Here is a 144,179-nt window from a genome sequence, read left to right on the forward strand (position 1 = left end):
CACCTGCTTTTCTTGGTCATCTGTTAGAGAAAATTCTGATTTTTCTTGCCTCTGACTTCGTGGCTCATCAGAAGGAAGGAAAAGGAGATAATGTGGTTTATTTACACACTTGTAGCATGTCCCAAGACATAATGAATCATATGTTTTTTTATGAATAAAATACATTTTTCATTATCGAATTACATTACATTATCGAATCCCAGAAACTGAGCAACTGAGATGATGTCAGACATTGAAGAGTATTTCCAAATTAATCAAGGGTCCACGTTTTGGTGGAAATCTAGCAGTTGGAGTCATTTGAGGATAGGTGTTGGCAAACTTTTTTCTCTCAAGGGCCAGGTAGTAAATATTCTCTGCTTTTGTTGGCCACACAGCATCTATTGCAACTAATCTGCTGTCATGAAAGCAGTCATAGATGATGCATAAACACATAGGGGGGACAGTGTTCCAATAGAACTTTATTTGCAAAACAGGTGGCTGGCAGGTTTTGGCCCGAGGCTGCCTGTTTTAGGACAGTAAGTTTAAACCAATAAAATAAAATCCATAGACGTATTTCTTAAAGAAAATAAAATAGAAAAGATGGAGAGTAGAGAAACTTGTAATGAACGCTAAAAATGCAGATACAGAGCCCCCATCTCGGACCTACAGTTTCTGAATCCCTGGAAGATAAGACCCAGAAATCTGGGTATCAGTCATCATCTCAAAAGATTGTTTCATGCAAGCTTGAGAACTGGTACCCTTCTAGAGCCAGAGACGTGTAGGTGAGCTCACCCATGATGTAGCAAACCTGGGAGGGAAGAGGTTGTCTTAGGTGGGCACTTTCATCCCTTCTGTGTTGTGTTTTCTTTTCATTTCGTAGGGTGGATTGGCTAGGAGACTGAGCTTCACATGCAGGAAATGCCACTTCCTAGATGGGAGACCTTTGACATGCTATTTAATTTCAGTTTCTTTGTTGGTCAAGTTGAGATCATACCTCTAATGGATGGCCATGGCAAGGAATAAATTAAGTAATGAGGGTAAAGTGCTTAGCATCCTTCCTTGATATTTGTCAGCAGTTACTTTGAAGTAGATGTTTTGATGTAGTCCTTACCCACTTTTGATCCTGTGGTCAGTGGAAGCCTGTTCTGTTCAAGATCCCAGAGAAAATCGGCATATGCGATGCGGAGGGAACACTCAGCCGTTCCAGCCGCTGGTCCAGAAAGTAGCTCGGTGCAATCGAAGATGGCATCTCTCCTCTTTATGCTTCACTAGCAAGCCGCTTGACTTCAGCTCAGGTGAAAGCAAGGCAGATTTCCCCATTGCTCCCCCAGTTAGGGAAAGAAAGCAAAGATAAATGAGCAGGCTCGTGGGTCAGGCCTTTGAAGAATGGTCTGTCCACTCATTGCAGAACTAAAACCCTTTCCTTTGAAGAGAATAGGGGCCAGAAGGTCCAGATCTTAGAGTAATAATAACATTGGCCCCGCATTACATGACAGAGGCATTTCACACCTTGCTTTAATCCTTGCAACGCCGCGAAGTGGTAAGGACCTCGGATGCTGCAGCATTGGTGGGGGAAATGAAGGTCAGGGAACCTCTGGATTTGCATTCTGTGCAGTGGGTGACATCAGAGGGGAGACTCGCACACAAACTTCTTGTCTCAGACCTGCTCATGTGCGGTTGTTTTCAGCACTTGCTCTCTATTGTAATCTCCCCTGGAAGTTTAAAAACAGTAACAACTTGCTCCCTGCACCACCAACCCCCCCTCAGCCCCCCAGAGATTCTGACTCAGTTGGTCTGGAATGGGAGTCAGGCATTTACATTTTTAAAAAGCACTGCTCCCCACTTGACAGCCTAAAAGCTTTCTATTGTGTGTCAGGGTCGAGGGCTCCTGCTTTCCAGACTAGCTTGTCATTTAAAACTGTGGGTTTTCTTCTTGCAAGTGACCCCCTTCCCTCGTATGTGTCAATATTATTAACTACAATATCTATAAACATCTCAAATGCTCAATTGAGAACCAGCCAAATACGAGGATATTTTAAAACCTTGTCTTGACGTCAAGCATCGAAGATCAAATACACTAGCTTTGTGGTTGCTAGTAAGCGTTCCCAGTGTTTGTCTAGCTCCCAAAAAAATCATTGTATTTGTTTTTTTGGCATCCAAACCCAGTCCGTTCCACAAACCACGTTTGCTTCTGATCAAAGGCAATTCTAGGTCACCGGCTGAGTGGGACAGGTCCAGCTAGCTGTGCTAATCTGATGGTGTCATCCATTCCGAAGAAAGACATAAAATTAAGCCACGTTAGGTAAGTTAAGATGACCAAACTGAATTCGGGACCTGGCCCTGGTAAACTTTTTTTTTTTTTTTTTTTTTTTGCTGTTCTTCTGTTTTGCTCTTAGCCTGCAGACTTTAGAGGGCGTGGGAGATATAAAGTGACCTGAGGAATTGAGGAAAGGTGGACAGACTGGGAGGTAGCTGTGAAGGACTGATGGTGGTGGGTGAGACTGCTGGCAGGAGAGGTTCTCTGAGGAAGGGGCTGTAGGGGAAATGGCACGGGACGTGGAGCAAGATCTCGCCCGCTTTGGTTTCCTTTGATATGACATAGGGCATATTAGTCAATCTGTTCAAGCTTTTCTTTTGAAATATCACTAATCTAGAGAAAGTCACACCTGCCTCTCAATGTTTTGAGTCTTCATTTTGAAGACCATGAAGCAGAAGCCAATGGGAATTCAATAAAGAACGGTTATTTATGTTTGTGCATGCCAGGCTTTTAATCGTGTGAGCTGTGTGTGTGTGTGTGTGTGTGTGTGTGTGTGTGTATGTGTATCAAGTACTTCCTGTCAGGGCGCCTGGGTGGGTCAATCTGTTAAGCGTCTGCCTTCGGCTCAGGTCGTGATCCCAGGGTCCTGGGATGGAGCCCCATGTCAGGCTCCCTGCTCAGCGGGGAGTCTGTTTCCCCCTCTCCCCCCCACCCCCCCGGCTCATGCTCTCTCTCTCTCACTCGCTCACTCTCTCTCTCAAATAAATAAATAAATAAAATCTTTAAAAAAAAGTACTTACTGTCTTAGCAGTTATGTTAAAAAGAACTGATTTAATTCCATACCATGACATCACCAATTCTGTTAATATTGGTGTCAAGAAGGGAATAAAGGTTTTGTGTGGTAAAAAAGCTGAGCTGATGATACATAGAGCAAATGCCTTTGTCTGTCACATCTTCTTGGGTTGATTTACTTCAGAATTTGGGGTGGATAATATTCTGTGTAAAAATGAGATGACTATATTTTTTCAGAGGGAATTCATAATTTTGTCACTTCTAGTTTCTTATGGAATTCTTTTCCAGGTTTGTGGGGAAAGAATTTTTGTTGTATTTTGATAGGCATTTTAACCTATAATTTATTTATCATTAAGTGTAACAGAAAATGCAGCTAATATGAATAGTAGCTTCATATATTATTGAAGATGACCAAGAACATTAGTGATAGTCCCTACCCCCCATATTAATGGTTGATGTTCTTAATATTTTAATTTTTATTATTTATTTATTTATTTTAGAGAGAGAGAGAGATGAGCACATGAGTGGTGGGAGGGGCAAAGGGAGAGGGAGAGAGAGAATCTTAAGCAGGCTGCATGCTCAGCATGGAGCTGACATGGGGCTTGATCTTACCACCCTGAGATCATGACCTGAGCTGAAATCAAGAGTCGGACTCTTAATGAACTGAGCCACCCAGGTGCCCCGGGGTTCTTTATTTTATATGAGCATATATGTGAGTGGACTAGCATACTATAGTTCCTCATTAGAGATGAAACTCGAACTATCAAGATGGTTTGGGATCCCCTAGAGTTTGAATTTTATTCTATTTAAAGCAATTATACCACCAATTTATTCTGAGTGGATCGGAAGGGACAGCGGTGCTTCATGGGTTATAGGTTACTTTTATATAGAGCCCTGGAGCTCTAGTGTAGAGTTTCTCAACTTGGACATGACTGACACTTTGGGCAGCATAGTTTTTGTGGTAATGGGGGCTGTCCTCTGCATTATAGGTTAGTGGGCAGCATCACTGGTCTCTCCCCACTAGATGCCAGTAGCATCCCTTCCCAGTTGCAACAACCCAAAATGTCTCCAGACATTGCTAAATGTCTCCTGGGAAGCCAAATTGCTCCCACTGGGAGCCACTATGTAAATGGAGCTGCATCTTCATCCCTGGGGGAAAAAAAATGTTCTTATCTGCTTTCCATGATTGTTTGGCTTGGGGTTAGGTAGTTCTTCTCCTGAATGAGTTCATACTCCAGTGTGAGAGTTCAAGGAATGTTGACTAGTTTTACATGCTTGTCAGAAACTACACTGAAAGGGAGATTTGATTCAAGCTTAGAATCAGGAGTGAGAGAGGAAGTGTTATGCTTCAGAGGGATAAGCATTCACGGAGTGGGGCCAATGTGTGTCAATAAGAGGCCATGGTTCTGGGAGTGGATCCTTGTCTGTGCTGTAAGTGGTCCTAAGCCTTCATCCACCTCATCATGCACCTCTGCGTTTCCATTGTGATTGAGTGCAGAAATGGACATTGTGGGTTGAGCTGAATTAACTAGGATGCACCTGCCAGGAAGGGTATGGATTACATCTGTCTTGCTCTTTATTTCATACTAGTGGCTGGAAGAGTCTCCATCATGAAGTAGAGCTTGAACAAATATTTGTTTAAAAAAATTAATGGACATACAAATGAATTTCAGGGGATATAAGGAGGTCAGGCGATCTGGGGAAAATTCTTGTTCTGCCACCAATTTGTCGAGCAAGTCACTTCACCTTCCTAAATACCCTGATCTGAGAAATGGGTGGTTGTGTTAGGTGATCTCAGAGGTTTCTTCCAGCTGTGAAATCTCGTGGCTTCTGGCAAGGGCACAGGCAGTGCTGTAGAATTGTTGCTATTAACATTTTATGGTAGCTAGAGCCCTGGGTGCTTATGTGTAGGGCACGCTGGTATCACTAGTCAGGGTCTGTTGCACCAAAGGCAGTCAGAGAACTTGGGGCCACAGTTTCCCAAAGGAACGCACGCTACAGGTGGGGATGGAATGCGGAGCAGACAAAGGCAAACTGCTAGAGCACAGGATCTTGTCATTATATATTTATATTAGATATTTCTTTCTCAAAAAATGGATGGAGTATTGAACATCTAGTACAAAGAGACTATCATCTTGTGGAATCAAGAGGGAATAATATACCAACATATATATAACATACCGACTAAAGAAAATGTCCTACTCACATGCAGTTTAAACACGAGGGTTCTTTGCAGTAGTTTGGAAATAAGTAAGAAATACATTTTCAGTGCATCTTTTTAAGATAGATCTTGTGGTAGAAATAAAGCAGTCCTAAAAGGTGTTATTTGGCTAACCCAGGAGCTATTTGGGAACATTATTAAAGACTCCTACCATAACAAGAATGTCGGGATAAATAATTAATATTGGAAATTCATCTCCCAGTCTGGAAACTGGAGAGACTGCTTCCATAGGAAGCCTAATTACCACCCACATAAACTAGTCAGTAAAAGTGACCACAGTTTTACACCACTGAAACTTGGAAAGGTAGAATGCAAGTAGATTGAAAAAAAAAAAAAAGCTGCCCATAATCCCACAGCAAATCCGGATGTGAAACCAACATGTTTCAAGTTGCCTACCCATACTGATTTCGCCAAGGTCACGTAGATAATGCTAACTGTAATTTATGGCTGAGGCGGATTTCTTTGGCAATGCTACGGGTTTTCTGTGGAAAGTTAGAAAAGGCAGAGGCTCTTGAAAATTATCACAAAGTTTAAGAAAAGTTTTGTTGATGACAGACACAGAAGATGTGTGGTTATTCAGAGTGGCTGCTAAGAGCGCCTGAATAGGCATTATGGCCAGGATTGGATCTCTGTGTTGTAGTGTGGTGCCAGCCATGTGGCCCTCTAGGAGGAGCAGAGAAACAAGTCATGTGCAATGGGGAGTTGGTGAGCAGGAAAGTTACTGGGGTAGCAGAAAAATGACTACCGAGTTTTGATGGTGTTGGGGATGGGAGAGCAACAGAAGCCAAGGCTTAACAAGATTGGGAAATCTAGTACAAGGGCGGATGTTGAGAATAAAGGGACATCTAACCACAATGCATGGCTCTAGGGTGACCTATTAACTGAGGACATGATGGAGTTTCTGTCAAAAACAAAGCACAGAGATTGAGAAACTTCCAGATTCTGGACACTGGAAAATGGAGAAGAAAGAAAATCCTAGAATGGGATACAGGCAAAGACCCCTTTACCAAGCTGTATCACTATCAGTCTGGCCGGGGGGTCTTAAGAGACCAGGTTGTGTGGAATTGGGTCTGGTAAACACAGCAGCTGTACCAGAAATAGTGTGGAGTTTGTTTCATTTAAAATTTATATGTTCACAAGAAAATCTGCTGTGTTTTTACTGTAAGTACCATGGTAGGCTATGAGAATATAAGATTAAATTGGAAACCCCCATTCTTGGTAAGTATGTTTAACCTAGAATGGGAGACAGAGGCATAAATGTCAGACAGGATTGCTATGTAACTCTGAGAAGGGGCTACTTAGCTTAACTTGAGATCATCCACAAGGGCTTCCTAGAGGAAATGGCACTGAGTCTGGGAAGAGGGTGAATAATAGTGAATAAGTAGGAAAAGTGCTGTAGTTAAAAACAACATGATAAAAAGAGGCAAAACTTTGTGGATCAATATGTGTGTGTGTGTGTGTGTGTGTGTGTGTTGAGGGAAGGGAAGGACTGAAATTTGTTTGGTGTTTGAAATTTAAATTTAAGACACAAAGTAGCAGAGACATGAGTGAACTATAGGTAGAGGAATACCTTGAAAGCCATTGGTCTATCATGTTAAGAAGTGTGGATTTATCTTTTAGTGGGTGATAAGGAAGGCTTATGATCAAGGTCATTCTTTAGATGTGGCCTCCAAAGAACATGGAAGACAATTATGAGATTGCGAAGATTGGAGGCAAAAAGATCATTTAGGTGGTGGTCATCCAACTCAAACTTGGGCTAAAAGAACAGAAGAGGAGATGAAAATTAGTCAAATATTTAGGAGGTGGAATAACCAGGACTATGATTCACTGAATGTGGGTGTTGAGGGACAAGTCTGACTTGACAGTATCTCTCTGATTTCCGGCTCAGGGAATGTTGGTCCAATTGACTAAAATAGAAATATAGGAGAAGGAGGGTAGAAAAGAGAATAGCTGAGATTCTCATAAGATAGCCCAAATATGCATCAGACAATTGGGTATAAGAGTATAAAACTCAACAGAAAGTTCAAATATGGAAAAAGAGATTTATGTGTTAGCAGGGAATAAGTGGTAGTTATTTGGGCATAAAAGTATTTGTGTGTTTTTTTTTTCAAACTTAATGACTTAAGGACTTTATTTATGTGGATCCCTAATTATCCCATGTTCCATGGAGATCTTCAAAGATTGTGTAGTGGTGATTTGGAAGGAAATACACTTCTCAATATTGAGGTTGGCTAAGAGTAAGCTCTACAATTACTGGGCACTGATATTATAAGAGGAATCTCTACTGAAGAACAGAGTAGGTGGCTGGATGGATTGGTGAGTAAGATTCTCATATTTTCTGGACAAAATTTTAGGAAATATTGTTTTCTGATTCATTGACTATAAATAAATACTCAGAGGTGCACAATTAAGCCACGTATTTAAAAAATCTATTAAATGCCTTACATACATGAAAGTAGGACTGTCTTTATAGGTAATTACTATAACTTTCAAGATTGTTTCCAACTTGGAGATTTGCTATTCTATGTTCTGTGATTAGTTTAGCCTTTGGCACTGGGTTGGGCACAATAAATGTTTAATAGGTGCATGGACAATATTGATATCATGGCATTTTACTTAGACTCAAATTATTGCCTTTTTTTCTGAAGAGGTGATAAGGAATATAAGTAAGGGATAGTAGAACAATGCTAATTATCTCACTAAAAGAAGTCATTTCGTGTACACTTGGAGAACACAGCTGCAAACATATTTTGGAAACAGTTTTGAAGTACGAGTTCTAAACTCTTGTTATAGCGCTAGAAGGTTTCTAGTCAAATAATAAGGAATGTTAAATTCGTGGCTAAATGTATGTATTTTTACAATGAGTTTTTTTTTTTTTTACAATGAGGTTTTAATGGAATTTTTAAAGTAAAAAATAAGTAGGGCAAATAAATTGAAAATAGTTTATTATACTTTTCATTTTAGGGTAAAGCTATGTCCTCACTTTACTATGACTGGAATATAAACTCACAAGAGACAAGGATCTTTGATTGGTTTCATATGCTTAGTAGCTCATGTATCTAGTATATTGCAGTGCCAGATACATTTTTGTTGAATTCGGTTGATAATTTTAGTCCTATTAAAATAGGTGATACCTACATACTCCACAAAGTTATAACACCCATATTAATCTAGGGTTTGCAAAACTGGTCAGAAGCAGGATTATCACAACAGTAGCAAAAACATCTTCTCTGACTTCTGGTTACTAGTCCGGAATAAAGTAGGATGAGCATAGCTCCCTACCCTAAAACAAAAACAAAAAGTGCTGGACAAACTGATTTCATGATTTTTCTCAAACTCATCAGACAACTGAGGTTACCCAGCAATGAGCTAGCCCCAGATCTAAGGAGGGATAGGCACTTGCAGAGAGAGAAGGGATTCACATATTTGTTCACCTGAAGCAAACATAGCCAGAGACACAGGGAAGAAGAATTCAGCTAGAATTGCGCATGCACTGCGGGAGGCCAGTAAGGGCTGGAAAGAGTGTGGAGGTCCTGGAGGCTGCCAATATAGGAACAGTTTATACCCACTGGCGGGCTCTTCTCCATGGATTTCAGTGAAGGCTTACAAAAAAGATTGGTGAGGACCCTACGAAAGTACCCCTACTTGTGCAGGTCTGGGGGAAGGAGAGCAGCAGCCACTGTGGGAAGGGCACAAAGGCCCCCATTTCACCTTTGCAACAAGAGCCTTACTGTGTGGGAGGCAAGGTGGGCCAGGAGTGCTCTAGACTTTAGGTCACTGGTTAAAATTCATTGCAGCCAGGGGAAGGGAACAAAAAAAGAAATCCTCTCGGGGCACCTGGGTGGCTCAGTTGGTTGGGCGTCTGCCTTTGGCTCAGGTCATGATCCCAGGGTCCTGGGATTGAGCCCCGAGTCGGGTTCCCTGCTTGGTGGGGAGCCTGCTTCTCCCTATCCCTCTGCCACTCCCCCTGCTTGTGCTTGCTCCCTCTCTCTCAAATCAATCAATCAATCAATCAATCAATCAAATCCTCAAATAAGACTAGAAAGAAATCCTCTAAGCCTGAGAGAAGGACAGAAATATACATTGGTAACAAAAGCTGGGGGTGGAGTAGGTGTACAGAACGCCAGATCCTTAAGACCTGGGACATAGCGCCTACCTAAGCCCAAGGCTTATTAAAATATTAAGAATTCCTACTCCGACCCCAAGCAGGCTAATAAGCATTAAATAACAAGTACATAACAATATTGCAGGATGAAAGATGAAAGGAAAGAGAAGGCCTTTTCTGAGTCACAGTACAAAGGGAGAGCTGGGCATGGAACAGAAATTGAAGAGAGAAAAAACCCTCTGGCAAACTGCCCTAAACACAAGGTACTACTAGAAGAAGCTGACTTGCGGTGCACTGAAGGTAAACACAGCAACAACAAACCCCAAACCCAGCTCAGCTCTTGCCTAGACTAATTCAGACCCCACCCTAAAGACTCAGCAGAAGGAAACATGAGGCCCTTTCCAAGCATAAAATTCTACTTACCTCAGTCTTTGCCATCCTACACAAAATGTGTGGCTTTCAAGAAAAAATTACAAGGCATACTAAGAAAACAAAACAAACAAACAAAATCCACATAGCCCACTGCCAAGACACAACACAGTGAACAGAACCAGACTCCGATATGACACAGATGTTGGAATGAATCAATGCAATTTAATATAACTATGAAAAGTAATGAAAAGGAGGACAAACGCAGGATTGGATAGATGATTTCAGTAGAGAGATGGAAACTGCAATCAAATGGAAATACTAGAAAGATAAAACATAGTAACAGAGATGAAAAAGGGCTCTGACAGTGTATTATTTTCCTAGAGCTATCATAACAAAATATCACAAACTGGGTGACTTAAAACATCAGAAATCTATTCTCTTCCAGCTTTGGAGGCTAGACATCAAAGTTAAGGTATCAGAAGAGTCTGTTCCTTCTTGGGGTTCACAGGGAGCCTGTGTTCCATGCCTATCTCCTAGTTTCTGGCAGTTGCTGGCAATCTTTGGTGTTTTTTGGCTTGTGGAAGCATAATTCCAATCTCTTCCTTTGTTGTCACATAGTATTCTTTCTGTGGGTCTTCTGTGTCTTCAGATGGCATTCTCTTTGGGTGCCTGTCCCTTTGCCTCTTCTTATAAGCAATCATATTGGATTAAGTGTCCAACTTACTCCAGTATGACCTCATCTTAACTAATTACATCTATGACAACAGTATTTCCAAATAAGGTCACATTCCAAGGTTCTAGAAAGGACATGAATTTGGGGGAAGAGGGCACTATTCAACCTAGTACAGACAGGCCTGCCACTAGACTCTACAAACTCAAGGAAAGAATTAGCGAATGTGAAGATTGGTCAATCAAAGTGTCCAAAGTTGAAACACAAAAAGAAAAGATAGATTAGATAAGATTAGATAAATAGATAAAAGAAAGCAGAATGGAGCATGGAAGAACCATGCAACAATATCAAATAATGAAATATACACATGATTGAAATCCCAGAAGGAGAAGGCAGAGACGTGGGGATAAGAAATAGGTGAGGAAGGGGTGCTGGGGTGGCACAGTCAGTTGAGCATCTGACTCTTGGTTTCAGCTCAGGTCATGATCTCAGGGTCGTGAGATTGAGCCCCTTGTCAGGCTCCACACTCAGCATTGAGTCTGCTTGAGATTCTCTCTCCCTCTGCCCCTCCCATTCATGGTCTCTTTTTCTCTCTAAAATAAATAAATAAATCTTTAAAAAAAAAAAAAGTTAAAAAAGAAAAAAAGGAACAGGTGAAGAAGTAATGGCTGAGAATTTTCCAGAATAAATGACAGGCAGCAAAACATGGTTCCATGAAAATCAGAGAGAAAGCAGATTAAATTTAAACACAGACACACACAGACACATACACACACACACACACACACCCACACCATACTCCTAGCCATGTCATATTTGAACTAAAGGAAAATCTTGAAGACATTCAGAAAAAATGAGACATTACAAAGAAACATAAGAAAGTAGATTTCTCATCAGAAACCACGAAAGGTAGAAGATAATAAAGTGACATCTTTATGATCCTGACAGGCAAAAACAAACAAACCTGTCAACCCAGAATTCTTTACCCAGATAAAATAGCTTTCCCAAATTACAGTCAACACTATGTTTAATGGTAACAACTGAACTATACACCACAAATAATGATTTTTTCCTCCCCCTCCCCCTTTTAAAAAAAAGTTTGGATTTCTTTCTTTCTTTCTTTTTTTTTTTTTTTAAGTAAGCTCTATGCCCAACCTGGGGCTTAAACTAACGACCCTGAGATCAAGAGTCATACTTTCTACCAACTGAGCCAGCCAGGTGCCCCTCATAGATAATGACTTTTAATGTATGAAATCAAGACATACATTTTTTAAAAGTTAAAGCTGCTAAGAAAATGCAAACCATTTTCTTTAAAAAAGTTCACAACATCAAGATCACTGGAATTTCAAATGCCCTCAATTTCACCCTTGTCTTCCAAGTAGGCACTGGAAGCGCAACATCTTCCAAGGTGTCTCAAAGCAACTCCTCTGTCATCCTGTTCAGGGTCAGTGTCATGGGTTACAGTTGCTGCCCTTAGACAAGCCCTGTGCTTGATTTAACACTCTGTTGTTGATGTCTTGAATGCTTAGTAATTTTTTTTTAATACGGGGGCTCTCATTTTAATGTGCACTAGCCTCTGAAAATTAGTTAGCCCATCCTGCTCTTGACCATCAACAAGCAGTCCCCAGTATTCATGTGCATGCAACTCCTGTTGGAATCCTCGTACATCAACTTTGATTCACCACAATGAAATTTGGGAAAAGGATTCCTTATTTGTGTACTACTCTGTTTCTAGGACCCATCATGACATCACCTCGTCTTTTCATTCTCTTAGAACATCTTCAGTGACCTGGCTCTTTCCTCAGCTCATTTAGTTCATTATAGCTGCCTTCTCTTTTGGAACTTGGTGCAGCTCCCTGGGGAAACAGAGAGATCATTTGAGGGATATCATTCTGGGTCTCATTCAAAATTACTCCTCCCTTCTGACTTTATTAAAAGCCCTATAGCAATTGGTCTTAGTCCTAGCTGCACATTAGAATCACCTTGGAGCTTTAAAAAATTAATGCAAGGAAGAGAGCAACCGAATTAAAATTTCTGGAAATGGACTCATTCTTTAACAAACCCAAATTATTCTTACAGCCAGGACTGAGAACCATTGTCCCACATCTAGCTTCTACATGCCAACACACTGTTCTTCTGGTAGACTGCTGCCTCATCCATTATTTGACTCTGTGTGTGTGTGTGTGTGTGTGTGTGTGCGCATGCAGTCACACACACATGAGAGAGAGAGAGGTGGAGAGAGAGAGATAGAGAGGGAGAAATTTTGTTAAGATTTTCATCCTTTGAGGTATATCCAGTCATTATGCAAATGCATAAAATTCAGACTGGGTAGCTCTTGTGCCCGCAGGCACACTCACCATGAGGGGATTTGCACAGTGTGTGAGGTTTCCTTTAGGATCATACTCTGTGACCCTCTCACAGTCATTAGGACATTCCAGCAAAATTAAATACTAGATGCAATGCCAGTCAACCAGCTGCCTTCAATTCTTCATTTCAAAAGTAATTTAGTCAACTTGGGGAACTTACTTTATATTTACTTTTTTCCTCTTCAGCAAAATGGCAATAAAAGTAAAATTATGAGGTCACCTGTGTGCCTCAGTCAGTTAAGCATCTGAGGCTTGATTTTGGCTCAGGTCATGATGTGAGGGTCATGAGATTGAGCCTCGTGTTGGACTCTGAACTGTGTGTGGAGCCTGCTTAAGATTCTCTCCCTCTCCCTCTGCCCTTCCTCTGCTTGTGAGTACTCTCTAAAAAAAATTAATTAATTTTCAAAAAAGGAAAATGATTGACTTGACTTCCAGAATCCTCATGAAAAATAATTAAAGTTGACTGAAGGGACTGGAGGCATTCTGGAGAGGACATGCAATCATATCTATCCATCTATCTATCTATCTATCTATCTACCATCTATCTATCTCTATATATATCTTATATATGGATATATATATATAGTATATGTGTATATATATGTATATAAATATAGAGATGGATAGATATCCTATATATCTACATCTATATATACTTGTATACTTAGATCTCTATAAAACCATTTTAGGATTCATTATAGTGTCAATATAAACTTATAAGCCAAAGTAGCAGAAATATTATAATAAAAAATTACAAAAGAAATATCCTGGTAAAATGTTAACCAGAGTTCAAATAATATACTTGCTAATATACTGGCTAATATACATTGGGAAAGAAAGACCAATGTAAAGCAACAGAATATATTTGGCAATCCACAAGTTAACAAATGAGTATTAGAAACATATTTCTCAAGCTTAGCAATTACAACAGAAATATACTTATTGAGAATCAGCTGCATTCCTGGCCATAAGACGACAAAGAAAGAAAGATTCTGCAGGTCCTCCCTCTGCTAGATCTCCTTTTGCCAAGTTAAGGTTATACTCTACAGGGATAGAAATGGCAGTAATCATGTGTCTTCATTCTAAGGATGGGGAATTCAGAAGTTAGCTTGGTTTGGTTTAGTTTAGGGACAGTCATTCAGCTCACCTGCCTTTACTTTTCTTGTGAAAAATATAGAAAAATGAAATGGACTTTGAAATTGCATCACCTGGGTTTGTAACCCAAATCCACTATTTACTATTTCAGAGCAGCTACTTAAACTTTCTGGTCTTTAGTTTCTCCTTGAGGATAATAGCTTGCAGGACTATAAAAAGTATTGAATTATATTAAATACAGTGCATATGAAAACTAGCATAATACTGGGTCACAGTCACTTCTTAATATACATTAATCCCATTACACATGCCTTAGTCCTTAAGCAGTGTCCTTAGTTTATTATTCAAAGGTGCTCATGTGTGGACAAAGAGAATGTGAATTTCAAGTTGCAAACATTTATCCTGGAATCTGTTTGAACAGCAAAAGTCAAGCCCAGCCCCTGGGAATGGAGAATTATGGTGGAATTGAGAAAGCTCTAATGAGAAGTGTTTGGCAGCATAATGGAGACGGGAATGAGTTTAAATTGGCACCTCTTAAAATAAATATTTATTATAAGGATAAGATGTTAAATTTAAATATATCTACATTTATAGATCTTTTTAGTTTTCAAATGCATTCATAACCATTATCTCATTGAGTCTTCCTAATACTCTTAAGATAAGAATTAGTATTCTCACTTTACAGATGGAAAAGCTGATCGTTAAGGATGTTAATTCAATTACCCAAATCACACATTCTATAGCTTTGTCAAGAGCAAACATAAAAGATGTTAAAATGGACATTTGATTATTGGGTGTCCTTTCAATGAAATGTTAGGTGTTTTTAGTATAGGAATCTGAGCCTTTTATTGACTGAGCCATTTTATAATTCTCTAAGTTGTGGAAGACTGAGAACACCAATGATTCTTATCTGCTGAGATGCAAATGAGTTTTGTCTGGTGGATTAACAATTGATTTCCACCCTGTGGAAATTCAAGTATTACTTTTTTTTTTTTTTTTAAGATTTCGTTTATTTATTTGTTTGTGTGAGAGAGAAAGAGAGAGAGAGGTGAGGGTGAGTAGGGGGAGGAACAGAGGGAGAGGGACAAGCAAACTTCACACTGAGCACTGATCCCCACACAGGGCTCCATCCCATGGCCCTGAGATCATGACCTTAGCTGAAATCAGGAGTCTGATGCTTAACTGACTGAGCCACCCAGGTGCCCCTCAAGTATTACATTTTATTTCTGGTGGATATTGACCCGTTTTGCTGCATCTTATTAGCAAATTTATTTCAGCATTCCTGATTGCCTTTGTATCTGTGTTCTTTCTTTTGAACTGGTTTTAACATCTTACAGGTTTCCTCATTAATTAATTGGTTAAATAAGACAAAAATTTACATATGTTTATTGTAGATTTGTATGACAGTCATAATTTTACCCTTTGAAATTATCTTTTAATGGATTTAAGTTCAGGTCTTCTGCTTACAATGTTTCAAGGACTATTAATTATGGGAATTCAAAGGAGTTAGATCTTTCTTCTTGTCAATCATCAAATCCACAAAAAGCCAAAACACATTGACAAGACATATTGCACTAAAGGAAAGTGCTGTTTTGCTAGCAAAATGTATTTAAACACATACACAATTTGGAAAGAGATAAAATGATCTTTATTTATAAATGACATGATTGCATCAGTAGACAATCCATAAGAATCTGCAGATAAAGAAATTGCATTAAGCCACTTTAGCAAGGTATGTGCATACAAAAAATAGAAAATAGAATGAAAAAGATATTTATAATTTAATCAAACATATAGAATACTAAGGAGTAAATCTAATGATAAAAGTACAGAATATATACACAGAAAACTATAAAGCATTAGTGAGAGAAATAAAGAAGACTTAAATAAATATACATGTATTTAGAAGATCCAATAGTTTACAGATTACAGTTCATCCCAAACTGATCAATAGATCAAGTAGAATCTCTGGAGGTGCTTTCTGGAAACCAGCAAGCTGATTCCAGAACTTAGTTGGAAATATAAAGGGCCAAAATTAGCCAATAAGGTCTCAAAGAACAACCAAGTTGGGAGATGCAGAATCCCAGATATTAAGACTCATTATAATGCTGTAGTATTTACGATGTGTGGTATTGGCATAAGGCAGGCAAATAGAACAGAATAGTAAGCATAAAAAAAGAACATGCACGTATGGCTATTTATAAGAAAGGTGAGATCAATGGAGAACAGAAAGGGTAGTCTTTTCAATAAACGGAGCTAAGTCAATTAGGTATCTCTAAGATGCTAAACACATCTTTCCTCTGTCTGCTGTCAACTTCTGAAAAGGTCACTCCAAAACCTGTTGATTAAGGAAACTAGGTTTATTAGATTTATGTTTGACAAAAGTCAGAGCAAGGCATTTGGGACTTTGGGGCTTGGGCCCAAGTGGTTAATATTAGATTTTTCAAGGTTGGGAACTGATTGAGATTAGAACAATCCATGCCATGATAGTTTAGGATTGGTGGACAGAGAAAGTCGTAAAATCAGCCTAGAAAAGTAAACTGATGTTTGATAAATGAACTGCTTGCTCAGGTAAGCAATCTATTATTCTGACAGGAGAGATACTTTCCTAGATAGGTAAAGTTTTTGCCTGGAGGAATTGGTTTGCAGGAATTTCTTGGAAAAAATAGTTAAGTCATGTCCCAGGTGGTCTCAGTTCTCTCCTGCTCACTAATTATGTGGATACAGTCATTGTTATACCCCCTACCTCACACCACACATGCAAAAATCAATTCTAGATGGCAATTTATATAAAGCTTCTAGAAGAAGACATAGGAGAATATTTTCATGACCTTTAAGTAGGCAAAGATTTCTTAAATCAGATACAAAAAGCTAATTAGCCATAAAAATGTAAAAAGGTAGATAATTGAGCTACTTTAAATTAAGAACTGCTACTCATTCAAAATAGACCATCGAGAGAGTGAAAAGGCAGAAAAGCAATAGAAAAAAAATAGGCAAAAGGTTTGAATAGGAACTTGGCAAAGAGGATATCCAAATGGTTATTGAAATTGAGATAATCATAGCTTATATCTCAGCAATTCCAATTCTCTAGGTAGATACCCAGAAGATGTATATACACATATTCACCAAAAACATGTACAATAATTTCTCTTAATAAAAGAGTCGATAAATAAAATGGTGGTATGTCCATACAGTGGAGAGTGAATGAGTATGAACAGCCCATCGTTTCACTGCAGCAATATGGATGACTGTTGCCATCACAATGTTAGCAAAAAGAAGCCAAACACAAAGGAGAGTGGGCTGTATCAATCTAATTATATAAAGTTAAAATATAGTCAAATTTAATCTACACTGTTATAAGTTATAGCAGTGTTTATCTTCGGGAGTAGCTTGAAGGGAGGACATTCAGAGCTTCTGCAATACTAGAAATTTTCTGTTTTGTAATATGAGTGCAGATTATGCTTACAGATTATGCTTACAGATTATGTAGGTTCATTTGGTGAAAATTCAATAGAATTTGTACTTTCAACTGAATTTACAAGAAGGCTGTAAGGAAGAGTGTGAAAAAGAGAGGAAAGGGGGAAGGAAAGACTGAAGGAAGAGTTGCTTTCTAGGGATCTACAATTGAAGAGTTATCATGACATGAAAAGCAACATGGAAAAAGAATAGTATAAACTAATTACCTTTCACATTAACCAAAAACAAATTATATAATAAGAATATGAATCTAAAGTGAGTAGAGCCTGTTCACTTCTCCTTCAATTCTTAGAACTCTCCACTGGAATATTTTTCTTGCTGTCAAGCTTAGTCCTTCATACCTCATTAAAGAAGCATTTACGCCTGGATGGGTGCTATTTCTCTTTGCTTGGAGCCAAATTTAGACCTTAATTGGCAGCCCGGTCCCTGTTCTCTTTATTTCCCATGTGCAATTAGAAGGAAAGAGCATCTGTTCTGAAGCTGAAGCTCAGGAATGGGATGTTTGGAGTTCCTGAAGTCATTCTTTGCTCTATGAAACCTAAATTCATTCCACGCCCTCCTGACTACACATGTGCAGTGGAACATTTGCTGCAAGGTGGCTCTAACATGGGTTTCAGCTGACATCCTTTCTGCTAGTTCCAGAAATACAAATTAGCCTGTGTTGGCAGAAGATTAGGGACTGCTCTTTTAAGCAGTCTTTCATTCTGTAGTTTTATTTTCCATTCATCTTGCCAAGAGAGTATCTTTTTCCAGAAGTTTCTCTTCTGCTCTCCCTGCCCTCCTCTTCTTTCATTTTAGCTTTTTTTTTTTTTTTCCCTTTTCCTTCTGAGATCCAACTGTATCTTCACTGGTGCTGCTTGCTGTTTCTTATCCTCATATACTCTTAGCCTGCCGATTTCTTTCGCCTCTACCTGTTTATCTCTGATTCAAAATTCTTGGCTAGCATAAAAGTGTTTATAAATTACATGCAACCCATGATATGGATAAATTACCTGTTTTGTTCAATAAAAATTCACGCACCACTTAGATTTTCTCGAATCTTGTAAGCTTGAGTTGTAGACTATCAGACCAACTGTTGTTCTTGACCAAATAATGATTGTTTATACACTGATCCTAATGAGAACTTTATTTTCCCTTAAGTCATAAAAGTATCACTAAAAGGATGCAATCTTCCAATTCCTCTACCTTTTAAATGTAGTCCCTCCAAGGTTACTCTATGTTGTATACCTCTATTTAGGAAGCCTAACTAAATGCAATAAGCCATTACCCAATGTCCACGTGTCTAAAAGATGCTCTCTTTCAGTAGCAGAATGGGGGGAGCAGTTAGACTACTGACTCCCCATTCCCATTTCCTTCTTGTGATTCTGCCGTAGTAGCTCTTGATTTATCTTGTTTACAACTTTCAAACTTTGGAAGTCTCTTTATTATCAAAGGCCTTGCCACTTACGCACAGGAAGTATGACTCCATAGCATTGGGGTCTGTGGTTAACCTGCACTATTTGGATATCTCCGGGGAGGGAGGAAAGGACAGCAGTTGGTTTGAGCTCCGTGGAAATCCTGCCTGGTGACCTGAAACCCAGGCATTGGTTGAGACCTTTTGTGGTGTTAGCTCACACTTCTCTAGCTTAAACTTTTAAAAAACACTTTTTTGGGTTGTTTTTTTGTTTTGTTTTTTTACGAGGTTGAAATATCCAAGCCTTTTGCTACTAAGGCATATTGCTGTTTGGTCCTTTCTTGATACAGTGTCTTAAATTTAATGCTATTCCTGAGCTCAAAATAAGCATCTTTATGAGGTCATAGGCAAGTTCAGTAACATCTCTCCCCCAATCTTGTTTTTATTTCCCCTCTGTTGGAAGACAGTAAGGCTTCTGTGGAGAAAGATACCTCAAATGAGTAACATTTGACAACTTTTCTCTCTTATATTTTACTTCTAGTACCACTTGAACCTAATTCAATTATAAAGTAAGAGAATGGCTAGATTTTGGTGCTCCTAGCTAGAATTAGAGGTTCCAGATTTATAGCCTTTTATATTTTAAACACCAGTTAGTTATCTATTTTTGTTTTTAATCTGGGCAAGTCAGTGGCCTAGAAATTCAGGGAACTGATGAGAATTGAAATTTCAACTCTATCAGTCTCTAATTGTCTGTTAAGTGTTTTCTATTCATTTTGGAGGGAGAAAGCTTCACTGAGATCATGACAGTAACTATAATAATGCCATTTGTGTTCCATGCCATGAAAATGATTTGCAGGAAAAATATGGTTGTAGTCCATTTTTCTGTAGATTCTGTTCTTAGAATATAAAAGAAGAAGTAGAAGTAGAAGAAGAAGGAGAAAGAGTAAGAAGAGGAGGAGGAAGAGGAGGGAGGAGAAGGGGAAGAAGAAGGGAAGGAGGGGGAGGAGAAGGAAGAGGATAAAGAGAAAACCCTAATCATACTTACTTTGCTCTAATGAAATATTACAATAATCATCTAGGATCTTACCCTCCCAGAGTGGGTTTTAGAAAACACTGATATAAATAATCATAAAGCCATTCTTTAAACAGAAATAAGGGATTCAAACCTTAAGTAAAAAGAAATAGGTTAAGAATAATAAATCCATTTAAGTGCATCTGCTCAGAATAAGCTCTGGTTAGAGAAGAGAGCAGAGGAAACTAACTACCTAGATTCAGAGGGGTCCATTTCATGTTCAGCTGTATGACCTGTCTCTTGCTAACTTCCATCTTCCAAAGGGATAAAAAAATGTCCACTTAATGGTAGCCTAGGAACATATACATTGTTACAGTTTTGATTAAGCTTTTACTTCTAATACACTAAAGCTTTCATGAGAGTTATAGTTTTAACATTAAGTTTTATAATAATATTTTATGTCTAGCATTTTGACACCACCTAAACGCAATCCTACACAGTACATCATTTGAGTCTTAAAAATGTCAAGAGAGGTAGATAAAGCAGGCACAATTATCCATATTTTACATATAGAAATGTGAAGCTTCAGATTTGCAGATGTTGTGACTTTTTCATCTCCAAGGACACATATCTACAAAATGAGGGGCTGTGTGTTAGAATTTTAGCATCTTTCCTGTGTACCTTGCTCCAGTATTATTAGCTTTAGAAGTTTTTAAGTAAAATTTTTAAAATGACTTTTTTCAGATATAACCTCCCCCCCCATTTAAAAAATGAAATTCTCTTTAACCAGTTGGTAATCAAGTTCATTTTGTGGAACTAACCAGGAAAAGTACCAAAAGAAAAAAAATAGCAAAATGTTACCCTCTTTAACTGAATTGATTTAAGACATAACAAGGGAAATGGAAAAAATTGGACTATCCTGACAGATAACTCTGTTTGCCAAACTACAGGCAGATCAGGATTTAAGCAGCTTAGTCTTAAACTCCTGGAAAATAAGAGAATAATTCCAACTGGAAATTTAAAAAAAAAAAAAAAAAAAAAGGACTTTCAAAAGTAGGACACTACAGAGCAGTGAAATGGTACAGACAAAAGTTAATAAAGAGACTGTAGTTAATCCGACTCTAGGTACACTTTCCGGCATATCTACAACCTATTTACATGTGTTGGTAAATACTGTTATTGTCAAGGGTACAAAAACATATATACCCTCAATGGTTTCAAATGGTCTCTTCCAGCTTATGGCTATTAAAACCCACTGAAATCCATGGGGCTGCAGTATAAACACAGATATATAAACATGTATGCATTAAATGTCTTCAACAGTGACCAAAATGTTAAATCGATTTTATGAGAAGTTGGTTTTCCAGCCACTGAGTGGCTGTAAATGTTAAGTGTTTTTACAGGTTGCTGCTTTCCCAGCTGCTAAGCTGCTTAAATGTTATCACATGCACACACACACACACGCACACACATACACACACGCACACACGGCTTTTCCAGCTGTTAAGCCTCTCTGTACATTTTTTATGAAGTTTTCCTCATTCTTTTACTTGCTAAATCTATTTATATTTTACTCACAAAAGCAAGTGCAAAATTGTCTTGGCATCATCCAACTTTTATTTTTATTGTATTTTTTAAACTACAAATAAAAATTCCATCCCCGTTTCAGTGCTTTCCAGAACGTAGGGGCTCTAGTTATAATGAATCCAAGATGAACATTACGAGTTCATCTCAGAATTTAGATACCACAAAAGCCCTCTCCTTGTGGTACGCTCAGTGGAAACACTGTTCTTGCGGTGTTTCCATTGGAAATATTGTACTTGTGGTATTTTTCAATGGAAAAACTATTACTGAGGCATTACTGAGTGCTGCAGGAAATGCTGGCTGGAGTCTTGTAACGAATGGCCAAGGGAAAGACAGAGATGCTGACCAAGGGAGTTAAATTAAGGTAGCGACAGATAGAAGCAAGGTGTTAAAAAGGGATGATGAGGATGGTATTTTATTTCAGAGCCCCAAATTAAGTCCCTGTGGTATTATATGTGAGGAAAAGGGGAAATATTTTAAAAATAAGGGTAGTTTTATTAAAAAAAAAAAAAGACTAAGATCAAATGGGGGTTGGATAAGAGTCACACATGATAGTGGAATGAAAATAACAAAGAGTGAACCATGAACCATTGCAGGGAGTGGGGGTGTGCTTTATAGTTCTATCCTCTTATCTGTGCACAAGATCTAGAAACAAGTGCTCAGGGGAAAAGAGAATGAGCAAGAGATAGACGTTCAAAGAAAAAATACAGAAGGGAGGATTTTCTGAAGGATTTTCCCAATCAGGTTTGGAGCTTGATGGCTGGAGTGAAGTAAAGCGGCTTAAAGTCATCACCTAGCTCCCAAGGCTTTTCTGGGTCTGCCGTGTGCTTAGAGCTTTGCTTTATTACCTAGCACTCCCCGGCAGGATTCTCTGCTTCTGTTGGGCAGAATTCTCACCATTTCTCACTTATGCCTGGTTTCTTTTCACGTTTGATTTCCTGCCTGATCATTCTCCTTCCTGGGATACTCTTCCCTGATCTAAATTCCTCCTGGGCCTCAAGCCAAGGTCAACCAACGTCCAACTCATCAACTGAGTCCTTTCTGCCTCCACCAGCCTTCAGGGATAAACCACTTTTTAAAACATTAACTTGGAGGTATTTCTCTACATTTCAGCCTTTAATGGTGCTTTGATGTTCTGTGCCTTGTCAGCAATATCAAGGGTAAGCACCATACCTTTTATTTCTTTGTGTCCCATGTTACCTACCAAGGTTTTCAGCACTGAGTCAGTGCTTATTAATTAGTAGCTGCAAACATGAATGTGATCTCAGTTTTTCTGAATTCTCATTAAACGATCATCTTAACCATGATAGCACTAACTGCTATAACAGAGATACTCCCAAATTGCAGAGCCTGACACAGTAACAGCTTATTTCTTATTATTTTCACACTTCTATGTGGGTGTCTCTGGTGGAGTGGTTCTTCTCTACATTGTGAATCAGGGACCCAAGCTCCTTCTACCTTGTGGACCATTGGTCTTTAATACATGGCTTTCAAAGTTGCCCAGGGAATGGTCTCTATTACAGGTTGCTGGAAGGGGAAAAAGGGTGAAGGACTATGTGTGCAAGGTGTCTATAGAATTGACCTGAAAGGGCCTCCAAGACTCCTACCCACATTTTATTTGTTGGAACTTCATCATGTGGTGTTATTGGCAGAATTATATCCCCCCCACTTCAAATTTATATGCTTAAGTCTTAACCCCCAGTATCTCAGTTAATTTGGAGATACTTTCATTAAAGAGGCAATTCAGTTAACATGAGGTCATTAGGGTGGACTCTAATCCAGTGTGACTGGTGCCCTTATAAGAAGAGGAAATTTGCACATGGACACATGTAGAGTGAAGACCATGTGAAGACATAGGGAAAAGATACCCATCTATAAGCCCAAAACAGGCCTCAGAAGAAACCAACCCTGCTGACCTCTTGATCTTGGACTTCTAGCCTCCAGAATTGTGAGAGAAGAAAATTCTGTTGTTTAAGCCACCTCATTTGCAGTACTTAGTTATGACAGCCCCAGTAAATCAGGACCTGTGACCACACCTGTTTGCAAGGGATGTTGGGAAATGTAGTCTTGTTGTGTGCTAAGGAAGAAAAAGAAGTAGGCTTTGCTGAACACAGAGCAGTTTTTGCCACAGTACTAGAACTCGATGGGATACTAGGGACCTTCTACTGCAATTCTCTTTCCTTTTTTATTGATTTTTTTATTATGTTATGTTAATCACCATACATTACATCATTAGTTTTTGATGTAGTGTTCCATGATTCATTGTGTATAACACCCAGTGCTAAAGCCCACCAAGTGAACTGACTCACTCAAGAATCCTCTGGATATTTAGGGACTCCCTTCACTAATTATTTCATTGTCATCTATTTAATTAGATTTCAAAAATTTGCTCATCACTATTTGCCGCCAATGTTCCATGACATCTACTAACAATAAATGCCACCCTAGACCAGCCATGTAATTTGCTGGGGCAGCACAAAATAAAAATGTTTAAAAAATTTTTTTGTAAAGATTTATTTATTTGAGGGGCATCTGGGTGGCTCAGATGGTTAAGCATCTGCCTTTGGCTCAGGTCATGATCCCAGGGTCTTGGGATCAAGCCCCACATGGGGCTCCTGGCTCAGCAGGGAGCCTGCTTCTCCCTCTCCCTCTGCCTCAACCCCTGCTCATGCTCTCTCTCTCTGGATCTCTGTGTCTCAAATGAATAAATAAAATCTTAAAAAAAAGAGATTTATTTATTTGACAGAGAGAGTGAGAGAGAGAGGGTGCACTTGAGTAGGGGCAGGGGCAGAGGGAGAAAGAGAATCTCAAGAAGACTCCCCACTGAGCATGGAGCCCGACCCAGGCTCGATCCCAGGACCCTAAGATCATGAGCTGAGCCAAAATCAAGAGTTGGGCACTTAACCTACTGAGCCACCCAGGCGTCCCTAAAAAAAAATTTAAAAAGGGGCACCTGGGTGGCTCAGTTGGTTAAGCATCCAACTCTTGACTTCGCTCAGGTCATGATCTCAGAATCGTGAGATCGAGCCCTGCATCAGGCTCCATGTTCAAGAGAGAGTCTACTTGGGATTCTCTCTCTCTCTCTCCCTCTGACCCTACTACTGCGCCCCTGACCCCTGCTCCTGCACTCTCTCAAAAAAAATTTTTTTTTTTTAAATTTTTAAAAATTACCAAGAATTTAAGGCAGGTGGCTGGACCAAAACAAGCAGGATCCTTCTGTGACCCGTGTGACTCCATAGGTCGAGCACCTGTGGAGCTGGTCTTGATGCCATCCACAGCATCAGGGATACACCTGTTATCCAAATACTAGGGGTATTTGTGGCTTGAAGTGGATGTTAAAAAACAGAGAGAAATCTTTTTTTTTTAAATTTTTTTATTGTTATGTTAATCCCCATACATTACATCATTAGTTTTAGATGTAGTGTTCCATGATTCATTGTTTGTGCATAACACCCAGTGCTCCATGCAGAACGTGCCCTCCTCAATACCCATCACCAGGCTAACCCATCCTCCCACCCCCCTCCCCTCTAGAACCCTCAGTTTGTTTTTCAGAGTCCATCATCTCTCATGGTTCGTCTCCCCCTCCGATTTCCCCCCCTTCGTTCTTCCCCTCCTGCTACATTCTTCTTCTTCTTTTTTTCTTTCTTAACATATATTGCATTATTTGTTTCAGAGGTACAGATCTGAGATTCAACAGTCTTACACAGTTCACAGCGCTTACCAGAGCACATACCCTCCCCAGTGTCCATCACCCAGTCACCCCATCCCTCCCACCCCACCCCCCACTCCAGCAACCCTCAGTTTGTTTCCTGAGATTAAGAATTCCTCATATCAGTGAGGTCATATGATACATGTCTTTCAAAACAGAGAGAAATCTTAAGAGCTAGGAAGCCCCCCCCCCACACACGCCATGTTGAGTATGGTGATGTGCATCTTAAAACATTGATTTGTAAAAGCAGATCTGCTTTCTGTTACTCAGCTGCTTCTGTTAGAATCTTAGTGGGGGGGGGGGCATGTTGTTTTTATTATTTTAGCCTATAGAGATTCAGATGAAATTTATGAGGGTTGAGGCACAGGTAAGATACATTTTCAAATGCCTCCCATGTGATTCTGTTCCCCACCTAGGTTTGGGCACCACAGGTTATAATTTGAAATCTTACGGATCTGTTAACTTGAATGTACTTAATATCCTTGATTTGTCACCCTCCACTTCTCTTGTTCAAGGGAGGATTTTATTTGTAGAAGATATTTCTTTAGATGAGATTTGAGAATGTGAGTAAAGTCCAGACCGGAAGAGAAAGGTCTGACCATTCTTCAAAATTAGTTATTTGGGATCTACCTCCACTGTCCTTAACTTCCTTCAGAGGTAATCTCCTGTGACTTAATCCAGGAATTACTGTCTTGTTGTTCTATCTGCACTTTGCTCCATCAAAACTTCCCAGGGAAGAATCTAATAAGTGTATTTATATTAAAACATAAAAGGCACATACAAATTAATATACTGACTCCTTACAAGATCTTTCATTTCAAGAGATCAGAAGATTTAGGCCACAAGTAATGAATCTCTAATTGCAGAATTTCAGGCATTGATGAGATTTTAATAGGCCAGGGGTATATATCATAGGGTTTTTCATTTGTTCATCCATTGATTCATTTATTTTCAAGGTATATTTAATAAAAGAAAAGCTATTTCATTGATAAGTAATCCTTACATTTAAGAAAATCCTATTTTAAGGGCAAATATACATGTTAAAAGATTATTAAAAGAAGATATGGAAAGTCTTATAAATATATGAGAGAGAGCACTAGGAAGACCCAGGGGAAGGAATAACTAATTCTGTCTAAATCCAACAAAAAAGGTATATCGGGTAGATGTGTTTGAACTGAATCCTAGGGCAGTATGATATAAGTTAAAGTTGGTAGACTTTGGTATAGGACAGGAATGTCTGCCATTTGCTTAGCAAATTTGGGGAAATGACTAGTTTAGTGGTTAGGGGTATGGGCTCTAGGGTCAGATTGCTGGGTTTTGAATCCCAGCTTCATCACCAACTGTATCACTTTGGACAACAGATGTAACATCTCTGTCCCTTATTTCTTCAATTATGAAATGAGGATTAAAAAGAAATAGACCCTGCTGCATGGATTTTCTGAGCAGATTAATGAGTCCATACAGGCAAAGCTCTGACAATGGTGCATGTAGCATTATTATTAAACCTCATTTTGCCTCCACTTATTCTTGGTGAGATGGGGAGAAGAGTACGAGCTCTGGGACTGTGCTGAGGACCAATCTGAAGATTATGTGTAAAAAATCCAGTCAGGGCATTTCAGCTAGTGATGTGGGCTCCAAAAACATTGTTCCTTCATTGCTTCACTCATTGATTGAAAAGATGTTAATGCGGACCAACTCTGTGTCGATTGCCTTTACCTTTATGTCGATTAATTCAACTTTATACAGATTAGGATTTGCGTGGTAGATTTATAAGTGAGCATAAGCACATATTTAGTGTTCTCAAATTTTATAATTATTATTTTGTTTTTGCTTTACGTGACTAGGATCACATCAAATGATTCAAATTAAGGTGTGTGGATCAGCAGGCTATGATTAAAATACATTTAAATATTTCCTCTCTAATTAACATCTTTTGCAGTTTTTAGCTAAATGATACGCTGACCCTTAAAAAATGTAATTACTCCAAGTGAACAGGTGCAAAAAATTCTACAGTTCTCTTTACTATGACTTTCGCAGAATTATTTTTGGCATTATTACTTATGTCTCACTTCACTTAAAATATATTTTTAGATGGCTTAGTGAGACGCAGAAAACAAAACAATTTAAAACAAAATAAAAAAGAAAGAGTCAATGAAAAGAAAATAAAAGTGGCAAAGTGAGAAAAAGTCAGAGGTCCCATAGATCATCAAATTTATACTATAAATGTGTAAGTAAGTAAGTAACTCAAAGTATAATATGGCTAGAGGTGGACCACAAAAACTGGTTCTGAGCATCCCGGTAAATAGGCCAAAAAGGGAAAAATAATCAGGTATGACATTCATAGGGCTTATCAGATAAAAACTAACATGTCAAAACAACACTCAAGTGTGTGCCTTTGTGAGTTGGGGGAGGGGCGGAGGGAGAGACTCTTCAAGCAGAATCCACGCCTCCGAGCTGGGAGCCCACCTGGGGCTGGATCCCATGACCCTGAGATCATGACCTGAGCTGAAACCAAGAGTTGGACACTCAACCAACTGAGTCACCCAGGTGCCCCTCAAAAAAACACTTTTAACCAGTCTTTTAACTGTCTTACTGTTCTCCGAACTCCCTTTCTGCATGCATCTTTTTAACTTAAGTTTAGCTATCTTCATCCATTACCAAACCATAAGATCTGTGAAGACAGAGGCCTTAGTGTATTAATTTTTGTATAACATTGTACCTTAAACATGGTAGAACTTTCATAAAATGTTTGTACAATGAGTTAATTAATGAAACTTTAAGATGTATGTCGAAAGAAAGAAACTTAATTGAATGAAATCCCCATTTTCTTTTTTTTATTTTAAAGATTTTATTTATTTGACAGAGAGAGAGAGACAGCGAGAGCAGGAACACAAGCAGGGGGAGTGGGAGAGGGAGAAGCAGGCTTCCCGGTGAGCAGGGAGCCTGATGCGGGGCTCGATCTCAGGACCCTGGGATCATGACCTGAGCTGAAGGCAGACGCTTAATGACTGAGCCAACCAGGCACCCCTGAAATCCCCATTTTCAAAGCAAACTGGCTGGGACAGCAGGAGGATTGTTACAGTGTGTTGGGAGAGATGCAAGTTATAAGTGGATCTCCCTATGTGTCTAGAAATAAATATTATGGTGATTTATTATCATAAATCCTTCACAGGAGGCGATAAGAATGGCAGTGTTGAAGATAATGGCTTGCCAAGAAAGGCAATCCAAATTCCTCATTCCAAAGATCAATCAATATCTAAATCTCAATAGAGTCAATAATCTGACTTCAATGAGCAAATGGTCTTCATTTGTTTTAAAACCAATGATTATATTTAACTTATAAGTTCCCTATTAACTTAAGGGTCTTTAGGTATATTTCCAACAATTTATAGACCTCCCTAGCATTTATTATTGTATCCAAAGTTTAGAACTACCTAGTAAAATTACTGCATTTCTAATATTGCAGGCAGTATAATTTTGGTCTTTAGTTCTAGATCTCTATGTAATGGTTATCAGAGTTGGATTTACTTTGAGCCCTTCACCCAATCTCCTTTTCTTTCATATATGCATTCAGCAAGCACTTACTGTGTGCTCACAGTGTGCCAAGCACTGTGGGTGACAGAGACTTGGTATCATCAATCAGGGAGCTTGCAGTCGAGGGGAAGAAATGACCATCACACAAGTGATGTGAATGCATAGTTATAAGGGCCATGGAGTGGTGTGGGGCACACCAGGAGCCAGAGGGTGTAAGAGGAGAAGATTTAACTTCCTGGATTGATCTAGGGAAATACAATGGATGAGGTGGCATTGGATCTGGTCTTAAAGACGACAAAAGGTTTGGATTCTTATTGAAGGGTACATGTGAACAAAAATGTGGAGGTAAGAAAATGCAAAATTATTGGGAGGATGAAATTTAGGCTGAAGGATCTTAAAGTCAAATGAAGGAATTTGGACTCCACTACGCAGCTGTCAGAGGGAAGGGGGAAAGGAAAAGAAGACATGAAAATCTTGATGGAGAACAATAGCAAAATCAATGTAACATGTGAGAATTAACTAGTGGCGGTATCCAGGAAGCTCCATACTCCATCGGTATCTTTAAATACATTCAGCAGAAAAATGCCAACCAGAGGTTGAAGCACATTGTCCATAATAGGCAAAACACAAAAAACAAAATAGGAGTAGGAGGAGGGGGGAACAGGGAGTGACTGCTAATGGGTATGGGGTTTCCTTTTGTGGTGATGAGAATGTTCTGGAATTAGTGCAGATGGTGGCACAACTTTGTGAATATACTAAACACCCCTGAATCATAGTTTGGAAATGATGAATTTTACGGTATGTGAATTACATCTCAATTAAAAAAATAATTTTTTAAAAAATGTTTATTTATTTATTTATTTGTCAGAGAGAGAGCACAAGCAGAGAGAGCTGCAGGCAGAGGCAGAGGGAGAAGCAGGCTCCCCGCTGAGCAGGGAGCCTGATGCGGGGCTCGATCCCAGGACCCCGGGATCATGACCTGAGCCAAAGGCAGACGCTCAACAGACTGAGCCACCCAGGCGCCCCCCCCAAAAATAATTTTAATGAAGCCATATATCTACCACTGTTTTGAAAGTTTTAACTTAACCTTTTTCATATGTATTTATTTATTTTTTTTTTTTTAAAGATTTTATTTATTTATTTATTTGAGAGAGAGAGACAGAGATAGGGATAGAGAGCATGAGCGGAGAGGAGAAGGAGAAGCAGGCTCCCCACCAAGCAGGCAGCCTGACGTGGGGCTCAGTCCCAGGACCCTGGGATCATGACCTGAGCAGAAGGCAGAGGCTTAACTGACTGAGCCACGCAGGCGCCCCACATGTATTTACGTATTATTTGTTCATTAGTCCTCCCTGTTTTTGCACTACGTTTTGCTTCCTCAGACCCTGTTCTACATTGTATGTCCTCTTCAGATTAACCATCCTCTGTTTTATCATGGCTTGGACAGTGGACTTGCTTCAGTACACCCCTGCAGATCTTGTTGACTCCACTGTGGATGGTAAGATCTCCATCCTGGCAGGAGACCCTGCCACCTGAAACTCTCCCTACCTGGCTCCAAGCATCTTGGGCTTAACCTAGGACTCAGTAGGGGTAGGAATGGAAGACAGGAGGAAAAGGAAAGAAGATCATGTACAAAAATGGACAGGGAGTGATTCCAGACTATATTTCTGGCATGAAGTCAGGGCAGCAAAAGTGCAGTCACATTTTGAGTATCAACTGGCACAACTTATCATCCAGTTCCTTGGAATTTCTCCTGAAAGGTTATGTATTATGATAACGTGCTTTGCGTGGTATCTGGCATATAGCAAACATCTGATAAATTGTAATGATTTTTTGCTAGGATTTTGTGTTTGTGTTTTTTTTTTTTACTTCTTCCCAGGAGACTCTTGATTCCAAGCCAGTTCATTAGTCATTATCATTATCATCCATGAGAGATAGGAATTGGTATCCTCATTTTACAAATAAAACTACTGAAAGATGAGCAGTGTTAAATGACTTGCCCTAGGTCACAGGTAAGAATAAGTTACTGTGTCTTGGACTGTGGTTTTGTACAAAGAGCAAATCTTGTTAGCTGTAGATAGAAGCTGGGAGATCACGGTCAGTGATAGAATCTAGGGAAGCAAAATGGAGATGAGAATTTCCAGGTAGACATGGAGGCAATGAGAATGCCAGGAAAAGCAAGGTCAAGTGAGGAAATCTCTGCAAAAACAAGATGGATAGGAACAAGAGCAAAACCTAGCTTTAGGGATTTGAATTGGCAAGACTGAGCTCACAAACCAGCCCAGCAAGAAGGGCAGGGTACTGCCTCCAAATGCCAGCGCCTTGGAGCTTGGATGGGGGAAGCTGAGAGACTCTGGGAACCTAAGCAACAAGGAACAATGGGGTCAAATAGGGCAAATCTCACAGCAAGAGTATTTATGAAAGTGTGTTTTTTTTACCTGTTGCCACTGGACGTTGTCTGGTAGCTTCATCATGAGGCATGAAGGAGCGGAAAGGCTATTTGGAATCAAGCTCATTGGCAGGGTGATGATGCTTTATATATGGAGCTGTTGACTTTCACAGAAGAATAGCCTGCAGGTAATGGAGGATCACCATTACCCGTTGCTCCCCAAACAACCAGCCACTATTCTTTCCTTAAAATTAATCTTCTCTTGTGATAAATCCCATTGTCACAGAATCCTTTGATAATTATCATTTATCATATAATATTACAGAGTATCTTTTAATATATCTATACTATCTGCCCCACTATAGACTTTAGACTATAAACTCTTGCCAAGATAGTATAAACTCTTGCCAGGATAGATGTTGACATTATTATTTTCTGAGTTTCTTATGGATACTGATTAAAATACTGCACCCATTTATCAAACATATGACTGATTGAATGTTTGCATCAAACACAGAAATGACTCCCTGACATGGGCCAGGTTGGAGCTTATGTGTCAAAGTTGGATTCTCTGGGAAGCAGATTTCAATGGAAATTAGGGGTTAGGATGTTATGGAGGGAGGAGAAGAAGGCAGACTGGGGAGAGGGAAATGTTGAGCTACAGTGGACTCCCAAAAACAGGCTTTTGGATCTCATAGGGAGTTCTGGAGCTAGAGTGACCCTTTATTTTTTTTAAATTTTATTTATTTATTTATTTGACACTGAGAGACATAGCGAGAGAGGGAACACAAGCAGGGGGAGTGGGAGAGGGAGAAGCAGACATCCCCCCGAGAAGGGAGCCCGATATGGGGCTCGATCCCAGGACTCTGGGACCATGACCTGAGCCGAAGGCAGACACCTAAACGACTGAGCCACCCAGGCACCCTAGAGTGACCCTTTAGAGTTCTCTCAAGTTGGGTTGATGTGGACAGGCCCATACACTTCCTCATCGATCAGTTACTGGATGTGGGCCACCTAGGAATGGATGTGATTTTGGATGAGGAAGCTGTTTGTACTGAGGCAATCCTTGAAGGGCTAATGTCTTATGGCCATCAGCTGACAGAACTCTCAGCAGCTGAATAACAACCAGTGTTTCAATGAAGGGGGATCTGGGTGGTGCAGCCCAATGCCCACTCACACTAAGTAACTCCAAAGTAGATGGGAGTTTGTGTTTTAAAGGTGGGAGTTATCCACCCCCCCACCCCGATCTGGTGGCCTGGCTCCCACTTCTTGGTGGCCCTACCCCCCAACCCCACATGATATGGTTTTTACTTATGTGGATTTAATAAAAACTTCACCAGTTAAAAAATAATAATAAAGGTGAGAGTTATCCATATCCCCTACTTTGGATTACCTTTCTGAGTCCAAAGACAAGGATATCGATACCCACAGCTATATTCATTATTTCTTGGTGGAGTTCAATTAAATTGAATTTGTTATGGCAGTTTGAGAATATGCTGTCAGCAACTACAAAAGAAACCGTTTTTAAAAAGTAGAGCACCTCTTTTGCCGTTGTGTTAGGACACTCCCGGAGTAAGTCCCCAAGATGTCACACAGTCTAAAGAAACACCAAATAAAATGGCATCATACTCAATTGTGATTTTTGCTTTGTTTTTCTCGGAGAGCTTCGACGACGTTCGGGACGGAAAACACAATCACCCAAAACAAGGGAGAGAGAGAAAGAAAGTCGGCCAGTCCTCTTTGCTAGGTTCTCCCGAGGCATCACCTTCTTGCACAGATGTAACTAGCTTAAGTGAAGCCAGAAGTGAGGAAACTAGGAGACTGACTTACACAGTAAAAGCTAATGAAAGGAAACACAGGTTTCCCAGGGCAGGTGCTTGGCACTTCTCCGGGAATAGGTAGAAGGGAAACGGCAGATGTCCCAGCGAAGGGAGCAAACAGCAGGGACAGCGTGTCCCTCCCTCCCTGTCTGTGGAAATCAGCAGACGGTACACCTGCTGCTAGAAGCTCCCTCTGCCAAGCAGAGGCACAGCTGTGAGACACTGCTCTGGCTGGCTGCTCTGAGCTTTGCCTGTCTTCGGGGAGGGAGCCCCTCCCAAGCAAGGCAAGTTCAACTGGGTTCCTTGGCAGCCGAAGTCTACACGGACCCTGCAGGGAGCGGTGGAGAAAAGTGAGTTTGACGTGCTTGGAAATATTTAGATCTGGGATGTAAACTGCAAGGAAAATATTTACTCTGTTTGTTTTAATACCACAGAGGTTTGGATCCAGGGAATCTTCAGAGACGTACAAAAGGCTCCTGCCAAGGCACCAATTTAACAATTTGGTCAGCGACAAAGGGCATCCTGTTTAACTAGTCTGAATTTAAATAGCATGTTTCTAATCAATGTATTAACGTGTCTGTCCCATCTGTTTACAAAGCTGTTTCCTTTAACCCGTGAATTTGGTGTTTGGTATTTGAATTTGGACAGAAGCAAGACGCTTTCCTTTGGTAGGAAGTAAGCAAGCAGGTCAAAAATAGCAGAGGGGGGCTGTCGCCTGAGCCTTGGCTGTCGCTACAAACTTGCCATAAAAATATGGCCATTCAGAGCGACCGGACCTACCTCTCTCCTCATACTCATGGCCCTTGGTGGAAAAACCTCTTACATCTAGTTGTCTTGGGTTCAGGGATACTGCAGAGTGCTAAAGAACTATCTAATCATATTCCTGGTCTGTGAGTTCTAGCCAGGACTTATGATAAAAGGGCAGTCTTTGTGAATGTGATTCGAAAGTTGTGTATTTTGTCTTTGTCTTTCATGGAGACCTCCTCCATCAGAGGCAGAGCATTCAGGACCCACGCTGGCTTCCTTCTAGCTCTCTGTTCATGTCAGCCCATAGCAGAGTGGGAAATCCTTACTCTAAAGGGACGTGTGAAGAACATACCTGTCATGTGCACCATACATAGGTGTATACATCTGGAGGAGAAACATACAAGAAATGATATTGGCATCAGAATGCTCCCCCACTCTGTAAGAGATTAACTGGGACATCTTTCTGCCTTCGGAGAGCATACCAGGCAGAGAAAATTTTAATCACTTTTCAACTTTCAGAAAAGTAGATTTTGTGATTTCTTACAGTGTTCTATTCTATTGTCTAATTGTCCCCCCACTGTGGCAATTTTTCTTTGAATTAAACCCCGTTTGCTTCACCGCCAAGCCAATTCTTCCTGTATAATCGACGTGAAGAAGGAACAGCTGCTTCTCAATCACTGGCCACAGTTGTATTTCTGTGCTCTTTTAACAGCTGTGAAACAGAATTCCTATTCAGAATTTTATGACTGTCAACTAAGCAGAGAGACTCTTCTTGGTGGAGATTTTGTGCTCCATTTTCTTTTCAGAACTCTTACCCTTTCTCCATCCTTCCTGACTATTTCTCCACATATGTGGGATTCCAACAACATCTGATGTCTGCTGATGAAACTTCAAATATTTAAGATCCTCTGGTCAATTTCACTGAGTCAAAAAAGAAAGTTTCGCACGCCTCCAAACCACTTCATAATTAAGTGGAGAAAGTCTAATTCCCAAGTGGTTATTCTGACATAACCACTGTTTTCACTTTTCTTGTTCATTGCACATTAGTCATAGGAACCACTACAATGGGAAAGATTCAAACACGCAAAAATTTATATTTACTAATGAACTAATTTGCATGAGAGCCATTAGAGAAATAAAGACTCATTTGATACATAGCAGCTTAGAACAAGGAGGGATCTGAAAGTTAATTAGCCTAGCTGAGTCCCTTCATTTTGGAGAAAGAAACCCACACTGGAATGGTGAAATAATTTTTTTTTTTTTGAGTCCGAGACTAGTCTCTGGTGTAGCTTAGAGCTCAATTCCCCATTTTTGTAGCTTTCTTGCTCTTTAATGGTCTTCTGAAATCAGGAAAAGGAATTTTGGGAAGTGACCTAGGAGAGCTCCATGTTGTCATTCTGTGGGCCAGAATAATAATTCTCCCACTCTCCAGATCCCACTGAAATTCATCTGGTAGAGATTTATGCATTAACTATAATACTTTGTTCACCTCTAAGGTTCAAGTCTTTCTGGGAGGTATCCAGAAATAAGAGCTATTTAGGTTCTTATACATAGTATGCACGAACAATCCGAGAGTAGGGTAGGGTGATGGGAAGAGACACATGAGGAATTTTTTCAATGTCCTATAATTCAAACTTAATAATATAATGTTAGTGACTGTGCATGAGTTTTCTATTGGTGCTGTAGCAAATTACCACAAACTTAGATAATACAAATGTATTATCTTACAGGTCTGTAGGTTAGCAGTCTGAAATGGGTTTCACTGGGCTAACATCAAGATGTTGTTAGGGCTGCGATCCCTTCTAGAGGCTCTACGGGAGAATCCATTTCCTTGTTTTGTTCTAGATTCTAGAGGCCACCCCCATCCCTTGGTTTGTATCTCTTCTTCCATCTTCAAACCCAGCAACAGAGAGTCAGGTTCTAACATTGCATCACTCTGCCTTCTTCTCCTATCTCTTCCACATTTAAGGACTCCTGTGATTATATTGGGCCCACCCACATAATCCAGGATCATCTCCCTGTGTAAGGTCAGCTGACAAGCAACCCAAATTCCATCTGCAACCTTAATTTTCCTCTGCCATGTATTCTAATAGATTCATCAGTTCCAGGGGTTAGGAAGTGGATGCCTTTGCAGGGTATCATCGCACTGGTGGGACATTCTTCCAAGGGAACAGCCAGGGACCCAGGCTTCTTCCATTTCCTGGGTCTGCCCTGTGCACCCCCCTCTCCCCCCATAGGTATTCATGGTCTTCTCCATTCAGTTAACAGATGGGGAAAGAGAGAGAGGCTCTTGTGTGTGCCATTTTATGGGTCCATCCTGGAAATGACGAACATTATTTCCACCCATATTCCTTTGGCAACACTCCATTATGTGGCTACACCTAGGCTACATTTCTCAACTTCTATTGTTCTTATCTATGTGACTGAGAAAGAAAGGAAATGTATTTGATGACAAGATAGCCAAACTCTGCCCAGTCCAACCCTGGACCAAGCATTCATTTCGTCCTCCTACTATACATGGAAGACATTTGTCCTTTCTGAAGGAAGAAGATCCAAGGTCACCACCAGTCATTGCATCAAGCTCAAAGTCCAAATTCTTGGGTAATGTTCAGGCTTCTAAATCAGGACTGAAGGACGTTCCTTGAACTTATGAACTATCTTACACACTCAATACCCAATGGTGATATATATTCAGGAAAACTATATATATATATATTTTTTTAAGATTTTATTTATTTATTTGACAGAGAGAGACACAGCAAGAGAGGGAACACAAGCAGGGGGAGTGGGAGAGGGAGAAGCAGGCTTCCCGCTGAGCAGGGAGCCCGATGCGGAGCTCGATCCCAGGACCCTGGGATCATGACCTGAGCCGAAGGCAGACACTTAACGACTGAGCCACCCAGGCGCCCCCAGGAAAACTATATTTTAAACTCTTGTTTGGAAAATAAAAAACAAAACATGGAAAAAACAAAACCAGTGAGAGATGTGTAGCTATCACCAGGCCACAGCAATTTTGACCTACTTCTAGACACATATCATGAAGGGCCTACTCTTTGGGTAGGGAAATTCTTCCTTTAGTCCTGAACTGTGCTCTCTAAAACTTTCCTTCTCCATTGTTCTTGATGGTTCCTGCCTCTGGCCTTTGGGAGCTCCTTCTTCAGCCACTATCCCCCATGGCCTGAATGAAGTAGGTAGGCCTATACTTGGCCTGGTGAGAATCAGGGGATGCAGCACTAATCCTAAAGCTCAAAAAGTCAGTCTTTTTAGTCCAGATTCATAATGTCTTTAGTGATATTATCTTATCCAAAATTAATATGTCCTTTAACCTTTTGTTTCTAGACCATTCCAACTGCTAGGAACAGCATTTGAAGTTTCTTCATAACTATTTCCTCGAGTCTGTTTTATTCATTTGCTTCCTCTTCCCTCCCTCCAAGCAGGTCTCAGCCTCCTCCAAGCCATGGGAAGGAATATGTTTGAAGGTCATACCCTTGATCTGATCTTCACCTTATGGTTATGCGAATGTGTGTGTGTCCTAAGAATCTTGCTGTATTTTTGTCATTCAGAGCCTTTTTCAGTTTATCTCTATTACCTGGTGCACAGAAGTAGATTTTCCAGCCCTAAAAGTTGCCGATCTCTGCATCCTATATCCACCTTGATTTCTGCTTCAAAACAAACTAGTTTTTATCTGTCCTCAACTCTTTTTTGTTATAGATTGCTAAGAGTAGCCAATAGTAGGAAATGGACACTGTTACTCTCATTCTTATCAATCTTCTGTGTAAGAACTGCAGGCTTAATAGTTGCATGAGGTCTAGACTGCCTTTCTAATTACTGTAGTTCTACCATATGTTTTGGTATTGGAAACAAGTAGAATACTGTGGAATACCGTGAACTGGACCTCCACCTTTCCACCTTCATCTTTTGGCTTCTCTACTTTTTGCTGACTGATCAGTAAGCCAGTGATGAATTTCAGGTGTATGCCATGTTAGCACCCCACTTCAAAAGACCAATTTCAGAATTAGTTCAGGTAACATTTGGTACTATAGCAAACAAACCCTGTAATCTTAGAGCTTTAGCACTATGATGATTCATTTCTAGCTCATATCATGGCCCCGTAGTGGCTACCTCTGGTCAGGCAGTTTGACATGTGGTCCCTCAAGGCCTCAAGTTCCTTCCATATTGTAATTCTACCTTATTATGGATTCTCAGATCCTTCTCATCTAAGGAACATTGGGGGAAAAAGAGCAAGGATCACTTGTGGGATTTTGTTATAAAATGAACTGGAAAATGGTGAATATCACTTTTACCCACATTCTAGTGGCCAGAATTAAGTCATATGGCCACATCTGACTGCCAAGGGTGATAGGAAATATATTCTTGTTGTGTGTTTCCAATGGGGAAAGGTAATGGGTTTTGGTGCATATATGCACTCTCTGTCACACCAAAGAGCACAGATTTGAGTCCATGAGTACACCAAAAATTAGCTGACCTATGTTAGGTAGCATTGCTTAGGGATTTATGAACTATTGTTGATAGTTATTAAACATTTAGCAGCAAAAGCACTGTTGATAGCATGACATTGATGTGCAAATGATTTAAAAATCTTGAGGTGTTTCAAGTATCATAGATAAGAAGTTAACCATTTATACAACTAAATTATTGAGTACTCACCAAATATCACCTAACACAATATCTTAGGTGTCAGGCAAATGGAGATCAAAGGATAAATTCTTGTCCTCAAAAAGCTCTCTGTATTCTGGGTGAGACAAGCATGTACCCATGTAATTAAAATACTATTTTTTCTATAATAAGATTATAAATGTGCTATAGGGCCACAGAAAAAGAAACTGTTATGTCCTGGTCTTATAAAAAAGTAAATAGGGTCAGTGAGGAAAAAGCCAGCAATTATTAAGCATGTCCTGTTTGCGTTTCTTGCTTTGCCATATAAACGTCCTACCTCATTAAAAAACCAAGATTTCGAGCAGTGGGTTATCAAAATGTTAAACATGCCTCACTGAAGAAGTAAAAACCAAAGGTGTTCAAAAAAGTCAGTGATTTTTCTAGTTCAATGTTTTGGAGTAGAGATCCTGAAATCTTAATATCTAGAATAATGTTCAAACTAAGAAAATCAGCAAAACCTTTTGGCGGTTGCCATTGTTGACGTTGAAGAGGAACTGGAATGAATAAGTTAATGATACAAAGTTTGTTTTTGAGATGCCTGCAATATGGCACTTGGGCAACCTCCCATGATGCTAGGTCCCTGTTGGGTCTGACGAAGGCAGATATTCATTAAGCCCTTCACCACCAGTGGTTGGAACCCATCCACTTCATGCGAGTAGACAACCACAAGCATTTCATTCCGTATATCAGTACCAGAAGCTAGAAGCATGGAATGCACACACTATGCTTTGAACCTCATAATTGTTCCTTGTAATAATAAATTTTACATTTGAACCTGTGAGTTATCAAGGAAAAAGAAACACAAAGCCACTTTGGTTAAAGGATAGACTTAAAATAACAGGAATTATGGAGATGGAAAAATACCACTTTTCTTTGTTGGCCCAAGGATTTATGTTTGGGGAAAAAATGATTCAGAGGTGATGGCCTTTCTTGGATATTAACAAAGTGTAGAGCAGTTTGCATCCCTGACAATGGATGATGTGTAAATTCTGGGAGGGGGGAGTTGGGGGACACAGTGGCAGAAAAAAAAAGAGTTGAGCTCAGGCAGCTTGATATTTATAAAAGGGAAATTCTGGATTCTTCTTGCAAGGAAACTTTATTATGAAAGTCTCTTCAGTCTTTACTAGAGAGTGAGAATGATTGTTGTGCTTTAAACTAGAATATGAATACGGCTGAAAGTGATATAGCCATACAAACAGTTTTTTCCCAGCCAACTTGTTAGATTCAACTCATGCTTATCAGATTCTGAGCCTTATAAAAATGAGCTCCAGATGGGAGAAACAGTCAAATATTTAAACATTAGAGATCCCATGACAGAAGAATAAAGAAAAAAGTACTTTTCCTCCTAAATTTCCAAAGGGGAGAAATTAAAAGGAAATAGTTGACAGTTGGAGTTTCAATACATATTTAAAATTTCATATGTAAAATTACATTTCAATTACATTGAAAGACAAATTACAGATGACCACAATAGTTGCATCAAACAGGGGAAGGAGTTTGTCTCTTCTCTTAGTGTTGCATGCAAATTTATAAGAAAATAATTAATTATATACATTAGATATAGTGGTCAATGTTATAGCTAATTTGTAAGTGAACAAATATAAATAATATACAGATGAAAAATGGTCAACTATGCTAATAAAAGTCATTTAATTGAGATCATATTGCACATATTAAATTATAATAAACATCAAAAGAAAATTGTTTAAGCTAGCAAGAACATTATGGTACTGACTTTCCTTCATTGCTGGTGATGTAAATTCGTAAAAATATTTTGGAATGCAGCTTGAAATTTTTTATGCTTGTTGATTGAACTGGGTTTAGAGGTGTGAAATTATGAAATAATTGTATTTTTCTTCCACAATAGCCTGTTAATGTTCTGTGCTAAACCTTCCTTCCTTGCCCCTGGACAGGAACTTCTTGTAAACTCATTCTCAGGTCTTCAAAAGTCCAAGTTGAGCTTAAGAAACAAAGCAAAACACAAAATCCTTCATTAAGTAATCCTTTTTTTTTTTTTTAGAGAGAGAGAGAGAGAGAGCACATGGGTGTGGTGGGGGGAGGGGCAGAGGGGGAGAGAGAATCTTTTTTTAATATCATTCTTTTGAGATTTTATTTATTTGAGAGAGAGAGTGAGCATAGAGTGAGAGTGAGAGGGAGAAGCAGACTGTCTGCTGAGCAGAGAGCCCAATGTGGGGCTTGATCCCAGGATCCTGAGATCATGACCTGAGCTGAAGGCAGATGCTTAACTGACTGAGCCACACAGGTGCCCCTATAATTTTTTAAAAGAATTTATTTATTTATTTATTTATTTATTTATTTATTTATGAAAGAGAAAGAGACAGAAGGAGCACAAGTGGGGGAGGGGCAGAAGGAGAAGGAGAGAGAATATCAGGCAGACTACCCCCTCCGTCCTCAGCCCCCACCCCCCAAGTGCAGAACCCGCCGTGGGGCTTGATCTTATAACCCTTAGATGATGACCTGAGCCAAAACAGAGAGTCAGATGCTTAACTGACACCCAGTTGCCCCTATGTAATCCTATTTTAAGCTTCTTCCCTGGACTCCTGATTAAGGCTTGAAAACCTAGAGTAGAGAAGGTGGATACTCCATTATTTTCCACGTTATTTTTCCATTCTTTTTTTCTTACTATGTAGTTTCTTCGCCCCTTTTTGGTGATTTGAAGTCAGAGAGGAGAAATTGGGGTTTAAAAGTTATTTATCAATTGGTGAAATTGTAATCTGGGGCCAGTGCTCTATGATGGAGGCAGATGCCTAAATGCTGGTCTTTCTGCCTTGGGGTATCTTATGAGTTCTTCAAATAACCCAATAAAAACTAACCTTGATACTATTCACTGACTTGAGCAGGGCCCCAACTGGCTGGCGATGTGTGACACCTCTTGCATTTAGAATTTTCAGATGGGAGTCAGCCTCTTTGTTTTTTAAATTCCTCACATCTCAAATTCTTCAAATTTCCTCACTTGGCCGGCAGTTGGCTAAGAAAGCATAGAGGAGAGGGGACATCTTGGTGGCTCAGTTGGTAAGCATCTGACTCTTGATTTTGGCTCAGGTCATGATCTCAGGGTATAAGATTGAGCCCTGTGTTGGGCTCCATGCCCAGCATGGATTCTCTCTCCCACTCCCTCTGCCCCGCTTCCCCACCCTTGCTGCTCACAGACACGCATGGACATGCCCTCTCTCTGAAAAAGAAAGAAAGAAAGAAAGAAAGCATAGAGAGGGAAGGAGAAATGTCAGACTTACTGACAACTGTTCTAAAACATTATCAATCTGCCTAATGCATTCTTAACTTGTGTTATATAGTAGAAGGTAGGTGGGGGATAGGTTAGGAAGAGCTGACCTGCTTTTGGCAACCTCCTCTGTAGGTCACGTATAAATGATCAACTCTACACAGTCATTGTTCTCTACAAGGTAGGAATATTTGTCACATATCTTTTCAGTTTTGATATCCCAGCCAGAATTGAAACAATGGAAGAAATCCCGCTTAGACTTTACACATATAAAAATTATTTTTCAAGATTGTCCAAGCATTTTAAAGTATAGCAGAAAGAACCCCCAAGTTATGTAAAAGCTACATGCATTCAGATAGCCATTATAGTGTTATGAAACTATAAAATTCCAAAATGGTAATTTGGATGTATTCCAATGTCCCATGACAGGAAAATGGTTAAGGAAGTTGGAGTATATCTATATTAAGAGAAACCATACTACGAAAATAATGGTAACAGACTGTGTTCTCATGGGAAAGGAGAATTTGAGTTCAACATGAAGTGGAAAATGCGGGACACAAAATCATATTCACACCACGTTTACAACTATGTAAGTTACTTATTAAGGGGTTGGGCTAGGAAATCAAACAACTAGTTTTCTAATCACGGCTCTGTGACTTGTACTTTGATAACCTTGAGGAGGTTATTCAAAACCTTCAACTCTTCTCTTTACAAAGGGAAAAGCACTTGCTGTTGTCCTGAAAATTACATGAGCTAATGCAAACCATGTGTTCCAGGCACTTAGTAATTACTCAAAAGGCTCTATTAAAATCCTGGAAAAGGACACACAGAAATGAGAACAGGAGTGAGGTTAAGATGATAAGATCTCTTTTACTTTATTTATCATCTTTCTTTAGTGATGTTATATTACTTCCAGGATTAAAAACAGACTCAAAGAAACCGAGCAGTAGGGGGCCAATATATTGGTGATACCAGCCCACAGACTCTAAGGACAACTCTTGATTAAGAGCTTGCAATAAATTGAGGCTTCCTCACACTTCGTGGACAAATCTCCCCAGACTGTGATAACCAGTTTGAAAAAGATTTTGCTTATTCCAATCAATTGGCATTCTCTAGCAATCTTTGATGGTCTGCGTATCATTCCTTTAGACATCGGCTGTATGCTACAGTGCTTCACCTTGCTTTCTTCCCAGTGTGTTTATGGCAACGTGGTAAAACCCAAATAAAATATTTCGGAAACAAACCAAGGTTAATATCCAGTTTGCGCTCATTTGATAAAAGAGGGAGAATTACAATTTCCTGAAGTAGGGCTTAATTCAAACAAGAGAATATATCTTGGCAAACATTTCAATGATTTTTATTACAGTGTATTATGTGCCCTCATTATCTGGGCTGTAATCTGCGTATATCTTGGGTATTAAAATAAACTACTTCTGAAAGTTTGCAAATAAACTCTCTCCCTGTACTTTATCATGCTTTTATTTACTGCTATTTGCCCTAATAAAAACATTACATGCATTATTTCAAACTAAGAAGAGAGCCAACAATAAATAGCATTTTGAAAAAGATGAAAACGTTGAAAATTTAAAAGGCCTTAGCTGAGTGGATTTTGGACTACGACCTTGACCCAGGAACATGTAATTGATTAACCTAAGCTGGTCTCTTCAAGACTAAGTGAAACTAACTTTTACATATGGACTTTTTACATAGGTTTGTAACCTATGAAAGCTTCTAGTAAGAACCAGTCAACTTGCCCAATCAATAATAAAGAAATTCATATTTTCCTATTTGATGGGAAGTTTGAATGACAACTACATGTCTTGCTTCATAGTTACACAAGAATATATGATTAAAAATAAACCCTAAATAAAGACATCTCAAACAGAATATTTAAGAAATCTCTTCCATCAATCTTTTATTAATTAATGAAAAGATGGTGAGTTTTGGCTGGAAGCTTGTGGTCAACTAGTTTTTAAAATGAACATAGAATTGGGAAAGTAGCTTTTTGATATTTCCGATTTTTAGAGGTTTGAGTCCAGTGGTGTATCAATCAACTTTTGCTAGAGAACAAGACAAGAATTCAGTGGCCGGTATCTGTAAGCATTTATGTCTCACGTGTCTGCGTGGCAGCGAGGTGGGGTGGGAGGACTCCTCTGGTCTTGGCTGGGATCAGCTGGACTAGGGTTCCAGCCACAGATTCAGATCTGGTTTGTCCCATGTGTTCTCATCTTCTGGGACCAGTAGAATGGATGGGGAATGCCCTCATGAAGGGAGATGGAAGGTCTCAAAGAGGATGAGAAAGAATAAAGGCAGCCTCTCCATCCTAGGCTTGGGGTTTGCACCCCCATTATTGTAAGTTACATGCTGACTGGTGGAGAAATATACTCCTCCCATAGAGACTGGGGAAGAGTGGAGTGACTGTTTCTAACAATCTAACACAAACCAGTACATATTGTACTTCACATTCCTATAACGATGTCACAGATCCATCAGCCTAATCACTAAATTCTCTTGCTTTTTCCTCAATATCACGCCTGTCTCTTCATAGCTCTCCATTTCCTTGGTGCAACAGATCTTCTTTATAATAATGGCCTCCTTCCCTGTGCCCCACAACTTAACTTCGTCTTCTAGAATACTGTCCTTGTTAACTTTTTAACTTAAATTGGGGCATATTGGTCCTCTCCTCATAATTCAGTGACTCCCTATCATGACAGGTGGGCAAATATTCTTAAGATGTAATAAATGACCCTGTCGGTCAAATTTTCTCCTTTCTCCTCACCCCCTTCCCCAACCAATGTCCACATTACATCTTAGATATTCACAATCCTCCCACCATCCCTTATACCACCGTGCCCCTGCATCTGCCCTACCATCCATCTATAGTGGCCTCTTCCACTGGCCCATGGCTCAGAGTCCTCCTATTTTTCAACCCTAACTCTTGTCTGTAGTTGTATCAGTCAGGAAAGGCCAATTTTTAAAGCTATAACACACAATGGTGGCTTATAACCACAAAGGTTTATTTCTTGCTCACAATCTACATCCACTGCTGGTTGACTTTGGATCTCTTCATTGCAAGGCCCAGACTGATTTAGTAGCTATCTGAGATGTTGCACCACTGGGAAAATAAAAATGGGAAAGCATGTACTAGCTCTTAAAACTTCAGCCTGGAAGTGATCCATGCCTCTTCTACCACTCCTAGTTCATTGGCTAAAGCAAGGCACATATCCATGTTAGAGTTCAATCGGATGGAGAAGTAACACTCTTTCTCAGAGAGGAGCACCTCAGTATGAGCCAAATAAGAATTTTGAAGAATAAGAAAACATACCACAGAAGTTGTCCTTTTATCTTTCTCCTAGACATCCAGATTCCTTCCACTAGGTAACAACAACAATTACCCTGTTACTTATTTAAAGAAGTACATGTGTATACAACATATACATCTTTATTGATCACCTGGGTTATTGGGTACATTTTCTACTTTTCCTATAACTTTCAGCAACAGGGTTACTAAATTTCCAGCCATAATATAATAAAGATCCTTCTTCTTCTAGTTTCCGATAATATTCACCTTATTTGCCTGTCAGCCATCACCTGAAGCTTTATGAATGACCGTAAGGCTTCTACTGGCAGTTTCTTCAAGGCACTCAGGCTGTCACTAACACTTTTCTCAAAGCCCACTGCCTCGTGCCAAATTTTGGGTTTGTATTTTGGTCAGTGTCTCACTCTTGATATTAATATATGTGTTAGTTATGCATTGGTGTGTAACAAATTACTGTAAAACTTAGCAACCTAAAACAACAAACATGAATTATCTCAGTTTCTGGATCATCTAGCCAAGAATATTTCCAACTAGGATGTTGAAATTGCCACCTGGTTACTTCTTTCTGCTTTTATTTAGTAAGATGCAAGAAGAGAGAGAAAAACTAAAGGAAAGGCTATTGGATTTTTTAAAAAAATTTGTCTTGAAGATTCTCAGGGTCTAGCAGAGGGTTTAACACATAGGAGCAAAGAGACTTGCATAAAAATAACTAACTAAATAAATCGATGAAAATTTAAGCAGAATAGTTAGGGCACTGAAACTATTCTGCATGATACTGCAACAGTAGGTACATTTGTCAAAACCAATAAAACATGCACATCAAGAGTAGACCCTAATGTAAAGTATTGACTTTGGGTAATGACTATGTCAGTGCAGGTTCATTGATTATAACAAATGTACCATTCTGGTGGGGATGATTCAGTGGGGGAGACTGTGCTTTTGTGGGGGCCAGGGAGTATGGGGGCACTCTTCATGCTTTCCTCTCAGTTTTGCTGACAGTCTAAAACTACTGTAAAAATAAAGCCTATGATTTTGAAAAAAAAAAAAAAAAAAGGCTATTTTGGGATTTTTTTTTTTTTTTTTGGTCATGACACGGACATTTAAGTACTGAGCATTCAGTTTTGACTCTTATCACTGTGGTGTTTGTTCCTGACAATATTTAGGCGACTCTTTGAAGAGTCTACTGGGGACAAGTTTAATAATCAGAAGGACAGAAGTTAGAGGATAGAGATGATGATATGCTCTGAAGCCCATGAAAAATGTTTTCATTCCACATCCTATGACCCCAGATTGAGTCTTTGGATTTAGCCTTCATGTATGCATATATCAGTTCCTGGGACCCTTTTTTCTTAATTTATAATAGCATAGTACCACTTAGTATCTTCCCTGGGTTGGATTCATTTGACCCTGTCATGCTTCAGGAAAGATTATTTGAGTCAGAGATGTTCCTGTGACAACTTGGTCAGTCAATACCCTTGAAGAGAAAGAGGAATCAACCATTCAGGAAAGGTGACCACCTTTTTATTCCTTCCTGCCCTGGGAATTTCTGCTAGTGATTGCCAGATTTCTAACTTGTTGTCCCAACTGGATGCAGGAGAGCAGTGAGTCTATATAAACAAAAGGACAAAGCGGTGACTTGTGGAAGTGAGACGCTAGCATGCGATGGGTATCAATAAAGAGAAGTCTAATATTTTATTTTACTCTAGGAATGTATGCAAGTAAGGGGATTTAATCCTTAAGCTACATTTGAGATGGTCTAAGTTCCCTGGAAGATTAAAGTACAGCCTATAAATTTGACTTAATGGGAGTGAATGGAAAACAGGTCATTAGAGAACAAAGAAAGAGGGGGCTTGGTTACATCTGGGGTGACTCCACTGAACCCTATAGTCATCTACCTCTCTGCGTTTACCCCAGGCAATTGGAGCTAAACTGGAAACTGGACTGGAAATTGTGCTGATTCCCTGGTTGTGAAGGAAAGCCTCTGGCTTCATCTCTACCTGATACCCTGTTAGCTATGGCAATGACATCACTTGTAGGTGTGGGTGGAGGAGGGTAAAAGACCGTTTTCGAGATAGGGAATTCCATTACGTATTTGGATGAGCACTTCTTATTGCTTGCTTAGTCCCAACATTTAAGCTTATAAGAGAGAATCAAGGAGGAGCATTTTTTTTTTTATTAAAGATTTTATTTATTTATTTGAGAGAGAGAGAATGAGAGAGAGCGAGTACATGAGAAGGGGGAGGGTCAGAGGGAGAAGCAGACTCCCTGCCGAGCAGGGAGGCCGATGCGGGACTCGATCCAGGGACTCCAGGATCATGACCTGAGCCGAAGGCAGTCGCCCAACCAACTGAGCCACCCAGGCGCCCTGGAGGAGCATTCTTTTTTCTTGTAAAACAAATGTCTTTAATTCTCTGAAGAATATAAATGAGAAGGGAAATCATATACTGCTTGAACATTTGTTCTTGACAAGGTAACAGAGTCTAGATATGATTGAAAAATAGTTATACAAAAATTCTTCTCTTATTGACATATAGACTAACTTTGTCATTAAAAAAAATAGAGACACCTCAAAGCCATTGTGACCATTCATTCTGATGGACCATCTCCTAGCACGACCTCAGTTATAAGGTCATGAAATGTGCTAGAGTTGGTGGAGAAAGACTTGTGTCTTTGAAATTTAAGAGCATTTTTTATTCCCTTTGGTAGTCTTTCTGAAATTCTGTGAGTAGAGCTTACCTAGTTTGCTTCTTCATTACTTGGAAATCCTGAATAGTTTTTCTTGGAAGTGACCAGGTGGAAAAAATTAAAAATGTTTTAGGAGAGCTATTAATTCTGGGTGGATTTTTTTTTCTAGAATCTTTCTATTTTTATTTAGACTTAGATCAAGAACATTTATGAGATTAACGTTAGCTTATCCAACATAATAAAGATTGTTTTATTAGAATTTTAAGCAGTAGCTATATGCATTGATGAGCCTGACTCTGTTTTAATGATTGCCTTTATATCTCTTTAACTTTCAGAAGACAACAAATTGAAAATTTTCCCCTATACTTTGTTTCAAGTGGCATGAACCTGAGGAAGCAGTGATATTGTCTCCAGAACCTTTTTAGAAAGGACTTTAGTCTCATTCTTATTACTCTTACTGGATGTTCCTTGGTAAAGAACAAGAACCAGAGGTGGAATGGGGACCTCACGAAGAAAGACTAAGTTCTATTATTGGATTTCTGGAGCAGAAAAAAAAAGTCCTATAGGAGAATAATGAGTAAACCCCCCCAAAATCCCTTTTCTTCTCAATATTTTATAATCACATGCCATAATCTCATCTACAATTAGATGAAGTTTAGGTGTTGAAATCCTCAAAATTTCCACAAATGGGAAAACATTTTACAAGATTTTCATGGTGCCGACATAAATACCATGGATGGAAGAGCATACAAGCTCAATAACTATACAGAAACTGTTACCCTCCAAGAGGAATGCAAAGAACTTAGCAAGGTAAATTTTAACCTATCAGAAAGTAGCTGTGGAATAGTGGAAAGAGCCATAGTCATACAATTCTAACCCTAGACTTAGCCTGTTACCTTTTACCTGGCAGATCCTTAGCTTTCTCATTTGTGTGATGAAGCAGATGCCTATCTGGCAGGGAGGGTCTGACAATTTACTGAGATAAATTATTCAAAAATGCCTAGAACATAGTAGATGCTTCATAAAAGTCCATTATGGAAAATACATAAAAAATTAATTATCATTGAATGAGAAGGAAGGACACCTGTCCTCCTGACACATTTTTTAGCATAACAAAGACACCTTAGCACTTTGGTGTGCCTGTGCTCTTTTCCCTTGATGATATGAATTCCCTGTTTTTCCTTTTCCTAGGATAGTATATATTGGCATTGCATTCATTATTATTTTTCACATTTTGGCTTGGTACAAGCATATTTACTGATTAGCTTATTACAACTCTAAAAGTGGCTGAATTCTGTCCAATGTCTTTGATAAATCAAGTGTGTCCCAACATGTTTTATTTTTCTTTTTAAGTTACTAAATGCAAGTCGTGACCTGTTCTCCTCTGGTTAGCATGCCCCTGTAGGAAAGGGCTTTCACTAGTGTCATCTGTTTCAATATCAGATTGATGTGCTTTGTCCTTATGCAGAGATGATGGCACATCCCAAATAGCTCATGAGGTGTGATTTTGATTGTTTTTCCGGGAGTCAAAATGTGTTTTGGATGAACAATTCATATATACTCAACCCGATGCTCCTTGTGGCTGTACCTTGAGCCCAAAGACATATTTTTGAAGGAGATGTTACAGGTCACATGTGGGGTAAGGGTCAAGTCGACATGTCTTTGAATGGAGTTCATGCTAAAAAGAAATTATGAGATTTTTTGCCTCTGATATGAATGGTTCTTGCAAAATTTATTCTAGTTACTTTTCAGTTGGCTTCAAATCAGTAAGCAGGATACAAATTACATGGGAAAGTTCCCATAGAAATAATTAATAATAGTAACTGTGACTGTGATCTTTCTGTTTTTGAAAGATTCCAACACAAAGGTTCACTTTCATATTCCATCATGTTTCAGTCATGAAAATGTTTTTATTGTCCTTTAGTGATAATCCTGATTTTGTCTGAAACCTTGGAAGGATCTGGTTTGGTGCCCTGTTTTGAAATCTGAATGAAAAGAACCCAATTATTATAAAATGCTTTTCACGTATTGTTAAGATGTGGTATTATCTGTACTTCACTTAGAAGGAAAACAAGGAAGAGTATCATTTTTTTTTTATTATGTTCAGTTAGCCACCATATAGTACATCATTAGTTTTTGATGTAGTGTTCAATGATTCATTATTTGCATATAACACCTAGTGCTCATCACAACACGTGCCCTCCTTAATACCCATCACCCGGCTCAGAGTATCATTTTTAACAATAAAACTAGATAAAAAAATAAGTAACAATGCCAAAAATTAGGTAATTATTTGTCTGCTACATTTGTTTATGTCATTTTCTTCTAGCAGTTTTTTTGTTTGTTTTTTAGATGAAAACAGAGAAGACATGATAGTAGGTCTCATAGTTTTGGAGCCCTGAATTACTCCAATTTCCAATCCCTTAGAGCAGAAAAATTTCTTGTCTTTAGAGTTGAAATTTTTTAAAAATATTTTATTTATTTATTTGACAGGAAGAGAGACCACAAGCAGGTGAGCGGCAGGCAGAGGGAGAGGGAGAGGGAGAAGCAGGCTTCCCACTGGGCAGGGAGCCCTACATGGGGCTCGATCCCAGCACCCCAGGTTCATGACCTGAGCTGAAGGCAGACACTCAACAAACTGAGCCACCCAAGTACCCCTTGTCTTTACAGTTGAATTCTTACTCCAGTACTGCTATTATGACTGTCATGGTTGATAATGGAGCCTTCATACAGTTTCTACTGGTATAGAGTCAATCAAATAAAGTGCAATGTCCTCATTATTATTAAGTAAATTCAAATGTGACATATACCTTTGGAGTACCAGAAGTCTAGGTAGAATCAGGAGAACTAATTGTTTAACAGAAGGAGCCCCGCCAGAGGACTATTTACAAAGTATTGTACGCAGGGATATTTGGCCCATGTCAAGTATGTTCAACATCCCCAGATACTTAGTGTCAAATAGCCCATTTTCAATTTTTTCATGCTAATTTATAGAGATTGGCATGTTCTGGGTTTTTTTTTTATTATTATCCAAATTTTAATTTTGGAAAGGCAAATCAAATTGGATGAGTTCCTGGAACTATTCTTGATGGAGCCTCAGTGTTCAGATGTCCTGGATGGGGTGAGGTTAACAGTGACCTTCAGAGTTGGAGACGAGCTCTTCTGGTCTAATCTTACACATGGATAATAATACCTGGAAGCAATGAAGTTACAAAGGATAAAAAAATGATCTGTTCCAAGGTTTGAAGACCATCTGGTACTTTTTAGTTTTTCTTTCCTTATATTTCTCTGCTAATATATTTTCTTTCAGTGCAGAAACACCTTAGGATATAGACTGATGACAGCGGGAAAACGTTTGGAACTGTAAATACTGATTTTCTTCACAGCTTTTTTCCCCCCTCTACATATATGTGACAGTACCTGAAAGGAAACAATTAAAAATAACGTCTATTTTATTGCAACTAAGTTTACAACTTTTCAGCATAGTGTACATAGTGTATACGGCTCTTGCTGTAGTCTTGGAGAGACATGTAAAAGACTCATAACATGCCCTGAAATATCAATTTGAAAGTGAGTTTGTTTGTAGCCTTTCAGTTTTGCCAAAGAAGGGAACTTTCCTGAAATGTTTGTGGATTTTTCTCAGACTTGGGGTATAATGTCCTAGTTACTGAGATCCTCTGGAAATTATTGGGATGGCTTGCAATTTTCTCGTTCTCACTCATCCAGAAAGGGAATAAACAAGCATATCTATTATGAGGTAGCAATGGGCACACTGCCATGTACTGATCGATGTGTTAAAGAAGTGAGGTGGCAAGAATGTCCTTTTTTCCAGCTGCCAGTGTCTGATATGTGTTTGCAGATAAAGTCAATTATAGACCTAAGACTTGTTAAAAGTTCATTGGTATGCCTGACCGATTTATTATTCTTAATCAAGTTTTTTCAACCTTGGCTCTGTTGACATTTGGGGTCAGATAATTCTTTACTGAAGGGGAAGATGTCCTGTGTATGGTGGGATGTTTAATAGCATCCTTGGCCTTTACCCACTAGATGCCAGGAGCCCCCGCCCCCACCAATATAACAGCAAATGTCTCTAGACATTGCCAAGTGGCCCCTGGGCACAAATTGCCCTTGGTTGTAAGTCTTGGAAGTCTTGGAAAACGAAAACAAAAACAAAACTGAAACCAAACCAAACAGAAAGACATTAATACTTCCAAGGCTTAAGATATTATCTAGAATATGACTATCTATCTATCTATCTATCTATCTATCTATCTATCTATCTAGATATAGACTTTTTATATACTATAATATATACTGTCTTATTTCAGTCTTCTATTTATATATTCAGTGTAGATGAATATATACCGTGTCTTTCATATACAATTCTCTAAGCTCTTTGGTCTCCTAAAAGAAACTGAGGATTAGCTTAAAAATAGTTTTCTTCCCTGTCTTATAATTCTCGCAATATGCAAGACATGTGTCTATTTTGAAAACTGATTTTAATGTGTGGGCTGCCTGTTCCTTATTGATAGAAATGATTTTTGCCTGCTCCATATCACCCAGGGGATCTCAGGTCTTAGTTGGGGAACAGTGTGTTGCTGGGCTAGCTTCGTGTATGCTCCTGTCATCACTTTTCAATATAGTTGCTGGTAGTCCAAACCTAGGCGCAGCTGTCTCCAAGAGCTAGCCAATGAGTACCTCCCTGGGACAGGTTTCCCGTCCTCTTATTCCAGCACCTTTTTTTCTCCCTCTCATGCTACAGGCATATTGATCTTGATGAGGAAGCTCACTCGGAGAAGTAGTGAAGAAAGTAATATATTGAAAACAAAGCCATGTATGTGGCAAGGAAGGTATTCAAGGTAAGTAAGAAGATGGGGTTGCATTTTTATGATGTGTTAGAAAAAGTCATCCTTGAAAAATCTGGCTCTGGAGGCCAACCATTATTCACTTTGGGGGAATGTGTCATGTGAAAGATCTGATTTTAGGAAATTTCCCAATGACCTGTGTTGTCCTGGGTGCATTACTCAGAATGTAAACCAAGTTTCAATCGAAGAAGGAATGTTGACTTAATGCAGCGGCTTTCTCTGGGCCAAGTTCCCTTCTTCGTAATCTCCCAAGTGTTATATTTAACCTACATTTGAAAGAGAAAATATGTGAACATGGAATTTGGCCCACAGATTAATTATTTGGGTTTTCTGAATTCAGGAGAATTTACTTGCTGAAGCAGTTGTCCCTGAATTTTATCTTTTTAGTGAAATCTTCTCCACATATTGAAATTCCCTTTAGACTGCATGATTGAAGAGTTTGATAACCTGAAAATAAGCATCGAATAAAGTCACTGTACTTTTCCTCAATGTTCCAGATCCCATGCTTTTATGAATCAAAGTTTTATGACTGAGATGTAGGTCACTCCAATATTTAGGGTTCTCTCAAACGATTAAAGAAGAGTTAGTGCGATTCTTCAAAACGTCTTCCAGAAAACAAACGATGAAGAAGCACTTTCTAACTCATTTAATGAGGCCAAAATTACCTTGATATCACAGCTAGACAGAGAGTATAAGCAAAAAAACAAAACAAAAACTATAGACAGTATCTCATGTGAACTTAGACCTAAAATTCCTTTAAAAAAAAGTTTCACAACTTGAATCCAGCAATATATAAAAAGAATTATGCACCATAGCCAAGTGGGGCTTATTCCAGTTATATTATGCTAGTTAAATATTTTAAGATCAGTGCATTAACCCTATAGATCAAATTGGAGAGAACTGGATTTTTACTATGTTGAGTCTTCCTGTTGACATAGTTGTCTCTCCATTTGTTTAGATGTTCTTTTCTTTTACCAGTATTTTATAATTTTTAGCATACATTTAACATTTTCAGTAGTTTATAAATCATAGGTCCTATATATATATGTGTGTATATATGTATACACATATATATGTATATATATATATATACACATACATATATATATATAATTAGATTTATACATAATTACTTCCTTTTATGAGGATGTTCCCCTATATTTCTTGTTTTGGGAGAGTATATATATTCGCTTTTTACATATAATATACATATATATATAATAAATGAGTGTAAAATTTGTCATATATTTGATCTCTATCAATAAGCTAAAGAAGAAAAATTACATGATCATATCAATTGGTAGATTATAAGAGAATATACATATATTCTCCAAAAACAAGAAATAGAGGGGGAATAACCTCACTGTCCTATAGAGCATGTATAAAAACCAAAGAGCTAGCATCATACTTAATGGTGAAAAGCTGAATGAGTTTTCCTAAGATCAGGAACAAGGCAAGAATGTTTGCTCCAACCATTCTTATTCAGCAGAATGCTGAAAGTTCTATCCAGTGCAATTAAGTCAAGGAAAAAAAAAGAGAGAGAGAGAGAGAGACATTATAGACTAGAGAGGAAAAATTACAACTGTTCCTATTTCCAAATTTTGAGATTGTATATGTATAAAATGCCAAAGGACCTGCAAAACAAACAAACAAAAACAAACCCCAAACTAATAATGAGTTTAGCAAGATCACAGGATACAAAATCATACAAAAAGCAACTGTATTTCTATATATTTGCAATGAATATGTGAAAACCAAAATTAAAATACGAGGCTATTTACACTCAAAAAAAAAAAGAATTTTGAAAAATCTAGCAATATATGTAAAAGACCTGAAAACTGTGAATCACTGAAAATGTTAAATGCATGCTAAAAATTATAAAACACTGATAAAAATCAAAGAACATCTAAATATACGGTGAGACAACCATGTCAAGGAAAGAAGGACTCAACACAGTAAAAATACCACTTCTCCCAAACCTGATCTATAGGGTTAATGCAATTCATATCAAAACTCCAGCAATATTGTCTGCAGATATGGAGAAGCTCATTCTAAAATTTATATGGCAAAGCACAGGCCCAAGAATAGCTAAAAATAATTTTGAAAAAGAATAAACTGGGAGGGATCATTCTGCCCAAAGTTAAGACTTACTGTATGTTTACAACAATAAGAGAATGTGGTATTGAGGGAGGCCTAGACATATAGATCAGTGGAACAGAAGAGAGAACCCAGAACTAGACAATAAGTCAACTGATTATTTAAAAAGTTGCAAAAGCAGTTCAATCAAAGCCAGTCTTTTCAACAGATGGTGCTAAAACAAACATCGAAAGGCAAATAAATGAATGTTAATCTAAATCTAATGCTTTATAGAAAAATTAATTCAAAGTTCATGGATTCTAATGTAAAACTATAAAACTTTGAGAATAAAACATAGAAAAATTTTAGAACCTAGGGCTAAATGAAGAATTCTGAGACATGACACCAAAAGCATGATCCATAACAGAAAATAATTATATTGGATTTCATCAAAATTAAAATTTTTTGCTCTGTGAAAGACCATGTTAAGAGGATGAACATTTAATCTAAAGACTAGGAGAAAATATTTTCAAGTAACAATATCCAACATAGGGGGGTGCCTGGGTGGCTTAGTCAGTTAAGCATCTGACTCTTGGTTTTGGCTCAGGTCATGATCTCAGGGTGGTGAGATCGAGCCCAGCGTCTGGCTCCATGATGCTGAGTGTGGAGCCTGCTTGGGATTCTCTCTCTCCCTCTCCCTCTGCCCCTTCCCTGTGCTCTAACCAACCCCTGCTCCCCCCTCCACCCCGGCCTCTCTGTCTCTGTCTCTTAAAAAAAAAAATTTAAGAAAAAAACCAATATCCAACATAGGACTTGTATTTAGAATATATAAAAAAACTCTCAAACCCCAACATTAAAAAAAAAAAAAATTCAGTTAGAAAATGTGCAAATGAAATGAAGAGAAATTTTATCAAAAAGGAAATATAGCTAGCAAATAAACACATGAAGGAATGTTTGTCATCATTGCTATTAGCAAAGTGCAAATTATATCTCAATGAGCTATGACTACACACCTATTAAAACAACTTTTAAAAAAGCTAATGATTATATAGTTACTGGCCAAAGTTGAAATCAGTTGAGCCACAAAATATGTAACATAGTGTTGAATTATAGCCCAGAGTATAAAATAAATGTACATGAATCCATACTGATATAAATCAATGATGGAAAAAAATAAACAAACAGAGAAAAGACAAAGTTTTCCTTATAAAATAATTCCAAATATCTCATGTAGATACTCTTTCCTCCAGGAGGTGAATCTTACAGACTAATTTCTAAAGAATAGAGTATGAGAAGGAAAAATATTAACTTTACACTTCCTTGGCCAGATGATCAAGGTTAACATTACGGTGATGTCATGTGGAATTCATGGACCCAATGATATTACTTGATGATAAGGGTACTTTTTTGATCCCTGTGGGATTCTTTCTAAACCTCATAGCCCAGGTCCAGTTATGATAAGAAACATCAGGTATAGCTAAACTCTAGAACATTCTACAAATTACTTGACCAAAACCCGTCAAACCTGTCAAGGTCATAAAAAACGAAGAAAAGCTGAGAAACTGTCATAGACCAGAGGAGAGTAAGGGCATATGACAACTAAATGCAATGTGCTATCCTGGATGAGATCCTAGAACAGAAGAAGGACATTAATAGAAAAAACAAACAACTGCTGAAACCTGAATACAATCTGGAGTTTGGTTAATAATAATGTTCCAATGTTGATTTCTTCGTTTTGACAAATATACCAGACTAATGTAAGATGATAACTTCATGGGCACTGAAACTGTGAGGTTTATGAGAACTCTCTGTACTATCTTTGCAACTTTTCTGTAAATCTAAAAGTATTCCAAAATAAAAAGTCTATTTAACAAAGATTATCTTATGACTTAAAAAAAAAGTATAAAGTTCCCAAGAATAAACAAAATAATATCTAAGAGCAAAATTTAAAATTTTATTGAAAGATAATAAAGAGCGCTGTGAATTGTGCAAGACTGTTGAATCACAGATCTGTACCTCTGAAACAAATGCAATATATGTTAAGAAAAAAAAAAAGAAGATAGCAGGAGGGGAAGAATGAAGGGGGGGAATCGGAGGGGGAGACGAACCATGAGAGACGATGGACTCTGAAGAACTAACTGAGGGTTCTAGGGGGGAGGGGATGGGAGGATGGGTTAGCCTGGTGATGGGTATTAAAGAGGGCACGTTCTGCATGGAGCACTGGGTGTTATACACAAACAATGAATCATGGAACACTACATCAAAAACTAATGATGTAATGTATGGTGATTAACATAACAATAAAAAATTTTAAAAAATAAAAAAAAGAAAGATAATAAAGAAGATCTAAATGGATGGAAAAGTATAATAGGTGCATTCATTAGAAGAAACAATATTATAGAGATGTCACTCCTTCCTAAATTGCAATGGGGACAACAAAAATGTCCTCAGATTGCCAACTTGTTGACCTTTGAATAATAAAAAAAGAAAGCTAGGGCATTTAATTTAAATGTATATGATTAATTGTAAAATACTTTTAAGAAAAGATGTAATGATTTAATGTACCGCTCACCAAAATTATTAATTAAATGTGACCATTTCAGTTATTTGTTCATTTCATGAACAAAAATGCACCAAATGCTTTATGTACCAAATGCTTTGTAGAAACACTCTTCAAGAATCAACAAAGTTAGGGGCGTTTGGCTGGCTCATTCAGAAGAGTGTGTGACTGTTGATCTTGGGGTCATGAGTATGAGCCCCAAGTTGGGTGTAGAGATTACTTAAAAATAAAAAGAAATATTTTAAAAAAAGAAAGCACAAAGTTGTATATCAACTTGACCCTCTACTCCGATAGCAACCCTCAGTATTATTTTGAAGGTAAATGTGGGGAGACCAATAAAGATACACCTACGTTTCAAAGCAAATAGATGACCAGAATAAGCTGGTCCTTCTTCAGCTCTTTACGTTGCTTTTGATACTATGTAGACAGAACCCCACCACATGTTTATCATGGAGCCAATCAAATAATAATGAGAGCAAACCAAAGAGAGTTAGTTGATGGAGCAATTGAAAAAGGCAATCAGGGGAAAGCATGCAGTTTTCAGTCCTGAAATAATAGCACTTTTAAATAACTCCCCATGTTCCAGATTGGGGGTGTGGGTAAAGCCTTGGATACTATTCTTCCAACCTTTTCATTGGCCTCAAGAAGCCATGATTAGTATGCCTCTATTACAGATTAGGAAGTAGACTTGAAGAGGTTATTTGATATATTGAAACCCATAGAGCTAGTAACTGGTGGAGTCAAGATTAGAATCCAAGTCCATCCCGTCTGCTTTATCCTCCTGAACTGACCCTGTTGTAAGAAGCTTCCCTGTTGGACAACAAGCAAGGGCTAATTATTTCAAATATTTTGGCACCCAGTGAGGCTGTTTGTTTAAGGAAGGGTGAAAATGGGAACTTTCTCATTTTCTCTTGGTACTAAATCCTTAAGTCATACAAACTCTAAATATAAATGCTTTGGAATTCAGTGGAACTGTATTTCCTTATTAAAAAAAAAAAGTGGGGGGGATTGAATTTCAAGCCAAGTGATTTCTGGAAAGAGTCACGCATGTGAGGCAGCACTAATACTCTGGAGGTCCCGCCATATTGGGACAGGTCCTAATTGGCGGAAAGAAAGGGAAAGATTCATAATGAATATAATAACAGGGAGAAATGGAACAAAAAAGACTCCTTTCTCTTCTCCTTCTAATCAAGGGCCCTGATAAAAGACACACAGACACATAGCAAGAGCATTCCAAGGTTGAATCACATTTATTTCCAAACCTGCTGTCATTTAAAATGTAGGTTCAGAAAAATAAGCAACCAACAATCATACAAACCCCTCTCATCTTGGGCCAAATTCTGAGCTGAACTAACACAGGATATTTTTTAGAAGCTTATTAAATGTTTGGCAAACATTAAACAATCCTTTATTTGTTATAAAATTATTCTTAAGCTCCCACAGCTTCAGTGATACTAATAGGTTTAAGTAAAGAGACAAATTTGGGGAAAATGTTAATGACCACTATTCAAACGGACTGATGTGAAACACAAGGGTGGGACCACTTTAATCACTCATTTATATTATTACAGGTGCCCAATTCGATGACTTGTTGTACTAGTGCCTTTGATCTCCACTGTAGAAAATGCTCTGCTCCATTTCAAAAGAGATTGCCTTGTGCCCCATTTGTTGGCCTTTGGATTAAACCAGCAACAGACCTCACAGATAGAATTCCACCATTGGCCATTCACAAAGAGGTAAATTGTAAGTCCTTTGCCTCACTTCTAAATATTTCTCTCAACAGAAAACAGTTTTTTTTTAATCTATTTGTTAATATTGCCATCTGCTTTGGTTACTACTAAGGTTTAGAGTTTGAGCCTTATCATAAAGTGTTTTGCCAAAACCCTTTTATTTTTAGCTATTTAAAAAAAAGTTAAGCCTGGGTAGACATTGTAAAATGTGTTTTAAAATGTTGGCCTTATGCCTTTGCTGCTGATGATTATAACACTCCTATATGCAATTTAAAACCTGATGTTAGATAAGGATGCCGCTACTGAGCCATGATTAGCAGAAGGAGGCCTTTGAATTTTCCATGGGCTTATTCCTGCTGGCATACATTTTTACTCTTGGGCCAGTAACACATGCATTTTTGAGGTAAAGGGAAGGCATTTTGCCATCCTGGGGAATGGAATTAATAGAACTGGCCCTTGTAAAGATAACAAGGATGGCTTATTTGCACCATGCTTTAATTACCTAAGACTGAAGTAAGGAAGGGGAAGTGGTAGAGTTGGTTAATCTGGGATTTATAGGCAAGGTCCTGGGACAAAAACCACAATTTGCCATTTAGTAGTTGGTTAACCTTGGGTAAGCCAATTCATACCTCGCAGACTCCGTTTCCTTGTCACTTATCTGAGACTAATAACATTGGCTTATCTCAATGAACAAGTTAATCTGATACTTACAAGAATAGCTTATAAATGGTAAAGCCTACATGGATGTTGATTAAAATAATGACTGAGCCACAAGACCCAAGTTGTAGGGAATTTGGGAGAGTATTATAAGGAGTTAATAAATACTACAATATGGGAAAATGAAATACCTATTTATATTAGTTTTCTGTCACTGCATAGCAAATGGCCACAAGTCTTACACATTTATTATCTCACAGGTTCTGTGTTTCAGGAGTCTGGGCATGGCTTACTCAGCTGGGGTCTCTGGAAAGCTACAGTAATCAAGGTGTCAGCCAGAGCTGAGTTCTCATCTGGAGGCTTGGCTAGGGATGGGTTCGCTCTCAAAGCCACTTGGGTTGTTGGCAGAATTCATCTCCTCGCGCTTGGAGGACCAAGGTCCTTTGCAGCTCGCTGGCCATTTGCCAGAAGCTGCTCTTAGCTCCAAGTTCTTGCCATGTGGCTCTTTCACAGAACTACTCCTCCCAGACCAGCGAGTGAGAAGGTCTTTAGCAAGAGTCTGCCAGCAGGGCAATTTTATATAATGTAATCATGGCAGTGACCTCATGACCTTGGTCATAAATGACATAAGAACGACAGCCATCTTCTGCCTTTTCTTTGATTAGAAGCAAGTCACAGTTCCTGCCCGTACTCAAGGGAAGCCGATTTTACACCTAAAAGCAGGGGTCATGGTGTTGCCTTCATTTTTATGTCTCTAAAGGTTAAATATACACATCTGAGCCTTTCTTCGGTTCACAGGATATGGATTTAAGGCATTTTTCTCCCCCTCCCCTTTTTCTAGCAGATCCTACCATAGAAACTAGCACATAATACAAAAATAGAATATGCCACATCCCAGCAAAGTGCCAAATACGTAGAATGTTCTATTCATAAGCCCAAACTGGGTGTCTGACCTTACTATTCTCCTTACAACATGATGAAGTTTTCATTTCAGCAAGAATGTACGAGAGTCAGTAGGCACTGTGAGTGTTGCCACTCGGCCCAGTTATCCTGTGGCCCTCTTCTGCAATCATGATCCATCCTTCTCCACATTGCTCTGTGCCCTGGGAGGCTGGCCTATATATATTCTATCTAGTCTTCTGAACTCCAGTTGTTTTCAGCCAATGGGAGGCCACAGCAAGAGTGAAGAGAGAAGAGTGTGCTCACTGTATCTATCCCTGAGTGCCCTCTCTATAGGATCTGTCTAGGCTGGCTGTGTCCTTTCCTCCCTCCACCCCTCAACATCATCCTCTTCTTCTGGCAGTCCCTCTATGTGGCGCTCCTACCAGTATTCAGTAACTTTTTTCATCCCTCAACCATTTAGGCATAGATAATAACAATTTGGATGTTACTAGCCCTGGGGCACTATCCTGCTTGTGTGTGTGTGTGTGTGTGTGTGTGTGTGTGTGTGTGTGTGTGTTTTCTCTGAACCTTCCCTACAACTTTGCTAATAAGTCCTTCTCAAATTACCATAAATTGAGTGTGACATTTTTTCTTGCTGGGACTCTGGCAGATATATCACCCAAAGAATTTAAGTTTTATGAACACAGGGGTTTGTGCATAAGGGGTAATCAAAAAATTATTGTGGAAAGAATGAGAAAAAAAGAACTCTTTGCCAGTGAATGCAGCCATTCTCCCATTTGATAATTCAGTGTTTCTTGAGGGGCTTCTTCCGCCTTCTAGAGTTCCCTCAGTAAGGAGAGTCAAGACGATGATCCATATCTGCTGAAAAATCTTCCCAGAGGCCTGACATGATAAATATTGGCTGTTCCAGAAGAGACAGGGTGTTGACACCCTGCTTTCTCTCTTACCCTTTTTGAGAAGACAGGTGTATAGAGTTGGGAAAATGCAAGCCATGTATCTTTGTAACAGAATCCCAGTGCTGATTGCTGTTTCATGATGTCACAATCCACATCTGTCTTTGGTGGAAAAAGCAACAGTGCAGCAACAAAGGTTGCGATATTAAATGAGAATATTATAACATGGTAGAAGAAAGTAAAATAAGTATGAATATCGGATAAAGCTAACATTTTTAAAAAGCAGGCCCTCTACGAGGAAAATCTAAGTACAAGTATATGAGACTGTGGGATAAGCACTCAAGAAAGTATGAAGTGTTTGATTTTTAAAGATAATTAAAAGGAACTTTGGCTGGATATCCAATACTGCATTGTGGATGAAAATGTTGTGGGATTGAATCAATAATTCTGAAGGCTTGTTATGGCTAGATCATGGGACTATTTCATCATTTCTGGTGTCAATATTTGCTTAGTGGTGTCTGATCAATGAGATATCACTGAGAGTTCTCAAGCATTTGTTTTAATCATGCAGATAGGAATTATCATAGCTTCAAATAGGAAATGAGCAGTTGCCAGACTTCTGGGCTTTGTCTACATTCTTTTCTCATATTAGTTTTGACATTACAGACACAAGATATCCTGGATAGACCAAGGACTTTAGAGTTGGAAACCCATTTCTAGACATAGAGTCATGTTGTTTGTTTGTTTGCCAGCTCATAGGCCTCTTAGAGTTTCTTTTTCTTAGTCTACGTCCTGTACTACGAGGAAAGTAGGGCACAGCATGTCAAGACTAAAAGTCTGCTACTCTATTGACAAAGCAAGTCTGAGTTTTAAAGGAGTAGGGAACCTGGCTTGGGTGCTCTTCATAGACATCCTTTATTTTAAGCTGTACTCTATATACTTGGCTTTATATAATTTCCCATTAATTTTATAGGGAATCTATGTGTCTACTTACTTCTACCGGAACTCAATTAGTCACCCAGAAGAGTAAATGTATGAACATCCTCAGAGGACTTTTACAAATGTTTCAATCTGATTTTTGAACTCTTGGTGGAAAGTGCTGCTGACATTTGTAGCAGAGGTATTGGGACCCAGGTCTAGAGACTTGTCTTTCCGTCCCAGCTCTGCCACCGACCGACACTGGAAAACTGTGTCACCATTATAGTAACTGTGACCCATGCAGTTCTCAAGTTCTCTAATGTGTACTTGTATTTTAACTTGCTCAAAATACACTTAGATTTAATAGCTCATTTTCACAAAACTTCTGAATTAACCCATTCCATTCAGAATATTTGTTGAACATTTGCTCTATTCAGAGAGTTAATTGTGTAATATAAGCAGAATAAAGTAACATAGTCATTGAGCTCTTTTTTTAAGGGGCTTATGATCTATTAAAGAGACAGACCACATTCACAAAACACCTGATGTTTAGCAGTGGGTGAAAAAGGAGGCGGGGACATGAATCTAAAGCCGTATAAAGTCATTGTGATCTAGGAACGATGTAAGAAATACAATACTAGCTAATATGTAATTATTTACTCTGTGCCAGAGTCTGGGCCCACTACTTCTCATAAGTCAAAGTAATGTTATTAGGTGGATGCTATTATTTGATTCATTCTGCATATTAGAAAGGGGGGTCTGCGACATTCAGTGATTTGCCCCAGGCCATATAACTAGATGGTGATGGAATCAGGATGCTAATTCAGGCTGCTGTGTGATGGAAGACCCACTCCTCTACAGATAGAATGAAGATGCTTAATGGATTCCAATGAAAGTAAAATATTTTCAACAAGTGCCATCACAGAAGTCTTTATGTATTCTGTTTTTTTTTTTTTTTCAGAGCTTTATAATTTTCTCAGAGTTTTTTTGATGCCAAGGGTCATCTGTATGAGAATAAGTTGGGTGAACTTGTTAAAAATATATTGTATGGTGACTAACATAACATAATAAAATAAAATTAAATTAAAAAAATAAAATAAAAATATAGATTCCTGGGTTCTGTCATGGATCTCTTCAATCAAAATTCTGAGATTGGACAAGGAAGTACAATTTTTTAAATTCATCATTTTAGTTTATCCTGATGTTTACTGAAGTTGAGAATGGATTCAAAAAAGAAAGGTTAGATTTCAATAGGTGAATACGTTGAAGAACAATTCAAGATGGAGAGAATATAGACAAAGACGTGGTATCCAAACATAACCCATTCTGGGGGTTTGAAAGCAAACATTTAGTAGGCGTGTAGGGTGTATATAAGGAAATGGCAAGATACAAATACAGGTCTTGATAAAATACAGGTTGGGGATAAACAGTACAGCTTAGGGAATGTACTCTATGGTACTCTAATAGCGTTGTACAGTGGCGGATGGTAGCCATGCTTGTGGTGAATGCATAAGGTAGAGAGTTGTTGAATAACTATGTTGTACACCTGAAACAAATGTAATATTGTGTTTCAACTATACTTCAATTTAAAAAAAGTACAGGCCCATCTGCATTGAGCCTTGAGAAAAGGTCTAGGACACTAGAATTTACTGGACATTCATATGGACCAATTTGGTTTTTTGGATAGGAAGATAGCCTGTTAAAGTAGAATTTTAGACAAGTTAGTCTGGTAGCCATTTGGATGGCTGGGATGTGGATAGATTGAGAAGAGCTTACTTAAGGGAGGCTCTTGATGCCCAACCATGTGAAATATCACTCAATGATACTGAGTGCTCAGAAAGGAAAGGAGTAAAGTAAAATACATTGTGTGTGTGTGTGGGGCGGGGGGAGCAAAGCCACGTAGCATGAAGACATTTCCTGGGCTAGATGTTGAGAGAGGCTCAAAAGACAGGAGGTTGGCTCTCTGAGTGTCTGGGATGATGGAGCATCCGACATAGGAAGAAGTGAATCAGAAGGAAGCAGTGGTTTAATGGCAGATGATGGAGAGTCTGGGTTTACACATGTTTGTGGTGCCAGCAAGACACACATCTTTAGGTCCAATAGAAATTCAAGGCAAATAGAAATTCAAGATGGAATTAAGAGTAAAATGTCAAGAGTTTGGGGCATAGTTTTAGATAAGTGTTGGGCATTACTAGAAGGAGAACATTAACGGTGAGGGAGTAAATGAGAACATTTAGAGGATTACAGAAATAAACACAGGACAGCACTGAGGAATACCATCACTAATACTGTGGAGAAGAGGTTGAGGGGAAAAAAATGCACTCTATTCTCAAGAGGCATTGGATAGCCTCAAGTTCATCCTAGATATAATCTCTTCTTAAGCAGAGGTGAGAGAAAGACACACATATATATCTCAAAATATGACCAGTGACCATGACTATAAACCTGCATTTCCAGAGCACTTATAGTTAAATTTAAGATCAAATAATTTCCTGCTATGCTGACCATGAAGGTGGAAATGGATTTTCTCCCTCTTAATTATCACAATAATAAATCAAGTAGCATTTCAAAACATCTAGGGAGCAAAGCACACATCTGATCATGACTATTTTTTTCCCCAGGATGCACTCTTGACTTAAAAGGTTCTCAGCACATTCTGCCTGATGGAGATGAGCTCCGCCTGAATCAGCTCCTACTTGGGACCAACCACGAAAGAGTCAAAAGAAAGGTCTCATCGTTCTGAATCACGAGACCTCCTCAGAAAATACCTCCTCATCAAGAACAATCTAAAATTTATTTTTGAGCCCAGGCTGGAAGCAGAACAAGAAAGACAAGTAAGTGTCAAGAGCAAAAGGGGGCTTGTCTATCCACAGAAGAGCAATGGCTATCGACATCAATGGCAATGTCAGAAATGCCAAGTTCAGATGGATGCAGCTTTTGGGGAGGATGCAGGGAGGTCTTTTTCACCAGAACCAGCTTCCCTTTCTTAGTTTCCCCCTTTCACTGACTGTGCCTCTGGGCATGCAAAAGTGTCCTTCCGTGCAATGGGGAGTTAGCTTATTTGTGCGTGGGGGTAAGGCAGCCTTTGATAATATAAAACCCCATCATTATCTCATTTTGGTATATTCTGAGATTTTCCTAAACAGATGTCATGGAAAATTCGTTGAGAAAGAACATAACTTGTTACAAAAGTAACCCACAGATTTTATCTTTCTCTTTTGCCTTAAAAGTTCAAAGCTGGGGGAAAATGACCTAATTGAGATAGGCCTTACAAGAGAAAGAACTGAAGGGTAATTCATGTGGCATTGACTATGTAGTATTAAGTGAATTGTGTTGGATGGAAATTTAAATGCCCTAAATGCCTTGTGATCATGCTTGGCACTTAAAAATGTTCCATTTTCTCAAAGCCTTCAACCATTCTCATTTTCAATGTTGTTGTTCTTCATATATTAAGAGAATACCACAATGAATAGGAAGGTAACTTTATTTTTTTCAAATAATGGACTAGTTTTCCCAAGAACAATCGGTGGACTAGTTTTCCCAAGAGCAATCGACGGACCTTCCTAATGTCCCTGATAACAAAAGGATGTATTTGCAAATAGGAGACTAGGTTCTGGGCTATGCCAAAAGGCAGAGATGGTACTTGACCATTCAAGAACCAAATCCTTGATTTTGGTCATCAGTCAAGTGCAATTTGGACTTGTCACTAAAAGGAGGGAGTATTTCTAAAGGCCTGTGTCCTGACTGGAGTATAGTTCAAGGTAAAACTGCAACCATAATTAGGGAGTTATATCTAGTCATTTGAGACAAGTCTTTGAGATATTGCTTATCTCAGAATCCAAGCCTGGATGATCTTGCAAGGTATCTGAGAATCAGCTAACTTATCTTTATTTGGAATTATGTAAAGAAATACCCTCATGACTCTGCTTATTAGAATGGCTCAAACAAACAAAGAAGCACACAAACAAAAACTGATAATATCTAGGCATGGTGAGGCTGTGGGATGGTAGCGATATACTGTATTGCCAGTGGGAATGCAAAATGATACAGCCACTTTGGGAAATAGTTTGGCAGTTTCTTAGGAAGTTAAACACACACTTACTGTATGACCCAGCCATTTTGCTCCTTTTTTACCCAAGAAAAATGAAAACTTAGATTTCCGTAAAAACCTATACATGAATGGGGATAGCAGCTTTATTCATAATCGCCAAAACCTGGATGGAATCCAGAGGTTTCTCATTTAATGACTAGATAAGCAAACTGTGGTACATTCAGGCAACTAAGTTGATTTACTCCACAACTGGGATGAATCTCAAATCCAGTTTCCTATGTGAAGCCAGACCCAAAAGGCGCGTACTGTGTGATTGGATTGATACGCCATTTTGGAAAAGGTGAAATTATAAGGAAGAGGAACAGATCAGTGGTTGCCTGGGGTTGTGAGTGGGAAGGAAGTGACCACAGAGGGGCAGTGTGAGGGAATTTGGGGGAGGGCTGAAACTACCGTGCGTCAAATCCCATAGAACTGTGCCACAGAGAGTGAATTTTATAGAAAGTATGTGTAAACTTAAAATTATATAGGGGCACCTGGGTGGCTCAGTCTGTTAAGTGTCTGCCTCTGGCTCAGGTTGTGATCTCAGGGTCCTGGGATTGAACCCCACGTTGGGTTCCCTGCTCAGCGAGAAACCTGCTTCTCCCTCTCCCTGCCCCTCCCTGCCCCTGCTCGTGCATGCTTGCTCTCTCTCTCTCTCCCTCTCAAATAAATTTTAAAAAAAATTATATATAAACAATTCCACTACAGACTAATTCCACAGTATCTTTTTTCCAAACTGGAGTAGAAATCCAGTCAAATAGGGTCTGCTAATATGTCCCCCAAAGAGACATTAGTACTAGGAACTGCCAAAGAACCCTGTGCTTGCTTCTTCATTAAATGTATCAGTCTGAGACAAAGTACCCATTTGGGGGGATTTTTCTATGTGTTTATATTGGACTCTGGTTCTTAAGCCTATTTTCTGTGGCTCCTGCCTTAAGTACCTCCAATTTCTTTATCTCTTCAACTCAGTGATGATCAGTGAATCCCCAGATCTCTAGAGACAAAGGGTCATACTTCCCTTATTTAATTCAGCAAATATTTATTCAATGTCTATCATGTCCCTAACATTCTTGGAGGCCCTGGGGACTCATCAGCTTAAATGTGTAGAATTTATTCTCCACTCAGCAACTTCGATTTGGTGTCAATAGAGTAAAAAATATTTGCCTTCAACTTGTTTATTTACCAGTTACTGCAAACTTCCAAATTCAGCTGAATTTCAATTAATAATTAAAATTGATGTTGAAAACTGAGGGTTGCTGGAGTGGGGGGTGGGGTGGGAGGGATGGGGTGACTGGGTGATGGACACTGGGGAGGGCATGTGCTCTGGTAAGCGCTGTGAATTGTGCAAGACTGTTGAATCATAGATCTGTACCTCTGAAACAAATAATGCAATATATGTTAAGAAAAAAAAAAAAGAAGAAGAAGAATGTAGCAGGAGGGGAAGAAGGAAGGGGGGGAAATCGGAGGGGGAGAAGAACCATGAGAGACGATGGACTCTGAAAAACAAACTGAGGGTTCTAGAGGGGAGGGGGGTGGGAGGATGGGTTAGCCTGGTGATGGGTATTGAGGAGGGCATGTTCTGCATGGAGCACTGGGTGTTATGCACAAACAATGAATCATGGAACACTACATCTAAAACTAATGATGTAATGTATGGGGATTAACATAACAATAAAAAATTAAAAAAAAAGAACTAAAATTGATGTTGAAAGCATCAAAAAATAGTATGAAAACAATATCAATTCAGTGGTCTCAGTCATTTCCAGTATTGTTCTGATTCATAATTTGAAAGAGTTTGTTGTGTCCTCTGCAAGTTGAGATTCTTGAAACTAACTGGTATTTGCACTTAGTACAATTTTAGGTAATAAGCAATAATTTGTTCATTTGAAAATAACACAGAGAAGTGTCACCTAGGGACAGTAGGAAGACCATCCTATCTTTTAGGAATGGACCATGAATATGTGACAGGGAGTGTCCTGGAATTGGGAGTTTTCTAGAACTTTGAGAAAGGACCTGCAGTAACAAGAAGGAATCTTTTCATCCTAGATGAGAATGTGTCCAGGGATTGATAAAAGCACCAAGGGGATTTATTAATTTCTACAACAAATTACCACACACTCAGTGGCTTGAAACAACACAGATTTATTATCTTACAAATCAGGAGGTCAGAAGTCTGAAACGGATTCCACTGGGCTAAAATCAAGTTGTTGGCAAGGCTGCATTCTTTTCTGGAGGCTATAGAGGATCATCTCTCTTCTTGCCTTTTCAATTTCTAGAGGCCACCTGCATTCCTAGACCCATGGCCTCCTTCCATTTGCAAAGCCAGCAATGACAGGGCAAATCTTTTTTATATCATATCACTCTGATGCTGACTTTTCTGCCTTTCTCTTCCATATTTAAGGACACTCTGATGATGGTAAGCACACCTGGCTAACCTGGGATAATGAACCGATGAACACCTTAATTTCATCTGCTCTTTTAATTTTCCTTTGCCATGAATGTAACATACTTACCAATTCTGGGGTTAAGGACATTGACATATTAGAAGTACATTATTCTGATGAACAGGTAAAAGACTCAATTAAAAATTGCCACTCCCCAGGGCACCTGGTTGGCTCAGTTGGTTAAGCATCTGCCTTCGGCTCAGGTTATGATCCCAGGATCCTGGGATGGAGCACCACATTGGGCTTTCTGCTCAGCGGGGAGTCTGCTTTGCCCTCTCTCTCTGCCTCTCCACTCCCCCCAACCCGCTTGTGTGCGTGCTCTCTCTCTGTCCCTGTCTCTCTCAAATAAATAAATAAAATCTTTTAAAAAAATAAATAAAAAGGGTCACTCCCTTTGATAGCCTGTAGAATTGGTCAAAGTCCTAATCTTAACTACAGGTAGTTAAAAATAGTATCTGCATGTTGACTGGCTTTATGAGCACCTATTATTTTATACTGTACGAGATATCTTTTTTTTAAGATTTTTATTTATTTATATGAGAGAAAGAGCATGAGGAGGGGGAAGGTTAGAGGGAGAAGCAGACTCCCTGCTGAGCAGGGAGCCAGACTCGGGACTCGATCCCAGGACTCCAGGATCATGACCTGAGCTGAAGGCCATTGCTTAATGAACTGAGCCACCCAGGTGCCCTTGTATAAGATATCTTAAGATACTTCCCATGTAGGTCACCCTTCAAAGAACTAAACAAGCCAACAGACAGAGGGATACAGACAGCCTAAAGCTGATTATCTAGTGTCTCATCCTTCCCAGGCCACTCATCCTTAGTAACGTCACCTCCAAAACAAGATCGTTGGCCACAAGCTCCATTTTGTTCTCAATCTAAGCCGTGCCAATGGGTCTGTCCACATGTGGAACCACTACTTCTTTGTGTGGACACTGATGAACTGGTCTAACACCTTTCCTGCAAGAACTTCAAGGCCCTCGAAGTCTAGGAGAAAACATAGCATTGCAAGCTTCATGTGTTTCACCCATGAATGGATTTCCTGGTTTGGAAGAATTTTGACCAGATTTTGCTTTTTTGATCTTAATTTTTCTAAACAGTGATTTAGAGCAACACAGATGAGAACCATGAGCATCTTGCTATTTAACTTTGCTGTAAAGAATTCACAAAAAGATGAAAGCTTCACAATAAAATCCCAATTACTTAGGTTTCATGTGGATTTCCTAGCCAATTACCAGTTTCTCTCATCCTAAGGGAGACCACTTGAGGACCTTTAAACTGTCGGATTCTTTAATTTTGAGACTTTAAAAAAAAATTAGCAAAGAGAGATCTCATGCGTTAAAGATGAAAAATGTTTATAAAATTAACTCAAGGTTTTTCAGACATCAAAGAGTTTGGGCTTTCCGCATCTCTGACCTCATAAATATTCTCATGTGCTAAGTGTACATGGATCTGAAACATACAGATTAAAATAAATACCCACTATTCAACAAAAAAAGAAAGGGCTTGGCAAAATGGGATGACTAGGAATTGATGAGACTAGTGAAGATCACCATGGACCACCAGCTTTGAAGCATGTGTTCTGAAGTCTGACAGATACGAGTTTGAATATTGGCTTTATCAGGGCAGATACTATAATTTAACCACCAAAAATATGTTTTTTCCCTACTTCTATAGAAATAAACCTCTGTACATATGCCAATTGTTTTTTCCAGGCTCACACACATCTAGAAAAACACTACCTTTACAAGATTTCCTTGCAGTTCATGTGTCCCAGTGGACACATTTAAAGTGGCCCCCAGAAGGAGGGGCCCTATTCTTTCTCTCTTCTCTTTTCCCTCCATCTGGAGCTGGAACAATATCTTGGACCAAGGTGTAGAGAATGGTAGTGTAGCAAGATTGAACGATCTTGAACTGATGATGATTCAAGCCACTATTTCATCTTCTGTTCCTCAAGGCCAAACCTAATCTAATTCACCAACTATTCTGAAACTACTAGCATCGTGAACCGGCTGTGGGATTCAATGAGATTAATGTATGTCAATCATCTAGTACAAGGGCTTGTCCATTGAAGGTAAAATAAATATTAATTACCTTCTCTTTTCCATGACAACTAAACTTCTAAAGGCCTTCATCCATGAAAGCATCTCAGAGAGTTTGATCTTCAAAGTTAATGGCAAAGAAACATTTTTGACTATGAAGATGAGGTGCCTCTAGAGGGACAATAAAAGGATTTGTTTCCTAAATCATTCTTTCGTAATTAATTTATGCAACATGCTTTGGGTACTGATTACGCCACCTGTACTGTACTCAGGATTGTCAATGTAAGTAAGATTTAGATTTTGCCTGTGGTGAGCTCAAATTCTATCAGAATAGAGGCAGAGAATCAGTGGATTGAGATACAGTGTGATGAGTACTACAGTTTGAAATATTCACACAAATACTATGGGAATAGAGAAAGCCACTTGGTCTGCCTAAGGAAGTTGGAAGAGAGTGAAGGAAGGGAAAGGTTTTTAAATAGAGCATCATTTCAGGGCAAGAAATGCACAGTGAATTTAGTGGGTAATGGAATAGTTTTACAAAGGCACAAAGTGTCATGAGATAGAGCTGATAGTAGGTTAGCATCAGAATATGACAAAAGAAGAGTGTGTGTGGAGGATATAACTATATGTGATCTATTTTGAGTTATTTTTGCATCTGATGTGAAGGAAGGCTTGGGATTTTCTCTCTCTCTCTTTCTGCCTTTTTGTTTTTTACATAGCTGGTTATTCCAGCATAATTCATGGGGAAGAACATTTTTTTCCTCCAATTAATTACCTGGGCTTTTTTTTGCAGAAAATCAATCAACTGGATCTATTTCTGATTCTCTGTTCTGTTAATCTATTTGTCTTTATACCAATAACACATTATCTGAATTATTGTAGCTTTATAGTAAGACATAAAATCAGGTAATTTAAATATTTGAACTTAGGTTTTTTCTCTTCTTTCCTCTTTTTTTTTTTTGTTTTTGTTTATTATTCTAGGTTCTTTTCATGCCCATATAAATTTTAGAATCAGTTTTTCAATTTCTCAGAAAAATCTACTGGGGTTTATATTGGGATAGCATTGAAGTCTATGAATCAACTGAGTGGAAAATTGACATTTTAACAATCGTGAATCTTCCCATGCATGAACATAGAATAATTCTCTATTCACAATTGACAAATAAAATGACTTGAGCCTGGAGATTTCTTTATGGGAATATTTTCAGTTAGGAACTCAATTTTTTAATAGATATATGGTTAGTAGAGGTTTATTAATTTTATTACATTTTTCAAAGAACCAACTTTTGGATATGTCTATTTTCTTTCTTTTTTCTATTTCATTGATCTTTATTCTTATATTAATTATTTCCTTTCCTCTACTTACCTTGTCTTGTATTTGTTCTTGTTTTTCTAGATTCTTAAGCTGGAAGCTAGATGACTGATTTTAAGTATTTTAATGCTTACACATTGGTTTTAATTATTAAGTGCTTAAACATTGATTTTAAGCATTTAAAGGTATGCGTTTCTCTCTAAGGACTTTTTTAGCTGCATCTGTTGATTTTTGATATATTGTGTTTTCTTTATGATCAGTTCAAGATATTTTCTAGTTTTCCTTCTTATTTTTTTATTGGATCCATGGGCTACTTAGAAGACTGTTGACTAATTACAAATATTCTGATTTTTCTAGCTCTCTACATATTTTATTGTTATTGCTTTCAATTTGGTTTAATTGTGGTCACAGAACATGCAACATATGATTTCAAACTTTTGAAAGTTATTAAAATTAATTTTATGACCCTGCATATAATATTTGGTTTATGTGGGTCCAGTATATAGTTTATCTGGTAAATACTTCACATGTACTTGAAAATATTGTGCAGTTGTTAGATGTAAAGGGAAATCCTAAGGGATAATCATGGAATATCATGAACAGCTTGATGCCAATAAATCTGACAACTTAGGTGAAATGATAAATTCCTTGAAAGACACAGACAGAATAGAAAAAGTCTGTATGGGTGTAGTTCTTTATATATTCTGCATTTATACAGTACTTTCTTTCAGATAAATGAATTATACATGTTTTCCCCTGAACCGTGGCTTGCCTTTTCATTTTTTTCTTGGTGTTGTCTGAAGAGAACATTTTTACTTTTGGTGAAGTCCAGTTTTTCAGTTGTTTTTTCTTTCACGGTGAGTGTTTTTGCATCCTGTGTTGTCTACTCTAAGGTAAAGAAGATGATCTCCTATGCCTCCTTCTAGAGCTGTTTTGGATTTAGTTTTTATATTCATGTCTGTATTTTACCTTGAATGAATTCCTGCATACAGTGTAATGAGTCCTAGTTTTCTTGGACTCATATGATGAGGGATGCCCTTGGGGATAGGTGCTCTGTCAATAGCATCTCACCCCATGTGATTTCCTTCTTTCAAAGATCCAATATCACTGACTTTCTGCTCTTTTCCATCACTCTGTGATGTCTTCAAATTGCTTTTATATTTTGCTCAATTTGTAATTGTCATCTGCAGGAATATTAATCCATTCCATTACTGGGCTCAGGACTCCCTGAATCTCTTTTGAGAACCACATGTTAGACTATGCTTTTAAAAGTGGAAGGATTCAATTTCTCTCTCTCAGCAATTCTGGAAATTTTTCAAGCTACTCATTTTAAATATGTCTTTTATTTTCTATTCTGTCTCTTTTCTCCTTTTGTAATTCCTAGCAGACATTTTTAAACTTTTTTATTCTGTCCCTATTTTCTCTCCTGTATTATATTCTGATTTCCCTTTCTCTTTGTGCTACATTCAGGATAATTTCTTCATCTGCCTTCCAGATTGCTAATTCTCCTTTCAACAACAGTTTAATTTTGTCCAGTGATATTTTTTTCTTTCTTTGATTGCATATTTTAATTATGGTCTTTCCCCTCCGTCCCTAATTCTACCTATTTTCCTCATATTTCCATTCTTCATTTTATATCCTTAATTATTTGACGCATAGGTATGTTATTGACATTTCACATTATTCTGTCATTTCAGGTCTTCAATAATCTTCCTGTCTGCTGACCCTACTTGATGAATTGTCTGTGCAGTATATAATTCGTGATTGTAAGGGCATCTGCAACAAAGGTTGATTCTTTTTTCTCAGTGAAATTGTGTGCTTTTAGTTTGCTCTGCAATTTGTTTCCAGGGTTTCAAGGGCTAGTGACCTGCTTTTACATTGATTTATCATCTCGGGAGTATAAGCACCATGTAGGTAACATATATTTTGTTCCATGTCAATATGTGGTGTTAGCCTGAGATATTTGATTTCCAACAGAAGACTTTATTGTCTCCTGCCATTAAGAGGAACACAGGCAGAGATGTACATTCTTATTGCCATATACACAGGCCAGTGAATGGATTTACCTAGCCCACCTTTTATAGCAGGGTCAAAGCTAGACCAGTCTCCACCTGATGGAAGGATCTCAGTTCTAAATCTTAATCTAACTCAAGCTCAATGCAGCCTCTACTGTTCCTGTGTCTGAATGAAAATATCAGTCCCTAGTCTCTATGGTCTAGCCCTGTTCTGGTGGTTCCTAAGGTCCCTAGATCATCCATTTATAAGCTTATGTCTCTAGTTGAGTTGTCTCTTTATTTCTGGAACTGTGGGATTTTCCTTTCTTTCCTTAGGGTTCACCTATACGATGAATTAATATTTCTGTTGTAGTGAGAAGAGAGTTCCTAACTCCCATTATAATTTAAGTTTCTATTGGCTTTTATTATTTTTTTTAATTCTTGAAGGCATATAGAGGGTGTGTTTTATTTATACATTTATCCTTTGTAGTACTTAGCACAGTGCTATAAAAATCCATTACTGCTTAATACAAATAGGCAGAATGAATTTAAAAATGAATGAAAGGAAGCGACTTTAAATAATAAAAGTTAAAAGGGAGAAGACCTTAATATTTTAAATAGATGAATTCTCTCTCCCCATCTCAAATGGCTAGAGGAGTCAGTTAGGGGCCAGGATGATGGAAGGCATTACCTTCCTCACTAATGTATCAACAAGCACAATGTACTGCTTCATTTCAAAAAGAAAAAAGTACCATGCTGGTCGCTGTCCACAGAAATTCTGCCAACATCCTGGTGGTTGCCGGTTTATAATTTTATGGGTTTACAGAGGATCAAACACTGTATTATTATGTTTGGCTACTAACTCAGGTTAGCAGTTCAAAAGGAGAAGAAAGGGGAGTGGAGTGGAGTGGGTAGAAGGGGAAGGAGGGAGCATGTGTAAGCTGGTGTACTTAATATAATAGATTTAACTTCTTGAGTGTGAAGCAGTCTTCACCGAATCTCCGTGATCTATCTTTCCACAGAAGATAATTAGCATATATTCAGAGCTCTGTTTTATAAGAATTGAAGATTTGGCAATTACATACTATTTTAATTTTAATTTTGACTAAAGGAGAAATTAATAGGTCATTTGCTCCATGTGTATCCTTTTACAAAGATTTGAAATGGAAAATTTTTTATCAGTGAAGACAAAAATAGATTATCAAACATATCCCAAATCCCAAATCCCTCTCCCTTCAAAATATATCTATTTGCTTAAATCTAATTCATAGGAATATTGATATTAAATATTACAAGTATAGTTTTAGGCATTTAAAAATGACATTGAGTAATTATGGAGTGATCACAATACCCAAACTATTTTAAGACCTTCAACAATATGTGTATTTGCTCAGAAAATGAGCTTTAGATTATTATTTTTTTTAAAGATTTTATTTATTTATTTGAGAGAGAGAGAATGAGAGAGAGCACATGAGAGGGGGGGAGGGTCAGAGGGAGAAGCAGACTCCCTGCCGAGCAGGGAGCCCGATGCGGCACTCAATCCAGGGACTCCAGGATCATGACCTGAGCTGAAGGCCGTCGCTTAACCAACTGAGCCACCCAGGCGCCCGAGCTTTAGATTATTAATGTAAAAATCTCTGCCCCTTGACCATAACATCTTTTAGTGGGCCCGAGAGGAAATCAAGTTTGACTTCTTTGCCACAGTTTCTTTGCCTTGGATTCAGAAGGGGCTAGAAGAGGGGTGGATAAAACAGTTAGGATGACAATTTTGTTTAATGTACAGCAAACTAATTATTCCTGGATCTGCTTCCTCTCTCTCCTGTTCCTTTCTCACAATAACTGTTTAGTCATGTCAGCTTTATAATTAGTTGGCTCCAAAAGAAATGGGAGAGGACTGTGCACTGACATTAGAAAACCAAAGACACAACACAACTGTTTATTATTATTATTTAAGATAAAAGTGCATCCCTATGCCTGGGTGGCTCAGTCAGCTAAGCGTCCGACTCTTGTTTTTGGCGGAGGTCATGATCTAAGGGTCATGAGATCGAGCCCCGCGCATGGGACTCTGCACTTAGCACAGAGTCGGCTTGAGATTCTCTCTCTCCCTCTGCCCCTCCCCCCACTCACGCTTACTCACTCTCTAAAATAAATAAATAAATAAATAAAATGAAAGTGGATAGAAATCAATATGTTTCATTTGTCAATTTCTCCACTACATTATGCATTCTGTTACTCTCTCATCAAACAAGTATTTAGGGGTACTTATTTTGTGTTTCCAGGCACTAAGAACGCAACAGTGAAGAAGCGAAAGCAGCACTTTGCTTCCAAGAAGCATACATTCTGACATGGAGGAGGTACCGTGGAGAAGAAAGCAAATCCTGTAAGTGCTATGGCTAATAGATCAGAGAGAAATAGGGAGTGGCTGGCTTGTACTGGAAGGGCTTTTTAGGGCAAGGGAGTCAGAGATGGCCTTTCTGAAGACAACAGTTATCAGATATCTGATAGACTAAAAAGGAACCTGCTTTGTGAGGGTTGAGAAGAGGCATTAATAGCAAGTAAATAGAACAAGGCTCTCTGCTAACATTTTCTGTGTCCCGGGACAATAGCCAAATGGCAGTCCTATCTAAATGCTTAACGATTATAAATTGAGCTAGCAAACAGTTCATATAATATTTTCTATCCTCCCACCTTGACAAATAATCCTTCCTAACAACCTCGAGGGGCCCTGCTTTGAATTTAGAATTCTTGGACCCTTTGGCGTTCTTCACTGGCAACCTCATCCATGGGCCCGTTTCCCCTTCTCTTCACGCCCCTGGCTGCCTCCCACAATGTGAGGAGCGCCCCCCTGCTCACATGTGGATCTCCCAGTCCACACATCCCGGCGCTGCTCGAGCTACCCCTTGGCACTCTCTTGGGCTAGCTAGAGAGCGCCCCTCAATATTTTCAACCAATCTGACTTTATTAAAATCTCCCAATCCCTTTGTTGGGAAAGAGTCCAACAATTCTGAACATGAAGCTCTCAAGCTGTGACTGAGATTGAGATATTTCAGAAAAATCAAAAAGGCCAGTAAGCCTAGAATGGAGTAATAAGCAAGAAGGACAGTCATGGTACATGAGATAGGAACATGGGAGCCCAAACGCATAGGGACTTTTGGCCGTGTCGGGTGGTTAATTTTTCTCCGAGGTAGTGGAAAATGATTAATTTGAGCATCATCTGCTAAGCTTCACATATATCTTACATTGGCATTTTTATCTGTTACAAAAAATATTCCAAAATGCCTGTCTAGCTTGTGGATTTTGAGGAACGATTTCCAGTCTGATGTCTGGTATTAGTCCTCCCCTCGCCCTATTCCATAAAAAAAAAAAAAAAAAAAAAAATACTCCTACCGAACCACCCCTACCTGGAGAAAGTAAAACCACCTCCATTTCATGGGAAAGAAAACTGGAGCTCCCTTTTCTGTAGGGCAGCGAGTAAGAAATGGTTGGGGACAGGGAGACCGATTGGGGTCCTGCGTCTCCCACATGTTGGCTGGGCGACTTTTAATGAGTTAACATCTCTACCCTTGGTTTCATCTGATAAATCATCTAATAAATCGTGATAATAATAGCATTTAACACATAATGTTATTGAAGGAATTTCGATGAGGTAAAATGTAACATTTAATCCATTTCACAGAATGCCTGGCACATAATATATGGTCTGTAAACGTTTGTGGTAATTAGCACCCCCATGACTATCATGACAACAATTGTGACTATCACAACAAGGACAACTGTGTCTACCATGACTATCATTTAGACCTACAGTAAGAAATTGAGAGAACTTAAATTTGGCTTTTCTGATTCAAAGACGTGTCCTGGTAGCCTTAAACTATGGTTATTTCAGGAGAAAAAAAAGGCAAACAAAACTCCAACAGCATCATTATTTGCAGAGAACCACCATCATCCACCATCAGAATATAAAAGGAGGTAAAGTGAGGGCATTGGCATTTCATAATTTTGTAAAGGCAAAGCTCTTTCCTTTGGGGAGCTGGCTGGAGTCAGCAGCTGGAGGGAGCTCTGGAGTGTTCACACAGAGGGAGTGTGGCAGTTTTGAAAATATAAAACAATCAGCTACAAAAACTAAGTGTCATTTGGCTTTTGGCTTTAGGGCCGGAGGTTCAAAATCTCTCTCTGTGTCTCTCTCCCTCTCTCCTTCCCTCTCTTCTCTCTCTCTCTCTCTCACAGACAGATACACACACATTAGACATGGATGCACGGTTTTCTTGCTTGGACCCACTTTGGCGCTCTCCAGCTAGTGTAGACAATCTACTCAGAAGCAATAGTTAACGATATGGGAGTGAGTCAGACTTGCAATTTCAACAGGATCTTAAATAGCTTGCTCTATTAAACGTATTACATCCATGACAAGTTCAGTGGGTTAGGAAACCGTGATCAGGTGGTTTTGCCGAATAAAATGTTTCGTTCTCAAACATTGTACCTGGACACTGTACCACTTCTAGGAAAACTTCTGGCCCTTGTGTGTGGTGGGAACTTGGAGCTCAGGCAGACTGGGATCAAATCCTGGCTTTCTATAAGGTGTTTCTACAAGGTTCAGTCTCTCTGAACATTAGTTCCTTTTTCTGTAGGAAGACTACCATCGATCGCTACTTCTGTTATTGCTAATATTTATTATTACAATAATTACTTGAAATTAGAGCTGAGAGACTCTGGGGAACCCAGAATAATTCACATCTGTTACTCAAGAAGAAAATCTGAGAAAAATGTTAACGTGCTAGTTGTTAATGTGGGTTCCCCAGAAAGAAAAGCTTGAGGCCAGGGCTGTGTGCTGGAGGATTATTTGGGGAAGAAATCTCAAACAGGAGGGTTGGAAGACTGGAGAGAGTACAACAAGGATGGCAGGGAAAGCTGGTTAATAGGAGCTGTCAAGCTAGTCTCCCCAGAGCTGACAGTTTGATTGCCTGTCCCCACGGGGTTTTTCTGAAGAACCGGGTTTAATGTGATTTTGAATTATCCATCTGAAAGAAGGAAGAAGAGGACTTTTATTTAATAGCTTCCCTCCTCCTAGGTTCAAGTGTTGACCCGTGGGATGGTAATTCCTTAGAGCTTCCAGGATGCACATGTCTGAGTGCCCGGAAGGTTCTTGTGGTCATTCCACTGTGTGGGTGTTAGAGGGGCCAGGGCAGAAAGTGAGAGATACTCATTGCAGCTGAAACCAGAGGCTCTGGGGGTTACAGGCCGGCAGCTAGCAGCTGGTTGCCGAAGCAGAGTCTTAGCAAAAGATGGGCCAAGAGAATATGAGGTCCAGCCCAAGGGGAATCTTCTATAAGCTTGTCCCTAACCATGGGTTAGTAATAGCAGCGGGTTAGTAGCTATCCTTTAGTAGAACTCAAAACAATATAAAAGTAGTTATAAATTCAAATAATTGTTAGTTTTCTGGGGGGATGGGAAATAGGCGCAAATGCCTTCTTTTCCCTCTTCTATCTCGTGTGGACTTTTTATTTTATTTATTTATTTATTTATTAATAGCCAAACAATAGTGCTTTATTGATAAAAGGTTAGTTTCAACGGATACAAAATTGCTGTGTAAAATTAAGTTTTCAAAATACATTTCTATAGGTAAAGATTATCTTTTAGTAACAGCAATTATCTCTAGGTGAAAGTATTTATTTAGATTTGGGCAGCAGAACAGAGGGGGGTGTAGAAGTGAGACAGTGTAGGTCCACCCACCCCGCATAACCCTTATCAGGTGGTGGCTGGCCCTCAGAGTTCTACCCAAACACCCGGGGGGGCCCTGTAGCCACCACGCGCCCATGTGCCCCCAGCTCCACCTTTTAAACAGCTTTTACTAGTGTACTTAATGCCAAAATGACCCAGATAGCTGGTCTTGCACGGAGGTGCTCTAAAGTCACTTAACACTTTCTCTTGGTAAGAACTTTGTACAACTGTGCCTGAACCTAGGGCTTGTGACTAGTCACCATTATGCAACAGTGGGAAGACAAAGTTCTTGAGAACACCAGATTACTGTCTGTGGCCCGCCTCTGTGACTAACGTGGTTCGACCATGTCACTTTATTTTGTCTGGCCCAAGCAAAAACTCTTGCCATCCTCAGGGGAAGCGTTTTCTGCATCTCTGCCCCTCCTGTTAGAGCAAAATGAAAACATGGAGCCAACACTTGCTCCCTCCAGGTGTCCTTTCACCCATCACTTTCTGGGGACCACTTTCCCAATGTCAGTAGAAATGTTGAAAAAAGCAAGCCCCGGAGCCTCTCAGCACCCCTTGGAAGGAAGGAAAGGGCCAAGGCCACAGAGCACAGAAGACTGATCTGACTGGTGGTCTACCAGTCAGACCACAGTGCAGATTTGAAATATCTTTCAGTCTCACCCGACATACGGGGAGGTTCGTAGTACACATAATGAAGGATGTGATGGTGGCTGAAAATGGATAACAATCTGCACATAAAAAAATGACTGCTGCTACTTGCCTCCTTTCAGAAAACTATTAAAAATTTTGAGAACCAGTTAAAGGAAAGCCAAATCAGGAAAACCTGGTCGGCATTCAGGCATCATGGGGCCATGAGCCTCAGGGCCCAGGACAGGTCTGGGTTTAGAGGGCTACCCCCCAAAGGACCCTGATTCTCACTGCTCAGGCAGATCTTATAAACCTGTAGTTGCAGAAAGCACATTAGAGTGCCATGTAAAAATGTAAAAAGACTGGTTTCTAAATATATCATTTAATAATTTTCCTTAAAAAAGTTAACTTTTCATGTTAGTTGAGTAAAAATCGTTTACTGGCTCTCTGCGTGGGTAAGGATCGCTGCTGTTATATAAAAACTGGAGCTCATGGACGCTGGCTGTCCATAGCGGGGTATAACTAGTATCAGTGGGGAATACTACAAAACGTGGCTTGTGACAGGTTCTCTGCAGAGCAGCTTAAAAAATGACCTAGCTTCAGAATCCAAAGACTTCTTAAAATTTGCTCCTAATTGCCTGTTTTTTTAAAAGAGCTATTTTAGTATACACATATCATGTTAGATAATAATTCTATTGTTTTACTTGGTAAAAAAGTAAATGTGCAGATGAATTAACAGTATTGAATTATAGCAACAAAACTGGTTTTAGGTGTTATGCTCAAAACAAAGCGAAGCAAGGGAGAATCTCCATCTTGGTGACCTGGTAGGTAAATGCCCTGCAGACGCCAGCTCATCTTACCGTATCACTGGGTCCACATCGCTAGCACCCAGGCACATGCTGGCTACGTCCGAATGTTCTAGAAATGAAATCAAGAGTGCTCATGTGGACTTTTTAAAGCTTGGCACTATTCCCATCTGGGGCGAGATAGGAATTCTTTATTGGAAGAGGGGCTGCTCTGTGCACTAAAGGAATATCTCTAGCCTCTATCTACCAGATTCCAGTAGCCATCCCCCAACCACCGTCCACCCCCCTCCTCCCCAAGTTGGGACAACAAAAAATGTCTTCAGACATTACCAAATATCTCCAGGGGATGGGCAGTTGTCCCTCGTTGAGAACCTCTGATCTAATAGAGTTGAGATGTCTTTCCTGCTCCCCTTTCTACCCCCATGACTCCCCATCACAGACCCCCACGAGTGTCAAATGGCCCATGCTACAAGAGCACACACCTATGACCTATACCCCGCCCCATCCAAGTGACCTCTACCGACCAAGATTTTTCTCTGCAGCTCTGTTTGCTAGAAGTGCTATTAAAAGCAACTTGATAGGGCCAACACAACTGGATGTAATTAAGAGCAGTTAAATAAAAGAATCTTCTGAAAAAAGGATAAAGGGAGGACTCAGATAGTTTGCTACAATGAGGGACGTTTAAAAATATTTTTTATGTGTTTTTCTTCATGTTAAAATGCTCCTCATTTAAAAAAAATGGTTTAAAGAGTACTTCAGAATGTTCCCTTTGGGGGGCGCCTGGGTGGCTCAGTTGTTAAGCATCTGCCTTGGGCTCAGGTCATGATCCCAGGGTCCTGGGATTGAGCCCTGCATCCGGCTCCCTGCTCAGCGGGAAGCCTGCTTCTCCCTCTCCCACTCCCCCTGCTTGTGTTCCCTTTCTCGCTGTCTCTCTCTCTGTCAAATAAATAAATAAAATCTTGGGCGGGGGCGGGGGCGGCGGCGAATGTTTCCTTTGGTAAGCATACACCAGACCAGCATATTCATGAAGATGATACAAGTCTGTCCAGGAACTGTTTTTTTTCTTTCAAATGTTCCATCTTTTTTTAAAAAATAAACTTCTAATTTTAGAATAATTTTAGATCTACAGAAAAATTATGAATATAGTAGAGAGGGTTTCTATACACCACACACCCAGTTATTTCTAACATCTTCCATTAACATGGTACATTTGTCACAATCAATGAAACAATACTGATCCTTTTTTATTAACTAAAGTCTATACTTTATTCAGATGTCTTTACTTTCTCCTAATGTCCTTTTTCTGTGCCGGGATCCCATCGGGATCACCACATTATATTTAGTTATCAGTTTCCTCGGCAACTCTTGATGGGGACAATTGAGAGCATCCTTTCTAATCCTGGGCTCCAAAATCGACAAGCATTGAGTAACCCTTCAGGGCAGGACACCAAGGTGACTATGGATGAGAAACTTTTCATTCTCGTTGTATGCCCATAATAATAGTAATAATAATGAATCGTTTCATGCTATCATGTATCCTGGGCAAGTGCTTTCCATGCATTATCTCACTTAATCTTCATGACAACTCCGGGGAGTAAGGACTGGTTACCCCATTTTATAGAAGGAAACACAATGCATTTAACTAACTTTTTCATTGTCCCATAACTAGTAAGTGGGATGTACTAGTAAGCAACACCTGGAACCTATCAAATCTCTTATGAGGTCTGATGCTAGTGCATTTTTCTTCTGTTGTTTCTTTCTTTTTTTTTTTTTTAAGATTTTATTTATTTACGAGAGAGAGAGAGAGAGAAGAGGAGCAGAGGGAGAGGGACAAGCAAACTCCATGTTGAGTGCTGAGTCTGACTCAATCTCACAACCTTGACATCACAACTAGAGCCAAAACCAAGAGTCAGATGTTTAACCAATGGAGCCGCCCAGGCACCCCTCTTCTTCTTGTTTCTAACATGTCCCTAACACCACCTTCCTTGAGGAAGCCCATGGCTCTCTGCTCCTCCATAGCTTGTAAGTTACTTAGAAATAGAGATCCATTTTATTCATGTCTCTATCCACAAAGCACTTAGTTCAATGACTTATACATTAAAGGCATCTGCTAAAGGATTATTGAATTGAATTTTTTTAATTAAAAAAATAACCTAAATTATTCTGGCTTTTAAGCTTGAACCAGCAGCTCTGAAAATGAGCTGGAAGAATGCTCCTGGGAGGATAAGAGCTAAAAATACCATCTCATTAAAGTAATGATCAGAAATACCAGTGAGCTCTGGGAAGAGAAATTCTTCAGGTCCTCTGGCTATATACAGCCTGGGGCTGAGGTCTAATTGTAGGAAACAGCGCCCTGTCCAGGGTGCTTTCCTTGCCTGTGCTGGAAAATGACAAGGTGTGGTGGAATGTTCTGGGATCGAGGAGACCAGGGGTTCCGTGCTGAGCCTGCCAGGCACTAACTCTGTGTCCTCCAGAAAGTGTCTTCATCTCTCTTTGGGCTCCAGTTTCCTCACCTGTAAAATGTTGGTGAAGGATCTCCAGCAAACTAAGGAATCCTCCAGCTGTAATATTCTATGATTTTTAGGTGCAGTTATGTGAGTCCTGGAAGCAATGCTCATCCACGCAGCCTTTTTGGAAAAAGGGGAAGGAAAAAGGAAAAGAAGAACACTTCCATAAAAGTATTTATAGCACAATCAGTGACTGTGAACCACAGCATAATTAATTCTCTTTTATAAAGTTGCCTTGTTCCCTAACTTAGTTGCAGTAATTCCCAAGCCCTGCTCAACAGCAGCTCCATTGACAAATACGGCATTTTCCTTGTCTCTTTGCACTGCATAAGTTCAAAGCATCCAGACTAAACTCTGAGTTTCTGCCAGTTCTGCATTTCACTAACTGCATGATGCTAATCTTCTGTGACTGACGGACAGACCCAGTTGCCGAAGGATGTAATATAAATGTGATCTATTTTGACTTTAATAAAGATTTGGATTAATTTCCTCACATCAGTTTTGTCCATCAAGTTTTATTATTAAGTGCTTTACAATTTAATTATGATTGGCCTAGAAAAATTAGCCATGGGCTGGTTTGAAATTGCTGTGTGCTGATCCCGTGGTTACCGTAGATAACAAATACCCAGCAAATGTATTTGACTCGCCATTTCTTTGATCTGGTTCTTTCTTTTTTTTTTTTTTTAATTTTTTTATTGTTATGTTAATCCCCATACATTACATCATTAGTTTTAGATATAGTGTTCCATGATTCATTGTTTGTGCATAACACCCAGTGCTCCATGCAGAACGTGCCCTCCTCAATACCCATCACCAGGCTAACCCATCCTCCCAACCCCCTCCCCTCTAGAACCCTCAGTTTGTTTTTCAGAGTCCATCGTCTCTCATGGTTCTTCTCCCCCTCCGATTTCCCCCCCTTCATTCTTCCCCTCCTGCTACATTCTTCTTCTTTTTTTCTTTCTTAACATATATTGCATTATTTGTTTCAGAGGTACAGATCTGAGATTCAACAGTCTTGCACAATTCACAGCGCTTACCAGAACACATACCCTCCCCAGTGTCCATCACCCAGTCACCCCATCCCTCCCACCCCACCCCCCACTCCAGCAACCCTCAGTTTGTTTCCTGAGATTAAGAATTCCTCATATCAGTGAGGTCATATGATACATGTCTTTCTCTGATTGACTTATTTCGCTCAGCATAATACCCTCCAGTTCCATCCACGTCGTTGCAAATGGCAAGATCTCATTCCTTTTGATGGCTGCATAATATTCCATTGTATATATATACCACATCTTCTTTATCCATTCATCTGTTGATGGACATCTTGGCTCTTTCCACAGTTTGGCTATTGTGGACATTGCTGCTATAAACATCGGGGTGCACGTAGCCTTTCGGGTCCCTACTTTTGTATCTTTGGGGTAAATACCCAGTAGTGCAATTGCTGGATCATATGGTAGCTCTATTTTCAACTTTTTGAGGAACCTCCATACTGTTTTCCAGAGTGGCTGCACCAGCTTGCATTCCCACCAACAGTGTAGGAGGGTTCCCCTTTCTCCGCATCCCCGCCAACATCTGTCATTTCCTGACTTGTTAATTTTAGCCATTCTGACTGGTGTGAGGTGGTATCTCATTGAGGTTTTGATTTGGATTTCCCTGATGCCGAGCGATATTGAACACTTTTTCATGTGTCTGTTGGCCGTTTGGATGTCTTCTTTGGAAAAATGTCTGTTCATGTCTTCTGCCCATTTCTTGATTGGATTCCTTGTTCTTTTGGTGTTGAGTTTGATGAGTTCTTTATAGATTTTGGATACTAGCCCTTTATCTGATATGTCATTTGCAAATATCTTCTCCCATTCTGTCGGTTGTCTTTTGGTTTTGTTCACTGTTTCCTTTGCTTTGCAAAAGCTTTTTATCTTGATGAAGTCCCAATAGTTCATTTTTGCCCTTGCTTCCCTTGCCTTTGGCGATGTTTCTAGGAAGAAGTTGCTGCGGCTGAGGTCGAAGAGGTTGCTGCCTGTGTTCTCCTTTAGGATTTTGATGGACTCCTGTCTCACATTGAGGTCTTTCAACCATTTGGAGTCTATTTTTGTGTGTGGTGTAAGGAAATGGTCCAGTTTCATTCTTCTGCATGTGGCTGTCCAATTTTCCCAACACCATTTGTTGAAGAGACTGTCTTTTTTCCATTGGACATTCTTCCCTGCTTTGTCAAAGATGAGTTGACCATATAGTTGAGGGTCCATTTCTGGGCTCTCTATTCTGTTCCATTGATCTATGTGTCTGTTTTTGTGCCAGTACCATACTGTCTTGATGATGACAGCTTTGTAGTAGAGCTGGAAGTCCGGAATTGTGATGCCGCCAGCTTTGCTTTTCTTTTTCAACATTCCTCTGGCTATGCGGGGTCTTTTCTGGTTCCATACAAATTTTAGGATCATTTGTTCCATTTCTTTGAAAAAAGTGGATGGTATTTTGATGGGAATTGCATTGAATGTGTAGATTGCTCTAGGTAGGATTGACATCTTCACAATATTTGTTCTTCCAATCCATGAGCATGGAACGTTTTTCCATTTCTTTGTGTCTTCCTCAATTTCTTTCATGAGTATTTTATAGTTTTCTGAGTACAGATCCTTTGCCTCTTTGGTTAGATTTATTCCTAGGTATCTTATGGTTTTGGGTGCAATTGTAAATGGGATCGACTCCTTAATTTCTCTTTCTTCTGACTTGTTGTTGGTGTATAGGAATGCCACTGACTTCTGTGCATTGATTTTATATCCTGCCACTTGACTGAATTCCTGTATGAGTTCTAGCAGTTTTGGGGTGGAGTCTTTGGGATTTTCCACATAAAGTATCATATCATCTGCAAAGAGTGAGAGTTTGACTTCTTCTTTGCCGATTTGGATGCCTTTGATTTCTTTTTGTTGTCTGATTGCTGTGGCTAGGACTTCCAATACTATGTTGAATAGCAGTGGTGATAGTGGACATCCCTGCCGCGTTCCTGACCTTAGGGGGAAAGCTCTCAGTTTTTCCCCATTGAGAATGATATTCGCTGTAGGTTTTTCATAGATGGCTTTTATGATATTGAGGTATGTACCCTCTATCCCTATACTCTGAAGAGTTTTGATCAAGAAAGGATGCTGTATTTTGTCAAATGCTTTTTCTGCATCTATTGAGAGGATCATATGATTCTTGTTCTTTCTTTTGTTAATGTATTGTATCACGTTGATTGATTTGCGGATGTTGAACCAACCTTGCAGCCCAGGGATAAATCCCACTTGGTCGTGGTGAATAATCCTTTTAATGTACTGTTGGATCCTATTGGCTAGTATTTTGGTGAGAATTTTTGCATCCATGTTCATCAGGGATATTGGTCTGTAATTCTCCTTTTTGATGGGGTCTTTGGTTTTGGGATCAAGGTAATGCTGGCCTCATAAAATGAGTTTGGAAGTTTTCCTTCCATTTCTATTTTTTGGAACAGTTTCAGAAGGATAGGTATTAATTCTTCTTGAAATGTTTGGTAGAATTCCCCTGGGAAGCCATCTGGCCCTGGGCTTTTGTGTTTTGGGAGATTTTTGATGACTGCTTCAATTTCCTTAGTGGTTATAGGTCTGTTCAGGTGTTCTATTTCTTCCTGGTTCAGTTTTGGTAGTTGATACATCTCTAGGAATGCATCCATTACTTCCAGGTTATCTAATTTGCTGGCATAGAGTTACTCATAATATGTTCTTATAATTGTTTGTATTTCTTTGGTGTTGGTTGTGATTTCTCCTCTTTCATTCATGATTTTGTTGATTTGGGTCATTTCTCTTTTCTTTTTGATAAGTCTGGCCAGGGGCTTATCAATCTTGTTAATTCTTTCAAAGAACCAGCTCCTAGTTTCATTGATCTGTTCTACTGTTCTTTTGGTTTCTATTTCATTGATTTCTGCTCTGATCTTTATTATTTCTCTTCTCCTGCTGGGTTTAGGCTTTATTTGCTGTTCTTCCTCCAGCTCCTTTAGGTGTAGGGTTAGGTTGTGTACTTGAGACCTTTCTTGTTTCTTGAGAAAGGCTTGTATTGCTATATACTTTCCTCTTAGGACTGCCTTTGCTGTATCCCAAAGATTTTGAATAGTTGTGTTTTCATTTTCATTGGTTTCCATGAATTTTTTTAATTCTTCTTTAATTTCCTGGTTGACCCATTCATTCTTCAGTAGGATGCTCTTTAGCCTCCATGTATTTGAGTTCTTTCTGACTTTCCTCTTGTGATTGAGTTCTAGTTTCAAAGCATTGTGGTCTGAAAATAGGCAGGGGATGATCCCAATCTTCTGATACCAGTTGAGACCTGATTTATGACCTGGGATGTGATCTATTCTGGAGAATGTTCCACGGGCACTAGAGAAGAATGTGTATTCTGTTGCTTTGGGATGGAATGTTCTGAATATGTCTGTGAAGTCCATTTGGTCCAGTGTGTCATTTAAAGTCTTTGTTTCCTTGTTGATCTTTTGCTTAGACGATCTGTCCATTTCAGTGAGGGGGGTGTTAAAGTCCCCCACTATTATTGTATTGTTGTCAATGTGTTTCTTTGCTTTTGTTATTAATTGCCTTATATAATTGGCTGCTCCCATGTTAGGGGCATAGATATTTACAATTGTTAGATCTTCTTGTTGGATAGACCCTTTAAGTATGATATAGTGTCCTTCCTCATCTCTTATTACAGTCTTTGGTTTAAAATCTAATTTGTCTGATATAAGGATTGCCACCCCAGCTTTCTTTTGGTGTCCATTAGCATGGTAAATGGTTTTCCACCCCCTCACTTTAAATCTGGGGGTGTCTTTGGGTCTAAAATGAGTCTCTTGCAGACAGCATATCGATGGGTCTTGTTTTTTAATCCAATCTGATAGCCTGTGTCTTTTGATTGGGGCATTTAGCCTATTTACATTCAGGGTAACTATTGAAAGATAGGAATTTAGTGCCATTGTATTGCCTGTAAAGTGACTGTTACTGTATATTGTTTGTGTTCCTTTCTGGTCTATGTTGCTTTTAGGTTCTCTCTTTGCTTAGAGGACCCCTTTCAATATTTCTTGTAGGGCTGGTTTCGTGTTTGCAAATTCCTTTAGTTTTTGTTTGTCCTGGAAGCTTTTTATCTCTCCTTCAATTTTCAATGACAGCCTAGCTGGATATAGTATTCTTGGCTGCATATTTTTCTCATTTAGTGCTCTGAATATGTCCTGCCAGTCCTTTCTGGCCTGCCAGGTCTCTGTGGATAAGTCTGTTGCCAATCTAATGTTTCTACCATTGTATGTTACATATCTCTTCTCCCGAGCTGCTTTCAGGATTTTCTCTTTGTCTCTGAGACTCGTAAGTTTTACTATTAGATGTCGGGGTGTTGACCTATTTTTATTGATTTTGAGAGGGGTTCTCTGTGCTTCCTGGATTTTGATGCCTGTTTCCTTCCCCAAATTAGGGAGGTTCTCTGCTATAATTTGCTCCATTATACCTTCTGCCCCTCTCTCTCTTTCTTCTTCTTCTGGGATCCCAATTATTCTAATGTTGTTTCGTCTTATGGTATCATTTATCTCTCGAATTCTGCCCTCGTGATCCAGTAGTTGTTTATCTCTCTTTTTCTCAGCTTCTTTATTTTCCATCATTTGGTCTTCTATCTCACTGATTCTTTCTTCTGCCTCATTTATCCTAGCAGTTAGCGCCCCCATATTTGATTGCACCTCATTAATAGCCTTTTTGATTTCTACTTGGTTCAATTTTAGTTCTTTTACTTCTCCAGAAAGGGCTTCTCTAATAACTTCCATGCTTTTTTCAAGCCCAGCTAGTATCTTTAAAGTGATGATTCTGAACTCTAGATCTGACATCGTACTAATGTCCGTATTGAGTAGGTCCCTGGCAGTCGGTACTACCTCTTGTTCTTTTTGTTGAGGTGATTTTTTCCGTCTTGTCATTTTGTGCAGAGGAGAATAGATTAATGAGAGAACAAAATGCTAGCAGGGTAACAACGTCCCCAGAAAATATACTCTAAACAAATCAGAAAAGACCTGAAGCAGTGGGAAAAGAAAGGGAAAGAGAGAAAAAAGAAAAAGAAAGAAAAAAAGAAAAAAGAAAAAGAAAGAAAAAAAGAAAAAAGAAAAAGATAAAGATAAAGATAAAAACAAACAAAAGCAGAACAAAACAAAACAAAACAAAAACAGAATGTGATCAAATATGATCAGGCTGGTTTATAGATCAGTGCCACACACTAGATTTTGGGTGTATTTTGGTCTGTTAAAAGAAAGTCCCTCCCAAAATTTTAAAGAAAGAAAACTTATATATGTACAAAAATAAGGGTTGATATGATGAAGGGATGGAATATGACTGTAAAGATGGAAATTATAAAAAATTTTATAAAAGGATTTGATAAGTTGTTTGAAAAAAGAAAGAAAAGGATAAAAAAAAAAAAGAAAGAAAAAAGGGAGAGAATGTGATCAGGCAGGGGAGTAGAAAAAAACCATACACTAGAGATTTACAGTATATTTTGATCTGTTAGAAGAAACTATCTCAAGATTTTAAAGAGAGAACAACTTATATATATATGCCAAAAATACGGGTAACTACTATGAAGGGATAGAATATGACTTTAAAAATGAAAGATAAAAATGTTTTTTTTTAAAAAAGGGATTGATAAGATGTTGGTTGAAAAAGGGAAAAAGAAAAATTCAAAAAAAAAGAAAAAAGGAAAAAAGAAAAAAAGACAGTTAAAAAAAATAATTAACTTTGAAAGACTAAAGAATCATGGTAAAAAAGCCATGGATTCTATGTGCAGTATTCCCCTAGCGCTGGAGTTCTGCCGTTCTCATTGATCGGTAAACTTGGTCTTGGCTGGCTGTTCTCGCTGATCTTCTGGGGGAGGGGCCTGTTGCCGTGGTTCCCAAATGTCTTTGCCGGAGGCGGAATTGCCCCGCCCTTGCCGGTCCGGGCTAAGCAATCTGCTCGGGTTTGCTCTCCGGAGCTTTTGTTCCCTGCAAGCTTTCCGTACAGCTTTGGAGGCGGAGAGTGAAAATGGCGGCCTCCCAGTCTCCACCCCGGAGGAGCCAAGAACTCGGGGTCCCACTCCTCAGCGAGCCCCCAGAGAAAAACAGTCAGTCACTCCTGTCTCCCCGGTCTCCGGCCACACTCCGCGCTCACCTGGCCTGTGACCGCGCCTTTCTATCTGGCACCCGACTCCGGGTGGAGTCTCCAAACCGATCTGGTTCTTTCTGGCACAGCTTTCTGATGATTTGTCCTCTTAATAAACACCTTCTACAACAATGTTTTCTCATCAAACACTTCTCTCTAGTCTCAAATTCCACTCTAGGATTCTTAAAAATGAAGTTTAGGAAGCCACTAGAAAGTATTCATGCCAGAGGGCTCAATATCATCTTGATTCTTTTTTGCAGTTATTTACTAGATATCTACTTCCAACTTGGAGTTGAGAAACCATTAATCAGTTTCCTCCCCCTGAATTAGGGAATTGAGGGATTAGTAGGAAGCTCACAATAGCTGATTTTATGTTGACAAATTCTACCGAATGGCCGAAGTGAGGAAAATGGTATGTCTGAGCAATATGAATGCATGAGTATTCATTCTTCCCATTTAGTCTCATCTCATGTTATATTTGATTCTTGATGGGAACTGTGTAATAAAAGGTAGATTAGTCCACAGTTTAGATTTCCTCTTTGACCTTGAGCAAGGAGGTTTACCTACGTGGTATTGATTCCCTCACGTGTAGAATAAAGACCTGGGACTGGCTGACTTCTGAGGCTTTTTAAACTTGTTCCATGGAAAGATTCAGGGAGCAATCTGGATCAATCCATTTTATTACTTTCCAAGCTGGTTCATGTCTTGAAACAATAGGTAATTATGGGTCATTGTGAAGTTTCCTTTTTTTAATCTTAATTTTGAAAGATAAGCCTTTGGGGTACCCCCCATGAGGGTGGTGAATTTACCTAGTAGAAATGGCATCATGCTTTCTTCACCTGAGAGAGTAGCAGAAATGTACATGCTGCACTAAAAACCTCAACACTTTGGAATCAGAATGTAATCAGCCTGACATAAATGTTTCTGAGAAAGATTGTAGCAAGCCAGACAAGAAATGTAATTCTTGGCAGAAATAACCGCTTTTCTGAAAGGCGGGTCTTCAGCATCCACTTGACCCCAAATTGAACAGATTGAAAAACACTCTGGGATCCCCAGCTTCGTCTGTTGTTTCTTTGCCTTTAGCTAATCCTTAGCCCTCAACATGCCCTTTTTAGAGTTGGGTCTTTCAATCATATTTCCAGTTTTTAAGCAGATAGAGATATAGCTAGAGAAAATGTTTGAGGCACTCTTTCTTGTTTTAATGAGATTCTATTATGTAAGAGAAAATATCTTTTTTTACTTTACATCTGATAAAGTACAACTTACACATTTATAAAGAAACTTTGAGACTCCACATAAGACAGCAATTTAGGGGTGCCTGGGTGACTCAGTCAGTTGAGCCACTGGTCATGATCATGATCTCAGTCCTAGGATGGAGCCCGGGTGGGGCTCCGTGCTCAGTAGGGAGTCTGCTTCTCCCTCTCCCTCTGCCCCTCCCCACCCCTGCTCGTGCTCTCTTGCTCTCTCTCTCTCTCTCTAGAATAAATAAAAATAAATCTTAAAAAAGAAGACAGCAATTTAAAACTGCGGGTCTCCTGCATTATCTACAACTTTAGTTATATCTCAAGAGGGTATACCCTCCACTGCAGTAAATCTGATTTCATAATGAAGCTCAAAGTCTAAGATCTTAGAGTATTGGGGAGAAGGGGTGAGGGGTGCCCAAACATTATGTGTAAAATTACGAAGGAGTTGGAATTACAAAGCAGCTCGACTGTCCTGTGTAGCAGCCCAGGCCTCCTGTGCCCTGTCCCATTCATTGTATGATGGAAAAGCTCCTCAGTATAGTGCAAGCCACTTTGTTTTCAGAGCTAAATGTCTTATTCTTTCCTAGGCTGCTAAACATCAATGAACAGTCATGTCGATTTCTCACCATGTGACTTCTCTCTCATGATATCCTTACCTGCTGAGATAAGAAATCTGTCAGGGAGAAGCTACATGTTCAACAGAGCCATTTTTTATTTCTACTCACTACAAAAATGAACCTCAAAAGACTTGTGGAATAAGGGGTGCCTGGGTGGCTTAGTCGGTGAAGCGTCTGCCTTCAGCTCAGGTCATGATCTCAGGGTCCTGGGATCGAGCCCCTCATTGGGCTCCCTGCCCAGTGGGAGTCTCCCTCTCTTCCCTGCTCATTCTCTCTCTTGCTATCTATGTCTCTCCCTCTCAAATAAATAAATAAAATCTTTAAAAAAAGGCTTGTGGAATAAGATAAACATTAATTTGGGGTTGGTTTTGCCTAATGTGCTAGCTAATTCCAATGTTTAGTCTTGTGCAGTTTCCCTGATCTAGAGGAAGTATCATTATTTACCTCAGGCGTGTTTTTGGTTCCAGTTGTCTTTCTATAATGGATGCATTGTCTTCCTGGAGCTAGAGAAAATGAGAAAAATAACATAGAAAGGAGAAATAGGGATATAGTTCCTTGTCTCAAAAAGATAAAACAAAAACTCCACAAATTCTAAAACTCAACCAAGTCAAACCAAACAACCTCTCCTTTTGCAGGACAGACACACATGATTGGAAGCAGAATGAGAATTGTTCTCGCACTATCTGTGCCACCATTGATACAAAAATAGAGTTTTCATATTTATATCCTGTGATTCTTTAAAATCAATGGTTCTGTTTATAATTCTATTAAATGTCGCATCGCTTTAAATGGTTCTTACTTTCTGTGGATTCTCCTTTATCAAGTCAGGGCTTCATTATGTGCCATTTTCCATAGGAAAACAATTGCAAGTACTGCTAAAACCTGTATATTTATAAATGAGATCACAGGACTTGCATGCAGACACCCAGAACATAAGGTTATAGAACTTCCTGTTTTTTAATCAGCAGATGCCTGCCCACCCAACTGAGTAATAAAATCATGGTAGGAAGAGAATGGTTAAGGGTTCTTGGATCCATCCCCTTATTCTGAGCCAGGTTATATGCATCTAAGCTCTCTTAAAGAGATTAAAACCTTCTTTATATTAAAGATTCTATGGAAGAAAAAACATTGAGTGCTATGTTCTAGGAGAAAGACTGTGGCCTTACCTATTTTTGAATTCTAGCTTCTCCACTAATAGGCTATATAACCTTGGACAATTTTGTGACTTTTTAAAGCTGAAATATCTGCCCCCAACACACGCATCCCAGAATTCCTCATTAATTGAAGTTGACAATAATTTCTATGTTTTTGTGAAGATAAAAAAGATAGCATGTATGGTGATGTACCCAGTGAAGATTGGAACTTTGATCTCAGGTAACTATCATGTGTCGAATTTATACAGGTTTCTGCCTTTAGGGATGATACCTGTTGATCTGAGAGATTCCCTAGAAAGGTGCCTAAGATTCATACAGGTATCAATCTACTGTTCTTGATGAGGAGAAACAATCGAATTTTGATTAAACTGAGATCTGAGCTGTCTGGGGACATGACCTTTTCATAACCATAGGTGTAATGAAATCTATGTGGGTTGGGTAGGGCTATGTGGAAAATTTGTGTGAGAAAAGCATAGGGCTATCCTGGTAACAAAAGGAAGGACTGAGGATTTAGCTCCTCTCTGAGATTCTCAGATAGTGAAACTAGCTGGTTGGACCAAGATGGAGGGCCTTGATTAATGCTTCATGTCAAAGAAGGGTGAAGTGGTTCTGGCTCTGTACCACTGAAAGCTGAGGGATTTTCAAGAGAAGGGTGCCCATGACTGAGTATTTCTCCAGTGCTATTGCCCATGTACTGAGAACCAACTGATCCCAGTTCATGGTCTAAGAGAGCCAGTCTTTATGGATTCTCCACAAACTATGTAAAATTCCATTTTGAATTTCTTAAAATCCCTTGTCTCTTCATAAAGCAGACTATTACTTATAAATCTTACTCTCTGCCAGAGTGTTAGCTCCCGACCATTTGCAGGCAGCTTCTAGCTTGTTTGGAGTAGGCTGAAAAATTGAGAGGTTTCTCAATTCTGGTGTGGGAAATGGAAGGAATTCAATTCTTGGTGGTCAAAAGAAAAAAAAGAAAAGAAAAAGAAAAACACCAAAAACTGGGGGACGACTCTTCACATCATTGAGAAAAACACTGGTCTGGTTCTTTGGCCTTTGGTTTCATAAATAAGCTTGTTAAGAATCCAAACAGCATCAGAGCCCCTATTCCCTTGGCATCATGTTTTACCTTACTTTATTCTCACCATTTTAAAATGGAAGGAGTGGGTGTTTAGGGGAAGGATAGCTGGATACTCCCAGGTCCCCTCTGGCCCAGTCCACCCTCTCGTGCTCTCCAGGAGATATAGTTGCACAGGTTCCAGCTTTTCATGTGTTTCTCAGCCAGAAAGACCCCACCAGGCAGAAGCTCTCCCTTGATTCTTCACTGCCATGCTCTATCTTTCTCCAGCATGCTGACGTCTTGGTGACATGTTGGCCTACTGCCAGATAAAGACGATGTGTTGGTGTGGAAAGATGAAAGTCTCTTATCTTGCATGGTTAGTTTGGGGATGGTATTCAGTGTTCTCCATATAATTCTTATCTTATTAGACATGGATGGCCCTGTACACTTCTCACTACCTTTCCATCTACATTATCTAAGTTGCTTCTTGGACAACCTTATACAGTTGGTGGTATTATGCCCTTAGTATAGATTCATTATTCGATTTCCAAATAGAATTGAGCTATGCTATGGTAGGTAATGAGGAAACAGTTTCAAAGAAGCCAGATTCTTTGCCTTAAAGGAGATGATGAGCCAGTGAAGAATAAAGATAAGTAAATGGGCAATTGTATTATAGGGAAATAACTGCATATAAGAGAGATAATGTTTTGAGACTGTGGTAGAGACCCTGTTGATGTAAACCACTTGGCCTTTACTATATCAGTGCAGGCTGGTCTATCTTCCACCTGCCAGCACCTTTGTCTCTTAAGCTGAGGGGCTTTCTTTGGTCACTCAGGCTATTCATCCCTTGGCCAATGACTGGTAGGTATTAGTATACAAATATTCCAGGTCCCTTGCTCTTCAGATGGGTAATTCTAGGTACATGCTTCCTACTGTTTTCTATACTTTCCCAGTTGGATCAAGCTCCATAACCCACAGTGATAACTGCCTTGATAACACTCTATTAGTTTCCCCTTGCATCTCACTTTGGGACTTTCTGTATTCCTGGGATCACATTCCAAACAAACTACTTGAAGTCTAACCCGTGTCTCAGAGTCAGCTTCTGGAAGAACCCAAATAAGAGGAAATTAGCAATAAAGTATCTTTTAAAGATAAAACATCTATATATTTCTATTTAGAATATATTTTTTCATTCTTTAATCCATTCATTAATTTAACAAAATTTGAGTACTTCTTGCATACTTGGCAAGAGTTCCTGAATATCTGGGAGGTAGAAACATAATTTCTGACTTCAAGGGGGTCAGTCTAGTGGCAATATGCCAATAAAAATAAACATATAGGAAGAATCTTTGATAACTTCAATAAGTAAAACAAAGGAAAACACAGCTTTAGGAGTCGTTTTGAGAAAAATAAACACTTCATTTTATAAATGTGGACACTAATGTAAGGAGAAGAGAAGAGGGTCCCAACACACCTGGCCAGTATGGGGCAGAGCAAGGACAGGAATGCAGGTCTCTCTAGTCTAACCCAGTGTTCTTCTTACTATACCACATTGTCTCTTACTGGAAAGACAGGAAGTGCTTAAACTACTTAAATTTTGTGACTCTTAATTATGTCCAGAAAGGTATGTGATCACATGGTAACCACCAACTTGTTTCAAATGGAGTTTAAATTCACTACAGGAATAAGTAGGTGAGGAAATTATTTCTTCCACTTTTTCTTAACCCCCCTCATGGGCCAAACTCAGCATTCTTAACACCAATCTCTTTAAAAAAATCCTTTTGGGAAGGAACAAGTGGTTCCAAATGTTCTTTACACCCTTGTCTTCCACCCTCAATTTCAGTGCAATCTTGCCTTATAGTTCAGGCTTTCTCCCTTGAGCTGGATATGATATGATATGCGATGGAAGGAATGTTCAGCAATTTATCTGGGAATGTGGCTTGGCAGCTCTTGGTCCCCCATCTTCACTAGCTATTCATAGGCAGAAGCCAAGAGGTTGACATGGGTCCTAAGTTGTTATCTGTATAAGCAGGATGTATCCTAAGGTGGTCCAAAGCCAAGTCCAGGACTTTGTAGTGTTACTCTCCTCCAAAACAGAGCCTGCTCATATACTGTTCCAGCTCCCTTCATGCTTGTTGCAGCAGTGTTGGGTGATTTCCGATGATTTATTTACCCATAAATCAAATTAATGGAATTAAGTTCTTTTTTTTTTTTTTTTTTTTTTTTTAAAGATTTTATTTATTTATTTGAGACAGAGAGAATGAGAGAGAGAGCACATGAGAAGGGGGAGGGTCAGAGGGAGAAGCAGGCTCCCTGCCGAGCAGGGAGCCCGATGCGGGACTCGATCCAGGGACTCCAGGATCATGACCTGAGCCGAAGGCAGTCGCTTAACCAACTGAGCCACCCAGGCGCCCTGGAATTAAGTTCTTATTCTTACTAGTCCAACTGAGGCATTCCGGCGATTGCTTCTTGGTATAAGGTTATGACTTTTGCTTTGTTTCTAAGGTATCTGCAGTCTGCAGAAAGGGACCATGTGCTTTCCTTTCATGTTCTCCTAAATTAGAAAAATTTAATGAGTGCTTTATACACCTCCATGCCAACAATATGTATGTTCCTTGGATTTCTAGCATCCTTTACATTTATCCCCTCCCCTAGGCCTCTAGCAATTATGAACTCCATTAACTGTAATTACAAAGCTCCATTATAACTTGATATATAGAGCAATTAATATTCACAATCTGTAATCTCCCAAATGAATATTTATTTCAGTACTTCAGCTGCAACATCTAAAAATGAAGGTAAATAATTTGACAAGGACCTCAAAAGGCTGGAATATTTTCTTTCAATTGGGAAGTATGTGACTTCTTAAAATATCTCAGGCTTTTTTTTCATAGAACTTATATGAATGCCCCTATTGATTTTTCATGAGATTGGGAAGGGAAAAGATTTGGATTACAAAATTCTTGGCTATTTTTAGAAACTATTTAAAAATCAAAAGATGTAGTTAGAGATTTTTTTTTTTAAGGGAATGCTGTTATGTTGTCAGGGTGATTCCCTAGTTAGTAATTAAGGTACTCACACTAAAATGGTGATCATCATCCTCATCGTCATCATGATCATCATCTAAGGAAAATAATTATTGTACGAGTTCTAGTCAGAGTTCTTGGTTAAGATAGAAACGAACAAACAAATTCTGACTAACTTAAGGAGAAAAATGGTAGTTCATTGGATCTTTAATAGCTTTTGGATTCAAGCTAGAGAACCAGGCTCAGGTAGAAGTCAAGGGAGGAAAGGTCCCTCCAAGATGCCCCCCGTGGACTTCAGGATATCATTGTTCACCAGCTGAGCTTTGTTATTACTCCACAGGTGCTTTATCCCCGTACACAGACTCTGCTCTGCTGCATTGCTGTGCATCTGGACATTGACTGCTCTGCCTTTGGAATCCCCACATTACATTGCCAATTTTCTGACTTTCTACCTGTACTTCCTTTTGTTTTCCACTTAAGGGCCAAATGCAGGTCATGGCACCAGATTGACTGAGCTAAGTAATATTTCCCCAGTTTAGCTTCCAAGAGACAAAGACAGGGTATATTTGATGCTCCTTTTGCTTCGTTGTCAAAAGTGGAATGCCCTCCCCTACCTATCATTTAGGTGACCATCGTCCTGGTTGCTGGAATAGTCATGATTTAAGACTGTCATTCAGAGGTAATGATCAGTGGTGCTCCCCTCATTCTAAAGTGTATCCAGATTTGGATGATGTTATGGATTGAATGTTTGTGCTCCCCCCCACCCCCCGTTCATATGTTGAAGTCCTAACCACTAATGTGATGGAATTGGTAGGAAGGGCCTTTGGGAGGGGATTAGGTCATGAGGGTGGAGCTCTCATGAATGACATTAGTGCCCTTATTAAAAAAAAAAAAAAAAAAAGACCTCAGAGGGTTCTTTTGTTCTCTTCCCTTATGTGAGAAGACAGCCATTTATGAACCAGGAAGTGGGTTCTCACCAGACACTAAATGTGCCGGTGCCTTGATCTTGGACTTCCCAGCCTCCAGAACTGTGAGAAATCAGTATTTGTTGTTTAAGCCACCCAGCCTATGGTATGTTGGGGACAGAAGCCCAGATGGACTAAGTCAGATGATAAATGACATACTTACTCTACTTATTCTAGGATTTCCCCCCATATTAAAAGGGTGAATTGATACTAGGAAATCAGATTTTATTCTCCTTGTCTTTCACTAAGATACAAAGTGCAACCAATGCTCCCTTCCCCTTTTCTCATGAAGAAATGGGGATGGAGATGTACTTTTCAGTATCCCTACCTTTTGAGGTACTTTCAAGTTTAATCCCTTTGAGAAGAGCAAAACGTCAGTGTAACTAAGTGGAGAGATTGGCTCTCTCCACAGTCCAACAATGCACCTCATTCATAGGCACTTTTGTCACTGATGGGCCACAAAGTAGAGAACGTATGGACCACTAGCCTCCCATACAAAACTTTACAAAATGAACTTCTCACACATGTGTGTACTGTTACATAACATCATCGATTTGTGTGCCTAAAGCAAGATGTGGTCAGGTATGAAAAACTGCTAGAAATAGTAGCTAGAGTGATTTATGGTTTATACTGATGCGAGCCTAGTTGGATCAAAGGATAAAAGGAATTTCTTTCCCTCCAATCCATAATTAGGATGATGACCAAGATAGTCCACTTACCAGTATAGGTTTAAGTGCCATCTCCTTCCCTTTTCCCTAGTTTTTAGCCTTTTTCTCTGGGGCATTCACTGACTTTTATTACTCACTTGCCCCCCCCCCCATTTAGATGACAAATTCTCTGATGGTCCAGGCAACTTACGTTGGGTACTTCTATGCAGTAGGAGACCATGACTCCATCATATTTGTTTCTCCACTTGCACTTGACATGTGCTTTGTTTGCAATAGGCTGTTAAAAATCACTGATCACACTAGAATTAAAATTTCATATGCACATAAAAAGGATCAAAGCTGTGAATTGTGCAAGACTGTTGAATCACAGATCTGTACCTCTGAAACAAATAATGCAATATATGTTAAGAAACAAAAAAAAAAGAAGATAGCAGGAGGCGAAGAATGAAGGGGGGGAAATCGGAGGGGGAGACGAACCATGAGAGATGATGGACTCTGTAAAACAAAGTGAGGGTTCTAGAGGGGAGGGGGGTAGGAGGATGGGTTAGCCTGGTGATGGGTATTGAGGAGGGCACGTTCTGCATGGAGCACTGGGTGTTATGCACAAACAATGAATCATGGAACACTACATCTAAAACTAATGATGTAATGTATGGGGATTAACATAACAATAAAAAAATTTAAAAAAAAGAAAATGTAAACGCAAAAAAAGGCTCAAAATGTGTGTTGAATGATTGAACATAATTCTGAGAAAATAGAGCCATTTGGAAATTATATACATTTCTGGATGTAGGGTCTTTAGGAGCTTATTAAGCTAAGTTCCACCAAGAAATAGATTGAGGAAATTTGAGGGATTTATTTGCATTTTGTGCCCCTAATATAATGCAATAAATAGGGAGGAGAATAGTCTTCTTCCTAAAGAACATTATTAGCTCCCTGGAAGTTACTAGACTGAGTTTTTCTTGATGACATTATATCTTATGCATTTTTGATCATCAAAGACTAAAAACTGTGGTCATTATGACTTATCCCAGTGTTTTATTCCCTGAGATAAATTTGTTCTTCATCATGGAGAAGTAATAGACTGAAAATAGATGCCTCCACAGAGATCATAATAGGTGAGCTCTTTCAAAGGGGAAATTGCTTTTGCTCGAAGAAATGTTCTCACCATTTTACTGTTTTTGATTGTTCTTTCTCACCTTACTTCACATAGGAAGACATTTTCTTTAATTACCGTAATCAAGTATGCGGCTTATAGGAAGTGACTCAAAGGAAAAAGGTGTCGACTCCTGCGGGCTGATAACATAGAAGCTGGTGACCACACAGGAAGGCCTTCAACATGGAAACACAATGTTGGTTTTGTGACAGGATCCCATGGCCATATTCCCTTATATTTATATGACTTCATGAAGTTGCTTTCAAGGTAGGATTTCAATATGCATTACATGTATGGAATTCACATATGTCATTATAGTGTGTTGTTTAATCTTGACGAAATGCATCCTTTTCCTCGCTTTGAGTCTGAAATGAAGAGGTGGGTATGTGTTCATTGACTGAACAAACATATACCAAGTGTCTAGTGTGTGTAAGGCATTATGCTCGGGTCTAGAGATATAGAATTGAACAAAACTGTGTTTGTTTTCAGTGCTGGGATATTAGAGTAATGGTGAGAGGATAAGGCGGCGACAGATACTAAACAAATGAACAAATAAATGTATAATATAAAAATGTTATAATATAAAAATATAATATCAGGCCATTATAAATGCATTAAAAAACCTGAAAAGGGGAGAGGAATAAGACACTGTCAGCGAGGACAGAGATTTCAATTTTAAATGGGCAGTCAGGAAAGTTGTTCTTAAGAGCAACTCTGTGATCAGAAGGCAGATATAGATTTAGTCAGAGAGAGGCCATGTAGATAAGTGAAAGCATTTTCCAGACAGAGATGTCCTTGAACTTGCTGTTCTGAGGAATATCCTCTTCCAAAGGAAGGCAAGGGGCTCAGATGGTGAGGGTGAGTGGTAGAAGATGAAGTAAGAAAGGTGTGGTTCTGTTGGCTTTGATAAGACCTCTGGACTTTATTCCAAGTGTTTATACTATGTAGATAAGTGTGAGATCTCTGAGACACCAGCTTCCATGTGGTAGCAACTGTCTCTTCTATCTCTTTTCCTTGGCTCCTTTCCCTTTCCTTTTCAAATGTATCATTTGAAGTTTTATTTTACATCTGGTTTTTACCTACAAAGGAAAAGGACCCTTTTCCTGTATCGATAATATGTTTATTGGTAATATGACAGCCACTGCACAAAAGAATATTTCTGTTTGATTTTTACAATTACCTTCTGGGATTCTGCTCAGGTCTAGTCACAAAGTGGGAGAACTGGGACCCCAGGTTAGGGCTGTTTGACCAAAGAAGTCTGTGCCCATCCTACTCTGCAACACTGCCAACCAAATGCTCCATGGCTCAAGGATGAAGTGGGTCCTTTTACCTAAAAATTGTGGGGTAGACTTCACCCTAAATTCCAAGCTCTATCAAAGACTCCTGTCATAAAACCGAAGTCACTATCTTCGAGCTATTTCTAGCCCTTGCTGTGGGAGCCTCACTTTCTGTGTTGACTGCCAGTGGGGAAAATCTAAAGTAAGTGGCTGGAGTTGGACCTTCGAGGTGACAGTGAAGATAACATCCATCCAAGAAAGTTAGCTTGGTCTACAGCCTCTCGGTTCCCGTAGTTCTCACTCACAGGAGAGAGTGATGTGGCCAAGAGTGGAATCGAGAAATGTGCCTCAAGTAAGGCAAAAATAAATAAACCAAACTATGGAATTTCAAGGTCTTTATACCACGTCTGAGGTTCAAGATTAAATGATTCATCCCTATTTCCTCTAGGTCTGCTAGTCCCCTTTTCATTTACATATTACGAGAGGAAAACAATATGCTGATATAAATAAAGGAGTTGGCACATTCAGGCTGGGACATGAAAATATTAAGTCTCACTGTCTTTGTCTCTTGGATTTTGGTCTCAAAATATTCTGTTAACACCTAAGGAGTTTTAATGAAGAGACACATCTGCAAGAAATGTCTCTTCAATTGCACCTCTTAGAGATGTAATTGTTTTATGTAAATGTTTTCCTCAACGTGACTAATTAGTATTGATTTGTTTATCTAAAGCATCTTCTTAAGCACTCTCCTACTTGTGAAACCAAAAGATGTATCGCAAAAGCGTGTGGTGTTCAGAATCAAATAAAGCCAGGTTTAAACCTTTACTCCCTCGCTTACTAGTGGTATGTACTTGCCTCGTTGAGCCAAGTCTCAATTTTGTAATCTGTAGGTGGGTACAGTGACTCTCGTAATTATACGGTGAGGTATATATCATTCTGTGAGATAATGTATATGAAAGTATACATTGAGTAAATCTTAAGTCTTTTTATTTCCTTCCAAATATGGATATTAAGTGAGAAAAACAAATAAAGAAAAGCCACAATAATAGCAACAGACAAGGTAGGAGTCTTCTGGCTCAATCCAATGCAATAGCCTAAGGACGGGCAAAATGGTGATGGTTCCATCTACTCTCTCTCTGGTAATAGAAGAAACACAGAGAAAAAGAAGTGGTCATTGCCTGGCTTCCTTTTAACAATTGTGAGCATACATTGAAAGAGACTTGGAGAAGAGAATAATTGTCTCCTTATTTATTCATGTAAACATTTTTTTTTAATTTTTATTAAGACACAACAGAAGGCATTCCCCCATTAAACTTGAGATTGTTACTAAATTATCTAGATAATCTCTTCTACTCTGTTTTGCTGTTGGTGAATGTTTGGTTTATTGTCCCAAATAATTGCGAATGGCCATGTTCCAAAGATAAATAAAAATAACATCGGGTTTATGCATGCTTTTTAATAGCTATATTCTAAAAAGATCACTTCTTTCCAAAACAAGTTTAGCAGTTATGCTTTCTATTTTTAATTCGTACTTAACACTCGATTTCAGTTCTCACCATTCATGTGCTCTGTGTTTACTTACCTCACTCTGACAAGTCTGTTTCCCTTTCTGTTTTATGGAAACTTTCACCATCTGTTCCTGATGTTATAATAGCCTTCCATGAGGTTTAGGTTTACAGCAATACTGACAAATTGGGAGGGCTAGGGCAAAGAAAGTAAAGGAAAAGAAACAAAAGTGAACTGTGCCAGTTGAAATTTAAGTTAATTAATGGAAAACTTTTAGGGCAGCGAAGCATTTTTATTATATACTGTAAAATGAAACTTGTATTTCCTAATAGTGTATTCACTGCTTTATCTACTATTAATATTCTTAAGTCCTTCTCTTGCGGAGTGCTTGGGTCTTTGAGAGTTTTACCTTGTCGGGACATGCTTAAGTGAGGTCAGTTTGGAGAAAGAAGCATTAAGACCATTTTTACATTAAAAAGAAACCAACTATTGTGAAACATTGCACCAAGAAAATATATGAATGGGTAGTAAGCTTGTGAAAAGCTTCTCAATGTCATTAGTCACTGGGGAAATGCAAGTTTAAGCCACAGTGAGGTACTATTTCACACCTACAGGCTGGTGATAAAAAAAAAAAAAAAACAGACTGACAATAATAAATGTAGAGAATCAGGAACTCTCATACTTTGCTGCTAGAAATGTAATATGGCTCAACGCTCTGGAAAACAGTGAGACAGTTTCTTAAGAAGTTCAACATAAATTTCTCATATAAGCCAGAAATTCCATGCCTAGGTTTCGACCCAACAGAAATGAAAACTTATGGCCACACAAAAAACATGTACATATGTGTTCATAGCAACAGGATTCATGACAGGCAAAAGCTGGAAACAATTCAAATGTTCATTAACTAGTGAAAGACTGAATAGACTATGCTGTTTCCATACAGCGGAATACTGTTTGGCAATAATACGGTAAAGGACTGACACAGGCTACAACGTGAATGAACCTTGAAAGCATTATTCTAACTGAAATAAGCCAGGCACCAAACACCACATGCAGTATGATTCCACATATATGAAATATCCAGAAAATACAAATTTAGAGAGACAAGAAAGAAAGAAAGAAAGGAAGGAAGGAAAGAAGGAGGGAAGGAAGGAAAGAAGGAAGGAGATGAGTGGTTACTTGGGGATGGGGCAGAAACAGGGATTAACTGTAAAGGGGCAAAGGGTTCTTATTGGGGTGATAGAAATGTTCTAAATTAGAATTACAGTGACAGATCCTCAACTGGGTACATTTACTAAAAATCAGCAAATGATACACTTGAAATGGGGCTGAGGACCCAGTGGGTTTTCTGTGCAGGTGTTCTAATATGGTTTCAGTATGGAAAGGGAGGTTGCCCTCACATCTAGGCAAGAGACTTGCTGGGAGTTATTCCGTTCTGGGTCTCTCTGCCACCTGCTTCCAGTATGAAACATTTATGACCAGTAAAAACAGGAAGTAGGCCATTCCTGGAGCTCAGGTTTTATATTTTCCTGCCCCAAAGGACAACATAAAATCCATGTTAACCTTAGATTTTATATACTTCAGGTGTTCAAAACAGGGTACGGTGTGATGCAGGGAACTTGAAAGGGGGGCATTTGACCTCAGCATCCTGAAATCAGGTGTGGGCAGAAGGAAACAAGACACCTGGTAATCAAAGCAAACCCAAGGCCAGATGAATAATAAATACAACAGAGAAACCGGGAGAAGTGTTACCAGTGAGGGCCAGCAGTGGGTTTCAATGTGTAACCCGTCATACTTAATGGAAACTGCGTATGTTAACATTCAGATGAAATCTGAAAGATTAAAATCGTTCTTCCTTTTCACTCTGCATTTATTACAGCAGCGACTTTGGGATCTCTTTATGATAGGTCAGTCTTAAAGCAGCAACACAGTTCATTTTCTTTAATATATATACATGTGGATATCATTTCTGCAGGACCCACTGCTAGATGGAGGTATGCAGAAGAGTATTAAATGTCATTGTTCTTTTTAAGGATTTGCAGTTTAGTGGAAGATGTGAGCCAAGCCGATACAAAGACAACTATCTGTAATAAAATGAGAGAGCAGATGCCAACAGCCAGGGGAATGGTGAGTGGTAGTTCCTAAATGTCTATCAGTTAATGGTTCCTAGACTGGTTGCTTTGAAATTGTTTGGAAAATAACAGCTTTCCTAGCACTGACTCTAGCCCCTTGCTTCTTGGTGTGGTCTCAGCCTGGGCATTACCTGGACACTTGTTAGAAATGTAACACTTCCAGCCCCATCCTAGACCCACTGCATCAGAATCTGCATTTTTAATAAGCTCCTGGGGCCATTCGTGTGCACATCAAAGTTGAGGAAGTGCTAGTCTGAGCTGTGGAATTAGACACTCCAGGCGTAGGATCCTGGGAACATGTGTTTTTGAAAAGCTCCCAGAAGGTTCTGGGATCTAATCATCCAGGGGAAGGCAGTGCTCACTGAAGACTTGGGGCATTGCAGAGGCCCCATACATAAGTGGGCTGGAGATGGGTCTGGAGAGTCGGTGGGGAGTGGGGAGTGAACACAGTTCTGCATAAGGAAAGGGATGGGGGCAGTACTGATTTTTCCTTGGAAAGTGAACTCTCATGTGGCCTCCCTATCCTCTCTGTGCCCCTGTTTCTGCCTTCCTATAAATGTTTACACACACATATGCATCTATTTTCCTTTTTTTAAAGATTTTATTTACCTATTAGAGAGAGAGAGCGCGCACACAAGCCAGGGGGAGGGGCAGAGGGAGAAGTAGACTCCCCGCTGAGCAGGTAGCCCAATGCCGGGCTCCATCCAAGGACCCTGAGATCATGGCCTGAGCCGACGGCAGACATTTAACCAACTGAGCCACCCAGGAGCCCCACACATCTTTTTCTTAATGGAAGAAGAATTGTTCCTGTTCTGGGTTGCAGCAATCCTTCCAATTCCCCTTTGTTGCTAGATTCCATTACCCCTGCTTTCCTCTAAGATCTTGCCCCAACAATGACCCCCTTCTTCCCATATCTTCAGCTTTTCCTTCTCTACAGTCTCCTTCCCCTCAGTTGTAAACATGAGCAAATTTCTGCCATTCCAAACAAAACCCACCTTTGACCTCACATCTCCCTCCAGCTACCGCCTGTCACTCTCCTACCCTCCACAGCTTTGAGAAAATGAAAACTAACTTTCTTTTGTTTGTTTGTTTTACAAAAAAGGGATACATACTCATTATGTAAAATTAGAAAATAAAATAGTCATAGAGAGAAAAGAGAAGGCATAACTATATCAATAACTAAAAATGATAATCAACATGGATGTACTTCTAACATATTTCTATTCATAAAAGTATTTTAAAAGCATAAAATGTATCCTGAGTTCACACTATTTTATAATGTGAAGGTTACATTTCTTAATATTGTGCACCTTGATGATCATTCAATGACAATGCATTTTAATTTACAATGTCATCCTTAGTGGCTACATAGTGTTCATTGGTATAGCTGGATATTATCTTGAACTTGCAAGGCATGTGTTTCTATCCATGCACCCTCTCCAACTCTTGCACATGCTTATAACAGTCTCCTTCTCCCAGCGCCACCTGCCAAAGGATGCTATGCACACCAGTGTTAGTATCCTTTACCTGGGTTTTTTTACTGCAGAAAAAAAGACAGAATTTTAAAACAGACTTTCATAACTCATGGTAGAGGCACTAAAGATACTAGAAAGAAAAGGTTTGTGCTCATGAGTCTTTCAGGGATCTGGAAAGATTTGTGCCACAATCGTGGGCAGTGTGTCCAAGGTCACCCTGACCAAGATTCCCAGGGATTCCCAGATTAAAAGGGGAGTTCGAAAGGATCGGGCTTGTGTTCTGCACATTTTGGGTTAAATCCAGGGATTGAAGAGATGGAGAGATCCGCGATTCTATGATCTGAGAATAGAGGGGAACTGGGTTCTGTGTTCCCAAAGTCCCAGCCCTACCATGACGTGGAAGATGGAGCAGAAATGGAAGTGGTCATGCCCACGAAGCTTTCTATGACCCCAGACTGGTTTGGGAGGAGGGTCAGCTTTACCTGTGCTTTTATAAACGACATGGGGATTAGATAAGCAAGAAAATGCTGGAGAATGGAAAGGGTCTTGAGCCAGGGGCACATCCATCAGTGGCCATAGCAGCGAGTGGTATGATTACCCGTCAGCTTTTGCATGTTACAGTCAGCCTCCATTCCTCTTGCTCTTCGCTTTGGGGGGCAGTATAGTTTAGTGGTTGGGTCTGCGCTATACTGTCCTACAGACCTTGGTTCAAATTTTGTCACTTACCAAACCTATGTGACTTTGGCCAAGTTACTTGAGCTCTCTAAGCTTGTTGTAAAAAAAAAAAAATCTTATTTCACAGGATTTTTTAAGTGTGGATCAAATAATATATGGTTATTTTCCCTACCTCTATATAATAACTCATTAAATGGTAGCTATTGTTCTTTTATTGTTATTTACCCAATTGGCGAATGAGACTTGCAGATTCTATTTTCTAAACCTGCACTCTTCAAAATGGCGGCCACAAATGCATATGGCAGTTAAACACTGGAAATACAGTTTACCAAAATTGAGATGTGCCATAAATTTAAAATATTGGGTTTCAAAAAAGTACCAGAAAAAAAAAAAAGAGAGAGAGAGAGAGAGAAGAAAAGAATATAAACTGCCTCAGGAAAAATTTTATATTGATTTTCTGTCAAAATGATAATATTTTTGGTATATCAGGTTACATATTCTTAAAATTAATTTCATTTGTTTGTCCTATTTTTTAAATGTGGGTACTAGAAACTTTAAACTTACATATGTGGCTGTCCCTATATTTCTATTGTAGTGTTCTCAACATTTCTCACTCCTGTTCCATACACCCACGGACCTTATCATTTTTCTTCTCTGTTATTGTAGTCATGTCCCACTGGCCTGTGTGTCTACTCCTCCCCTCTGAACTTTCAAATCCACCATCTACACTGTTGCCCGGCTGATATTTCTAAAATGTTAGAAAACCTTTTTCCGCTACCTTAAGGATAAATCCAGTCTCCTCATCTTGGCATACAGAGCCCCTGGGGACCATGGTTTCTACCTCTCTAGACTTTCCTTGGACTGTTTCTCACTTTCCCCATGGGATCCAGCCACTCAAAGCTGTTCATGCTGCTATGCTTTGGACATTGTTTCCTTTTACCTGAAAGCAACTCTCTCACCCTGTTTACCCAAAGAATTCCTTCTTCGTCCTCAAGAAGCACCTTGTTACCTGTGTGAAGTCTCCTCCACCTCTTCTTTTAGGTTTGTTTACACGGCCCCTCTCATTCTCCTTCTCAGTTACTCACTATTCTTTTTGGATTTCGGGTTTCTTAAGAACTGGGATTGTAATTTATTAACTGTCTGTATCTGCCATCGGTATCAGAATATCTGTAACATCTAAGTCTACAAAATATTTAAAGACAGGAAGGATAGATGGGGGGCTTATTTAAAAAAATGAGCAAGCAAACCATAAAAACAACAACTAAACATTCAGTATTGTCCATTTGTATATGTCCACATCTATTTGAAAAAAGAACCATGTCTGAGACATACCAATTGCCTAAGTAAATAATATAACATCTTTCCCAAAGATGATGAGTGCATTTTGTATCAGAATAGTATTTGAATTCACAGCCAAGTTTGATTTTCCATTCCCTAGTTCAGCTAATGGAAACAATTATAAATAATATACACCCCTCTTGAAACAGGCAATTCTTTAATAGATACTCTAGAACTTGACCAATTTACTCTTTGGCATGATCCTATCTTCTCTAAAAAAAAAAAAAAAAAAAAAAAGAAACAGTGATTACTTATCCTTGTTCGAAGTTCTATTATTGTATGATTTCTACTATGAAACTCGCATGTGTGACTCTTTCTATAAGGCTCTGAGGTATGCTCTTTGAGAGTGTGCAAGCCTCTTTCCTTCCGAGGTATTGTGTCCATAGACTGTCTCCTGTCTGACAGAAACCTGGCCTGGGAATTGGCCTTCCCCGTTGGGAAAGCATTGAAACCGCTATCAGGTGCTAATGATTTCTGAACCAGACAAAAACAATGGAGAGATGTGAACACGGATTTCTGTGCTGTCATCCCCTTCCTAGTGATTTATTAACTGGAAGGCGCTGTTTGCTTTCAAAGGAGGAGCAGTTAGGGAAGGTCTACCCTCATCTCTGCAATTTCTTAAGATCCTAAAAACAGATATAATAGTATACTGACCTAATTTTCCAGGCGAGGGTTACCCAATAGGTCAGTCAGCTAATTCCAGATTTTGATGTACTGTGAAAAAGTATGGTCATTGGATCAAGAAGTCAGCTGGGGGGAAGAGGGGGGTTGGCCTTTAAGGGGAAGATAGATGACAGATGACATCATCATTGGCAGTGACCTGGCTTGCCTCTGGGGACCAAAGTTTCATAAATTATCGCAGATTAATGTTTGTGCAACACGAGTTGTATAGAGGCAAAGAGATATGATGCACTTTGTAGGAATTACTAGTACTAGGAAAGAATTTACCACAAAAAAGATATTTCTGTTTAAGTGAGTCTACAATCATAATACAGATGCATTCCATTTTAAAACTGACTATTGTGACATAACAAGGCCCAGAACTTGTGCCAGAACTTTTTGTGCCAGAACTTTATTATGATTAGCATTGTTATGGGTAATTAAATATTGTGCTAATAGATCAGAATAAATAGATCTTTTTAAGACTGCCAATTTCACTTTTAACCTGTCATTAAAAATTCTGTATAGGGGCGCCTGCGTGGCTCAGTCGGTTAAGAGTCGACCTTCAGCTCAGGTCGTGATCTCAGGGTCCTGGGATCGAGCCCCGCGTCAGGCTCCCTGCTCAGCGGGGAGTCTGCTTCTCCCTCTCCCTCTGCCGCTCCCCCTGCTTGTGCTCTCTCTCTCAAAGAAATAAATAAAATCCATTAAAAAAATTCTGTATAAACATAACTTAATTGGCTGGCTACAACAAGCATCAGCAAACTTTTCCTATAAACGGCCATGTAATAAATATTTTCGGCATTGCAGGCCATACAGTTTCTGTAACAGTTGTTCACCTCTGTCCTTGTGTCCTGAAAGCAACCATGGACAATATGTAAATGAAAACATGGCTATGTTCCAATAAAACTTTATTGACAAAGGCAGGAAAAAATAAACAGGCAGTGGACTGGACTCAGGTCTCAGCAAGAGTTTGCTGATCCCTCTGTTATAGTATAATACAGCATACTATCTCCCAGATATACCTGAATTTACCCAACCACTTTCTTACTGCGGGGCACTGAGATTATTCCCCAAATCTCCTTACTCTAATAAAAAAATTTTAAGCAAATATCTCTGTGATTAAAACTTTCTCTTCATTTCCAAAATTGCCCTTAGAATAGATTCCTAGAAGTGGAATTTCTAGGTCAAAAGCTATAAATACTTTTAAGACTTCCTATTCTTTTGCCACTTGTGGGAAGTGTGATTTGGTGTGTCATCTCTGGAAAACAGTTTGGCAATGCTTAATTGATGCCTCCCCGAGATCTTACTAGTTCTAAATATGATCATTTGTAAAGAAAGGCGAAGAAAGAAAGCTGTGTGGATTTTATGTTTAAAAGGAAAAGGTGGGAGGGAAGGTATCTTGGTGTATGAATTCTGTGTGTGTGACTGATGACAGAAGTTCAACTTTTTTTCAAGTTTACTATCCATTTGCTTTTATTCTATTACAAAGTTTTCATTTATATCTTGGCCCATTTGTTTGTTGTTTTTTCTTTCTCTCTCTCTCTCTCCATTTTATCTTTTCCTCTCCAATTTTATTTCCGTTAGATATATTTTAGGTGGTAAAATTCTAAGAGCCCAGGTTCTAGAATCCGACTGCCCAGATTCATACTCTGATCTGTCACTTCCTGGCTGTGTGACCTTACTAAGCCTTCCTATGCCTCAATTTCCATGGCTGTAAAATGGAGTCAATTAGAGTATCTGCCTTATGTTGTTGCTCTGAGAAAAGAATGTAAAGCACTTTATCCATTGCCTAACCCATAATAAATGTTCAGTGAATACCATGATAATTGAAGGCACTCTTCTTTCTTTAGTTAAATGTTCATGATGCATCCAGTAATCAAATGCATTTTCTTTTCACTTCATTGTGGTTTAATTTTTTAAATTTCCCTCTGTGTTATTTGGCTGTAAGTTATGGAGACAGGCTCTAAGTTGATTGGTTTTCCAAATAGCTGGCCAATTATCCCAATTTTTTTTTTATTATTGAATAGTACATTCCTTCTTCATTAGTTTGTGCTGTGACCTTTAGCAAATATTTTGCTTTTTCCCATTTTAGTATCTGCCTCTGGCACACCTAGTGTCTTAAATTTATCTGTTGGTTTATTCTGGCTGCTTCACCATTGACTTAATTATTGTGACTTTATAACATTTTAACACCTGATAATGCAACTTATTTGCATTATTCTCATCAACCAGGTTTTTTTTTTTCTTAGACATTCCCGTAAGTTTATTTTCCCAATTGCATTTTTAGCCATGTTGTCAATTTCCAACAAGGATTGCTGTTGAGTGAATTCGGATCAGAAGCACATGCTACTTGTGAATAACTTGAGAACTGACATTGTTATGATAACAATGATTCTTCCCATCCTGGAGCAGAATATATATTCTCATTTATTCAATTTTTCTTTTATATTTTTCCTCTTTTTTTAAGATTTTATTTATTTACTTATTTTTGAGAGAGTGCATGCAAGGGGAGGAGCAGAGGGAAAGGGAAAGGGACAAGCAGACTCCTCACTGAGCATTGAGCAGAAGTGGGGCTCAATCTCATGTCCCTGAGATCACGACCTGAGCTGACATCAAGAGTCAGATGCTTGGCCAACTGAGCCACCCAGGCGCCCCTCTACTTTTATATTTTTCAATGGAATTGTGCCGCTCCCCATACCATGTAAAAATAGATAGTTTATTTGTGTGCAAGGCATTGCTCTAAGGACTTTCCATGTATTAATATTTTTAACTCCTGAGATATAAGGGAGAGGTTTGTCATTATCCTCATTTAACAGTGGTGACACAGGAACATGGAGGATAAGTGATTTGTCCCTGATCACCCTAGGTCCAAAGTCAGAATCAGAGTCTGTCTCCAAAAGCCCCTGTTCTTAGATTCTGTGGTAAACTCATAATGCACATTAGGTGTTAAGAAAATTGTTAGATACAGTGACCGTACGAATGAGATCATTTTTCCTCCAAAATATTCCTTTTAACTGGTTACTGCTAACATAGAGAGGAAAAATAATTGCCTACTATTGATAAACCCTTATAATCTATAAGCAAAAATCTGCTTTGAGAGACTTTTAAAAAAACCCAGAAAATGGGATGCAGGTTATGTCGCAAGCAAAAAAGAAAGTGAAAATTGAGATGTGTCCACTAATAAACTTGGTTTGTTGTTGTATTTTTTTTCCTGCAAATTGGGAAAAGAACAATTTGAGTGTTGCAGCAGAATAACCTGGGTGTCATATAACACCCAGTGCTCCATGCAGTATGTGCCCTCCTTAATACCCATCACTGGGCTAACTGAAAACAATGAATTGTGGATCACCACATCAAAAACTAATGATGTATTGTATGGTGACTAACATAACATAATAAAATAAAAAAAAATAAATAAATATCTAAACCATTAAAAAATTAAAAAAAAAAAGAATAACCTGGTTAGTGTGAGGGAAAACAACAACAACTCTGTTTTGAAAACAGAGTTTGAGAAACATGACCAGTGATAATTCTCTATGAAAAGGTCCATGGACACCCAAGAGAAGAAGTCTGAGTTTTCCTGCAAGTTAGCAGTCTCTTCTATAGCATCCTTGAGGTTTTTCACTCTGTTCTCCATGAGAAGAAATTAATACTACTGGCTTTTAAGTATTTCACTACGTCTACTAGAGTTTTTCATTCTCTCAATACCTTGTTGTCCTTGCTGAATGTTATGATATCTGTCTGTACCACTTTGTGGACAAATTGGGCAACTGTATGCCCCCGCCCCGACGTATATGTATGCAGCTACACAGGTGCGAGGAAGTTGTAATCAACTGTTGTCCATCAAATAATAGGCTATTCAGAACAATTAAAATATCAACCATTTGGAAATAATCTTGCCAGAAAATTTCCTGACAATTTGCAATTGCTGCATGAATGTCACTCTCAGGGAAAGGAGACGATTTCTGATTTGAAATTAGAGCTTCAGAAGATAGCCAAAGAAACCATAAGAACACGGGACTTTCTAAAATTCAGGGTGATCCATTGGTCCATCGATCTCATTAATGGGTCAAGATTTCTCTCTCTGGTCCTGGCTGCTACCCTTATAGGTTAAGAGTGAAGTGGATTATGTTATATCCAGGAGCTACGATGAGAAAAACATGATACAGGCAAATCTAACAAGTCACCTTCCTTGGACTCCAGAAAATGTATGTGTGATTGTTTTGTTAAATATAAATCCATCAGCCAAATCAAATGGTACTTATTAATTGTTGTTGCTACTTCAGCTGTTCTGCTCGTTCTTCTTCTTCCTCATCTTTGCCCTATATAAAGTAGCTACCTTTCCCTATACATCCATCATTTTCTTCCTGCTTTTTGATTGGATTCCTTATCTTCTACTATATTCAACTTTTCTTGTACCACTTGTCTCTCCCCACTACAATGTGATATTCACAGAGCAGGGAGTGCATCTAATTTTTGGTATACTCCAGAGCCTAAAAGAGCATGGGACATATAGTAGGTGCTTAATAAATATATGTTGGATGGATAATACAACACTGCTTGGAGATTAAGAGCAAATTACCTCTTTGTCTTTCAAGGTTGTTCTGAGTAGAGGGATCTGTGCTTAATTAGTATCTTGATGCATTAATTAACTCCAAAAATATTTTATTTGGGCCTCCTATGTCCTAGGCACCCTGATAGGTTCTCTGAAAGATTTAGAGAAAGATAAAGCCATGAGTCTTGTAATGGCGATTTTTCTAGTCTATGAACAAAGACAAACCTGTAAAAATATGTTTACGTTATAATATGGTAGGTGTTAAAAACAAACAAACAAACAAAAACCTTAGGAACAAATAGTTGGCCTATAATTAGCAGCGATGTTATAAGGACAATCCCTCCAGAAGAGGTGGATGATTAAACCGAGCACAAAAATATGGATAGGAGTTTTCTAGGATTCTGAAATGGTGGAGGATTATTATGAGATTTGTCAGAGGTATGAGGGTGTGAAAAAACATAGTCTATTAGTCTCCATGAATCTGGGATTCTGGATAATCCGTACACATCAACCTATAAGTCAACCTGAGGCTCAAAATGAACCACAGGCTCTTTACCAGTTCCACAGCTGTCCCCAGGTTGTGTTGGCAAAAGGGGTGTGAATCTCCAGAGAGAGCCAATGATGAAGTGATAAGATGCTCTCAGGTTTTTCTCTAACACTTCTATCCAATAGGAGTTTCTCCTCAAATATTTGGTGACCATGTGGTTTGGCCCAAGAAAAGAACATTTATGAACACAGCATAATATTGGCATCAGAATGTCCTAGATATCTGGGTCCTAAGGGACTGACTGGGCTGGACATCAAACCAAGATTCTGATAAAAGGAGATAACAGAGACTGGCCAAAGTAGGAAAGGTGCTTTGCTTAGCCTGAGTCAGAGGTATCAAGAGATGCTTAGGAAGCAGCTGACTCGAGAAGTTTTGAGCCCGTGAATAGGTAAGTCAAAACTTTAAACTTCTATTATTTGTAACAATAATAAAGATTTTTTTTTCCTATTCCATTAAGTGACAGCTGTTGGCTTTGGTCTAGATGCTTCTGTCATAAGTATATTGCCTTTAATATTGTCTCTAAAATGAATGTTAATAAGAATTGTTTAATGATTATTTTTATAATCATTTATTTAAAGTTGGGCTATATTGTAATTAAAGATTGTTTTTGATTTTTTCATTCCACACGTTAGAAAACTGAGCCTCTGAGAGAGGATATGGTTTATCCGAGTAACACAATTGGTCAAGGTTTGTCAGGGGAACAAGCGTCCTGACTTCTAATTCGGTTTCCTTGCTAGAATATCTATGAATCAGGTTCATATTTTGATTTATTCTGGTGGTGAGGATACAGATTTCAAATCATATGCAGTTAAGTTTGAATTCTAAGTCCAGTACTCCTTATCTGTGTGAATTTAGATAAATTACCTTAAATTCTGAGCCTCAGTTTTCTCATCTGTGAAATGGGGGTTAGAAGTTAGGGAGATAAAAGAAATCCTATTTGTTAGGTCTCTAGCCCAGGGCCTTTGTTGGTCCAGACAGTAAGTACATGTTAACTGATGTTATAAGTGCCTCAAATCACAGGTTGTGTTTTGCTCTGAAGAAGTAGTCTGATTGCAAAACTGCATTTTGGATTCTACAACCATAAATGGGAACTCTCTAAGTGAATTTCAGCTGAATTTCTGTCTTGAGGTTTTGACATAAAATAAACATTCATGTTCCCTTGTCATTTGAATGGCAAAGAAGACAGTAGAGTTAATTGCTTTTCAAAATCTAGTGATGCTTCTTCCCACTGTTGCAGATCATCAAAGAGTGATAACATGTATTGAGCTTCATGATCAGTAAGAGAATAAGATACACCTTTGAAACCATTACAATGAGATATTACTTCATACCTGTTAGGACATCCAATTACCAAACACACAAGAGATAACAAGTGTTGGCAAGGATGTGGGGAGGATGCAGGAACTCTTGTGTCTTATTAATGGGAATGTAAATTGGTACGTGCAATATGAAAATCAATATGGTGGTCTAGGAATGCCTGGGTGGCTCAGTCGGTTAAGCATCTGCCTTTGGGCTCAGGTCATGATCTCAGTGTCCTGGGATCGAGTCCTGCATCGGGCTCCCTGCTCAGCTTCTCCCTCTGCCTGCTGCTCCCCCTACTTGTGCTCTCTTTCTCTCTCTCTCTCTGACAAATAAATAAAATCTTGAAAAAAAAAAAAAGAAAGAAAAAGGAAAGAAAGAAAGAAAGAAGGAAAAACAGTATAGTGGTCTCTCAAAAAATTAAAACTAGAATTACCATATAATCCAGCCATCCCACTTCTAGGTATATATCCAAAGGAATTGAAATTAGAATCTTAAAGAGCTAATACGCAACCCCCTAGAGTTTTTCTCTCTCAGACTCATCCACATGAGCCTCCAGCAATGATCAGGAACAGTTTCGATTTTTCTACCCCAGCACTGGTTCCCATGGAGATTTCTGCTCTGGTAACTTGTGACTCCGTATTTCCTTGTACGTGTCTCCAATTTCAGTGGTAGCAATTTGCTCTGGCAGATCTGAGAAGAGTTGTTGATTTTTCAGCTTGATCAGTTTTTTATTTGTTGTTAGGATGGTGTGACAACTTCCAAGCTTCTTATATCCCAGACAAGACCCATTTGTTTTTTTAAACTAAAAATTTTATTATGCTTTAAACTGAGGGATACATCCTTCTAGAAATACAGCACCATGATACACAGGATATGTCTGATAATATTTTTAAATTACTGGACTTGGGAGCTTATTCTTTGATTCTAATCATTTTCAATGTTATCATCTGATAAAGGAGTTAATTCATCATGTTATTAGAGGCAGGTTCCCATATACATCTGTGCAGAGTAGATGATTTTAAATGGTTACTTCCTAAAGACAATGATGAAAGGAGGAAAGATACATTTGGAAAATAAAGGATTATAGATAAGTTGACAGAAACAGAGCCTGAATATTCTACCTAAAAACTCCATATCATCCCTAGTTTTCAACCTAAATTTATTTGAATTAAAGTTCGAATTTTGTCTCCTCAAGAGACCCTTCATATGAGTTTTGGTAAATTTCCAATTATGTATCAACCTGCAGGGCTTACAATGAAAGGGGACTGCCCACAGTGCTACTTTGCAATCCCATCTATTGCAAATGAGCTTTGCAAAAGGAACGAAAGGGACATGAGTGGAATAGCATTTAAGGAATCAGAGCACAATACACCAACCCAAGTAAATGAGGTCTGTGGAGCTATCGTTTGTTTTTGGTAGATTTACCATTACTAGCCTTTAGGTGATGGAAGCTATGATTTCTCCAAAGTCTCTCAGACAGTAACATCTTTTGTTTGGATATATTTGCATCCTAATATTGCAGAAGACCTGGTAACGTGCTGGTAAGAAACAGAGCTCAGGTTGTCCCCCTCTCTTAAACTTCTAAAATTATTTCTTACCTTGCAGAAGATTTCTGGAGTTGTAAGCCCTGGGATTCATGGCTCCCTCTCAGTCCACGAGACTCACTTACCTTGAGGCAAATGCTTGACATATTTTCTTAAATGCAACACTTCAGTGGGAAGCCAGTGTATCAGTCTGGTGTTGCCTTTACCTTGCTGTAAGCAGATTTCTTCAGATTTGGGATGTTTCTCTTAAGTTTTCATTGCCGGACTTGCCAGGCCATGCATGTGCAGAAGCTAAAAAAACAAAACAAAACAAAACTCAAAAAAAAAACCCCAAACAACAACAACAACGTTTTTGTATTATTCTCACAGCCTTTTGGCAGTAGTGTAGCCTTGATTTATAATTTGGCTATTAAATTTTCTTTTGTAGTTGGAGAAAATTTTAAACGTGGCTTCATAATGTCTCTCTACACCCAGTGGTGTCAAAAGACTTAAAAACAATTATTATGTAAGCTTCAAATGTGTGAAGGCCATTTCATTTTGGGGTTTTGTTTCTCTTTTCTAGCTGACTCTCTGGAAGGTCTGTTTCTTCTCCAGAGGCAAGTGTCTTGTTGCTGGATATCACATGCATAGAGGGGGAACTTTGAAACTGGATCTGTGGACTTCTCCTTCCTACCCCAAGCCCTCTGACCTCAGCTGCATTTTTCTTTCCCAGAAATTCCTGTGAAAATGGGAATGATGGACTTTGAAAATCTAGACCATCCAATTCAATCATTTTAATCCTACCACAAATCATGGCTGCAGTGGGGATGTTATTTAAGATATATTAGCCTATATTCTAAAGGAAATTTAGTCATTTATTAAAAAAAAAAAATTCTTCAAAGGTATCTAATCACTGTGAACAGCCATTGATTTACATGTCATTCTGTTTTTCTGTCTGAGTCCCAAGATCAAATTCACATGTCTTCAAAACACATTAGTTTTGAACAGGGTTGATAAAGAACAAAGGTCATTTTTAACAGGCTAGAAAATGTGGATTCTCGTAAGAGTGCAGCCACGCCAAAGTATGAAGCTGCATTTCTGGGTAAAAGAATCATTGAGGAACTGAGAGCAAGCTACAAAATGCAATCAAAGGCAAGCAGATTTGCTCTTAGCAAACAGGAAGCCTGCTGCCTTTCCTTTGTAGTAGTATGGGAGAAAGAGTAAGTAAGATCAGACTGAGGAAGTAATCTGTATCTCATGGTGCCTACCTACTCTGTGATAAAGAGTAGTTGCAAAATAACATAAGCTATATTTTTCTTTAGGGCCAAGGCATTCATTGACATGAAGGACAACCAAAGGTCTTTTATTCATTCACTTTTATATTTATTTAAAAAGTCAATATGAAATTCCTACTATGAAGTTACCATGGAGAGTTAGAGGGACCCAGGAGGGTGGGTGGCAGTAGCCAAAATGAGGAGAAGGCCTTGAGAAGTTCCCAGTATGATGGGGAAGGACGCTGTGCATATAAATAATCATAATTTGTAGTTACAAGTGTGATCATAATGCCTTGCACAATGGGCTATGGAAGGACACATTTAGCCTGGGAAGAGGGGAGGATTTATTGAAGATGCATGGGCCTCTAATAAGTCACTGGTAAAATACACCTAGCTGTTCTAGACTTCAAACTTTCTCAATTAGACAAATAAGCCAATCCATTTTCATACTACAGTTATGAATGGCTCTGTAAGCAAGTCAAGAGTAGGACTAAGCAGCTGAGACTTGAAATGCAAAAGCAGGAACCAGGAGGTGGTGTGGGGCTAATAATTTTCATGTTCAAGGGTCCCCTGAGTCTGGGTGGTCGAAGTTAATTAGGTGGTGTAAAGGGGAGTAAGGGGCACCAAAAGCTTGCCCTTTGGAAATGGGCCCAGTAAACAAACCAACCGTCATATGCATCCATAGCTTCGTCTTCTCGTTATGCTTCTTTTTTTTTTTTTTTTTAAAGATTTTATTTATTTATTTGAGAGAGGATGAGAGGAGAGAGAGAGCACATGAGAGGGGGGAGGGTCAGAGGGAGAAGCAGACTCCCTGCTGAGCAGGGAGCCCGATGCGGGACTCGATCCCGGGACTCCAGGATCATGACCTGAGCCGAAGGCAGTCGCTTAACCAACTGAGCCACCCAGGCGCCCCATCTCGTTATGCTTCTTATGAGGTTTAAGTTATGGATGCTCCCGCCTCACGGGCTGCCGCTGTGCGCGTGCGCATGTGCGTGCTACAATTCTGTCTAGACCTTAGCCAGGACTTTGGGAAGAGGATTAGAAGGGGGCATTGGGCAGAGGGAAGTGAAAAACAAGAGGGAGAAGTTCGTTTGAAAAGGAAAGGGAGAAAAAGGTCAGCTCTCCAGGGTAGAGCAGATTCTGTTTCCTTGTTCCTCCACGCTTGCTCCTTCCCCAGATTTGTATTGCTCGCTCCTGATGACTTGTGGAACCCCCCTTCCTGGAATGTCATTGGTCCAAGTACTGTACATCCGTAGAGAACAAAATTGAAAGGCAGCTGGAGTGAAACCAGAGTATACCTATGAAATGGTAGCTTGGGACGAAATTCTGTGTTTGGTTTTCTGACATGTTGCTCTGATGATCCTGAATAATAGATAATAGATTGTATAGACAGAAATTGTCAAAAAAAAAAAAAAATTATAAGTGGCTCTTGTGTGCTTTAATGGGTTAATATATGAGAGTCCTTTGTATTTTTTTTTTAATTTTATTTCATTATGTTATGTTAGTCACCATACAGAACATCATTAGTTTTTGATGTAGCGTTCCATGATTCATTGTTTACGTATAACACCCAGTGCTCCATGCAGGACGTGTCCTTAAAACCCATCACTGGGCTAACCCATCCCCCCCACCCCCCTTCCCTCTAAAACCCTCAGTTTGTTTCTCGGAGTCTGTCATATCTCATGGTTTGTCTCCCCCTCCAATTTACCCCCCTTCATTTGTATTTTTATTTATTTATTTATTTATTTATTTATTTTTTATTTTTATTTTTTTATTTTTAAAGATTTTATTTATTTATTTGACAGAGAGACACAGCGAGAGAGGGAACACAAGCAGGGGGAGCAGGAGAGGGAGAAGCAGGCCTCCCGCCGAGCAGGGAGCCCGATGCGGGGCTCGATCCCAGGACCCTGGGATCATGACCTGAGCCGAAGGCAGACGCTTAACGACTGAGCCACCCAGGCGCCCCCATTTGTATTTTTAAAACAAACTTGATGTGTGGATTTCAAAATATTATAACTAAAGGCTAATTATAAAAATACTATCACTTCTTGGGGTGTCTGGGTGGCTCGGTTGGGTAAGGGTCCCACTCCTGATTTCAGCTCAAAGTCATGATCTCAGGGTCTTGAGATCAAGCCCCAGGTTGGCTCCATGCTGGGGGTGGAGCCTGCTTAGATTCTCTCTCCCTCTGCCTCTCCCCCCATCTCTGTCTCTCTCCCCATCTCTAAAAATAAAATGAAATTAAAAAAAATAAATACTATCACTAAAATCATTATTTTGACTTGTAAATGTTAAGTGTGTGCCTTTCAAGATGATAACAAGTTACTTTAATTGTTTACTTATTTATTTAAAAGTGTTTATTTTTTACTGTTAGGATTTTGACATTGCTAAGTCTTTAAGGTTTTCCACAATTGTGGCTGTTATTTTTGTTTAATGATTAGGAAAGGTGTCCCGTGACCAGGCAAACCAGGTTTTCTATGGCAGTCTGCCTATGTGCCTTTATATGCTTTTCAAAAAAGGCAATTCATTAAAAAGATAATCAAATTTTGTTTATTTGGAAATAAACTCATAAATCAGAAACATATTCCCCTGGACCATATATCCTGATTTTTTTTCCACAAAATTTGGTCATTTTACCCATGATTATAATAACATGAAAGGGCATAGCTTGGAAAATAGAAAGTTAAAGGAAACTTTCTAGTGAGATTTAAAATGTGGACTGGATATCGTTTGAATGGAAGTGAGCCTCTGAGGGAAGTCACTAAAAAGGATTGTTAAACATTAAGTATAGTTAAGGACTGAATGAAGCTGGGTAACTCCTGTAGATTTTAAAGTGAGGATGATCATACCCTGTTCAGCCTTATAGTTCTTTGTCTTTACTGAGATTTTGTCAAATTCTTGAATTTCAACTTGCTCAGTATAATATTGAATGAAAATCCCATTAGGTTAATCCCATAGAACCAGTTTGCGACCTTCTCTTTCCACAATCCCATTGTGGTTTGGATGTTTAGAACATCCAGGAACTTGCAGATCAGTATCGGTTTCAAGGGTTTAAATAATTTCAGGAAATGAATGAAGTGCCGCATCTGACCTCCAGTATGTGTGCCAGGTGATTTCTCATGACAACCTTGAAAATCACTTCTGTGACAATGTAAGCCCTATTCTACCAGTCAGAGGAAAACAAATATTTTTTAATGAAGTCGTGAGAGTTCAAGGAAGAAAAGTGACTAACACAACAGTATTAGCCCACTCTTGGTGAAGATGAGTCCTGAAAAAAAGCTTGGAATGTGTTACTTCCCATTTACTTTTAAGAGAGTTGCAACATCCAGGACAGCTAACGTTCAGTCAATAGCTGGGTTCTGCCCATGTGCATTTTCCTTCTTTTTAGAATACCCAGAAGTGATCTGTTTTAATTCAAAAGGAAATTTCTCATTTGGATGAAAGAGACTGTCAAGTTCACTTCTACCCCAATGACCATATGCAAAAGCACGGGTACGGGAGGAAGGCCAGTGATGAGGAGACCCTGGGACCTTTACTCGAGATGTGACTTTGAGGTCAACTTTTTCAAGGCTCTTATTTTTATTTGCAAAATGGGAGTGATAATTTTGTATTGACTCATGAGGTTATAAGGATTAAATAAGATAACACACTTGAAGTGCTTAACGTAGCACCTGACCTTTATAGCAAAGCCTACAATGGGAGAAAGCTGCTATAAATAGCTCAAGATGGTTGTTCCCCTGTGCGTTTTTCTCCCTGCACTGATTCTCTTTTAACTAGATGGCAGTAATGGATTTGTATCTCTTCTGGGGAAAAATAAGGACATACGGAACCAACCTAGTTTCTATTCCTTTGTCATGATACAAGCTTTTCCTCAGAAAATGCCTGGAACAAGAGCAATTCAAATGTATAATGAGAGGGTTCGTTATTTATGAATAGCTATCTAATTAAGGTAAAGACCAAAAGAACCATGGCAAGATGTCTTACTCTTGTCCTTGGTTTGCTAGGCTTAGTGGTGAGTTCTCATTTTTAGAATTCATGTCATTAGGATAGGAGTAGTGTAATTGTGAGAACTAGCTCTGAAGGAGAGAATTCTGCTCGCTAGAGAATGGGTACCCTGCCTTCCCAATAAAAGAAAGAGGACACTTTCTGTGGCTCTATAGTGACTCAATTCTGTCCCTCTCTGATGTTGACTGAGGCTGGCTCGAAGTAAAGAGATACTAATTCCTTCCACACACAGCGCAGGTGCTATTTTTTGAAAGTTGGATGGATGACAATGAATATTTTAACCTCCCTGTAACATGTAGTTGACACTTCTGTGATTTGGGGAATTTTGACCCATCTTGGCACTGTTACCTTGCTGCACATGGCGCTTGTTCAAACAAGTCTCGGCTTTCACTGAGCTTATGGTTTTCCATCTGGTTGTGTTGGAACAACTTCCTTTTGTCCACTGACCACACTAACAAAGAGTAAAGGGTCAGGAACAAAAATTACTAGGATCCAGGTGCCATATTGGATGTGTTTCTATAACAGGATCCTGCTTCATTTTTAGTAAGAGTATACATTTTTTCCATTGCTCTGGATACCTCTATACTGTCCCATGGGACAAACTAAAGGGGCAGCCTCCATGTATCGATTCTGTACTCTACTTGAAACCATTTGTACTCAAACACAAAACACTTCTAACTCACTTCATCAAGAAACCACATTCTTTGTGGTGGAGGAAAATTCTATGCCTGAATGGCAATGTATGTATTCGTAGCTCCATTTTTCGAGATAGGCCTGATTAGCATATTATGATATGCCAGCAATATTACTGAACATCAGAATTATGTATCATACAGTCAACTTTAAGGTGAAATGCTTTGGCTTATTTCATGCTAATCCATTAAATTAAAAACCATATGATTGTTGGGTTGCATGTTAAAAAGAAAGCAAAGGAGGATATGTCTAAAGCTTTAGCTTATTCTCATAGAACAGTAAATTACAATTAAAATATAGGAATGTGACAAAAACTTATCCAAGACCATTGGAATTTCTAGGCTGGAAAGAATCTCAGGTTTGACTCTTAGTCATCTTAACTTTGCAGATGAACAAATGAGACTAAAGTAGGCAAAGTGGCATCTCAAGGTCACAGATGAGTAAGTGGTGAAGTTGAGACCCCAAGCTAGATCTCTCAATTTTAAGACCAGTGTTCTTCAAACTGTGTAGTCAAGCTGTGTCTTCTCTTCAACATTATACAATTCAATTTTATGTGATTTAATAAATACTTATGATTTCCTATACCTAGTTAGTTCCTGCCATCTCATATGGATACCCTCTGAAACAAGTATCAACTGGTTGTTGAGATTTAATGAAATGATCCAGGATTTACCTTTTATTTTATTTCAGAAATCATCCCCCCAAGAGTTCTTTTTTTTTTTTTTTTTTTTAAGATTTTTATTTATAAGAGAGAGAGCACAAGCAGAGGGAGGAGAGAGGGAGAAGCAGACCCCTGCTGAGCAGGGAACCCAATGTGGGGCTCGATCCCAGGACCCCAGGATCATGACCTGAGCTGAAGGCAGACGCTTAATCGACGGAGCCACCCAGGCGCCCCACCAAGAGTTCTATTTTTCTATCTTACAAATATATATATGCATTTATATATTATTATATATATTTACAATATATATATATGGTTTATATATATGTATGTAATTTTTGAAATTTTTTCTAGGATAACTGAGTGATGGGAAAGGTCATGAGTCATAACCACCTATCATAAACATGCAGCCCAGAGATGAAATACCTGGTTTCCTCTATACACTTTCTTCTTCACAGAGGCTTGCTGGGAAATGGTTATTAGTAGAAGCTATTTTGCCCATTCCTGACTAATTTGAAGGAACTGGTAGCAATCTGCTTCCCATTAATTCATGATGCATGGAGATTGGTGCTCTCATAGCACAAGCTATGTCTGCATGTTCAGATGACTCAACAGTTTGACTTTGCCAAGTTGATTCATTAACCCGTTGTTTTATTGACACATGCAGAGTGCTGGCTATGCATCAGGGCCCCAAACTGTGTTCCCCAATCCCACTGGCATTTTCCTTTCATAGGCCCAAATGGAAGTACAGAAAACCAACAGTAGACTTGCACTGAGGAGTTAACCTGGCAATGGGACGGACCTATTTGAAAGAGAGGCACTGTCTCCAAATATGGTAACCAAATAAGGATAGAAAATCCACACTCCATCTGGACAAGTGGTAAAGTACCAGGGGACAAGCCAATAGGTCAGCGTATTTCAGGGAGTGGATTCAAGCAAATCATTCAAGATCATGGCATCTAAAACAGAGCTCAGAAGTGCTTGCATATTGCATGTATCAGTACCCGAAACAGTCTGAGTGAGGAAATTAGCAATTAACAACAGCATCTATGTCTAGTTAAAAAAGCAAAGAAAATAAACAGTAATCTAAAATAAAGAGTAAAAATCTGCTACAGTAGAAATGATGAGAAATCCTGGGTATATTTTCTGCACAACAGTTATATGCTATTTCTTTATCTTTTTCCTTTATACTCAAATAATGTTGACTTACATTGGGGCGTTTCAGTTGGCCATTCCCACAGCTAAACTCTTCTATTTCTTGCCCTCTGTCCTGGAGGAAGTAACTATACAGTACGTCACCCGTCACAAGCTTAGAAGAGATCTGACAGGAGTATTTTCGACTGATTACTATCCCTTGCTCTCCTCCAGTTACTGATACCTGAGCTGGGCCCCATGAGCTGGATTTGAGTCGAAGCTGCTGAGCTGAATAATTTGCACAATTCAGTTTCCTATGTCCATTCATCTGCAGCTCTCTCTCTTCTTTTTAAAACAAATCACCTTAGGCACTATTGCAGGCAGGCCCTGATGGCATACTCTAATAGCTCGGTTATGTTGGTAATTACAATCATATGAGAGACGTCTCCCATGTAGACTATGACAACAACAGCCCATAAAGGCAGGACATTGGTAATTTGAGTTCCCACTTTAAAAAGAATCTGATATTTTTTTGTACACGTTTTCCTTCTCTGCTTAAAATTTCAGAATTTCATGAGCAATGTTGGAGAGTTGGGGTAGTTACACAACATTCAAATTTCAAGCTCTGATAATCTCTGATCTCTAGGAAAAAAAAAAAAAAGAAGTGACTCACCAGACTCACCAGCCATCTATGGTTTATGGAATTGTGTCGTGTTACTCTGAGAAAGCAAAACACATTGGCTCCGTAAAGGAAATGGAAACATTTGTCTTCAAAGAGATATAGGTAAGAGGGTTTAATACTGTCAGGGAAATCATGTTCCCTGTGTGAAACATCTGCTGATTTTCTTTTCACTCAAGAAAGCCAAAATTGATCTCACATGGTATCTCCATCTGGTGATTCAAGCAAAGTTGCCCCAAAAGGGCCTGGGATTGATTGATTGATATTTGCCTATTTGTATTCAAGAAAATTAAGAAACACACGTCCCTAAATGTGAAGAAGTTTAAAAAGTTCTCTAAGGTTTCTACTTTCCTTACAATGGCAAAGAAGTCCTGCTTAGCAAGCTTATTAGCATTGAGAATCCAACTCTTCTGTTTTGCTTTGCTTTTTTACAATTGTGATCCTAAGTCTGGCTCTTTCCTCTGTTTCTCATCTATCATCCTGTCTGGTCAATACACGGCCTCTGTCCCTGGATGGCACTATTTTCTGTTGCTTTCTGCTTGTGTGTAGGCTTCGGGATAAAATAGCAAGAGATTGAGACTTTCCGTGAATCTTTCAAAACTCAGCTTTCTTTTGTTTCCAGAAGTCTGCATTCATTTGATTCTATAGAAGTGGTAGGATTTTCCCCTAGTTTTAATCTCTCTGTTTCTGGTTTGACATAAACGAGGTCATCTTAAGTGGCTATAAAACTAATGCATATTATTAACACAAAACATTCTCAGGGGCACAGGAAGTTTTGAAAGTGACCTTTGGTACTGCTTGTCTTAACCAATTCCTCAGGAATCAATTTAATCACAGAAGGGATGTTTACAAGAAGATCTGCAATGTACATACGTGTGTGCATATTTTACAGGCTGTTGTCTTGGATTATTAGCATTAAAAACACGATGGAAAAGAGGCCAAACATGGTGTGGGTGTTCCTGTTATTTTATATTTACGTTGGATCCTTGTAAAATCTTTTCCAAAGAGTGAATAAGATTCCTAGACAGAAAAGATTCTGAACTCTGCACATTATTGAAAAACCAGATGAGATATAGTGAAAAGCATTTGCTTTGGATATTTTAAGTAAGTGGATTACTGTCACAGAATTGGAACAACACCAAAAAACCAAAACAGTAACAACAAAACCCAACTTTAAATGAAACAAGAAAAGAACATTTCAAGTATAAGAGATTGCTGGATGAACTTTCAGAATGCAGCAATAATAAGTTGATAGGTTATAGAATACTGTGATTGAGATCTGGCAGAAATAGAAGAATAAAAAAAAAAACTGGATAGAAGATGGAAGAGGAGTTGGAAGGGTAATATAATCCAATCAATAAGGCACTCCATCATGCAAGAAGACAGGAAGCTCTTGATCAATGTCTTCAATTCTACCATAATTATGGTCCTCTATTCTGAGTAAGGGAACAGTATTATTGGGGCCAGCTAACAGGATTTAGAGGTAGAATGATATAATATGTCAACGCAACACTGAACAGCTATCTGGAAATCTCCACAAAGATAAGAAAAACTTTAACTCTTCATTTGACTGGTTAGGCATTAAATAAGTGTAATCTGAGAATATGCAGTCAGTTCTGGGTAACACTTGTTCTGAAAATGTGAATTAGTTCCGTGCGCTTGATATACAAAGGAAAAATGTGAGCATAACATGTAATTTGAGCAAAGCTTTGTGTTTGCCTATATGTGATTTTGTGCGCAGGAAACACTAGGTGAATGAAAACAACTGTACCTACCTCACGTGAGTGGCACAGGAATACACAGAACCAATCCGCACGATCCTTGGACATCTCCCAGTCATTTTAGGGCCCCGCATGTGTTATGGGCTCATCCCCCCATCCCCGGTATTACAACTTTCCATCAGATTTCAGATAATCTTCCTTCCACCACTTTGCAATAAACTCATAAGCTATACACTCTTCTTCTGATGCCCACATCCACAAGTAAACCTCAGGCCTTTCTCAAGGCAAAGCGCCCTGTTTATTGTAGTATTTATACATTCCTTAATACTGACCAAGTGTAAAACTCTGCCATCCTTTCAATTAGCATCCTGGTTTTTTTAAAATTTCTTTTTTTAACACATTACTGATAAAACTTTTGAGTATTATGCCCCCACCCTATTTTCCCTGTATGTCCTTTTTTTTTTTTTTTCTCCTAGATCATGCATAGCATGGTGGATTTTTAAGAACACTTAGGTCATGTTATAGCAGAACTACTACACCAAAGAGGAGACCTCAGGGGTGATGGGGATGTGCCAGGACTCCATGCCCAGAAGGTACTGTTTCCTGTGAAATAGGATCTGTTCACTGCCCTCACTGCATTAGCAAGAAAATCTAAACACGTTACTTTGTCTTCATTTGCAAATTTGCCCTCTGATCATTTTATTCCTGATGCCCCTGTGGCTTCGCTTACCTGGGATGAACCTATCAGTTGGCGATGCTTCACATTCTGAGATGGGTTTTCCAAAGGCCAAATGGACCATTTTCTTGTCTTTTCAAAGAGAGCCACACAGGAAGCAAAACAAGAAATTCAACTTTTAAGCTGGGCTATTCATGGCCTTTGCTAAATCCTGGCAAAGAATCCTGGTTTTTCATTACAATTCATCTCACTGATTTCCTAATGGAATGAACTGGCCTTTTCATTAAGGCCATAGGAGAGCGCAGTTGGGTGACCCAAGTCATTAAGTGTTGCTATCTGATGAGTGAAAAATGGATTACTTTTCAGTATGCATTTGGGGATCCCTGCGTTTTCTTTCACTGGGTTCTATTTTGTGAAAATTGGTTCAAGGGGAACGAGAAGGTCAATCCTGCCTATTCTGCCCTGCTAGAACAATGTATGCCTTTCTGCTCTGTGGGCAGGCGAAATAAAATAGATGGGTTCAGTAATTGGAAATGTAGTGCTAACATTCTTATTTCCTGTTTTTAAGAGAGCCTAGCCATCTCACCCGCTCAAGAACATTCTATTCCTGTAACCAACAGGAATGTTACTTCATTAGTTTCTTAGCTTTTCCATCAAAGCAGACACACGCTTTGTTGCACATATATGCACAGTGACATCTCTTTCTTCTATCAAACCCCCTTCGTAGAGATATCAGTTTGCATAAGAGAGGAGAATAGATTCATTTAAACCCCATCTAGCTAGATTCACTATTAGGAATATAATGCTCTCTAACTCTGAGCTTATTAAAATACTCTGTGGATAAACAATGTAATTACATCTTTTCTGTAATGTGAGTGCAATTCACTGTAAAACACATTCTGTGATTTATAATTTATTGAAATGAATAATCTGCTTATTTACTTTATACTTATTTACTACATTTACTTATTTGGGATAGTATTAGATATAATCTCACAAAGTATTATTTATCTTATGATTTATCTTCTGACTTATCAAAGCATCTTATGAAGGTCCGATTTTATCTTATTATAGTCTTAGTCTATAACATACACTGAACTGTTTGCATATCCAATTCATTATATTATTAAATTTTAAATAAGAAAGAAATAGTGGGTTAGGATTGGGATAAGATAGTATATAAGCCATTAGATACAATGTTCAAACATCTTTATTACAGGCAAACAATCTATCATCTAGGTATTTTGTATACATCGTACTAAATATTCAGATATTTTGTAATGTGTGTTTCTGTTGTGGGGGATAGAATGTATTAATACTTAGCAACCTGCTTTTGAAACTCATAGATCAGGAAAGGAGAAATTGTGAATACACTTTCTAGAGCAATTGTGTGCAGAGGTTTATCTACACAGTTCTGCTAAGTTTTGGCTCCTTCATTCTTTGTCCTTGTGAATCAAAGCAATAGTTGAAATGTGAAATATGTTGCTTTCTAAGCTGGATTGTGATTTACAAGGCACCAAAATAACTGGGCATTATAAATATAGTCAGCCAATTTATTGTAGGAAAAAAACCATTCAAGATGTATTTTATCTTCAAACAGCACTATAGAAATCCACAACCAAATGCAAGATTTCCAAACCAGTGAAATTTCAAAGTAACTCCTTCCAATTCAGCCTCAGCTAGATCTCTATTTTATATAGCATTAGCAACCTGGAGAGATAGCAATGGGAAAAAGAGATCTACAGAAATGTACAGAAATTTTCCATTTTGAAGAGTAATAATTGCTGGGAATATTTACATGTGAGTAATAGCAAAAACTTTGAAGACTATAGAAGTGTGACTATAATTTTTTAGTGTCAAATCCAGCTCTAATAATGAAGCTAAAACTTCAAATGTCTCCTTTGACTTAAAAACAAAAACAAGGGGCGCCGGGGTGGCTCAGTCGGTTAAGTGTCTGCCTTCAGTTCGGGTCATGATTTCGGGCCCCACATCGGGCTCCCTGCTCAGTGGCGAGTCTGCTCCTCCCTCTCCCTCTGTGATCTCTCTCGCTCTTGTTCTCTCTCAAATAGATAAATATAATCTTAAAAAACATGTTGAATCAATCGGTCCTTTTGCCTTGATATAAACACACTATCTTTTGTTGATTTATTCATTCACTCATTCATTAAGCATGCATTTATTGAGCACATATTACAGTTGAGGTACTGTGTTGGGCACTGACTTTGCAGTGTAGAATAAAACAAAAGACATAATCCCTGTTCTTATTTATGAAGCTTCATTATAATATGGAACAATAAAATTTTATTTATCATCCAACTCTTACTGGCGTGCTAGGAAACTAAGATGCGAAGAAATAAAGTGTCTTGACAAGGGTCATGTCTGTGGTTAGTTGTTAGTACAGAGGTAGAACCCAATTTCCTGACTTTTTCTCTAATAATGTTGCCCCTGCATTGGCTGCTTGTACTTACTTGCTGCCATTGGAAAATATTATTCTCGTTAAGATGTAATGAATCTTCAGCAGAATTCCTCCCACGTACTCAGATAATGAAAACTGAGAATTATCTTTGGCTGTTTTCTCCCTTATTGCTTAGTTTTATCAACTGCTAAATAACATAAAACCATTTTTATTCCATTTATGTTTGCCTAATTCTCCCTCGACTCACTAACTTCAGCTCTCATTAATAAATGACTCCTGATTCATCCCACCCCCTTTTTGTATGCACCCCTCCTCCCGCCCAATTGTCTCTTTCCACTTAGATTTGTGGGCAGATTCCCATTCTGACTCCAGCCGCTAGTGGCTCCATGTTGCCTCCCCACCGAACACAGCATCCTCAGTGGACAATGAAGCTCTTCCAGGATCTGGCACCACTGTTTTCAACCTGTGCTTTATTTATATATTTTTTAAGATTTTATTTATTTATTTGAGAGAGAGAGAGAGAGAGGGAGAGAGAGCATGAGCAGGGGAAGGGGCAGAGGCAGAAGCAGGCTCCCTGCTGAGCAGGGAGCCTGATGCTGGGCTGTATCCCAGGACCCTGGGATCATGACCTGAGCTGAAGGCAGAGGCTTATCCGACTGAGCCACCCGGGCGCCCCTCAGCCTTTGCTTTATTAGAGTTGCCCCAAACCCACATCAACCTGCAACACTCTTGTTTCCTCAAGAGTTTCTCTGTTCTGTCTTCGTTCATGTTTTTCTTTAGGTTCAGAATACATGTATAACCTTTCCTACCTCTTGAAACTTCATGAAATTACCACTCGCATGCCGCTTTTGGGGATCTCCACCAGTGGATTAAATTGTCCCTGCTTTGATCCCATACCAGTTGGGTTTGTACTTCTTTTAAGCATTCCTATTACCTGAAATCCAGCAGTTTTGTTGTTGTTGTTTCTATACGTATTTTCCTACTAGACTAGTAACTCCTTGAGGGCAGGCAGGGGACCATGTCTTATTCAAGTTCATAACTGTAGTGTTATGAACACTATATACACATTGCCTGTGCCTGGTGCTCAGTAAATGTGTGCTAAATCAAATTAATACATATTAATATATTTATAATAAATTAGTTATATTAATTACATTATATAATTATGTTTGTTATTATAACAATCATAATTATATAATGTAATTAATATAACTAATTAATATATCTATATTAAAATGTGTTAATTATATATAAATATATAATATATTTTAGACCTAAATCCTATTCTAACAGATAACGATGCTTTCCTATCTCCTTCCCTTCTGCCCTATTCTTTTTTCTCCTCCCTCCTTCCTTACCTTTCAATCTCTTCTAGAAAAGTGTATAAATTCTAATTCCATATCTATCTTATTATATAACAGGTGTAAGATTCAGTGAAAAAATTCAAGGAGTTGTAATTTAGTGGTGTTTGTTTTTGGTATGTGAGTGATCCAAAAGTCCTAGGAACTTGAGTTTATTTAAACGGGTAAATAGGTGAGATAGGCAGAGAGTGGACTTTATCACCAGAATACGAGCTATGACGTGAAACTCAAATGAAATGTGGTCAGGGTTTGAAAGGACCTGGAAGGAGACGGCAGTGACCTTCACATCGGATCTCTTAGGGAGTCTAGAGCTCAGGCAGGGGCACTCTGTTGCTGGGTATTGGAGGCAGAGTGGGGAGTTACTTACGGATAGGAATTGTTCTGAGTTGGGTGAATTATTTAGCACACACTAAATAAGCATACAAAAATCTTATGCTAAGAAATAAATTTACCTGATATGTTTGCCTTACACTGAACTTTAAATCTGTCAAAAAGAGATAGTCTAAACTTCAGATTTTGAGATTTTCATTATAATTTAGTTGTATTTGCCTATTTTATTAGCTGACCGTATTTAGAACTAGAGATGCAAAAACTGATCTCTAGTTACTATAATCTGAAATGATTTTACTTTCATCCGGGGGCTGATAAAATTCAGTCCGGGGCTCTTTGTCGATATTGAATCAAGACAATATAATTGTTAAACCAAGGAAAGATTTGCTCAGCTGATAGATACCTAGGCAGAAAGAAGTTCAGATCTCTGGTTCTATAGCCAGACTGCCTGGATTCATACCCTGGGGCCATTATTGACTAGATGTAGGGCCTTAAGCAGATACTATAAGATGCCTGTGGCTTCCTCAGCTTACCCACTGGTTAAGTGAGAAAAATAAATGACTTAATACATCAAAAGTGTCTAAAACAGTCCCTGCTACTAGTATGCCCTCAATAAATGTTTCTTATTGCTTTTATTTAGGTTCTAATTATTATTGCTTCAGTAAAAATATGCACTTGGAAATTTCAAAAACATTTTCAGAAAAAAATTTCAGAAAAACAGAGCAATGTTAAATGCTATTTATATGGAATTTAACATGTTGCTGTAGACATCATCTTAATTAAATTGTTTCATTTGAAATGATACCAGTTTACATGAATATATTTCTTTCACATTTTGTCCAAATCACCCACTTTAGGGAACTATAATTTCATCATTAAAAAAAAAATCATTCTTTGAGGGGCGCCTGGGTGACTCAGTCGGTTGAGCGTCTGACTGTTGATTTTGGCTCAGGTCATGTTCTTGGGGGTCATGGGATCGAGCCCCTGCCTCGGGCTTTGTGCTTAGTGGGGTGTCTGCTTGAGATTCTCTCTCTTCCTCTCCCTCTGCCCCGCCCCCTGCTCACGCAGGCGTGTGTTCTCTTTCTCTCTCTCAAATAAATCTTAAAAAAAAAAAAATCATTCGTTGGAATATCATGCATTGTCTTCTGAAAATGCTGAACTGGATTGTTTCTTAAGAAACAAATTCCAGGGCGCCTGGGTGGCTCAGTTGGTTAAGCGACTGCCTTCGGCTCAGGTCATGATCCCGGAGTCCCGGGATCGAGTCCCACATCGGGCTCCCTGCTCAGCTGGGAGCCTGCTTCTCCCTCTGACCCTCTCCCCTCTCATGCTGTTTCTCTCTCGCTCGCTCTCTAATAAATAAATTTAAAAATTTCTTCCGCTTCTTATCATATACATTCTGGAAGGCTCAGAACATATTAAAATACACAGAGCCCTTTAGTATTTAAACAGAAAAGAAAGGAAGAAATGAATGGGGGAGGGAGGCAGGGAGAGAGGAAGGGAAGAAGGAAGGGATGGGGAAAGGGAAGAAGGGAGGGAAGAAGGAAGGAAAGATGGAAGGCAGGAAGGGAGGGGAGATGGTTGAGTAGAGACTTATTTCAGGAGTCAAAGTTGTAGTTCTTATTACAATATGAGGCATTTTGATGTGTGGTTTGAGGGACTCGCTGGGTGAACTTTATCTTTACAAAAGCAAAAATCCCGTTTGCATAAGCCAAAGAATCCCATTTCAGTTATATTCCCTTTGGAATTTCAAAAGCTCTCAAGTTCTCCCTCCTTCAATTACAAACATCAGTTCAGTGAGGTTTTTCATCGGCATAGAAGAAGTTAAAGGACAAGTGACTCTGGTAGACAAAACAAGAAGATATACAGACTCACTGGAAATGTCTAGATTTTGAAAAGTACCTGATGTGGAAAAAAATTGAAAGGGACATCGGAATGGAAAATTCCTTTGCTGGCTTCCTGTTCTCCTTCCTGCTAAGGTGGGATTAGTTACCAGCTGTCAAATGAAATATCACTTTTAATTCTTATTTTGGTGGAAGGAAAGCATTAGGAAAAAAAAAACGTCTTGGAAGGGAATGAGGCAACAAGAACCTTCCTTTCTGTAATTCATTCCTGAAGTTTGACAAGAGGACAAAAGGGCACAGGGAGAGAAGGACGGAATTCTGCCTCCAGTAGGAAAAGTGAGGAAGAAGTGAAATAACTATGCAGGTAAATGGGTCTCCCGCAAGTATTTCCTAATGAAGTCATCAGTGTGGTAAGGAAGTTAGTTAGGGGTTTGGGGCTTGAAGTATTCAGGTAATTACCTCAAATCTTCCCTCAGATAGACAAAGACAGAATCAATAAAAGCAAAATTGTCTCTAAAATGAGGGTGTGTTTGCAAATCCAGTCAGCTGCCTTTGATGCAATTCTCATTCCCTCAGAAGGCATGTCTCCTTGAGGAGAGTGACCGCTTCTCAACATACAAGCACTTCTTGCACAGGATTAGGATTTACCTAATGTTTGGGCACACATTCAAATGTTGCATCACATCTGTGGCGTGCTTGACAGTTTATAAAGCTCTCTCCTGGCATGGTTTCAGTTAATGCCCACAGCATGGTATCAACCATACCTGTAAATGTGGGTGGGACTGGGGTACTGGGAAGCGGGGGCACTGGGAAGCCAGCACACAGGCTCCCAAAGATTGGCTTGACTTGTATCTCCCGATTGTTGGGAATTCCAAGGTTAGGAATGCATTCTGTTACATTATGACAAGAGGTCCTTGACCAAGGTTAAAAAAACAAGAATCAAAATTGCTAATACAATTTGAATATCAATTTTATCTTAAAACTATAGGGGAAAAGCATGCAAATCATTTTACCAAAGGACACTGAGGCTTGTGATTAATCTTTATTGTTTTCTTTGCACTCTTATTCATATTATATCCAATAAACATATAGAACTTTAATACCCGGGAGAGATTTTTAAAGGTATTCTTCCAATTTTTTTTTTTTTCCCCTCTAGGAAGGATCATACGGCTTTTAACTTGTTTGCATGATTCAATATATCAGGCTTTTTTGATATGGTCACCTTCATCATTTTTATTTAAATCATTTGTTGAAATATGGTACATCATCTTATAACAATGCTGGACTGGATTGCTCCTTAAGAAAGCAAATTCAGATTAACTTTTTTCCCCCTTTTTCCTCTGCCTCTTATGTATATTCTGGAGGGCTTAGAACACAGTACATCAGACTCCTTCAAGTGAAATGAGACACAACAAAGAAAAATTTGAGAGCTGGCATGATGAAGAAAAAACAAAAAACCAAAAAAACAAGAATGTAATCACCTTCTAGTAATTATTTATTTATTTTTTATCATGTTATGTTAATCACCATACATTACATCATTAGTTTTTGATGTAGCGTTCCACAATTCATTGTTTGCGTCTTCTAGTAATTATGATGTTGGGTAGAGTATCTGGGCAGCAAGAGGGTCTTCAGTGTCATGACAGGTGGGAAATGGGCAAGGAATGATAAGGAAGTTCAGTAAGACCTTGGACTAAAGAAAGGAGTCCAGGGGAGTTAAAAAAAATAATTAAGTGTTTTGACCCCTCCAAATATGGCATACTTGTTTAAGAAAAGCATTCATTGCTTAACATCTACCATGTCACAGCTGTCTGCATGCTTTGTTAGATTCAAAGATGGTTAAGACTCAGTCAATCCTTATCCACTAGTATTTAAAATTTAGTAAATGAGGGGCCCCTGGGTGGCTCAGTCAGTTAAGCGTCTGCCTTGAGCTCAGGTCATGATCCCAGGATCCTGAGATGGAGTCCCGCATTGGGCTGCCTGCTCAGCGGGAAGCCTGCTTCTCCCTCTCCCTCTGCCCCTCCTCCCTGCTCATGCTTGTGCGTAGCACCCTCTCTCTCAAATAAATAAATAATCTTAAAAAAAAAATAAAATTCAGTAAATGAAATGAGATGTGCAACAAAGGACTGTAATATACAAATTGAAAGGGACAGTGCCTTTAAAAAGTTCTTTCTTTAAATTATTTTCCATTTTAGGGGCGCCTGAGTGGCTCAGTTGGTTAAGCGACTGCCTTCGGCTCAGGTCATGATCCTGGAGTCCCGGGATCGAGTCCCGCATCGGGCTCCCTGCTCAGCAGGGAGTCTGCTTCTCCCTCTGACCCTCCCCCCTCTCATGTGCTCTCTCTCTCCTCTCATCCTCTCTCTCAGATAAATAAATAAAATCTTAAAAAAAATAAAATAAAATAAAATAAATTATTTTCCATTTTAAAAAAGTTTTTTAAGGATTTTATTTATTTATTTGTCAGGGAGAGAGAGAGAGTGAGCGAGCACAAGCAGGGGGAGCAACAGGCGGAGGGAGAAGCAGGCTCTCCGCTGAGCAGGGAGCCCGATGTGGGACTCGATCCGGGATCCTGGGATCATGACCTGAGCTGAAGGCAGACGCTTAACCAACTGAGCCACCCAGCATCCCTAAAATTATTTTTTAAATAAAATATAAGTTGATGTTTACAGTAGGCAGAGAAGGAGTTAGTAAAAGGAAACTTGAAAGAAAGATAGGATTTTTTTTTTTTTTTTAAAGATTTTATTTATTTATTTGAGAGAGAGAGAATGAGAGACAGAGAGCATGAGAGGGAGGAGGGTCAGAGGGAGAAGCAGACTCCCTGCTGAGCAGGGAGCCCGATGCGGGACTCGATCCCAGGACTCCAGGATCATGACCTGAGCCGAAGGCAGTCGCCCAACCAACTGAGCCACCCAGGCACCCGAAAGATAGGATTTTTAAAAGATGTTTATCTCTTTACAGCAATTGTAGGTTTACAGTAAAATTGAGGGAAGATACAGATTTCCCATCTAGTCCCTGCCCCACTCATGCATAGCTTCCTCCATTACCAACATCACTTACCAGAGTGGTGCATTGTTTCTTATCAAGAAGGAACCTACATTGACATATCATAATCACCCCATATCCATAGCTTAACTTAGGGTTCATTCTTGGTGTTGTATATTCTATGAGTTCGGACAAATGCATAATGACATGTATCCTTCATTATAAAACCATACAGAGTATTTTCACTGCTCTAAAAGTTCTCTGTGCTCTCTGCCTATTCATCTGTTCGTGCTACCCTCCCCCAAATCTTTTCACTGTCTCTATAGTTTCGCCTTTTCCAGAATGTCATATAGTTGGAATCATCCAGTATGTAGCCTTTTCAGATTGGCTTCTTTCACTTAGTAATATACATTTAAGATTCCTCCTTGCTTTAACCACAGTTTACTTATCCATTCACAGACTGAAGAACATCTTGGTTGGTTCCAAGTTTTGGCAACTGTGAATAGAGCTGCTCTAAATGCCAATGTGTAGGTTTTTGTGTGGGCAAAGTTTTTAACTCTTTTGGGTAAAGACCAAGGAGCATGATGGCTGGATTGTACAATAGAATGATAAGATTTTAAATTATAGAGTTGACTTGTGAGTTAACCATGTATTAATCATTAACCATAAAAGAAGAACATTATCACTGGAGAATAGTGAATTGTATGAGTTAGCTGGCGTAGACGTTGGCAAACATTTTTCTGTAAAGGGCCAGATACTAAATATTTTAGTCTTTGAGGGCTGCATGGTCTCTCTTAAGGCTCCAAGGGCAACTGGACTCTACTACTCTAGAGTGAAAGCAGCCATTGACAGTATGTAAATGAATAAGTGTGGCTATATTCCAATAAAACTTTATTTATGGACCTTGAAATTTGAATATCATATAATTTCCAAATGTCACAGAATCTTCTTCTTCTTTTAATTGTGCCCCCACCATTTAAACATGTAAAAATGATTTTTAGCTTGCAGGACTTACAAAAACGGGCATCAGGCTGAACAAACAAAAACACTTTTCCAGTGACAGAGCTAGAATGATAATACCACCCTTCTACATAAGAAGTAGCCTCTTTGTATTATCTAACTCCTCTTTAGGCCATTACTGAAATCATTGAAGAGCAATCAAGTACAAATCATTGAAAAAGAGAATTATTTATCACTTAAAGTTTTTACACTTTATTAATGAATTCTTTCATCATCTTGTTGCCTGACAAATCTTAACACAAACTTGCCCCTTTGATTTGCCTTGGCGTCTCTCTCTGTTTCGAGGAAGATTACAGTTCACCAAAGTTGACCTTCAGTGAAGTTAATTTTCAGTTAAGGTGGATTTAGGAGGCATAGACATGCAGCAAAAAGCCAACACAGATACCATTTTCATCTGGCTTTAGGAAGTGTTTTTCTACTTACATGTGAGTATGGGTGTGTCTGATGTTCTGGGAATTTACTTCAAACAAAGGAATGAAGCCACGCTGTGATTTTCTGACTCAGTTGGAGTTGGGAAACCATCCAATTTCTCTATCTTGCCTTCTGTCCTGCTCTTCTCTGTGGTCTTTTTTAGGCTGTGTTTAGATGTCTCATCTTCTCAGATCAATCCAAACACTCACCCAAACAAAGCTACCTTTCCTGAAATGGTCCTCGCAGAGTTGAGGGTGTTACGTGTATCGTGGTGTTCTTGTAAAAGTTCTTTCAGATGGAATGCTAACAAAGGGAGCTCAGCTTTCAAACAAGGAAGGAATCAAGCAAAGTGATAAAATACTCACTAAATGACCAAGTCAGACTTATTATGGATAAACCACAGGGTAAGTTGCCTTGATTAGTATGCACATGTCCTATTTTCCTGGTATTCAGATTTCTTTGCAGAAGAGGCAACTCTGCGTCCAACACGTCCCTAACATTTACTGGTAATTGAAAAGATAGCTCTTTTAGAGCGTTCAGACTCTTCTGCATGGTACTCTGTAGCAGGTTGAAAATCAGTGCTCCGATCAGAATGTCCAATCCTTAATGATAGCTAGCAGGTTGGGGACACTAATTATCTTCCTAAAGTAGGTCGTATTTATTATTATCATCCTCATTTTACAGATGAGGCAACTGGGATGCAGACAGCGTACATAGCCCCCAATATCACAAGCCTAGTGAGCACTAACATGAAAATCATATCTTGCTTCCTCAAGTGTTCATGCTTTTAAAAATGGAAACAAAACCCAAAAACCCCAAAATGGCAACTACGGTCAGAACCCAGAAATGACCCCCTAAATTCGGAGGGCTGACCAGACTGGATGGGGCCCCCTAGATCCCCCAGCTACCAATGCTCTTGGGAGTAAAAAAATATATGAATTCCTTGCCTGCACGGTCTTCCTTTTGGGATTTCCTGGGTACAGCTCCCCCAGGTTCTGAAGAGCTTGGGATTGTTATTTCTTTAGTTTCTTGTGGCTGCCTTTCACATTCTTCTGGAGCTTTCTCTTGACTCTACCATTTTAAAGCCACCTTCTCACTTATTCGATTTTCTGACTTCCGGTCCACTAGCTTGACCACATGACCACTCACCATTTCATTTCATCTCTTAGGACCTATTGCTGGGGCAGAGTAATTATCAGACTGCATATCCTGGATGTGAACCACAGTGTTGTGTTTTTTATTAATCATTTCTGTCCTAAGTTCTGATTCTTGGGGTTCAGGGAGGGAGGACCCTCCAGTCTCCATCTCTGTCTTCCATTTATCAGGGCTTATTCAAAGATGCTAGGCTAGTTCCTTGAAACTGTGCTGCACGGGGTAACTAATCATTAGAGGCATGTTGAATAAAGGAATGAATGGATGCTTAGGTATTTCTAGCTGTCCTGTCTCAGTTTTCATTGGCATTGGATCTCAGCCCTCACTTGCTAAGAGGTAGACAAAGAGTTCTGGTAAAAAGGATTTCTTTGCGGGCGCCTGGGTGGCTCAGTTGGTTAAGCGACTGCCTTCGGCTCAGGTCATGATCCTGGAGTCCCTGGATCGAGTCCCGCATCGGGCTCCCTGCTCGGCAGGGAGTCTGCTTCTCCCTCTGACCCTCCCCCCTCTCATGTGCTTGCTCTCTCTCATTCTCTCTCTCTCAAAAAATAAATAAATAAAAAATCTTTAAAAATGATTTCTTTGCATTGGGTAGGAGCATTTCCATAGGTCATCTCACCAACCCTGTTTATCAATATTTGTTGAACATATTTCTGGCCCAGGAAATCTTCCTCCTTTATTTCCCTGACCTGGTGAAAACTTAGTCAGGGTATGCTCGAATGCCCTTCACGCTGTACCTCCTCCAGAGGGACAGGGGTGGTGAGGTAACCTCTGTCTCAGCTGACCGGCTATCGCCTGCTTTATAAGATGCCAAGGGCTACCTATGTAGATTCTCAGGTGGGACTGTAGGAACAAACCTGTGTCAATGGTTAACTCAGGTTCTTGGTTTCTGGAGTTTTTCTTTCCTTTATTATTAACTAAAGAACATTTTTACCATTGCTCAGCTGGGAGCACCCAGCTCATAGAGCCTCTGCGGGGAGAGTGAATAAAGGTAAGCATTGCTCTATTTTTTTATTATACAAAGTCATTCAGCCTATGCTTTGTTCATGCTGGCTTCTGTTTAAGGGGCAGCAATGTTTTGTACACAGCAATGTCAATTCAATGTTGAGTTAAAGGCAATTAAGATAATTTCCTATGCAAGTGTTTTAAGTAGAGTGTCATATTCCTTGAGTTCTTTTGAAACTTTGGTCAAAAGTATTCTCAAATTGGTCTTTACAGAGTTTATTAAACAGCTTTTACATGACACTATATATGTAGATATCTAAAAGTGACTTTATCGTATTCCATATTCAATACCAGATGGAGTATTCTATAATTTCTTTTGAAAGCAAATTATTGCATCCTGCATAAGTGTATAGACATTTATGGGTATATAGCTTCAAGCATTGAAATGTGCTTTTACACACACCTTCAAAAAACTTGAAGAAAAAGTAGATTAATTTTTTCTGAGAATTGTAAATAATGATATGAGATGAAATAAAAATATATGCATTTATAGACTTATTTTAAAATGCTCCCCTTTTTTCTAGTTGCCTGTGTGAGGCCGTTTTTTTGTTTTTTTCAAGTAAGCTCTGTGCCCCTTGAACTCACAACCCTGAGATCAAGACTAGTATGCTTTACTGACTGAACCAGCCAGGTGCCCAGTTCTAGACTTATTTTGACATAAATTAGAAGTAGAGAATTTCATTCTGTTGTGTTCACTTTAATTTCTCTAAAGGTTTTTTTTTTTTTTTTTTCCTCGTGCAATAAAATCTTAGAAATTTTATTCTTAGGTATTTATTGAGACAAGTGTGGACATGTTGATCTTTGCCCTCTGGAAATTATGAATTCTCTATTGTATACAATTGAATTGTTTCTGTTGGCATTGGGTACAGGTGGTAACCATGAAATTTTCTACAAACCAGGTGGATTTTGATCAAGTGCATTAAGCTCTTAGATGATCGTATGAACTGAAAGGTCCTTAGGAAAATAGACCTGGATGGAATATTTCTGCTGAGCATTAATGCTACAGCTAGGCAAGAGTCAGAGCCTTAGGAAGAAAGACTAGATTAATGTATCTTTGCCACTTTACTTTGGAAACTGTAGGCCAACCACTGTCTATGTCAGATCTTAACCAGCAAAGTAACACAAAGAGCCTAAACTACAGCTGTTTTGTAGAATGCCATTTAAGGAGTTCTTGAAGTGAAGTTAAAAAGAAGTTTAAAAGTGAACAGGGTCCAGAGTTCACGTCCATTCAAATTAGCAGAGGGAGAGGGAGACAGAGAGAGAAAGAGAGACAGAGACAAAGACAGAAGGAGGAAGATACAGTGAGGAACTGGAGCTAACTGGTAGAAGTAACTCCTACTTAGGATTATTTTTAGAACATGAGAATTGTGGTAAATCCAAGACATTAGTCTCATTCAAAACAGGACCATGACCACATTTGACATTGGAAGAAAAGACTTGAGGAGGATACTATTTGAAATCATTTTCCTAAATAAGTATATTTTGACTTGCAAGAGAACAAGTGTTTTCAAGGATATTGGAAAACTATGTTTCTTCCATTTTATATATATTAGTGGTGAGTCCAAGTGAAGGCTTGGATATCAGTTAGTTGAAAATTAGGAATCGGCAAAAAGTGTAGTTTTAGGGAAGATGATAGACATATACAGGATATTTAGAGCAAATATTTGGTACCAAAACAACTCATATATTTAGGTAAACCTTTTTTCAAATCTATAAAACCCATCATTTGAACAAGCTGTCCAGCTTTTGTCCCATATGAATTTATTCTTAAGTATAAATAAAGTTACCTCCTTGTTCTAGGAACAGTGGCCTCAAACCTAACTTTAGGAATAAAATGTGCATGCTTCTCATTACCACACAATACTCTACCTTTTCTAATCTGATGAATATCGAGAGTTAATAGGCTTGATACAAAGGGCAAAGAGGAAATGCCCCCAAAAGATCTCTCGTGTGTGGTCCTTGTGCATGGATGTGGCTGAGAACATGTAGGTCACCAATACCCTCTTCCTATGAACCTGTGAGTGATGTCTTATCCATGGATATTGTTTTAACATACCTGGGAGCCTATCATCATAACTCTGTAACTCAGCATGACTGAAGCCTTAGCCCTCAAGAATCTACCTTGATTCTTTTTACCAAGTGATGGCTGGCATTGCTTTTCTTTTCTAGGCATACACAATTACTTACGTCACATTGATAAAAGTAGTTTTTCTAGCTGGAGGAAATTTTATTTGTTTTTTCCACTAATAGATTTTTGGGGATAATGGGAAAGTAATAATTTTTTTTCAGGAGGAAAATGACCTATGTTTTGTTTGTGGAAAAGCAAACTCCAGAATTTTCCCTCTCTCTCTTTTTTCTTTTCTTTTTTTAAATTTGTTTTGTTTTTGTTTTTTTACCATCATGGTCTCAGCTCCTTAACCCCTGGTAAGACACTGACATTGAGATAATGGGTCATCCTGTCATTTCCCTGATTTAACTGGTAGTGCACTTAGCAAGAGACATTTTTCTCTGATTTATTCATTGATTGGTTCTCTCAGCAAATATTTATTAAGTGACAAAAAAGTCCTAAAGCCTGTGGGTTGCGTGGGAGATAGCTTAATGGGTGAAACCACTTTCTTTGGGAATTTAAGACTAGTGAAGGAAGAAAAACAGATGATTTGTCAATGCATGATATATCATGTATTCAACAAATATTTATTAACTGACTACTCTGTGCCAGGCATTGATTAGACATATATTGATGAAAAGGACATATTAATGAAAAGAAAAGGACAAAAATTCCTGCCTTTATGAATCTTGCATTTTATAGTAGATGTTGGGGGAGTCTATCCAGAAGTAAAATTAAAAGCATGTTAGTGGTGATAAGCAGTATAGAGGAAAACACAATGGAGGAAGGAATTACTGGGGGTGGGGGCTGGAGGAGTGAGAGCATTGTATTTGTTACCTGTTGCTGTGTAACAAATTTCCCCAAAACTGTGTCTCAGAGCAAAAATTGTTTGTCATCTCCGGTTTTCTGGGTCAGGAATCCAGGCTGATCTGGGTCCTCTGGATCACATGCTGCAGTCAAAGTGTCCACTGGAACTAACCATCTGAAGCCTTGCATGGGGGAGGATTCCCTTCCAAGCTCAATCACATGGTACTTGGCAGGATTGGTTCCTTTGGGGCAGTTGGATGGGGGGGGGGCTCAGTTCTCCACTAGTTGTTGGCGAGAGTCCTT

The 144,179-nt window shown here is 39.0% G+C and overlaps 1 long non-coding RNA gene and 1 other non-coding gene across 2 annotated transcripts; one reads left to right on the forward strand and one right to left on the reverse strand.

Moving 5' to 3' along the window:
- The first annotated feature begins 64,676 nt into the window (after positions 1-64,676).
- On the forward strand, positions 64,677-100,831 carry LOC118530371 (uncharacterized). Its single transcript, XR_013445436.1, has 3 exons — positions 64,677-64,877; positions 76,204-76,304; positions 100,675-100,831. It is a non-coding gene; the product is annotated as an uncharacterized LOC118530371 (transcript).
- Positions 100,832-102,899: 2,068 nt separating this feature from the next.
- Positions 102,900-117,916, reverse strand: LOC118530373 (uncharacterized). Its single transcript, XR_004914628.2, has 3 exons — positions 117,754-117,916; positions 103,477-103,595; positions 102,900-103,030 (listed from the first exon to the last, which is right to left on the reverse strand). It is a non-coding gene; the product is annotated as an uncharacterized LOC118530373 (long non-coding RNA).
- Positions 117,917-144,179: the final 26,263 nt, after the last annotated feature.

Source organism: Halichoerus grypus, chromosome 2 (assembly GCF_964656455.1).
Source record: "Halichoerus grypus chromosome 2, mHalGry1.hap1.1, whole genome shotgun sequence".
NCBI lineage: Eukaryota > Metazoa > Chordata > Mammalia > Carnivora > Phocidae > Halichoerus > Halichoerus grypus.